The 116,883-nt window shown below is 36.0% G+C and overlaps 12 protein-coding genes and 3 pseudogenes across 17 annotated transcripts; 11 read left to right on the top strand and 4 right to left on the bottom strand.

The window, feature by feature from the left end:
• Window positions 1–585: 585 nt before the first annotated feature.
• On the bottom strand, window positions 586–4,513 carry HY2 (phytochromobilin:ferredoxin oxidoreductase, chloroplast / phytochromobilin synthase (HY2)). The gene is made up of 8 exons (XM_048116623.2): window positions 4,229–4,513; window positions 3,608–3,727; window positions 2,709–2,803; window positions 2,186–2,279; window positions 1,952–2,083; window positions 1,746–1,850; window positions 1,253–1,303; window positions 586–1,138 (listed from the first exon to the last, which is right to left on the bottom strand). Exons 1-8 carry the CDS (start codon window positions 4,466–4,468, stop codon window positions 953–955), a joined length of 1,023 nt encoding a protein of 340 aa, XP_047972580.2. The 5' UTR covers window positions 4,469–4,513; the 3' UTR covers window positions 586–952.
• Window positions 4,514–5,560: 1,047 nt separating this feature from the next.
• Window positions 5,561–19,908, top strand: CHR5 (chromatin remodeling 5). 3 transcript variants are annotated; one of them, XM_089067143.1, is made up of 30 exons: window positions 5,561–6,005; window positions 6,337–7,103; window positions 7,221–7,285; window positions 7,974–8,420; window positions 8,802–9,023; window positions 9,163–9,246; window positions 9,779–9,942; window positions 10,131–10,182; window positions 11,315–11,378; window positions 11,645–11,738; window positions 11,854–11,941; window positions 12,019–12,153; window positions 12,818–13,009; window positions 13,094–13,161; window positions 13,613–13,706; window positions 13,840–13,964; window positions 14,058–14,121; window positions 14,648–14,860; window positions 15,332–15,574; window positions 15,665–15,775; window positions 15,987–16,073; window positions 16,160–16,342; window positions 16,476–16,556; window positions 16,638–16,871; window positions 17,488–17,643; window positions 17,731–17,908; window positions 18,088–18,269; window positions 18,426–18,770; window positions 18,858–18,951; window positions 19,119–19,908. In XM_089067143.1, the coding sequence occupies exons 2-30, from the start codon at window positions 6,443–6,445 to the stop codon at window positions 19,445–19,447; spliced, it is 5,055 nt and encodes a 1,684-aa protein (XP_088923269.1). In that variant the 5' UTR covers window positions 5,561–6,005; window positions 6,337–6,442; the 3' UTR covers window positions 19,448–19,908. The 3 variants fall into 3 exon arrangements, with proteins under 3 accessions (XP_088923269.1, XP_047972579.2, XP_047972578.2); XM_048116622.2 differs by having other exon boundaries at window positions 7,218–7,285; window positions 8,805–9,023; XM_048116621.2 differs by having other exon boundaries at window positions 7,218–7,285.
• Window positions 19,909–20,707: 799 nt separating this feature from the next.
• LOC125215726 (serine--glyoxylate aminotransferase) lies at window positions 20,708–23,041 on the top strand. Its single transcript, XM_048117252.2, has 5 exons — window positions 20,708–20,865; window positions 21,208–21,426; window positions 21,637–22,288; window positions 22,462–22,672; window positions 22,747–23,041. The coding sequence occupies exons 2-5, from the start codon at window positions 21,222–21,224 to the stop codon at window positions 22,882–22,884; spliced, it is 1,206 nt and encodes a 401-aa protein (XP_047973209.1). The 5' UTR covers window positions 20,708–20,865; window positions 21,208–21,221; the 3' UTR covers window positions 22,885–23,041.
• A 350-nt stretch (window positions 23,042–23,391) lies between these two features.
• LOC125216912 (PH, RCC1 and FYVE domains-containing protein 1-like) lies at window positions 23,392–31,320 on the bottom strand. The gene is made up of 9 exons (XM_048118699.2): window positions 30,883–31,320; window positions 29,976–30,062; window positions 29,486–29,575; window positions 29,334–29,414; window positions 29,037–29,231; window positions 26,812–28,929; window positions 25,519–25,665; window positions 24,425–24,804; window positions 23,392–23,735 (listed from the first exon to the last, which is right to left on the bottom strand). The coding sequence occupies exons 1-9, from the start codon at window positions 30,922–30,924 to the stop codon at window positions 23,588–23,590; spliced, it is 3,288 nt and encodes a 1,095-aa protein (XP_047974656.2). The 5' UTR covers window positions 30,925–31,320; the 3' UTR covers window positions 23,392–23,587.
• Window positions 31,321–34,302: 2,982 nt separating this feature from the next.
• Window positions 34,303–39,450, top strand: LOC125214916 (uncharacterized). Its single transcript, XM_048116141.2, has 8 exons — window positions 34,303–34,575; window positions 35,891–35,998; window positions 36,106–36,756; window positions 36,990–37,066; window positions 37,662–38,102; window positions 38,217–38,291; window positions 38,385–38,479; window positions 39,199–39,450. Exons 1-8 carry the CDS (start codon window positions 34,482–34,484, stop codon window positions 39,269–39,271), a joined length of 1,614 nt encoding a protein of 537 aa, XP_047972098.2. The 5' UTR covers window positions 34,303–34,481; the 3' UTR covers window positions 39,272–39,450.
• Window positions 39,451–40,882: 1,432 nt separating this feature from the next.
• On the bottom strand, window positions 40,883–47,242 carry LOC125214957 (ubiquitin carboxyl-terminal hydrolase 24-like). 3 transcript variants are annotated; one of them, XM_048116211.2, is made up of 7 exons: window positions 47,007–47,242; window positions 45,376–45,960; window positions 45,099–45,286; window positions 44,076–44,335; window positions 43,341–43,489; window positions 42,700–42,873; window positions 40,883–41,422 (listed from the first exon to the last, which is right to left on the bottom strand). In XM_048116211.2, the coding sequence occupies exons 1-7, from the start codon at window positions 47,019–47,021 to the stop codon at window positions 41,234–41,236; spliced, it is 1,560 nt and encodes a 519-aa protein (XP_047972168.1). In that variant the 5' UTR covers window positions 47,022–47,242; the 3' UTR covers window positions 40,883–41,233. The 3 variants fall into 3 exon arrangements, with proteins under 3 accessions (XP_047972168.1, XP_047972169.1, XP_088923539.1); XM_048116212.2 differs by having other exon boundaries at window positions 43,341–43,486; window positions 47,007–47,240; XM_089067413.1 differs by lacking the exon at window positions 47,007–47,242 and adding an exon at window positions 46,791–46,951.
• A 2,052-nt stretch (window positions 47,243–49,294) lies between these two features.
• Window positions 49,295–50,347, top strand: LOC125211615 (fatty acid elongase 3-like). Its single transcript, XM_048111486.2, has one exon. It carries the CDS (start codon window positions 49,397–49,399, stop codon window positions 50,225–50,227), a length of 831 nt encoding a protein of 276 aa, XP_047967443.1. The 5' UTR covers window positions 49,295–49,396; the 3' UTR covers window positions 50,228–50,347.
• A 127-nt stretch (window positions 50,348–50,474) lies between these two features.
• Window positions 50,475–54,000, top strand: LOC125211548 (putative F-box protein At1g49610). The gene is made up of 4 exons (XM_089069063.1): window positions 50,475–50,832; window positions 51,715–51,789; window positions 52,088–53,051; window positions 53,264–54,000. The coding sequence occupies exons 3-4, from the start codon at window positions 52,116–52,118 to the stop codon at window positions 53,708–53,710; spliced, it is 1,383 nt and encodes a 460-aa protein (XP_088925189.1). The 5' UTR covers window positions 50,475–50,832; window positions 51,715–51,789; window positions 52,088–52,115; the 3' UTR covers window positions 53,711–54,000.
• Window positions 54,001–58,994: 4,994 nt separating this feature from the next.
• LOC125209122 (secreted RxLR effector protein 161-like) lies at window positions 58,995–59,678 on the bottom strand (annotated as a pseudogene).
• Window positions 59,679–68,259: 8,581 nt separating this feature from the next.
• On the top strand, window positions 68,260–69,966 carry LOC125209121 (putative F-box protein At1g49610). Its single transcript, XM_048108728.2, has 2 exons — window positions 68,260–69,195; window positions 69,436–69,966. The coding sequence occupies exons 1-2, from the start codon at window positions 68,260–68,262 to the stop codon at window positions 69,883–69,885; spliced, it is 1,386 nt and encodes a 461-aa protein (XP_047964685.1). The 3' UTR covers window positions 69,886–69,966.
• A 6,494-nt stretch (window positions 69,967–76,460) lies between these two features.
• On the top strand, window positions 76,461–77,027 carry LOC148930026 (F-box/FBD/LRR-repeat protein At1g13570-like). Its single transcript, XM_089069192.1, has one exon. It carries the CDS (start codon window positions 76,461–76,463, stop codon window positions 77,025–77,027), a length of 567 nt encoding a protein of 188 aa, XP_088925318.1.
• An 8,749-nt stretch (window positions 77,028–85,776) lies between these two features.
• Window positions 85,777–87,652, top strand: LOC148930025 (F-box protein At5g03100-like). The gene is made up of 2 exons (XM_089066880.1): window positions 85,777–86,676; window positions 87,017–87,652. Exons 1-2 carry the CDS (start codon window positions 85,777–85,779, stop codon window positions 87,464–87,466), a joined length of 1,350 nt encoding a protein of 449 aa, XP_088923006.1. The 3' UTR covers window positions 87,467–87,652.
• A 2,709-nt stretch (window positions 87,653–90,361) lies between these two features.
• LOC148930024 (putative F-box/FBD/LRR-repeat protein At1g78760) lies at window positions 90,362–93,335 on the top strand (annotated as a pseudogene).
• A 758-nt stretch (window positions 93,336–94,093) lies between these two features.
• Window positions 94,094–96,387, top strand: LOC125213025 (putative F-box/FBD/LRR-repeat protein At1g78760). Its single transcript, XM_048113369.2, has 3 exons — window positions 94,094–94,171; window positions 94,521–95,473; window positions 95,725–96,387. The coding sequence occupies exons 2-3, from the start codon at window positions 94,547–94,549 to the stop codon at window positions 96,199–96,201; spliced, it is 1,404 nt and encodes a 467-aa protein (XP_047969326.1). The 5' UTR covers window positions 94,094–94,171; window positions 94,521–94,546; the 3' UTR covers window positions 96,202–96,387.
• Window positions 96,388–101,254: 4,867 nt separating this feature from the next.
• Window positions 101,255–103,419, top strand: LOC125217052 (F-box/LRR-repeat protein 25-like; annotated as a pseudogene). The gene is made up of 3 exons (XR_016136263.1): window positions 101,255–101,324; window positions 101,674–102,631; window positions 102,948–103,419. The product of XR_016136263.1 is annotated as an F-box/LRR-repeat protein 25-like (transcript).
• Window positions 103,420–116,883: the final 13,464 nt, after the last annotated feature.

Raw genomic sequence — 116,883 nt, 5'->3', positions numbered from 1 at the left:
CCTATTCTCTCGCCGAAAACGCGCTGCCCGATTCCAATAGTTCGGCTAGCCGCTATTGAAGATGCTCTAATGTACTTGCTAATCTTATCCGGTGAATATCAATACAAGCTTACTGAGATATTACTATAAGAATAACTTTGCAAACTGAAATAATAAGTTAAAATTAATCATTTTTTATCCTCTAGAAATCATTTTAAAACTTTGAACTCTAAATTATTTTTTCACAAAATATATAAATTAATTTTATAATCCATTGAGTATTTTTAGGATATGTCATAACTACCTTAAATACGATTAACTATCATAACGTTTTCTAATTAAATTAATTAAACAAAATTCCACGTGGCAAGATTAAAATAATTATATCAACTAATTTAATAGATAGTCATTAATCTTAATTATAATGTACATCTTGCTTATCATTTGAATCAAATATCTAGACTATTTTACTTTTTCCAAATATAATCATATTGGTTGCACGACTATTTAATAGAAGGACTATAGGAGTACATTTTTAACTTTTATCAAATAAAATGACATAGGTTACACGTGCAAAGAACTCTCTTCTGCTAAGTCTTACAGAAAAGAGAGAAGTGAGAGCTTTTACATATCTTGCCATAAAATTCCAACATTATACACTTCATAATAAGAGACCAAGATTTCTCTTGCCCTATTGATATTACAAAAATGTGGCATGATCATCTCTATGAAGATATGTAAATGATTAGATTAAGTCATACACGAGCCGTGAACGCGTTTATGATACAGAAAAAAAACGTGGAAGACGAGGCTGATCTACACAAGTAGGAGAGGAGAAAACAAAGTGCAGCTCAGTTGGTAAGATGTCTTGAGGGTTCAAGTCACGACTCACCACGGAGGGGGAAATGGAGAACCATTATTGGTCCTCCTTTATGTACAAGGAAGCTAAAAGTAGTGTGATACGGAATGCTCACTAGCTTAAACCGTCACCAATGAACTCACCTCGTGTATCCCATGGTCGACTCTGGAATGATTTCCCGATCATACTGCGCTTCTGATTGACAGTCCCATCATCGCATTTGTACTCAGGGAAGTAATCAATGAATGTTCTGCTACCCAGTTCATCAACTCCAGAGAAGAGGAAACTCTTAATTATTTCCTATAGAAAAATCAAAGGGTGAACTAGACGGACAAATTTCATCTTGTGAAAAGATGAAGTGTTCTGAATTATCGATTTAATAGACATTTTGAAGCTTAATCACAAGATATTTACCTTTGCATGAGTCTCTCCAACTAATTTTCTCAGAACTTGATGGCCGGGATCCTGTATGTACGAGTTTTCAATTTTTCATCAGAAACTTTCAAAGTCGAAAAGGCTCGGCTTGCAGTGTTATGAGTTCTTCGACAAGACACAGCATTGATCTTAGAGGCTTAAACCCAATAAAGACGCCATATTCCCTATCACGCATACTAGAAATATTCAAGCTACATGTCATTTTCTGGTTATATCAACAAAGAGAACGCCTTGGATTTGGGTTTTTGGATTATTGATAAGAAATTCAAATCATTGCAAATAAGATCACTCTTCTTTACCAGGATTATCTTAACATGGATGACATGGAATTAATGTATACGAAACTTTAATGATACGTGATTTACTTTTTATCTATGAAGATGAATCTGCAAACTGGTCCATCACGATCACACACAGTTTTTCCGAGCCCAGATAATGTGGAAATAAAAGAACATAAAACAGCTTGACCTACCTTTTCAGCTCTCCAGGTGAGGTACTTGTGTTGTGCTTCGAGATTGACCATAATCCGAGAAGCATCAGTTTCCCCCGATGCCCGGTCCATCAGTTCAAGCCATGACTGCAGATAAAAGGTCGGAGGGCAACACAAATGCAGGTCTGAGGTTTTCTCGTTTACAGTCGTAAGAAAAGAAAAGAATTATTTGCATCTACGGAACCTACCTTGAGATAATCCACGAAAGCAGAATATAACAGATGATGCTTATGCTCGCTGGCAGGGAACTTGGTCCATATTACAATTGGCGAGAAGAATTTCATGGATTCAGCAGTAATCCTTCCTCCCCACGGTAATAGCTGCATGATATCCATGTCAAATCACCATTTACGTAGTTTTAGAAGATGGAAGGCACGTCTCGGGAGATACATTTTTGTGCTGAGTACTAAAACTCTGTTTACCTCTCCATACTTGAGGCCAAGAGGAATCAAGTGTGTATAATACTTTTTCTTGTAATCCTGTTGACTAATGACGTCGTGCAAGGGATTGAGGTCCCTGAAAATGTCACGAAATTATTGCTTAGTAACCAAAAGTTAAATGATCAAAACCAGAATGATGCTAGAAAATGAAATTAATACCTTTGACTCATTCTTCTAATAAAGGTTATGTAATGGTTTACTGAGCAGATTTCTAGTTAAGAACATAGATATTTCCTCGAGTTTTATTGACGATTCTTTTTTCTTATGCGGTATGTTTAAGTCAGTAGCAATTTTATCTTTCTACTACTAGTCCACAGTACAAGATTCAACAAATTTACATGATTTAGCTAATCGTAAGAAGGAGGAAGTGATGGAAAGAAAATCCATATATACTTTATGACTATACTGTTCAAATATATGAAGGTTATAAGTACCCATTTCATTTCACAACCCAAATAAAGGAAATGCAACTTTGTTCATTTAGAAGGGAAAGAAGGTGGCATACAATACAACAATGTTGATGGCTGAAGTTGTAAAGAAGTTGGCACAAAAGATCGGAAGATCAAATTCTGCTCTCGGAAAGATGGCAAAATCCAAAACCTGCATACAATGAATGTGAAGAGGAGTTAGTGCAACGGGAGCAAGAAAGTGTGCCCCCACTATGGATGCAAGATACTTAACAAAAATGATTCATCGGGTTTCCATCATTTTTAAACGTGAACTAACAAATCTTGTATTTTCAGCAAAATGTTGGTTTCAGTGACACAATGAGTAATTAGTAAAAAGTTAGATGTGTAAGATGCACAGAGATAATAGTAGAAATAGCGACAAAGTGAGGAACGAAGAAAAGCAATCTTAAACAGCTAGTATATAAGACCAGAAAAAAATAGACCAAAAAAATGACAAACAATTGATATGATTGAAGTGGAGTAGTTCGCTAAAACCTTGAAAGGGATGTACTGAGAGCTTTACGTTATATAGAAATTGAATCACATCAAATCAGTAGTAAGAAACACAATCGGAATCTAAATATGAAAACAGATATAGTGGAACACTTGAGAAATTAGAGAACAGATCCTATTTATTAGTTACGATACTCGTTGTTATCTGGAAACCAAGACTGTTTGCCTATGTTAACCACTCACAACTTCCTAGCAAAGAGCAAGAAAACTTAAACTGAAAGCTCATAACAAAAAATCACAATATTCTGGCGTAAATACAATGAAAACGAAAACATGACATAAATGTATAAATGAAATATCACAGCCCACATTCCAATAGGATTTCTGTGAGGCCGAGGAGGCAACTCGTTTTGCAAGCCATTGGATAAGTTTGTTGGTCGTGAATAGCCAAAAGCACCACATTCTTACACGAGAGACTTCATGTTTCAAGCATAATACTAACCTGCATTCCATCACTCCCTTCTATGGACAAACTTCGAAGTAGCCTAATCTTTGGTGATTCGAAAGACTGCACTTGGAGTTGTGTTCTCCCATCCATGGCAGACAAGCTACCAAATCTTTCCTGCAAAAGATTGATGCATGATACGAGTGCAACCACCGTACATGTGTGCTCTATGTAAAGTGCTCAAAACAATTTCACATGCTCAAATTTCCTACACACGTGCTTAATGAACTGATTAATTCTGAACTTGTTCGACCGTTATTCTTCAAACACTCAATCCTATATTTAGGGCGAGCACTACCGAACAAAAACAAAGATCTTCGCAACTATGTTTAGTAAGTCTACCATCACTCAAAGTAGACGTCTCCGAAAAGCAGCATCTTAGCCATTAGCAGTCCCCAAATTTTGATACATAACCTCCACAAAAATCACACACTCTAGCAAAACACACACATATAAATCCACCCAAATCCAAACCACACACACACTATGCTTGAATGTGGAGAGCAGAAGCTAAACACATACTTCAAACCAGCAAAAACAAATTAAAAATTCAATCTTTTTCATAAACCCCAAAAACCCAATAGAATCACAAGCACCACAATAAGTGGAAACAGTTACCTGCAATGCAGAGGGAGCTAGGTGGGTGTGTTTTCTGGTTTCTTCCAAAGCAAATTGCACAAATTTCTGGTAAGTGAGAGAAGTTGCTTCAGCCATTGCTGGCCTCATCCTAGCACTGACACTTAACCATTTTCTGCTGCCAAGATTCGTGGGAAATGAATTTGTAGGTTGAAATGAGGGATTATTGCTGACAGTTGAGATCATTCTGAATGAGGAAAGACTGTACGGGGTTGATACCATTTGATGAAGATGCAATGGAGTTTAACTTACTTGTTTGGGGAAGTAGAGATTGACTGTACGAATAGAATCTATCAAAAAGCGGAACTACGACTTGTCGGTTTTGGAGAAACGCATGCGACTTCAGTATAAAAGAACAAGCACTTTTGGTACTTGATTAGAATCTAACGAACTTCTCCTAATCCAAAATATTTGATTTTTGAGACAAGGCCCTTTTTATCAAATTTAAAAGCACAATAATGAAATTCGAAAATAGCATAATTTAAATTTCTAAAATTTTAGTATTAATGAAGATAAAATAAATTTCGACATTATCTTCAGGGATTGACCTTGAATTCTATAGTTGATGTAATTGTTTTGGTGTTGTATTTATATATTACAAAAATTTAACTATAATAATATAAATTCCAAATGTTTAAAGAGAAAAAAAAAATAAAACTGAGTTGTGATGTGGTTTTCCACCCCGCAATGCAGTTGTTGCCAAGGTCGGGCCACAAATGGCACTCAATCTCACACCTTTGCTAGGTACGTCTCTAGACTCTCTACCAATGCTACGAGACTGGAGCGCACAACCATTTTTCGCAGTCTAGTCCCATCTAGCATACACGTTGTTGGTGCTCTTGCAAATACAATTTGAAGTTTTGTTCTTATATAACAAATGATATGACCTGATCATTGGTACTAATGACTTGGTGAGGAGAATATATGCTAGAAGGTTCTTGAACATGGTTCTGATCGAATGGAGCGTGATCCAATCGATTCAACCAAACAACGTAATGAGTATAAGGGCTAGATCAAGTTGAAAGAAATTGACAGTATATAATACAACATAGCAAACGTTGCTACTAGACGTGATTCGATGTTCTAAAAGACAAACATTGAGATAAGGTCAGTTTTGAGACTTCTTTATCACATTAACGGAAAAAAATTGAAGACGGAGTATAAAGACTATAAAGTTTGGCCATGACTAAAAAATAATGGTTGCCCTAAATCAAGTAGTACCTCATCCTCCAATGATGGTACATCCATCTATAAAATACAATATCAAAAATTGGTTTTGTATATAAATAAGTTACGCTTAAGGAAAAAAATAACCTCTCACAAATCCAAATTTTCAGCCTCTTTCTCTCGTAAAACTCCCAAATACTCATACGCACATCCCTTCTCTCTATTTCTCTATTTCTTTTTCTTTTTTATTTTTCATTCCCCTCTCTGCATCATCGGACAATAACACTGGTACAATAAATCCAATCGAGGTTTCCGATTCGTCGAATTTGCTCTCCTTCAAACTCTCTTCACCCTGCGCGATAGTAAATTAGCGGTTTTTATCAACTCGACCGGGATTTTTCTGCACAAAAAGCCCCTGAAAACGGTGTCGTTTTTGAAATCTATATTTCCCGCCGCCGCCGGCTTGACTGAGGCAGCCGTAGCCGGTGAATCGGGGGTTTAGGCCTCCCACATCCACTGTATTTACGAAAATACCCTTGACCCGAATTTCTTGATTTTTTCCCCTCCGGCTTTGCTCTCTGTCTGCGCAAAGGTTTGTTTCCTGAAAAACAATCGGCTTCTGTAGCAACCAATTGTCCGATTATCGGTTTGATTAGGGTTTTCTTCAATGTGAATTTAGGGTTTTCTAGAAATATTACTGAATAAAAGGGGCGATTGTGGACTTCATCTAGTTTACTCGAGTACCCTGAGTGCTGAGTAACCGATCCATATGCTTTACACAAAAAAGTTGTTCACTTATTGAAACTAATTCAATGCTCATATACAATATAGGGAAACAATTTTCTGAATGTGAGAAGTGTTTATTATCAATTTGAGTTGGTCTAACTTCTTTCCTGATTAATTTACCTGTATGCTTGTGGCAGAGACTTTTGGAGGGAGCTGTGGTTGGAAATATTCATTGTTTTTTCGCCTGGTTGTTACTTTTTCTTATTTTGGACTCCATGATTACTTCAACGTGAAGAACATAACATGGCGTTTTCCAGAAATTCTTCAGATGAAGCAGTGGACCAGATTGCATTGAATGAGAGAAGTCATTTGCACCAGCTGGACATTGATAGCAGTAGGCTTAAGGACAATGCTATGACCAATAATGAAGAAATGACAGATCTTACACCTGATAAAAATGGGGGTGAAGATACTAGAAGTAATCTAAGGGTAGGACATGACCAGCCTCCTGCTAGGGGATCGGCTGTGGGGGGTAAGTGGGGTTCATCTTTTTGGAAGGACTACCCACCGGCGAGGACATCCCATGGGCCATCAGAGTCAGGGGAGGAGTCAAAGAGTGGGTCAGAGTATAAAGGCTCTGAAGTTGAGGAGGAGTCTGATGGATTAGAGGATAGAATGGAGTCAGAATATGATGACATTACACATAAAGATTTGACGGGGAAAGGGCATCAGACTGTTCCGGTTGATGAGATGTTGTCTGATGAGTACTATGAGCAAGATGGTGATGATCCACCAACCGAGGCTGTGAACCATTATAGGACAGCAAACCACTCACTTGGGTATAGTTCGAAGCCAACATCTCGGCCTGCTCCCAGCAATATTTCGAGGAAATTGAAGGGGTCGAAAGCCAACAAATACAGTGATGAAGATGCAGATTATGAAGAAGATGACGACGACGAAGATGGTGAATTTAATTTTATCATTTCAGTATTGTTCGACCAGCTCAAATTTGTCATGTTTCCTATACCTTTGTTCTGCAATCTCATCTTGTATAAATACTTCCTTTTTGTGGTTGTAGAAGACGACCCTGATGATGCTGACTTCAATCCTGATTATGGGGCAAGAAGCAGGGAGAATCAGATCAAGGTTTTTCTTTTATTTTCTTCCTTGCCTTTTTTCTAATAATCCACTGTAGCGTTCATTGCAAAATTTAGTGGCTTATTCAGATCGTCATCCGCATAAAAAATTGGATTGGTTTATGTGGATTGCAGTTACCAACGTCTAGGGTTTGATTCACTGGTGTCTTTCACTGTTGATTCCTAGAGCTGTGATTTATTTTCCTAATTTCTGCTTATTTGAATCTGACTGTATGCGGAGGCATTCAAATTATTGAACTTCTCTGAAAGGCCGAGTTTCAATGTGTTTATTCATGCACTAAGGAAGTTTGAAATTTTAGAGTGCACGTGTTAGCAGATTTAAGATATGACATCGTCATTGTGGAAAAGGTTGGTGTGTAATGAAAATTGTGGTTATTAAAACGTAGGGCACTGTTCATTGGTTGTTACTTTTTTTTTGTTTTCTAATGGAGATAATTTTGCAAAATGTCAGATAATTTTTTAATTTTTTTTGTGAAGTCATATCTTTAGTTGTTAAGAAGCACATTTATATGTAAAGATATTTGTGTAAGAAGATCGTCTGAATTTAGTAGTAATGTTTTATCCATTTTTTTGTTCTGTTTTGTTTTGATGTTCATCTTTTTAGAGTACAGTGGAAGTGGTATGGTTTTACAATATGCAGTGTGAACTCAGTGGATTAGCTTTTTGTCAATGTGCAGGATGAAGATGAAGGTTGGGATGCTGAAGAATCTGATGAGGATGATAATATTGATGATGAGGATGATTTGGATGTCTCGGATGAAGATGATCCATACTTTAAGAAAAGTAGGGCAAAACAACCAAGTAAAAGTGGTCGTAATTTGAAGTCTACCCGAGAATTTAAGTCAATTGCATCATCCACTCGGAGAAAGAAAGGTAGAGCTTCATTTGAGGATGATGACGAAGATTCTTCTGCTGATGACTCAGAAAATATCAGTGATGAAGATTTTAGAAGTTCAAGGAGAGGTGCACAAGCGCATAGAAAGAATGGTGGTCGATCTGTTGCTGTTAATGATTCTAGTAGGAGAAATGAACCGCGAACATCAGGTCGTTCAGTTCGTAAAATATCATATGTTGAGAGTGATGGAAGTGAAGATATTGATGACATAAAGAAAAAGAATCAAAAGGTCTGTTTGTTTCCTTGCATTATTATTTATGCTCTAGCATGTAGACGGGATTGCTGTATTCATCCATTCCCTGGCTTTCTCTTCTTTTTTTTTTGGTGGGTATGGCTTTTTATTCTTTATGTTTGATAAGCAGTTCATGGTTTAAACTTTCAGAAACTTTAATCATTGTCAACTACAGTAATTAAATATGCATATCATGCATTGTCTGTTATAGTCATATTATTAGTTCATTCTGATTTAGTCAGTGGGTGTTTGCAGTTCATTGATGCTTTCCTTTCAATGGCTTCATTGTCACTCTTTTCTTTCACATCTTATGGAAAGTCTTGCACTGTTTAGTTAAGCTTTTCTTGATCTTGAGTTGTTCGCTAATTTTTTTTCAAGAAGGAGGAAGAAGAAGATGCCGATGCGATTGAGAAGGTATTATGGCATCAACGAAGGGGCACAGCTGAAGAAGCACTGAGGAATAATAAATCAACAGACCCAGTTCTTTTGAGCTATTTGTTTGATTCTGAACTGGATTGGAATGATATGGAATTTCTGATAAAGTGGAAAGGCCAATCACATTTACATTGTCAATGGAAATCATTTTCTGAGTTGCAGAATGTAAGTTCTATGAACATCAATCAATTCCTAGTGTAGAAAATGGAGATGACTTTATGTGTCTTTGCTTACAGATTGATAAGGATAATCTGTATTATTCTACAATATTAGAAGGAAATTAATGTTTGCTGTGATTTTTCAGCTCAGTGGTTTTAAGAAGGTTTTGAATTATACCAAAAAAGTAATGGAAGATGTGAAGTACCGGAGGATGGTATCCCGGGAGGAGGTAATCTGAAGATTAATTTTGTGGAGAACTTTTTATTTCTTTGCTTAATTTTGATCTTTTCGATGATAAGCTGTTCACAATGCTTATCTCTTTGGCTGTATGTGGATCTGCATCTTGTAGTGGAGTAATAGAACTGTCTCCTGACTTTAGACTTGAATGTAGCTGGGCAGCCTTATGCTTAATCTGTTCTATAACTGTATACCATACTTATTTTTTTTTCATTATCACACAGTTGTCTTCCATGTGGGTAATAATATAGTTGTTTGTTCTTTATTGTCATTATAAAGCTATAAATATAGCTGGGAATTGTGGACTTTGTAGAGCTTAAGCTAATAGTAGTGCTGATAATTAACCCTTTTTTATCATCTATATGCAAGTGAGTTGAACTCAAAGATGGTTGTTGTGCCTATGGTGTCTGCTTTTCCTGCTCTCACCTCACTCCTCCCCCCATCTCTCTTTCTCGATTTTAATTGTTGAGGCCTCGATTGGATTATTTTATTCTCTCACTCTCACTTCGTCACATGTGTATTAGATTGAAGTAAATGATGTCAGCAAGGAGATGGACCTGGATATCATCAAACAAAACAGTCAGGTGGAGAGAGTAATAGCGGAGCGAGTTGTTAAAGATGGTTCAGGTGAAGTAGTTTCAGAATATTTGGTCAAGTGGCAGGGACTGTCTTATGCTGAAGCTACTTGGTAATGGGAATTGAATCTATTGCTTTACATATGTTTTTGTTGCTACTGTTTTGCTATTCGATGTGGTTAACCTGTCCAGATATTTGGCTTATTGTATTATTTCATGGTGCCTAATGTTGAATCGGAAGCGGAGCCCAATTTCATGTCATGGTTTCTTATTTTAAGGTCTATTTCTTGTTGTTTTGTAGGGAAAAGGACATAGATATTTCATTTGCTCAAGATGCTATCGATGAGTACAAGGTATCGGTTTTATGACTCGTGCTCTAGCCCAATGGATGCTTGATGATTTTCATGGCACTTACTCTGTTGTTTTTTCTTTGCATTCCCATATATCAACTAGTCTCTCAGTTGTTATTCACTTTTTCAGGAGACTTTATTTTATTTTGGAATGTTGACTTGTTAGAGTTACGTTCTTTTCTATGTATGTGGTATCAGGTCATGCGGACACTTCTTTGAACATGAGATGATAATATAACATAGTTACTGTAGCCTGTTCAGTTAATGAAGCATTAAGCAATATGACTAGAATACCATACTCACTGGCTTAGAAAAACGAATATCTTGCTTATGCTCTTTGTACTTTTATCGTCATTGTCAGCTTTTGCTCTTGCATAATAGACTGGAGGTTGGAAGTGTCAAAAAAAGAAAATGAAAGCAAGGAGCAAAAACCAGAAAAGTATATTAAATTACCATGGGAAAAACTTAAAAAATAAATAAAATGGAAGCGAGTAATATACTCAAATATGGGTCAAGTAAATTATTTGACCAGAACAATTATATAATTACTTTTATACACTCAATTACTCGACCAGAAAAGGACATGAGTTCCAATTCATGGTATGTATTATTGTTGGTTGTTTATCGAAGTATCCTTCTCTCACACTGTGCATCCTTTGCACATAATTTTTTCTGGTAATGAGTTCTTTACGCAATGGTGGATTTGTATTAAGTGATATGGATTGGCTACTTTTAGATGGTGGATTTAAGCTGGGCTTGATTTTTCCAGTTAAAAGAGTTTCCCAATAACAGGGAGTGTGAGAATGCTTGCGATTTGCGAAGCATTTACTTGATAAGGGATGATGATTCCCAGAACTTGATTTTTGGATGTATCGTGCTCTCTACTTGAGGGATGGGATGTTTCTTATAATATTGATTACAACCGGAATGTAGGAGTTAAGATGCTTATACTGATATGGGCAACTAAGGTGGTTAAGTGTTTTGTGTGCAGCATGAAATTCTTTCATTGCTCTCAAAGTTCGACCTAAAGTTTTCTTATTTCTTCCTTCACAAGTTTTACTTACTAATGTGATCATGATTTGTTTCTACCTGGCTTGGCCTATGTTTGTTGATTTTGACCGCTCTATGATTGTAGTCTCGAGAGGCTGCATCAATGGTTCAAGGGAAGACTGTTGATTTTCAGCGCAAGAAAATCAAAGGTCAGTAACTCATCATAGATGTCCTCAAGTATGTCTAAATATCTGCATTTGCGTAGTCCTTATACGTATTTATTATTTATGTCATTTAGTTATTAGATTCCTAGAACTTATATGCATTATATAAAAATCTTAGATTGAAATGGGGGCATAACTCCACTCCTTACTTTTTCTTTTCTTTACCTGGCTCTGTATGCCTTCTAATTACTCTTATAAGTTAAAATGAAGTTAAATATTAGTGCAATAAAAGACTGCTTTCACCCCCTCAGGAAGTCTCAGGAAGCTTGATGAGCAGCCTGAGTGGCTGAAAGGTGGCAAACTTCGAGACTATCAGCTTGAAGGCCTGAACTTTCTAGTGAACAGGTGCGGACGTGGTTCGAAGTGGAATGGATTTATTAAGAAATAATTACCTTCTTAAAACTTTAATCATTTGATTTCTGCGGAGAAGCCGTGCTGATCATACTCTTATGCAGCGCAGCTGGAGAAATGATACCAATGTAATTTTAGCAGATGAAATGGGTCTTGGTAAAACTGTTCAGTCAGTTTCGATGCTTGGTTTTCTGCAGGTAATTAATGTTGCCAGTCATCTCTGGAAGTTTGTTTTGATATCACTGGCACTTCTGATTCATAATCATTTCTGCAGAATTCGCAGCAAATTCAAGGACCATTTCTTGTAGTTGTTCCTCTATCTACCTTGTCTAATTGGGCAAAAGAGTTTAGAAAGTGGTTGCCTGAGATGAATGTTATTATATATGTTGGAACTCGTGCTAGCCGTGAGGTGGGTTAATATATTCTTTTCTTTCACATTTTGAACAATATCGGTAAGTAAAATGCTCATATATGAATAGGTCTTGGAGTTTCATGTTTTTGTATTAGGGTCTTGAAGTTGAACTTTGTATTATCTTGTAATTGATTCCTTGAACATTTATTTGGTTCAGTTATCTCCTTAAACTTTATAATTAGGTCCTATGGCAGGTAGCCATTTGAGATATTGTATGTAACATTACAAAAAGTTTTCAGTTGAATATTTGAAGACTCTAGTGCAACTAAATTCAAAGGTCAGGGCCAGTTGAACTAAATTAAGTTGAAGGAAGTCAAATTAGCCATTTATGTAGTAGTATTCTTTTTCAAATTAAGCATGTGTGCTATTATGTAAAAGTTCATTTCAAGGAACCATGACATTACCATATAGACAAAAAATTGCATATTGTTTGAAAGGATGTGATTATCCTCTGGTAGCCATTCACATCATTCAGATTTATCTCTATCTTTACTTCTTTAGTATGATGGGGGGCCTTGTTCTCAATAGTTAGTTGGATACTGCTATGAGTGTGAGTGTTAAAAAAAAATTCTAATTGGTTTCTTGCAAGAAGGTTTAATGAATCCCCGTCTTAGTATTGATTTGCTATTTATTCTTTAATAATGTTCTCCATTCAATGCAGGTTTGCCAGCAATATGAGTTTTACAATGACAAAAGAGCAGGCAGGAGTACTAATTTTGATACTCTTTTGACTACATACGAAGTATTATTGAAGGATAAAGCCGTTCTCTCAAAAATTAGGTGGAGCTACCTGATGGTTGATGAAGCACATAGGTTAAAAAACAGCGAGGCCTCTTTATATATGGCATTATCAGTATGTATTTTTTTCCAGTTAATTGTACTGCTGTGTTATACATTTAAGTTTATCGGATTCTAAGCAATTTCTATACATTCTCAGGAATTTAGCACAAAGAACAAGTTGCTAATTACCGGCACTCCCCTGCAAAACAGTGTTGAAGAGCTATGGTGATATATCATTTGCTTTCATTATTATTCTGCTAGATATCCTGATAAGAAATTGATTGTGTTATGATTTTCAAATGCTCATATATTTAATTGGATTTTAACATTCCAGTGGAGTTAATACTCCTTCCACCCCAGGAAAATGTTTTCTGATAGATCTATGAGAAATGATAGTTGCTTCTTAAGTATTAATATTATCTGTTAATCACTTAATTGATGAAACTGATGCTGCTGTACCACCTAGACATCTTTTGGTCGATCAACCTTTAATTCCTTTTATATTTCTTGCTTCTGATATATCTTCCTGACTCAAATTTTGTTTCATTGTTCTCCTAATGCAAAGTTCAAAATTTGGAAGTAGTTCTCAGTATGCTTGAGTCTTTATCTATTATTATGATTTTAGGGTGTGTAGATGCTGTTCAGTGTCTAAATTTATACAAATTGATTATTATAGGGCTTTGCTTCATTTTCTCGATCGTGATAAGTTTAGGAGCAAAGATGACTTTGTTCAAAAGTACAAGAATCTTAGTTCCTTCAATGAAACAGAGGTATCTCTTTGGTCTATTTTTTTCTTGATCAACACCACACATTATCTATCCTTTTTTCAGTATTGATTTTTGGTTTAAATACATTTTTTCATCCTCAAAGGCAGTGTTAAATAATCTTTATAATTTTCTGTAGCTTACGAATCTTCACATGGAATTGAGACCTCACATTCTCCGAAGAGTGATTAAAGATGTGGAGAAGTCTTTACCTCCCAAGATTGAACGCATCCTGAGGGTTGAGATGTCTCCACTTCAGAAACAGTGAGTTTTATTTTAACTGGGACATATTTGCTTGGTTGATCTTCAATAACAGTTCCTCTACTTTTAATTTTTATTTTCAAATGACTTTAATAGGTATTATAAGTGGATTTTGGAACGTAACTTCCAAGATTTGAATAAAGGAGTTCGGGGAAATCAGGTATATATCCGTTGTTTGTTCAAAAATTTGTAGGTTGGTTTTTTCAACTAGCATGTAAGCTCGCAGCTGATTTTGATGGAGCCATTTAGTCGTATGCTTGATTTTTATTCTGCTCTATTATTTTCATTTGGTGCTTCAAGTGCCACAATCTCCTTGCGTTATTCCCTTTGGATTTGTTTCCAGCAAGTAGATCGCATTAATGTATCTGTTGCTCATTGATTGAAGTATACACAAATAGATTGTTTCTCGGCTTGAATGTAGTTCGTTGCTAATCAGGATGAAGCCATTATGTTATTTACCTGCTCTGATTCTGTCAAATTTTCACTTGGTGCTTCAAGTACACATTCTGTTCTCTTTGTATTTGGCTATTTGCTGATTGCTATGTGGAGATGTACCACAAATTGAAGTGTACATACCAGAAAATAGATCTTGTTAATGTGGATATTGATTATTCTGGGAATGTTCTAATCTTGTAAAATACAAGTGAAAAGACTTCTCAATCTCATTTTCAAAAAAAATATTGCAGGTCTCACTTTTGAATATTGTGGTGGAGTTGAAGAAATGCTGTAACCACCCATTTTTGTTTGAGAGTGCTGACCATGGTTATGGCGGGGATACAAACTCCCTAGGTAGCACAAAACTCGAACGTGTTATTTTGAGTAGCGGAAAGCTGGTTATACTGGATAAACTGCTTAATAGATTGCATGAGACCAACCATCGTGTTCTTATATTTTCTCAGGTTTGTAACATTTTACTTTTCGTTGTAGTTGTTTTTGTTTCTGCGCTCTCCTGGTTTTTCTTGGTTATCTTTAGCAGGGGGGGAATAAAATTGCTTGGTAATGTTAGCTTATATGATGCCTTGCATGCACATTCGTTGAGATGTCCTTTTTGATATTTATCATAAACGTTGTAGATGTAAGAAGCCCTGGTGCTCAAGAAGTGATTTTGAAACACATGATAAAAAAAAGTTCTAGAAGTGAGTCGAGTGGCTCAGACTGAAAACTACACTGGTTCATTAAGTTTAAACTGTGTTGTATGCTTTTGCTATCTTGTATTCTTCTGCAGTGTAGAATAGTTTGGTTTCACAATTACCTGGTATCCGTGTCTATTATCTTCATGAACGTTTGACACTTCTGACTTCCTTCAAAGAGCTTGAATTCTTACTTAATTTTCAGCATATTGAATGAACCTCTCTTATATACGTCCACAGATGGTTAGGATGTTGGATATACTTGCCGAGTATCTTTCTCTCAAAGGGTTCCAATACCAAAGACTTGATGGCAGTACAAAGGCTGAGTTACGTCATCAGGCTATGGAACATTTTAATGCCCCGGGGAGCGAGGACTTCTGTTTTCTTCTTTCAACTCGTGCTGGTGGGTTGGGTATCAATCTTGCAACTGCAGACACGGTTATCATATTTGATTCCGACTGGAATCCGCAAAATGACTTACAGGTTCATTGAAGATGATTCATATGGAACACTTTATTACGATTCCTTAAAGTATATATTAACTTACCATGTTTATGGTCTTTTATGTGCAAGGCGATGAGCCGAGCTCATCGAATTGGGCAGCAAGAAGTAGTTAACATTTACCGGTTTGTTACTAGCAAGAGTGTAGAGGAAGATATATTGGAGCGTGCTAAAAAGAAAATGGTATGCTATAATGCCAGGACTTCAGTTATTTTATTAATGTTCATTCTTCAGGATTGCAGTTGCAATAGTAGTTGTTTGCATCTTTATACTTCAATACATAAATATGTATTTGTATCAAAATTATAATTTACATATATAGACCACCAATCTTCATCTGACACTGTTGGCTGGATCTTGTATGAGTTCTCACTAGTTGAAGTTAACCTTTTAGGTTCTGGACCATTTGGTTATTCAAAAACTGAATGCAGAGGGCAAACTGGAGAAAAAAGAAACGAAAAAAGGAACAACCTTTGATAAAGTAAGATTGCTGAAAACTAGTCTTAAGGGGTTGGAGATTATGCTATTCTTATCATGTATGTTTCCTTCATTCTTTTTGACATGCAGAATGAGCTTTCAGCAATTCTGAGGTTTGGGGCTGAAGAACTCTTTAAGGAAGAAAAGAATGATGAGGAAAGCAAGAAAAGGCTTCTTGGTATGGATATTGATGAGATTCTTGAAAGGGCAGAGAAGGTTGAAAACAAAGCAACCGAAGGAGAGGAAGGTCATGAACTGTTGAGTGCATTTAAGGTTAGCATACTCTAATTCTTATTACAGTAAGGTATACATTTTCTTCTATAGCTGTATTATCTTTTTTATGCTCGTGGTCTATTATTTGTAAATATTGCCTTCACGAGCTGAATTATTCTCTCATTTTTTGCAGGTTGCAAATTTCGGCAGTACTGAAGATGATGGAACTTTCTGGAGCCGGATGATAAAGCCAGAAGCTGTTGCACAAGCTGAAGTATGTATTTGACTCTAGATTGAAAGCAATCTTTTGAATGTCTGCTGTCTCTCAAGTTTATTTGGTGTCCTTTTCTCCCAGGATGCTTTAGCTCCTCGAGCAGCACGAAATATTAAAAGTTATGCAGAGGCTATACCATCTGAAAAGACTAATAAGCGGAAAAAGAAAGGAGTTGAAACTCAGGAAAGAATGTCAAAGAGACGAAGGGCAGATTCTGCTTACTCTCCTCCTGTACTTGAAGGTGCTACTGCACAAGTGAGAGGATGGTCATATGGAAATTTACCTAAAAGAGATGCAACTCGCTTTTTTCGCGCGGTAAACCTATTTTCGTTTTTATCTTCTTAATATGTCATTTTAGGATAAAGAGGCTAATGTGCTCACATGAGATGACTAATTAACTGTATTCTGTATCTCATACCTACGTCCTTGTCTCTTTATGTCCTACCAATCAATAGGCAATCATCAAAACTGGAGCTTTCTTATTATTTAGACATTAAAAAACTTAAATTCTTAGGCTAAAGAGATGTTTCAATGGAGGAATAAATTGAGAAAGTAAAAGATAGAAAAGGGAAAACAATAAGGAAAAGGAGGTGGTAAATAGCCAACCCCCCAAAAAGCTAGATTTTTTTCTCCCTTAAATATGTCTGTAAGGCTGAGATTTCAAATACTATAGTTGCTCATTTCCACATGGTTGAGTGCCCCGCGAATTTGTTCTAATTGATAGTGGCTTCAAGCTAAGGGAGTTTATAAAGGCCATTCTCTAGGATTTTATGCCAATTCTTATTTTCATCTTATGGCTTAATCGGGTGAGACATTAATATATTGATAGTGGTTTCCTTTCTGGAATCATCTAAAGCTTGTCAAGTGGTATTTTTTTCTTTTCTTTTCCTCATGATTTTATTGTTTACATCTGTAATGGGATCAAAATTAGGTCAAGAAGTTTGGAAATGATAGTCAGATAAGCTCGATAGCTGCAGAAGTTGGTGGAACGGTTGAAGCTGCTTCAACTGAAGCTCAAATTGAGCTATATGATGCTTTAATTGATGGTTGTAGAGAAGCAATTAAAGGAGAGATTATGGACCCCAAGGTTCGTTTGTTTGTTGTATATGTCATTGTCTGTATATAGTTTTGAACTCTGTTGGATTGCAACTAAATCTTATATTACTCCTTTTAGGGTCCACTCTTAGATTTCTTCGGTGTACCTGTGAAGGCTGATGAAATCTTAGAGCGCGTTGAAGAACTTCAGTCTCTCGCCAAGCGGATCAACCGGTATGAAGATCCTCTGTCGCAATTCAGAGCACTAGCATATCTCAAACCATCCACATGGTCCAAAGGTTGTGGCTGGAACCAGAGTAAGTATAATTGGTTTCGCTTTTATGTGAATCCATTATTCTCCTTTTTCAGATGAATTATCCTTTGCAAACTAATATTTGTGTTTCTTTATGGATGAGCACGTCATATTATCAGACAAATGTTACTTCACTTGTATGTTATGGTTGGTTACATAACTTACTCCCCTTGGTTCTATCAGAGGATGATGCAAGGCTGCTGCTTGGAGTTTACTATCATGGTTTTGGAAATTGGGAAAAGATAAGGTTGGATGCAAGCCTTGGTCTTACAAAAAAGATTGCTCCAGTGGAACTTCAGCATCATGAAACTTTCCTACCCCGAGCCCCACAACTGAAAGAGCGAGCTGCACAACTTTTAGAAATGGTAGGCTGAATGCATTCCTATAAACCAGAAAAGCTTGTGGTGCTCTTTTGATAAATTGAGATGTACTTTTCAGTTCAAGTTATCGTGGATTACGTTTTGCCTATTTTTAAATTGATTCTCTGCAAATCTGTCATCTAACTTCAATCAATGTGCCAGGAAGTCGCAGCTGTTGGTGGAAAGAACTCTAATGTGAAAGTTGGCCGTAAGAATGCAAAAAAGCAGAAAGACGCTCTTACTATATCAGGTGGAAAGGGAAGACAAGGGAAGCCTACTTCTCCTAGAGGGAATATTCAAATGAATAGAAGAAGAGCTCCCAAATCCCAGAAGATGGAGCCTTTAGTTAAAGAGGAAGGTGAAATGTCTGATAATGAGGAAGTTTATGAGCAGTTCAAGGAAGTAAAGTGGAGGGAGTGGTGTGAAGATGTCATGGTAGATGAGGAAAAGACTCTTAAACGTCTCCAAAAGCTGCAGTCTATTAGTGCAGATTTGCCTAAAGATAAGGTATATTTAAGTATCGGCAATCACTTCTCTGTTCCTTAGGTTGTGTTAACGGATTTTAAAATTGTGTTTAATTTGGTAAAATATCAGGTGCTTTCCAAAATTCGGAACTATTTGCAGCTTATCGGTAGGAGGGTTGACCAAATTGTTGCAGAGTATGAGCAGGAGTTGTATAGGCAAGAAAGTATGTGTTTTTGTCTATATGTTTGATCATATTTTCATGATATACCAGTGTTTGCTATAAAGGAGAAAAAAGTAGGCAAAAGAAAATTAATGGAGGGATGAACACTCACTTTTTATTATTGACCTTTTAGGCAAAATGGTTTATATTTATATTTTCCTTTTTTGCAGGAATGACCACTAGATTGTGGAATTATGTATCTACGTTTTCAAACTTGTCTGGTGAGAGACTTCAGCAAATTTATGCTAAACTTAAACAGGAGCAAGGTGTAGGACCGTCGGCTACTGGGCACAGGGATCTTGATGTGGAGAAATTCGAAGCTTGGAAACGAAAAAAAAGAGCTGAAGCCGATCCTTCTCATATTCAGCATCCATACCAAAGACCTCCTCCAAATAATGGGACCTGGTTACCCGATCCCAGCTCTTCTGGGATTCTAGGGCCGCCACCATCTGAGAGCGGCAGACAGTTACGTAATGGGAGGCCTTACCGGATGCAGTAATAAACACACGGTTTCTCAACTGATATAAAGTAGCTGCTCGACATTTTTTTTACCGTGGCCAAAGATCGCTGCTTGCTTTGAGATGACGAGTCGCCAATTTTGCCCTGTCCAATTCGGTGTTATTGTTGATCTGAAGCTGCCCAGAATACCAGACTGCATCTGCTGAAACAGATGATGAAGAAGAATCAGTATCAGCAGATGTTTGGGAGAGGCTGAGATGAAAGATGCATAAACTTGGGAAATCCTCTGAAAATACATTCTTTTTTGCTCTTGGTTTCTTTTATAAATTAATTTAGTTTCAATTTTCTTTAGGTATATAGAGGATAGTTGAAAGGATGCGCTTATATCCTTTATGATATCGACGCCGAAAGACAATTTTTTGTATGTATAATGGCTTTATAAAATGTAAATGACACAATTTTGCTGACGAGACTTAGAAAAGTTATAAATGCAATTGCCAATGCTCTTGTGTATTTTACTTGTAGTCATTCAGTGTGTTAAAAGTTGGTAAATTTCAGGTGATATCTCTTGTAGTTCATCAAATTCTAGTAGTAGTTGATTTGATATGTTTATGATGCTTTTTTTGGTGTATTTTACAAGGGATGAAGCCCTCTAATTTAGTTAATGTGCTCGATTTGTATTCCATAAGCAAAATTAAGTATCTTAAATGATAATTAATTGAGATTAATACTTGAATCTCAAAATTTGGACAATTGTAGCACATATACAGCACCTAATATAGTTGTAATGTTTGTAAATTTTAAATAAAAATGACCATGTGATCAAAGTCTGAGCTATAAGTTAAAAATAATCCTTTTATTTTAGGATCTATGAATAGTAGATTATGCACCTAAAGGAATACTTTGTATGTGCTAGATTACAAAAGGCCTGACTCAGAAAATTCTTGTTTGCATATAGATAGAGTGTTGAGATGAAGAGATATAAACAAAAGTCTTGAAAAGAAAAGGCAAAGATAAAACAAAATGCAGAAAACCATTAGTTGTGTGGCTTTGGTTTCCATAGAATAGGGTGTGGTTGAAAACACTTTATCACTTTATCCCTTGCCTTATTGTTTTCCACCTCAACTCCTTCTATGGCGTGTGTATTTCATGCATTTTCGATTTGAATTATTGACATTTGAATTATTAATATTGTTATTACACTTGTGGACCTCATACTTTTTGTTGAATCTATAGATTAAGCACACATAAAAAAAATGATATCTTCAAAATAGAAGAGCTCCTGAGATTGGTGTGTGTCTTATCTCCCATTGTGGGACCCACTAAATAGCCGTGATTGGTCTCCCGCCTCTTATAAAATTTTACACTAACTCTCTTCCCTTTTCATCCTTCATTTTGGGCTCTCTCTCTTTCTCTTCCTCTTCTTTCATTCTCTGCAGATTTCCCACTTCCACAGAGGTAAACTTGCAGCCTTTTCCTTTTATGTTTCACATGCATGCATGTAACTAGTGTTTATGTATGTTTTTCTCTGAATCCTTTTGCACGTTACAAAACGCTTAAGTCAAAAATACAACGAACAACAAAGTAGTAGATGTGTATATATAGTACTATTAGTAGTAGAAAATTGAGAAAAATATTAAAATTCAGAGTTTACGGGACATCAAAATTCATGATATTTCCGACAAAAACTCAGCATCGTCTTGTTTTATTTCTAGTACTATGGAGTATGGAGTAGTTTGATTATGCAATTCTTCAATATATTCATATCACATAAAGTGAACGGTTGATAATATCTGGTAGGGAGTGTGAAGAAGATGGATTATGTGAATGGACCCGGACGGAACCACCTGTTTGTTCCAGGGCCGGTTAATATCCCGGATCAGGTGATCCGGGCGATGAGCAGAAACAACGAGGACTACCGGTCTCCGGCCGTCCCAGCGCTCACCAAAACTTTGCTTGAGGATGTCAAGAAGATCTTCAAGACCACCTCTGGAACTCCTTTTCTCTTTCCCACTACAGGTTATATATACTTTACTTTTTTCATCATGTTTTCAATTTTTGATTGATCAGAAAAATTAGTCCCCTTTCATATTTTGATAAGTTTACATGTGTCTCATTCTCTACTATTTATATTTCAATCACTTTTTCCTTTCTATTATTACATTAAAACTCAGTGTTATCTGATACTAAGACTGCCTAGACTAATCCTCAATAGTACAAATGGAACAGGCACGGGCGCATGGGAGAGCGCGCTGACCAACACGCTCTCCCCGGGTGACCGGATCGTGTCGTTCCTGATCGGGCAGTTCAGCCTCCTGTGGATCGACCAGCAGCAGCGCCTCAACTTCAACGTGGACGTGGTGGAGAGCGAGTGGGGCCAGGGCGCCAACCTGGACGTCCTGGCCTCCAAGCTCGCGGACGACACGGCCCACACCATCAAGGCCATCTGCATCGTCCACAACGAGACCGCCACCGGCGTCACCAACAACCTCGCCACCGTGAGGAAAATCCTCGACCACTACCAGCACCCCGCCCTCCTCCTGGTGGACGGGGTGTCCTCCATCTGCGCCCTGGACTTCCGCATGGACGACTGGGGCGTAGATGTGGCGCTCACTGGGTCGCAGAAGGCGCTCTCGCTCCCAACAGGGATCGGGATCGTCTGCGCGAGCCCCAGGGCGATCGAGGCGTCGAAGAGTGCGAAATCGGTGAGAGTGTTCTTTGATTGGAAGGACTACTTGAAGTTCTACAAGTTGGGGACGTATTGGCCTTACACGCCTTCGATTCAGCTGCTCTATGGATTGAGGGCAGCTCTTGATCTCTTGTTTGAGGAAGGCCTTGACAATGTCATTATCCGGCACAACCGACTTGCCACCGCCACTAGGTGCGTCGTTTTAATTTATTCGTGCACGAAGGAAATATTTTTAAGGACAATAGTGTGTTATGATTATCTCATTTTACTAGTAGTTTCAAATATTGTGTGATACTCTGAAACATTTGGTCTCAGACATTAACGTATCGACTATTTTATATTGTTGGTGGTGATGATGTGGACAGGCTGGCGGTGGAGGCGTGGGGGCTGAAGAACTGCACGCAGAAGGAGGAGTGGCACAGCGACACGGTGACGGCGGTGGTGGTTCCAGCGTACATTGACAGCTCGGAGATCGTGCGGAGGGCGTGGAAGCGCTACAACTTGAGCTTGGGGTTGGGGCTCAACAAGGTGGCTGGCAAAGTTTTCAGAATAGGGCATCTTGGCAACCTTAATGAGGTATGTTTGAAGAATTTTTTTTTAGACCAAACAAACTCTAAATTGAGATTTGATTGATTTGTTGGTTGGTTCAGTTGCAATTGCTGGGGTGTCTTGGTGGGGTGGAGATGGTGCTCAAGGACGTTGGGTATCCGGTGAAGCTCGGAAGTGGTGTTGCCGCTGCAGCCGCGTACTTACAGAACACCACTCCTTTGATCCCTTCAAGGGTTTGATTTCACTTTTCTTATATGCTCTCATACTGTAAAAATTGAACCTTCATTTCCAACTATTGTGCCTTTGTATTTGGTGTTTAAGTGTACTTTAATGCAACTCTCTTCATCTTGATGCATTACTTACCTGCACAAAGAAAAATATAAAATGTTGTATGAACTTTATTTACCACCGTTATTTATGATTGTTATTTATGTGTATCACAAAAGCTACATCTGTCTCGAGTCTCGACAATACACCACAGTAATGTTCGGCTCGTTAGATAAGATGATAACGAGATAGAATTTGGGATAATCTAAAACGCATTATCGATGATTAAATTAGTCACCGGGGTAGAGATGAGATGGCTAATCATGAGATGTGCAATGTAATCTTGCATTATGAAGCCGGGCCAAGATATTTTGTCACAGACCGAACTTTTGAGAAAAATGTCAACCGAACAAGAGATACGGTCTTTAGTATAAAGTAAACATGGCAACCGAACGGCCCAAACATGTATTTCCTATGACTTAATCAAATATTTGTAATCCTACATAATAATGCATGTTAGACCATGACATAAATATTACAGTAAGTAGGTTATAATGTTAGTAGAGTATGAGTATGCAGATAAAGGAAATGTGAATTGTATCCAAATGCAAAAAGTGTGCACTATTTAGTGAGACAGGAGAGTATATCTTAGCAAGTAGGAGAAAAATAAAAGAATCATGTATATTGGATGTCATTGAGCTGAGTCCTGTTCCCTGCACCAGCACTTGATTTATCGAGAATTCGAAAGTTGTAACGCTCGTATACTCTTGCCTGATTTTCTGTCCACCATTGTGCTGCTTGCTTCTCAGTGAATCGCTTTCGGCTGCATTCAACCATATACAAGATATATTAAGTACTTTCTCAACCGGCAACATCAATGTTTTCCTTGCCAACTTAACTAATTGTGGCAAATGCGACTACATGAAATATTACCCCATTTTATTTTTGCACATGAACTGAATTTCCAGCATCCAAATACACGGTTGTCAATTTACAACGAAGTAATCTAAAGTGGTAAAGCTAAAGTGGCAAATTAATGCCAACATGACTCAGTTGAAGTGGTGTATTCAACAACTACATCACTTACTACATCGGCCATTCAAGTCATGTAGACATTTTATGTGTCCACCTCAAAATTCGCATATTTGGAGGCAAAACCTTTATTTCATGTGAAAAACAAATGTTGGTGAAAATCAGTGCGTTTATGTGCAATTACCCCAAACTAATGAAAAACTGTAATGAAACTTTATCAGGCACATTGTTTACAGAAGTAGTAACTCAAGCCGGAAATGAAGCTTCACATGTTAAAGATGATTTAGAAAATACATGCAGCCACCAGTATTATGTTACTCATTGGTCTTAACCCCTCAAAAAAGAACTCAGGTGTTACTGCAAAGCATGGCTTGAGTTTGGGAATACTCAGACAAGCATAACCATTTTGAAAACAGTAGTGCAAGTTATAAAATCCACAAAAAAAAGCTCGGTTAACCGCTAAAGCAACATGAACTATACCTGAAACGAACACGCCTCAGATCTTTTAGCCCGCCAGGTAGGGAGGTAAAAGTTATATAAACACCAGGCTCGTCTTGCTCAACCAACTCATTTTCATCATGAGAATCGCTTTCTTTTATTCTAATTCCAGTTCTCATGACTGCTTCAGTTTGACCTTGTTTGTCGTAATTGAAACTGTGATGGCTTGCTATGCTGGACCTGTTAGAAGGCAACAGATTACTTGATTCATATGGATGCACTTCCTGGCCATCTAATCGACCATTCAGCATATCAACAGTGACATTGGAAGCTTCATCTGTCGAGGGTATACCAAGAGGGGTAGGCGAACGCTGGACATTCCTTGCAGAACTAACAGGAAGCCTTTCAGCCATCTGCTTTAGCTAACATAAAATAATAAAAAATAAATAAATACTTGTAAAAAAAGCATCTGGCCATCCAAACTAGAACTTGAATATTGCATAATACGATTTAAATTGTAGCTTTAACCCCAAGAGTGGAGCATGGCATGACATCATGCATCCATACAATGATTTGATTAACTACACTAGTCTAAATTGACATGCAAAGTTTTGCAGGATGCACCAGTTAAATTCATTTCATCCTATAACAAGACATCAGAGTGCTAAGAAGAAACCAAACAAGAAATGATTTACATGGACAAATGGAGAGTTACGTTGGAAAGAGATGTCCTTTATTGGTGTAGCAAAAGTTGAGAGGAATTACAAATAGCAGTTATTAAACATTGACCAAGAGCTCCGTACCAATTACCTATAAATCAGTTTTACCAAAAACTCACATGTATAGATCTGGAAACTCAACACATCAGAAAACTCGTATGGTGATGAACAATGAAAGGTCACTATCTACTTGAGTTGCAAAGTTCTTTCTCTCTTCTAGCCATAGGGTTATTAATTTTATTCCAGAAATTAAATCTGCCCCTCAAAATGATAGATATTCATCTGAGGTGACATAGTGGCTATATGAACTATCTGACATTGTTTAGGATGCAAAGAATTATACCTGTTCCAGAAATTACATAGAAGCAAGCACACACAGGTTACCATTCATAAATTGGATTGTCAGAGATTCCTTACTTGTGCTGTAAGCGACCTAATCACTTCTTTTGCAGCTTTGCATTTAGCAGTCTCTTCCCCTGCAATTGCTATTGCATCCTTGAGCTGTTTAGTGGATGTTTCCAGCTTCACTTCCTGAAGTTGAGCCTTGCGGGTGAGATTTTCTACCTGTTGAAACACTCGTATGTTAATTGCAATGCAATCTCATAATCTCATGCTCATGAGATCATAAAATCATTTCCAGTTAAAAGTTAAAACTACATTAAATTGAAGAATTCAAACACTCTGAGCCTTAATGTGTACCAGATAAATCTATCAAGTCCTTTTACAGTTATAATAGTACACCACGAACTGCAGTGGCATATTTTCCCTCTAAATATGAAGAATAAAAGGCAGTAGAAAATCATAGAGATTGAGGGAAAATAAAAGGTAGGCATAAAAACCATTTTCTTGATAACTCCCCATAGGCTTTAAAAGGCTTTAAAAAATGAACAAAGAGACAACTCATTCTAGGAGATAATCGAATGAGGAACTATTAAAGAAATTACACCATGTCACCAGAAAAATAATGTCAATTTTCAGCTTGTAGTAAAGATGTTGATGATGTTATATTAGAAGCAATTGATGACTACTATCTGTTTTGTCTTCTCTGGTACAAGAAAATATGAAACTGCTAGCAATAACTCCAGCTAAAATCAGCCGAGGTGAATCTAATGCATAATACTAGTTCAGAGCAAACAGACAGAATAAAGCACTTTTCCTATGTAATTTTTTTATATTTTTAGAAATATCTCTAGCTATTAATTTGCTGTGGTGTTAACGTCAACATGTGTTAGGAGTAAAGGCTGTGGAAGGCTGGAAACTTAGTTGGAACGAACATGATGGTAAACAAAGCACAAGAACACAAATAAAGGATAAATATGGAAATAACAGAAAGATAAATCTCCTGCGCAGAGGCAGCCACACCTCCAAAAAGGGCTAGAACAATTAAGCTGAACAAAAAAAACTAATATATTTTTGGACAATTAAAAGGTAGGAAAAAATCCCTGTTTATAAGCCTCTACTGACATACTCCAACTTGAGTAAAACACCTAATTAACTAAAGACTCCTAAACCTACTCAAACTCGAAACGGGTGAACTGAACTTGAAGACTACTGACACATGACTTGTAAAAAACTAAGGAAAATTACAGAAAATCTGCAGGAAATACAGCAGGGACAATCCCTTTCAACATGAGATCAAAATGACTGGACAGTGCACCAAGAAAATTGTTCTATGAATTAATGTAAGATGAAATAGCTTAAATAAGGCACCTGGGCTTTCAAATTTATAATTTCCTCGCTAAGGCTACCATTTGTCAGTGTAGCATCGTTCAGAGCCACCTTAGGTGATGTAAGTCCTGCCAAAGTAGGAGTGGGTGTAGAAGCACGAGGGGGACTGCTCCTTCTTGATATTGGTGATGTTGCTCGAGAAACAATTCGCGATCCAGGAACTGAAGCTGAAGTTAATTTTTTTGAATATCCAGAGACTGGATCAAAAGAGTTAGTTGACCCCCATTGAGAACTTCTACTTGGGATTGGTGACACACGATTGCCATTGAAATCAAGTTTCTTATTCCTCTTTGTGGTGTGAATCTCCCCTTGTTTTGAGGATTCTATAGAAGAGAACCTAGCCAGAGGGGGGCGGGATCTTATATCCAACTTTTCATCTTTGACGACAGGATTATTTATCCCCTGATTCATACTTCTTCGTCTACTCACAGATGACTGAGATGGTGTGTCAACTTCAAAAGGCCTTTTCAATTTATTGAAGCAATTATCACAAACACGGTACGGTTTGTTTGGATTTGGTGCCATAGAAGCCCTTTGTGACTTCTTGCTGCTGCATGAATGGCAAAATACAAGTCCACAGTTATAACAATTGTGACGTTTTCTTTTGAAATTAAATGGTTGACGACAGCCAGAACACATGGAGTGTTCAGCCCCTGAAACTCCCTTATGGAGGCATATAGCTGCAGTAAAATTAGTACCACAAGCAATACTCTTCACATGCTTATCCTTTAAAGCTTCTACTAAAGTTGGAGAATTTCTGTCATCTGCATCTCCATGACCTAATCTACCATTCGCTCCGTTCCCCCAGGTATACACTTCATTTTTTGAAGTCAAAACAACCACATGGTAAGCACCACAAGCTATCTCGTCCGCAAAACTAGCAGCTAGTTTCCCTTCAACACGAGAAGGGAGCTTCCCAACAGCTTGCGGGTTCCCTAGTTGCCCATAAATTGGACTACCCATAGTATATACATGACCGGAGGTAGTAAGAGCTACCGTCATGCTGTGTCCACAGGTAACCTGGCAAAATATTGGCTCAGCAACAGCAGTGACACAGGTTGGGACAAGTTTTGACTCCTTGTCACCATGTCCAAGTCGACCTTTGTCGCCGTCCCCCCATGTAAGAAGTTTGCCTGAAGAACAATTACTGGAACTTGAGCTTCCATCCACAACATCAACAACTGCAGCAGTGTGCCAAACGCCGCATGCCACTCGCATGGTACGGAAACCCGTTAGTGATTCCACTTCTCTGGGCCTCGATATACTTTCCCTATCTCCATGACCAAGAACCCCGAATGTTCCATCACCAAAAGTGAACAACTGGCCAGCAGATGTTACGAGAGCAGTATGCCAAGGTCCACAAGAAATTGCAGATACATGAATCCCCTCCAGTGGCCCATTTACTATTTTTGGTATCCAATGACTCACTTCATTTCCATGCCCTAAAGCACCAAAATGGCCATCACCCCATGTGTACAAGTCCCCAGAAAGTGTGACTGCACAAGAATGATAATCACTACACGCAAGAAGCTCGATTTTAGTATTCATGAGGGTATTCATCAGCTTTGGATGCAGGACATCAGAATCTATACCATGACCAAGCCTGCCTCTCAATTCCTCACCCCAAGAGAAGATTTCTCCACGCTTGTTTACTAGAGAAGCATGTTGTGCACCGCAAGCTATGCTCTGCACATCTAATACAACAGCAGATTCCATTGCCTTGGGAAGCAATGAATCCATGTGTACACCAGAACTACTTCCAACTCTATGTGGTCCACCACCTATAATGCCATCACCTGTCCCCTCGCCCCAAATGAAAACATCTCCCAGAGCATCATTTTCATCATGACCAGAACCTTGACTTGATGAACTTACAGCACTGGAAAGGCTTACTCTGAAGGCATCCGCTCCCATACCTTTCATGAGACCATTCACACCATCTGAGTCACCAGAGGAAATCAAATGGGTAGAACCATTGGCAGACTCAAAAGGGAAGAAACTCTTTGGAGGCACAGCATATACAACATCTGAAAATGCCTTATCCACGTGAGTTTTTGGAGGACTATCATAAGGAGTATGGAGGTAAAGTTGGCTTCCATCCTGCATAGGTAAAAAATAACCTTTTTGAGAGAAAAAAATAACTTACAACTATTCCCAATCCGTACAACTAAAATTAGGACAGAAGCTCCATAAGCAAAGATACTAACCTTCTGCAAGCTATCACTGCCTCCAAATGGAGAATGTAGTGGAGAACTTCTTCTTGTATATATTCTAGGACTAGTAGCTCCAGAGGAAATACCATCACTCCTTGATTCGGTTCTCCATTTATGCTGATGATAGCGGGAAATCAATGCCTTAAGGCCACTAAACCACACTTCTGCTTCTTCCTTATCCTTGCAAATCTGTCCATCGCAAAGGATATAACATCAATGTGAAGAAGCTCAGAGTAGCAAGGGCCTAAATAATTTCTCTTGAGGAATTTGAACACTTCAAAAGGATCTCACCACATCAAGTGATCTGTCATTATATATCAAAGAAAAAGACTGATATTCCTTCTCAGGTCGTGGGTACCTTTGGAAAATTGGCTGCAGAAAAAACAAACAGAGTTACACGTATCAATTCACATGGATTACTTATTTCTGAGTAAGAAACTTACAGTCCTTTGACCAGAGATAATCCTGGATACATCACTAAGTTTAAGGTGTTTCTCTTCTTTGCCCGAGAACCATATCAGAACAGACTCATCCTGAAATCAAGTGCCTCCAATTAATAGATGATTTCAGGTGTTCACATGATTTCAAATGGGAGAATGAGAACCAATTACTCTGAAATCCACATAATTGCTTGATTTTATGATATAAATGCAATTATGCCATGCTTCATCAGTCACATGAATCGTAATAAACGTAGTAGAGACTTAATAAAATATCATAAGAGAATTCCATGACAAAACATTGTCGACATCTATCAGTTTTCTTGTTACAATTTTGGAGCAAAAAGACACCAACTCGTTAGCGGATTAGCGTATTAAATACGTTCAGACTCCATACTAGCTAGCAGTGACCTAGCACATAAAGTAGACCAATTATAAAGAAGATCCACACACAGAGGAAAAGAAAATTAATCTGGGGTTTACAAGGTCTTACATTTGCAAGGCGAAATGGACAAAACTTGGGTTTTCCTCTTCTTCCATACTTGAGTAACTGTGAGCCTTTCTTTAGAGCAGTAATTGCCTGTTGTGAAAGTCAATTGGAGCCTATATTATGACAGCCATAGAAGCAGTCTCTCCAGAAATATAAGTATAATACTATAATACATAAAAATATGAGAGTAAACATATTAAACATTTATTGCTAGACAATTGCATGAAAAGACATATCCACTGAAACAACTCCACTGCCCAAACCCCATATTATATCAAAAGGGACCACATTTACAATTTGAAAAGTCCGTGAACTAGACTTATATAAGAACATTTACGCTCTGCAGTAAATCATGACAGGCGAGAGCAAATCAAACAAATAGTTCAGTCATCTGAAACTCAAAAAGAATGCAAAACATAGTTAGTTCCATCCATCTGAAGCTATGAAGTGAGTGTCTTAGACTTTATGGGCATGACAGAAAGGTTGGCCCATAGTAATTGGTAAGGAATATAAATGTGCTCCAACAAAATCACATTCTCAGAGTGATATTAACTAGACCAAATTCACCAGTCAAAACATACTAACAAATCATGTGTTAATCCCTTACAAAGCAACTCCGACATCATTACTGGCCAACATGCATTTTGTGCATCGACCGAACCAGAAGACCTCTCTGAAGTGAACAATAAAATACCTAAGGTCACTATGTCCAATCTCAGAACTTCAAGTCAACATGAATTCACACACACATATAATGCTGAAGAAACACACACCTGCTCACATTGAAACGCAATACTAAAAAATAAACTCAAAACATACAAACACATTGAAACGTAATACTAAAGAAATAAACATAAACAGACAAATATACATATGAGACAAAGTGGCATATATATTTTATAAAACATACCTGCTCGATGTCTCTCTCCACGGGGCCACCCGCGCTGCTCATCCTAGCGCCGTTTCGCGGTGTCAAAAAAACGGATTCACTCCCGCATCTCCATAAAAGCCCTAAATCCTTTACCCATTTCACCACCCACACTTTACCCAATGGCCTCCAATCAACTGCGACGCATGCAGCAGTCGGAACAGCACGAGTTGCACGTAATGCAATTGCAGAGAGCCCCAAATCAGCAAGTGAAGTCAAAATTCTCAAAATGTGTGGAGACTTGAGCAATGGAGAGGAAATGCAGCACAAGGAGGAGCATCATCCAGCTGTCGGTTGACGAGTATTGCGACTTGGAGGTCGAGTTTTGAGGGAGAGTGGAAGAATCGAATCCAATGGATTTTTGATTTGATGATCAACAGTTCTCCGCAGCAGACGTTTATGGCAGAAGAGAGAGAGAGAGAGAGAGAGAGAGAGTGGACTTCTAATTAGCGTTACTTAAACACAACGTGTAATCATTCCAATGACTGAATTTTAAATTTTTAATTACTCCGTAATATAAGAAATACTACTACTTACTATATAAATTAAATTAAACCAATCTATATTGTGTGGCCTTAACATTGAACGACATTCATTCTATTTTAAAATGAGATTGTATTTTTTCTGTTACAAACTGACCGTTTTCTAATTAAAAACTTCAATCTTTGCGAAAAAATAGATTTACTATAATTTTACTCTTAAATCATGAATGGATGGGAATTATTGACATAAAGAGTTTGAATTTAAAATTTGGGAATTATTGACATAAAGCATGATTAATCAAAATCAATCTACATTAATTAAGGATATCTTTGTGGTTAAAGTGAAAAGTAGTCAACTTTCATTTTTATTTCCTAACTTTTCTCATATGGAGTACTACTTTTTTTTTTCTAATATATTACTCCACTTTATTAGTATTATTAAATGAATTCTCTCTGGTACTAACTTATTTTAAGCAAATTAATGATATTTTTGGAAAATTTTGAATCATACTTTATGTTGTAGATTATTATTATTTCAATTAATAATTCAGTTAAGTAAGTATTTGTTTGAATAAAAATGGAGTATAAATTACTTCGTATTTCATAACTATGAATCTCATCTCTCTAGTGCTATAACTATTACTATTACTATTATACTCGTCCTAGATGATTCGACTCAGTATTTCATTTCAGACCGTCCCACATAATTTGTCCCACTTCACTTTTATCATTTTTTATAGTGGATCTCATATTCCACTAACTCATTCATACTCACATTTTATTATAAAACTAATACTTTAAAAGTAGGACTCATATCCCATCAACTTTTTTAACTCACTTTTCATTAGATTTCTTAAAACCCGTGCCGGGTCAAAGTGTCTCAAATTATCTGGGACGGAGGGAGTAATTATTAGCAGGAGTACTATTGTATGCGTGTTCATGAACTACATTTAATTAATCAATTCAAATTTGAAATTCTAACACTTTATTTTGTCAATATAGAGCGTGAATACATTCATTCCGAAATTATTGTTGAATGATTATGATTACCATTAGTATTAATTATTCTGTCAGACAAACAGGTCTTGCATGATTAATTATTCTAAAACTGCTTGAGACCCCGAGACTGCTTTGTCGCTTATAATTAAAAAATACAAATACATCTTAAGTTGCAATTATCCTATATTTGAAACTATTGATTTTAAATTTATTCTAATCATACTAATTCAAATAACTGATCGATATAATAACCAAGTTATATAATCGACGTATTAATCAAAATAATGTTTTTTAACTGATCAAATAATTAATATTAATAAAATGTTATAATCAATAATAATATTCACGAAATATTTATGATTCCATTTATAATAATTATGTTAAGATAGTTTTACTAATTTATTGTTTAATGGAATAATAATAATAACAATAATAATAATAATAATAAAGATTACTATTATAAGTTTATAATTAAATTATTTATCACTATTACTCCATAATTGAATATAATCCATAAATTTAAATTACATAATAATAATAGTTATAAATAATATTTTATTATTCAGATTCATAATTTAAATAATTACACTATAATTATCTTAATACGATACTATTAATTAAAATAGCATAGCAATAATTATAACAATAATACATAACATATGTAATCAAATTATTCTAATTTTATTTATTATTATAATTAATTATGAATCATAATTTTAAAATTATCATTTTTTCTTAATTAATTTTATCTATACAGCAATAATAACAAAAATAATAAATATTGATTATTAATAGTATAATTGTATAAATTATTTCATATAATTTTAAATATCTAAACTTTCCTTATCTTATGTGCATTTTTTACTATTTTTTACAATATACATATCTCATATTCCACGAATGCATTTTACTTATATCTTATCATAGGATCTCTATTTTATTTTGAATCGGACGAACTAATAATGAACTGATGGAAAATATAAAAATTCTAAAACTGAAAAGTTTATGACCGAAAAATGATTAAGAATCATAGTACTATAAAGTTGTTATGTAATACTTGTTTTCATAATTATAAATTTTGTTCTTGTCTAATTAAAATCAAACAAATATCGAAATTTATATATCAATTAATGAGATGATTTTACGAACAGATCGTGACAAACAAATACTGTAATTAGCCCAAAATACTACTGCTACTGCTTTTATTAATTATAATCATCAGATAATATAATAAATGAAATAAATTACTTTAATGTATGGCGTAAGAAAATGACATTGTTCTTTATTATTAACCATCATAATCCTAATTTGGCGTGACGATATCTTCAATAAACCAACTTTATGATTTAAGTGATTATCTCTTACATCCTTTTCTTTTTTCAGAACTCATCCTTTTCTATTTCGGAATAAGTAGAATTTGGTGAATTGTTAGGATTTCGTGTGCGACATCACTAAGATGGGGAACTTTAATGCATAAAATTAGATATATTTAATTTGTTAACAAAATAAATTATATACACTGTTACTTCATCGTATCATTCGTATGTTCATATTTTTTGAACAATTTTCATACTTCTATGTGCAGAATACAAGGCTGGCTGAATTGAGGTGAAGGAGACTTCAATAATTGACCTCACTTTAATAAATAATCTATGAAACACAAACCCAAATTTGTGCAGAAAGAAAATCAAATTACTAACAATACTTGAAGATTTGCATTGTCACATTAATATTTATGAAGATTTTCTGGAATAAGCAGCAATATATGGGTGCAATTAAAAAGTTGAAAAGGCTATTTAGTTTTAATACAGTAAAAATGAAGTGAGGAAAGATATGGTTTTACCAGTTTATTGAGACCGATCAAAAATAATAATGAAGGATTGCAACAATTAATCCAAACAATTAAAAAAGCCCAGAAAATAAAAATTTGTTCATCTCCATCCATCTCTTTCTCATTCTCTTTCTCTCTCCACCACTTTTTTCTCTCTCTTTACGGATATACATGCCTTGACATCTCATGTAATCCGTCGAGATTCGCTTTCTTTCTCTGCCTGTAATTCCTTGAATTCTCCGCCAAGTTGTGTGGGGGATGGAAATTTGATGGTTCGACACAGAGAAAGGGGGGTGCCAAGTTTAAACCTAATTGGGAAGGGGAAATTGAGGAATAGTTGCGCGCCGGGAATCATGGGAGAAGGTATGGCTTGATTTTTTAGTTTAATTGACCTAGCAGATCGTGATTGACTACTCGTGCTGTTGTTGTAAAAATTGATTTAGTTGAATTCTGTTTTAGATTTTTGTTTCTGGAGTATGATTTCTGAGTTTTTGGTGTGCAATGTAGTTTGTAGCTGTGAGAGGCCGTGGAATTTGATGTTTTGGAATTTGGTTTGATTTTTGTTTTTCAGTTTTGATTATGCGTTCATGTTTGCCTATGTCTTTTAATGCTGCGTGGATGTTATTGTATTCAAGAGCTGTGTGAACTTTGCTATTCCATCATTGTATTGTTGCTTTTCCTGGTTGAAGCTGCTAATTGTTAAGGTGATTTACTTTCTGACTTCGGGTGTTTATTGGCTTGAGATTTGTCGATAAAAGATGAACTAAATACTTGGTGAATTTAAGCGGTATGATGGCGATGCATGGAAGTTATGTTAAAAAAGAAAGCATATTATGGACCCAGTGCAATGGATGCTTTTTATTGTCTATTGAGTATTCATAGATCTATGCCTTCTTCACAATGTGCTCCACTATCCAACTGGACAAGACAAAACTTGTAGTACTAATATTCGTGTTGGTTTGATATTAATAGCCTACCGCTCTGATACTCTGTATATCCCTTCACTAGCAATTTCCATATATGTTGTGCAACACAATTCTTCATATTGCCACTAAAATGTTATAGCTCAGCTTGTTAAGAGATATCATGAGCCTGAAGATAGAAGATACCAACATTTTAGGATTCATTCATCCACAGGCATTGAACTTTAAACATATAATAGAAAATCATTTTAGTTGGACGCAAAGCGGGTACAAATAATTGTCGTCATCCTATGGTTATTTAATCTTGACTCAAAATGTGTGGTTACTTTGTTGCTCCTTTGAGGCACATAAATGCTTTCTATCTATGTAAATATGATGTAAAAAGCTGAGATTAACGAAACATAATATTTTATAGATGGTGATAATGATTGTGCTTTCATGTATGTATAAGATCTATGCATATGTTGGTACTATGTTTTCCTTTGTGTGAATTATGAAATATCAAGCATGCATCTTCCGAGTTGAATTGACTGTGGATTAGATCCAAAAAAAAGCAAGCGATTGAAAATCTAAATATTCCCACAATTGATATTAAAATGAAGTGGCATAATTAACTCTTTTGTATCGATCTTTTTATCGTACATGCACCGTAGAAAGTTGTGAATGGATACAGGAGTTGAATGCATGTTTGCTGCTGATAATCCTTTAGTACTCAATTCTTAATATATTTGCTTTTGATTCTTAATGTTTTCCAGGATCATGTGAGATGCAGCATGAAGATGATAAATCTCTTTCAGAGAAGAACAAGAAAAGGATCGTGAAGACACAGGCTCAGGTTCAAGCATTAGAAAACTTTTACAATGGTAAGTTGGTTCTCTTAATACCTGATATATCCCGTCCTGCCGTTTATCTCTTAAGATTTCCTTTACATTATTGTTAGTTGAAGTGTTGTTTTGTTTTGTTTTACCAGAGCATAAATATCCTTCAGAGTCGATGAAAATACAACTTGCGGAGTCCATAGGTTTGACAGAGAAACAAGTTTCTGGATGGTTTTGCCATAGGAGGTTAAAGGATAAGAAATCAATCAATGGAGAAAACCATGCTACTTTAAAACAAGATCGGTCAAGCGGAGTTATTCAAGACCGTGGCAGCGGGCATAGGCAAGACTCATGTGGTAGCACAAAACAGGGGGATGGTAAGAATCTTGATACCAGGGAAGTAGAAAGTGGAAGATTGAATTCAAAAGAATTCTCTGCTGCAGACCTTACGTATGAGCACGAGAGTCACCATGCCGGAAACTACAATCGTACAAACGATGATTCTTCAGGAAGTAGTAGTTCATTGCGGAATGTCCCTCCTAATTACCAAAACGTGGATCCCTCTGATGCTGCTACTTCTAGGTACCTAATACCAAAATTTCCATCTGATATGAAGGGTGTAAAAACCAGGCCTGGCCCATCTGGTTACTTAAAAGTGAAGGGACGACTGGAGAATCCTGCAATAACTGCGGTCAAGAGGCAGCTGGGAAATAATTATCGAGAGGATGGTCCTCCTCTTGGTGTTGAATTTGATCCACTTCCTCCTGGTGCATTTGAATCCTCAATGCAGGAGCCGCTTGATGGTGAGTTAAAATAGTATTATTTTGTATTATCCATTTCAAAGTCTCTTGGTGCCATTTGTGAATTTCGTGACTCATGCTTATAATTTTTATAATTATGGCTTTCTAGCTTGAGCCCATATGTATATTTTCAAGTGTGTCTCTTTTTTTGAGATTTTTTTTAAAAAACTGAATTGCATTCGCACTCCAGAGATTCTCAGATTAAGTTGCTCATTTTACACTTTGCCTTCTATCAGGAAATTACCACACTGGAGAAGATGTCTGTGGCGTACCAGATCTCATGAATGTTGGCCAGAATTCCAAGTTTTGCAAGGTGAGATAGGTTTTTTATAATTAAATTTAGTTTTTCATCTCTTGCTCATGCCACATGAATATCACTCAAGGAATGTGTACTACAGCTTATTGGTCAAGTAATTGCACAATCTAGAAGGTTATACACGAGTCTCCACTAATTTTTTAAGAGCTCCGATTAATGCATTCCTTTTGCCACTGCTTGAAGCATGAAGGCAAAACAGGAGTATACCAGCATGTAATTGTGCATGCATGACCCACTAGTATTTTATGGATTTTTCAAAGAAGATATCGCTCGTCTCCATCTTAAATTTTATTTTTATAATTTACCCATTAAGTAGATCTGATGGTAAACCAGGTTGATTGAAACATCAGTTTTACTAAAAATGTTAGCTGTTACTCTTTCATTGTTTATCTCATTAACATTCACAGTAATCAGCTCTCTTCCTCTGTTTTCTGGCTAGGCAGAAAAGTCATATAACTGATTAATGGATTTCTATTTGCATAGAGCTCACACCAACATCATGTTTCCATTTCTATTTATTTATTACACTAACTTTTCAGTGGACAGTGCATCTGATATGATCTAGATTTTATTCTCATCAAAATCCATACAGGGATCTGACATTGATGGAATGAATGTCAAAACTAGGAGTGGCTCTGATATTCCGGAGAGCCACATTTACCAAAAATCCAGAATAAAGACATCTTTCTCCAACAGTGGTTCCTATTATCCGAGGAGTAACTCTTCAGTGGAATTTACAGAAGGAACCGTCGGAGATAGACCAGGCATTGGGAGTAGAGATGAGTATGGTTCGAGGCGAAGACCTGGTTTTGAAGTTACAACAATGGATATAGTTCCAAGATATCCAAATATGCAAGCTTTTGATGGCAAAGTGAGAGAGAAACGAGCAGAGTCTTGGTCTCAAAAATATAATCATGTGAGTGCAAGGGTTGCCTTTGGAGAAAATACTGAAAATGAGAATTCTGACTTGACTGCAAGAAGAAATGGTTACCACGACTCTGTTGACAAAGGGCTCCGCCGAGAAGTTATTAAGGTTTGTTTTTTCTCTTATAGTATTACTGTATAACTTTCTTTCTTCTTGCGAATTTAGTTTTTTCCAATCGTTCTCTGGTTCTGATATTTAGTGCATTCACGATGTTTCATGCAGGATGATAGAATATATGCCAAACGGAGGATGATGAATGAACATCAAATGATGGTCCCTATCAAGAATGATCTTATTGTAATTTACATGCCTGTATCTGTGCTAGTATGCATACAGTAAATAGGTGATAGTTATTGACGTACTTTTCTCTTTGTATATTCTTATTTGTAGGGTATAAAAAGATTAAGGGAAGAATTTCCACATCAACAACCCCCAAAAGCAATATTGATGGTGGATACAACACCGCAGAACTATCAAGTCATAAGGTTAGATTTGATCAATATATTAATTTTTTAGAGTTAATATTGGTGCTTTTGCTTGTTATATCTGGACATTTGGCATCAAAGATGCAAACCAACTTAAGTCAACCGTTCTTTGATCTACACTTAAAAATCCAAGCATCTAGTTAGTCACTTAATCCTATTATTTTAGCAACACTCACATATAATCTTGTCCAGCCTTGTTTTCTGGGATGTCACTGTTAACTTCCTAGGAAAGAGCCTTAATATACTGATTTATGTTCCAAAAAATACATCATGCACACACAAGTATTCTTATTTATTTTTTGAGTCTAATCAGCCAAATTAAGAATTCTCATTTGAACAAATGGACTAATAATGCCCGAATTTTGCAATATTTATATGGCCAATGCTACTGGTATTCAGAGACAATGTTATATACTTCCAAACTAAGTGTTGTCGCTTCTCAGATTATTCTCTTCACTTATACACCAATTATAATGACCAAATAAATTTCAAAATTTTTTAGGATGTGGTATTGCGAGCAGTTTCGAGGTTGTCATATTTGGACATTTCGTCTTTCTGTTTTCTGCTTTTGGGGGTGGGGGGGGGGGGGTGGGAGTTGTTAGCAACTTAGCATCCATTTGCTTGGCTTTTTCTTAACCGGAGTCTTGAATTCTCACTGCTGCTGCTATTTCATCTTCACTCTTTTTACCTAATGCTGCAACATATTTGTATCTTTTTAGGTCTGCAACAGAAATGCCATCAAGTTTTAGCGAAGACGACGAAAGTGGTGGAACCAGTTCTTCAGTGGATTGAAAAAGGCAAACTATGAATGCTTTTCGCTGCTCGCGGAGAGCTGGAGATATGTACAGTTAAAAATAATTTGATGGCATTGTAACATATTATGTAGCTCTTGAGTAGGAACCTTCATTATGTAGAGGATGATGATTTTATTTTATCATTGGCCCCAATGTGAATCAATTATTGCTCCTCAACTTTTACTTAGTATTTTTCCTGAATAAAATTAAAATATACTTCTTCCGTCCCAAAAAAATATGTACTTTGGGTTTGACATGGATTTTAATAATACTACAAAATTAGTAAAGTAAGAGAGAGGTAGAGAGGAAAAGTAAATAAAGTATTGTTAGGGCATCCACAATGGACGCCCTAAGCGATGCCCTAAGCGACGCCCTATGCACCGCCACGTTAGCATTTTATCCTCCTATTCCACTTGCAGTGGAGCGGACTATAGCCCGCCCTAAGCGACGCCCTAAACATTTTACTTCTATTTTGTATTTATATTTTTAGGTTTGCAAATGTAAATAAAAACAAACATATAAAAACAACAAAATTAAAAGGAAATACTAAATTTACTTAATTAAAAAAAAGTTACAAATTAAGAAAAAAAAAGCACTAAATACAAAAAAAGGAGGCTACTCTAGAGTAGTCCCAATTTGCGGCTGAGGCCATCGATCATCCGCTGAATGCCTTCGATTTGAGCCGGGTTGGTCGCCTGCATGAGGGCGATGTGCGCGTCCAACAACGTCATGTAGTCAGAGGAGGCCGCCAAATCCATGTAGGCATGGGCCGCAGTCGAAATCGCGGACGGCGTCGAACTCAGGGTCCATTTTGCTTGAATTGTAGAAAATGTAGTGTGAAGTGTGAATATGAGAGTGAAGTGTGAAAAATAAAGTGAAAATGAATATATAGGTTTTGAAAATTTAATAAAATTAAAAAATAAAACGGAAACGCGTCGCATCATCCGTTACCCATCGTCCGCATCGTCCACGGTGGCGGACGATGCGATGGACGATGGGTATCCTCCGCGCATCGTCCGCGGACGATGGGTAACCCATCGTCCGCGATGCTGCAGTGGCGGACAATGCGACGAACGACGTCCGTCACATCGTCCGCCCCATTGCGGATGCCCTTAGTGGAGAATGAGTTCCACCAAAAAAAAAATTCAAAATTAGAAAGTGTATATTCGTGTGGGACGGACTAAAAATGAAAAAAAATGCATATTCTTGTGAGATTGGGAGAGTATAAAGAAAAGTGGTTGAATTTGGGATGTGAATCTCATTTATACATTAGTTTTATAATAAAATGTGAGTGATATAAGTTAATAGAACGTGAGCCTATTTATTATTTATAATAAAAGTAAAATAGAACTCTAACTATGGGATGAACCAAAATAGCAAAAAAGATTTTTATTGTGAAACGGAGAGAGTATCATATTATATTCGGTTGCAACTTAGTATTACTTACTACACTTACTACAATCAATAGATTATAGAATACTCCACTTGATAATGTATAGTTTGAAATTTCAATTCATTCATCAAGATCTTCTCACCCAAAATGAGGGCATTGGCAGAAATATCTTCTCTCGAATATTACACATTAACTTAAAACTTATAAGCCAACTACTGTGAAAACTGAAAACCCTGCAATAACAACTGCATTTAATCGTACACATCTTTGAATCTGTTGCAAATAAGTAGGAAAATTAGCTAAAAAAATAGTGCAGTTGGATAGTTATCTTCTCAATAAGTAGTTTCCGTTCACCCCAATTTCAGCACAATCGACCCGGGCTTGCCTACTCACAATCAGCATAACCAAACTGCTGAAAGCTGGTTCGAGCCAAATCACATGCTTCTTAATTGTTGAAATAATGCCAGACTATTTTGTTCCTCCGTTCACTAGCTATTTTCATCAATATCTCCAGATTCTATACTCGCGCAACCTAATAGGGTACATGTACAATTGGATACATAGTAGCTACAATCGTTTGTAGAAGAGAACATACGCCTGGTCGTGCAGCACCTTGCTTTTAGGAATGGGTGTGACGGAGGCATCATCATAGCGCAGCCATGTACCATTGGGGTGAAGTGCGTCTGCAGTGTAGTGTCCCTTTGAAGGATCCCTTCCATGATGAGTGATCGTAGCTACCAGTTCATATCTTTTAGCCTACATTGACCAGTTTGGGGAAGATTTTCAATCAACAAATGTATATTAACATCATATACAATGCTCAATGCGACAAGTCATGAACAAGGTCTAATAGAGTTTCAGGAGCATCAAAGCAACAAAGGATCAATAGATCAGAGATGGTTAATGTAAATAAACACTCCTGCAGTATTAATTCAAAGGCTTTCACGACTTCTTCTACAGTGAAACATCCAGTCGCCTAGTAGAGGCTAGTACCAATATTGTATCTACTGACGAAAGAGACAAAGAAGAACTAACATTTTCACCGTACTTTTCACTTTGCAGTAACTGTCAAGTGTCATAGCAGAAGCTCGGACTGTTTTAAACACATTTTCAAAATAAATCATCCCATAGGAAAATGCACATTATTATCCTTCCTAAAAGACTTAATTGATGTTCCACAGTTGGAACTACGGATTGAGAAAGTTCATCAGGGCAACATTCACATGTCTTTCTTTGTGATTAGGCCCATCTGATTTTTTTTACTGAATCTCAACTCATCAGCAGTTCATGCTAACAGAAAAAATAAATGGTAGGTATTAGCAAATATGGAACCATACAAATATTCCTCCAAATTCATAGGCAGAAATTTTCGTAACTGGTTTAAAGCATAAACCATAATAACATGGGATTAAGTCAAAGTTGAAATTGAATCCATCTATGGAAGGAAGGGAAACAAATAATAGAAGGCTATGATAAGGTCAATCATACAATGCTAAAAAGTCTAACGGAGAATTGCCAAGTGTGTATATATATACAGGGATGAGATCAGTTAGAATAAACACAATCACAAACGCAAAAAATTTATGAATAGCCGATGAACAAATATATGTTACATTTATTTGTTCATGCATTCATGTGTTTGTAGTTTGAACATGTTTTCTCAATTCTCATGTAAAACCACACTCTCATTTGATCTTGTCTCTCTCTCTATATAGGGATGATAATGCTTTTTATGTATCACAATAATTCTTTCTTTCATGACATTTTTTGTTCATACCAAGATCAATGATCCATATTAGTTCCTAGTTCCTACCCTAGGAAAGGTTCTCATCATTCATTTAGTGAGTTGTCACAAAATGAAACATTATATAAAAAGCATTATCGCAAAATAAGCACTATCGTATATAAAGAAGCATGATTCCTAGATTACTAGAGAGGGAGAAAGTTTCTACATGATTCTACCCCTATACATTTGTGTATATATTGTATATTGTGAGTTGTGAGAAAATATCAAAAGGAGAGGCAAGCATCACCTCAGTTGAAGATGCAAGCAATTCATGGCCAACAAGCAGCTCCAAAGGAAAACGCACTGTTTTGTGCAATTTGGTGCTTCCTTGGCTTCCGTAGCTAAAGCGCATCAAATGTAATACCATAATTTCGGAAAGCTCCAAAATCTTAACTGATTTGCTGGCAGTAACCACCTCAGCCTGAATATCACAGTCAAAATGAGAGAACTTATAGTACAGCTGTTGCAGGTGTAATCTGCATGCAAGAAACTAATAATTGCAGGAACTTCTAATTGTACTTTCGGTCTGGCATTTGGATGCATATGTTTTTACAATCCTACCCAGCCTCTGAGACAGAGTCTAATTGGATACAATGATCTTAGTAGGAAATTTCATCATAAACATGATTTCTTAATCGAGAAATTGAATAAACTAATCCCGACACCACAGGAGATAGCAGAGAAGTTGCAACCTAGCCATTCATATTTTTAAACAACTTATTGCTAGATTTGAGGTTGTTCTACTGTGTGTGATAAAAAAAAGTTATGCAGAGGAAGTTTAAAGTGCCCAAGGATATGAGATAGAATGGAAAGAAGGGGAAAGAAAAAAGCAGGGATGCCCATATCAAACTATTTGAATGCCTATATTAATAATAACATAAGGTATACCTTTCCAGCTGCTGATATTGTATACCCCTCAACTGTTTCTGGTTCAGAAAACAGTTTAAGTGCATCATCTACTGTACAGATAGACTCGGGACAAATATTAAGGTGGAGCAGGATAAATGGCTGTATGGTAGCAGAGGCCTTGTTCCCTGCTAAATACAAGATACTCAATGAGATTATATACAAATGATAGCAGTCAGTATGAATGTAAACATGAGATGAGGTCAAGGTGGATGAAAGTCAAGTGTTTTATGTCGATGAGCACAGAAGAATCAATCTTTTTAATATTGTATTGCACATTTAAAATACAGTAAAAACTCTTTTAAAAATTAAAATGCATGCAGTACTTTCCCTTAATTGAACTTCTAGAAACAAAGCCCACTACATTTTGTCCTTTCAAGGGCATGGTTGTCATTTTGATGATTTCATCCACCACCAACTATGAAGCATGACTTCTGGAGGTTCAAACCGATTAAATATTTATCTTACCTGGCATGATGATTCTTATGGGTGTTACTGTTTCAAGAATTTGACCAGTCAAACAACATTTACTGTACAGCTGATTATCCAGCCTATTATTTGCTCAAAGTAGAAAGTACAGCTGATTAGTGATTACTAAAGTTCATGGAAAAGCACAGCTGAGAATGAAAACTAACTGGGAAGGATTAACGATGACATATGAAATATATATATATCCATGCAGATTCATTGAGTTGGGAACCCAAAAACTGGACCCACCTTCTGCCTTCACCACACTTTTTAATTGACCACCGAAAATGGAACTCAACTTTGAGGGTAGAAAACTCTGGGTTCTTGTTATTGTAGTTTTATTCCTTGAACCAACAGTCTCCCAGCTGTCATCCTCACTTTCATCATCAGTCGAAGAGACTAAAGATGCAGTTTTTCCATTTCCGTTTGGAACTTGCCCATCAAGTTTAAGCAATTCATCATGCATCTGATGCATGACAAAACTTAGGAATTCCTGCGCGTCTTCTTGTCTGAAAGTCAAGCAGAAACCAAAGATTATAAGAAAATCTTAATCATATCTCAGCGCAAGGTGGACTGACAAATGGATACATGCTAAAGTAAAAAATATGCTTGAGAAAACAGTTTATTCTTTTACCTACCAATGATATTTTAGGTAAGATATAATTCAATGCAGTATGCCAGTATATATACATAATACAAACATGGATGATCCAAATTTGTAGTTCAATAGAATTAGTATAATCTTAAAAAATTTAAATTCCAACTATAAGTTTTAGTGTCATCATAGATCATACCATTGGTCCTAACATCAATTTCCTAAGTAGAAAGCTGCAGATGGTACTATCACATGTGAATCTCAACTGGGTTACACTAATGATTAGCGTTTGATATTGATTGTGAGCATCTTTATCGGAAAAATAGTAAAATGGAAACTAGTTTCTCTACTTCACATGGACCCATGGTAATAATAAGTATGTGCTTGCACAAGCAAACATTTAGAGGCTCTGCCAACTACCATTGGAACAAATGTCTGCACCTAAAAATGTCAACAAAGTGGGACCCAGATGCTTCCTAAACGAGGGCACTTATAGTACTTTAGTTTATCCCCATGACAAACAGATCTACGATCCAATGCAGGGAAAGAGAAAACTTCCTTAAAAGCATCCCTAGTGCATCATAATAGATGTCAAATAATAACTGCAATATGAGAGACTACGAAAACATGGCAAACAGAGTAAGACGTAAAAGGATAAAGATGCACAATGCACAAACCTAGGCCTGCCAGATAAGTTATCAGGAATATCAGGAGTGAAACTCTTCAATATGGAGTCAAACATGATAGGCCGAAATGGTATTCCAGTTTGAAGAGCATTATTCTCAATCCTCTTTTCAACTGAGTCAGTGAGCATGTCGAAGTCAGAAATGAAATCAACAAATGCACGCAAGGTTGGATAACCAATCTACAATGTTCAGAAGAAATGGAACTCTTGTGAGCTGGATTACAAGACAAATTAGTTTAATATGCAATAAAAGCTGATTCAGCAGGTACCTCTGGTATATCACGATTTCTAAGCTCATGCAGCAGCTCCAGAAATGGAGTGCATGACAGTAGAGCCTGCAGAGTGGCATTGAGGAAGCAAAGGTTCCCCAAGTTGACTAAACCTCGAGGCAAAAAATTCTTACGAACAGGATTTGGCCAATTTGAAACCTTGTAGGTGCTCCATGTGGAGTTTACATGCTTTATGCCATTTCCAGAATCGTGTAAAACAGCATTTTCTGAGGAACCTCGTGATGCATGTCCATTGATACCAGACAGCTCTGTGGTTGCCTTTATAGAAAAATTGTGTGCACTATCAGAAACTACTGATGCATGCCCATACTCTTCCACCACAGCAGCTTCTGACACTGGAATACTTACACTGTCGCTACGCAACGTTTTTTTTGGTGCATTATCAGGTACTGAACAGGCAGGTCCATTAGATGATTGAAGCTCAGTCAATTTTGTACTGAAAATTCCCACGGATCTTAAAGTTTCCAAATCCAAAGAACCAAATATTATCTGTTTATCATTCTTTTGAGGCTGGCACTGCATGGATCTGATCTCATCTTCAGTAAATGATCCAAAAACCAACACCTGAAATACAAAAAATATATTATTTTATAACTCCTAAAGATAATCCATAAATGTATTAATAATATCCTCCATTGAAGTATTGAATAATGCTGCTTCTGAATTACAGGGAAGAACTTGAAAAGAGTTTGTTTTGAAACACATGGTAATCATATTTAAGCACCGGTTGTGTAAACTAGTGTGGTCACTAGCATGTAACAGCGTTTCTCGAACAACACAAAAAAAAAAAAAACAAGCTTCACATACGTTAATATCAAACACACTTAACAAAATCAGTAATCACTCAATAGCTAGTATACTATCCAAAAAAAGATGAAGCAAACACCTTCAGCATACATTGCAAAAAAGGCTTACCATTCATATGCTTAAAAAAAGTTTCATTTCTAATGCCTTAAGCTCTCTCTTTTAAAACCAATGCCAAAAGCAAATGGGTCATTGGTTCATTTGCAAAGTTCAAACTGGTTTACTATGTGATAATCTGTAGCCTATTACAATTGAAATAACCTTAATACCAATAATGAAAATGCAAAACCCATGCTTAAACTACATATGAAGAGGAAGCACAAGCTTCACCCAAATCCAATGGCTAAATCACAGATCTCGCAAGCATGAAATTTTGTTTCTTAAACTATCGGCCTATACACACTTTTCCACGTCTCAACTCAACCTACCAAACTCATCTTTGTTAAATAGAACAATCCAAATTTTCTCACTCATTCAAAAACTAAAGAGAATCAGCCGGCGGCGCAAAGCAACCAAACAAGAACATCAGACACGAAATCGATTTCAATAGCAATCATCAGATTCCGAGCATAAACAAATACGTTACTTACATTAACCTAAAAACAGTTTGCAATATTATAATTCTTCGAAGTATGCACATTCCAGCAAATGTTCGCGGTAAACGTAAAACCCTAGCTCACAGTGATTCCCGAGGCAGCTCAAAATCCCCAAAACAAGTTAATCACAGTGATTAAGAGTGTCAATCGACAGCACGATTTATTGTGATTTGTAGAAAAAATGAAAATCGTGATTGAAAAGTGAGGGACCTGATTATGAGTCATGTTGAGAAGGGGAGCATCGAGCACCTCATGGAAGAGACCGAGGGGCGGCGGATGAGAAAATGGCGTCTGCTCGAACCGATGTCGGAAGACAGAGAAGGCGAGCCCACAGCTTGAGACATTAAAATTTAAGAGAAGAGAACGCCGAGCGCAAAAAGCCCAGTCAGGAAAAAAGGTGAAGTGTGTGAGAGAGAAAATGGGTGAGTGGAATTTAAGAAAAAGGAAAAACAATTATTGCCTCGCCACCAATGCGTATTTTTTCTAATTTACAAATATTTATTTATAGATAAATGAATAGAAAAAATTCGATCTTTAATCGCTTTATTATTAGACAATTGTAATTTAGAATTTGTTATGCTATTTCTATTATGCGCAATTAGTAGTTGGATGCATAATATGATGTACCGTTTTATTTTTATTTTCTTGATTTTTTTTCTTTTTATCTTTTATTTTGCTGTTTACATAAAATTTTTATATTCAAAAGTTTTAATATGTTGAACAACTCATAGCTAAAAGTATTCTATATATAATGATGTGAATCCAGGAAGAGCCAAATCAATAGAAGAAACGAAAGTATCCAAGGAACCACATCTGAGTTGGGTCCCGTTTCATACATCAATATACTTATCACGATGGTGGCCAAATGCTCTTCTTAGACCACTATTGTCTTCGTCGTTAAAAGAGCTTCGCGTGAGTACCTACACGCCTCAATTGGTGCACGGATGAGGAAGTTATGGTCGTTTTATGAAAGCCGCACGGTCCAACAAGCAAAACGCCCGACTCCAGAGAGTATGCCCGGCTTGGGCGAGGACCCGGGCGTTTTGTGCGAGTTGCGTTTTTGAACGCTTTTTGTATATCTTTTTTAGCACTTTTATCCCCTTGTATAAATGCCCATATCTAGGGTTTTTGCCATTTAGACTTTTAACATTGTTGAAGAACAAAGACTCCATTTGTGAGCACTCATCTTCATTTTGAAGATTTATCAAAATTCTTTGTGGTTGCATTCCAATCTATTGCTGAACTTAGGTTGAATGTTAAGGTATACTTACTAATTTTTGTGTTGCTAATTGGTGGAGCTATTGAGTTTTTGTTTGTAAAAGTAGCCATTGAGTTTTTTTTCTTGAGCTTTAATCTAAATCATTACAATCATCTCCTTCTTCTTCCTTATCTTTTTCATTGTTATATTTCTTGTTTGGTTTATTGGATATCTTTGCAAGAACAAATCCGAGCAACATATGATTCTTGAATCCACAAGATTCATAATTCATATTATATAGATATGAATAATCTTAAGTTACTAATGTCTTGATGCAAATATTACAGTACTACTTTCGTTTCATTGTAATTACTAAATCCTAGGGCTGGCAATTTTTTACACGACACGATAACACGACACGAACCAGCACGAAATTAATGAGTTTGAGTCAGAGCTTATTGGGTTCGTGTCCTTATTAGGTCGACCCGTTAAGGACACGAAAATTTCGTGTTGTGTTCGTGTCGGGTTCGTGTTATCCGTTAACAATACGTGTTCATGTCGTGTTCGTGTCGGGTTCGTGTTATCCGTTAACAAATAATATTTTAATATTATTAATTCTTATTATTTTCATTAAATCATTTAAATATTTAATCAATTTCCAATACATGTTGTTATCGTGTCGTGTTGACCCGAAGTGGTTCGTGTCATTAATGGGTTCGTGTCGTGTTCGTGTTCATGTTTGGGGTTTTCTTAATGGGTCGTGTTCGTGTTTGATGTTATCGTGTTCGTGTTTGATGTTATCGTGTTCGTATCATTATCGTGTCGACACGATAACGACCCGACACGCACGATTTGCTACCCCTACTAAATCCCATTATAGATGTCTAAAGTCTAATAGTAATCCCACTAGAGTCATCTCATTATAATTGATTTTCTTTTATAGAAAAAAATAATATTTTTAATATTCCTAAATTATTTTCTATATTAAATTATTTATTGATTAGTCTACTTATTTTATTGTCACAAAAGTTTACACTATAATTTTGTCTCGTGAATTAAGTGAAGAAAGAGTAAAATAAAAATAATAATATTTCTATTTTAAAAAATAGAGTATCATTTAGAAGGAGACATTATGAAAAGGAAAAAGTGTGGGACGTAGGGAATACGTTACTCCTGTAGTCCAATAGTGAAACACTAGCAATTAAGCAGGCGAGCTTGAATTTGTGGGCTTCTAAGAATATGGACTCAATAATTAAACAATAAAAGCCCAATCATATGAACCCCAATAATAGAGAGTAGATTTATGAAATAAAAAAATGAAGAAAGACAATAATAGAGCATCATTTTGATAGGCCGACCACAAATAGCCTTCCTTACCCAATCCCCTCCAGAGCGGCGCGTGATGTCCACTCTGTACGCCACCGCCCACTACTGGCTGGTGGAGCACCCCAGCATCAGCCAATACGAATGGATCCCCAACCAATCCCCTGGCTCCACCCCTCTCTTCCTCTTCGCCACCGTGGCCACCTACCTCAGCCTCACCCTCCTCCTCTCCCTCCGCCCCCTCCCGTCCCCACCCCCCTTCCTCCGCCTCATCACCGCCTTCCACAGCCTCCTCCTCTGCCTCCTCTCCCTCCTCATGGCCGTCGCCTGCACCCTCTCCGCCCTCCACCAGTCCCCCACCCCGACCTGGCCCATCTGCTTCCCAGCCAACCACACCCCGCCGCGTGGCCCCACCTTCTTCTGGGCCCACGTCTTCTACCTCTCCAAAATCGCCGAGCTCCTCGACACGCTCCTCATCCTCCTCAGCGGCGCCCGCGGGAGGAGGCGCCTCACGCTCCTCCACGTGTACCACCACGCGGCCGTCGTGGCGGTGTGCCGCGCCTGGGTGTCGGAGCGCCAGTCGCTCTTCCCCGTCGCGCTCGTGACCAACGCGGCGGTGCACGTGCTCATGTACGCCTACTACCTGCTCTGCGCGATTGGGATAAGGCCGCGGTGGAAGCGCGTGGTCACCGACCTCCAGATCCTGCAGTTCGTCTTCAGCTTCGCGGTGTCGGGCTGGATGCTCCGGATCCACTTCGGGGGCGGGCCGGGTTGCGAGGGGATCCGGGTGTGGTGCGTTAATGCGGTGTTTAATGCGTCGCTATTGGCGTTGTTTGCGGACTTTCATGTCAACAATTATGCCAAGAGAAAGAGATTAGCTGAGGATGGGGATAATAAGAAGATATCGTGAATTTTTTTGTATTTTTATCCATTGAATTTTAGATTTCGATCGTGAGTTTCAAATGAATTTGATAAAAGCTTACTCCAATTTTAAGAAATGGATTAAGAATATTATCGTCTATTTAATTTATTACTTACTACTGGCTAACTTAAATTTAGTTTGGCTTTCGTTCATTTTAGGATTTGGATTTGAATTTGGGCTTCATTAAAATGAACTTTCAACTTAAGCAGAGGGGAGTCATTTAGAATTTACTACTAGTATAAATATTTTTAGGTGTTGTTTGGTAGTTATATCATATTTCGACTATAAATGATATATTCATTGATAGTTATTATAGTTTCAATTAGTTTATTTAAGTTGATTGGTGTTTGATAGCTAAAGATAATTGTGATTATTCTATTGACATGTTTGGTATACAACAAATTACTACTACAAATAAGGATTGAAGTTTGGATTGTCAAAATTATCCTCATCAATTTAACTTAATGACGAAACTATCCTCACGTTGCTCTAATTTTTCCCTACAAATCTAGCCGCCGCTCCCTCAGATTCTCTCCACGCAATTCTCGCTTCTACGCAGTTTCATTTTGTGCTTTCACATCACAAAGAATTTGGTGAGTTTTCTCATTTTCGTTTAAACAAGTAAGGTAACTTATTTTGTTTTTTCAACTTCCCCATTTATTGATCCCCTAAAATCCTAATCTGTTAAGATTTTATTGTTTGAGTTTTCGTTAGTTTTTTTTTCTAGTTTAAACGACACTGTGTAGGCTATTTATGTTAGTCCAACTAGCGAAACCAGACTCCAACCGAATTTGTTGGTTTATGTGTTGATTTCAATTTTTATCGATTAGTGGTAGGTTTGTAGCACTCCAAGTCGATGGTGAATAATCTCATTAACCACGTTAATCAAACCAGACTCCAATTGAATTTATTGGTTTATGTGTTAATTTCATTTTTATCAATTATTGGTAGGTTTGTAGCACTCCAAGTCGATAAGTCGATTGTGAATAATCTCGTTAATCACATTAATCAAATCTCTGACTTACTTTCAAATGATGATGTATTTTCGGAAAATCGTATCCCACCTAGGATGAAATACAAAACGTGATCAAAACACTTTGTTTTTAGTAGTATTAAAAAGTGAATGGACTATAATAATTGATTTTCTAACTTTTTTTTTTGAATTTCAAATTTTTGAAAAAAATATCATATCAAGTCTCTAACATTTCATAAATTACATTTCTGATCTTTTAATATGAGTGCAATGTGTAGTGCTAGTATGAGTTGAATATAATGTGTATAACAACTTGAGGAATATGTCTACTAATTTTTAAATATTTATAAATTAAATTGGGAGTTTGTAAAATTAATTTTAAATTATGGAGTAGCAATTTTGTAGTGATGTTGTTGGAATTAAATGCTTTATTTGCAAATTCAAGACCTCATTTTCCTAAATTTAATTATGAGTACCTTATTTATTTTTATTCCTTCAACAGAAATGTGCGTATAAATATTTTTTGATCCTGAACTGTAAAACTCTGCAGCAAAGCGAGAGAAGGAAGCTTTATGAGGTAAGCTCCGAGGATTTGATACTGTATCGTTTAGCTAAATTCTGAGTTGTGTATACTTAGGTAATTCTGTGATGAATTAACTTTTAGAAGGTTTGATTTTATTCAAGAATTTGACAGTACGTGGTATTGATTCTTTAGGTGAATTTTGAGTTTGATTATGTTTTGGAGGTTTTGATTTTGTCGATTGTGTATATATCGGTAAATTTGGAGCTTGATTATGTTTTGGTGGTTTTATGGCATCAAGATTTGATTGAATGTGTTATTGCTTCCTAGTAATTTGAACTTGATTAAACCTCAGGTGGTTTTGATATTTTGCCGATTAAGAGATGGAAAACCCAAAGAGATGTATTCACGAGGACCTGCTACGAGACTTACCCGATTGTTTATTGTTTGACATATTTTGGAGGTTGCCAATGACAGATGTGGTTAGGACTTCTGTTCTATCCAAACGCTGGAGGAATTTTTGGACCACTGCCCCCTTTCTTAACTTCGATAATCGTGCTATGTTGCTTGGTGATGGTAGTAAGCTTCAGAATTTTGTTAATCAGGCTTTGTCATGCTGGAATGGGGATAGGGTTTTGAAGTTCAGGTTTCATTCGTATCATGAGATTGCGAGTTCAATGTATAGCGATGTTGATTTGTGGGTGAATTTTGCACAGAGAAATGGAGTCGAAGAATTACATTTACATGTGTTGTGCATTACTAAAAGAGCTTGGCCTGGTTTTGATGGTAAGGAAGTTTACCGCGTGCCACCGTGCCTCTACTCTTACTCATCCCTAAAAGAGTTATCACTCCAATCTTGTAACTTGGAGATTAGTGGAAATGTGCAGTGGAATAAACTCGAGAGTTTGAAGATTAATGCTTACACGGCTGCTCCAGCTGTGATTAACCAAATATTGTCTGGTACTCCTCAGTTGAAAGTCTTTCACCTGACTTATGTTGACAAAGGTGGAATATTGAGTATCCAATCTAGTAGTTTGAAAGAGCTGTCTATTGACAAGTACATTTTGTGGCGCGACGATCTACTTGCGCTTTCGGATCTGAGAATCTGTACCCCGAATCTTGAAACATTAGAGATTAAAGGACTTCCATATAGGAAGTATTTTCTGACGGATGTCTCATCTTTGACACGTGCAGTTCTTGATTCGGTGCCCTTTGGTTTAGGCCATTTTTTGCAGATTTGGTTGTCACACGCATTGAGTCAAATTCTTCAAAGCATTCAACATGCGGAAAACATCGCGTTATCAGACTGTTGCACCGAGGTTTGGTTTCTTTGTGTTTCCTTTTATGACTTACATTTATTGTAGATGAATAAATTTGTATGTAGAAATCAGAACAATTATTTGATATAACAAATATCAAGAGCACACTTGTTGGCCAAGTTGGTTTTTGTTAGGGCTTCTTAATTTATGTTTGACCAAGTTGGTTTTGCTCTATCTTGTTTTGAATATAATCAAATGTATTGTTATATCAGGTGGTTGGAGCTTTGAAAATGAATTGTGTGCACTCAGCTTTTCTCAATGTCAAATCCCTAGAACTCAGATGTTGTTTTGATGACTACAAACAAGTAGTAGGTGTTCTAGCAATGTTCCCTCGGTTGGAGAAATTAATCATTAGAGACAAGAAAGAAGAAGGCCTCCAAGATGACACCGAGCCACTCAAGTTTGAGGCAAATATTCCCGAGTCCTTTCTTCTTCAGCTGAGGACGATTGAGGTTACTTGGTCTGAGCGCTACGACATATTCCCATTGATTGAGATTTTGTTAAAATACGCAAGCAAGCTAGAAAAGATTGTTTTCCAATTATATGAAATCAAGTCGCCTGCACCGTCAAATTCTCTGTCTTTGGTGTCACAGAAACTGAAGGGGATGCAGAGATCTTCGACTAACTGCACAATTAATATCACCCAGCTACGCATTTAATCATAGGAACGCCTCAGGTAACTAACTGATTGTCTTGTTTGGCAGGTAATTACCAGCTTTTGTCGTACATTTTCTTTCAAATATCAATGGCAACAGTATGTTTCTCTGGGGAGGGAAGTGCTAGGTTCCCTTTTCTTGCATTCGACTTGCTGTGCTGTGTCAATTATAGGTTCGTTTTGCAGTTGTATTTTGTTAGTACTATATGTTTATTCAGCACAGTAAAGCATTCGCACATTTTTGGAGTAACTGATGTTTTCATATGTAGAAGTTAGAACACTTCTTAACTTTAATGTGTGACATATGAAAACTAATGATTAGATTTAGATTGTCATTTATCAAGCTTGCTTTAATGTCTGATGCCAAACATCTCATGCTCAAAATTTAATTCTATCTTCAAATTGCATAGAAAATTGAAAATGCTACAGTTTATGTAATTATATTCTTTCAACGAGTTAATTGCACGGCCTGTTAACAAGTTCTTCTATCTTCAACACTTCTCCATCTCATCTTCTATTGCACAACCTACAGCAAATATTTCTGAAATATTTCTATCACTTGATCAATATTTCTTTAGATTTTATTCATGTAAATATTTCTTTAAAATATTAATATATTTATACGTAATTTTTTAGAATATTATCAAATATATTTCTTTGCCTATTTGGTGCCGAAATATTGAGTTGGTAGTGTAAGTTGCCTTTGAAAAAATTAGTAAAAAATTATGCGCCAAATGCCCAAATATGATAAAGAAAAGGATGATAAAATTTGTACCCCATTTGATTTTTTCACAAAGTGACAATTTGGGCCATATTTGACGTGTAGTTTCTGTTTCACAGGCCCTGCAACAAAATCACACTATAATACTGTAATTGAATTTGAATTTGAATTTGAATTTTATTATTCTCATTTATGATTCCAAATTTAAAAAGTAAAATACAAATAAACAAAAACATGAAAATCTACTAATATTAAGATTTAATTGTGATTCAAGAAAATGCAAATTAAAATAAAAGACGTTAAAAAATATTTGGAGCAAAGGCCGAGAAGAGTACGTTTTATATGAGCACAATGTATGTACTATGTGCATAGTATGCGCCACGTATAAGGCGTATAAGAATTGACGAAGATGTCTACTAAGTACTTAAATATTTTAAATATATATTAAAATTAATTCTAAATTAAAATAGTACTAGTATAATTTTGGTAATGTAGTTGAAATTAAAATTTAAGAAATCAATTTCATAATTTTAATTAATTTACTTCTATCTCATTCTTTAAAAATAGGATCCATTTTTATTTTGGTTTATCCTCTAATATTGAAAATTTTATACTCCAATCAATTTTCCTTTCTATCACTTTTATTTACTCCAACCAATTTTAGAACATTTTGTTTGTGGGAAATCAAAAAATTTCGTTTCCCAGGTGAAATTTGGGGAAATTGGGGATGGGGGTTATTTTTGTCATTTCCAAAATGCAATTAGGTCAAACTCATCTTCCACCTCTTCTATTTGGGCCATATTTGACATCAATTCTTGTAAATTAAACAATGGGGCCGAAAATTATATATGGGCCATATAATTTCAAAAATTATAGGACATATAATTCTGATTCAATTCTTCAGAGAATTAAATCTTTGAAATGTTAGAATTGAAATTAGGACAAAAATAAAAATAAAAATGAACATGCCCTAAGCTCAATAATTTAACATTTCCCTTGTGTTTTATTCTTATGAAATCGATTGGTTTATTTTATTTTTTATTTTTTAATCGATTGGTTTATATTCTCTCAATAGCGTTTCGTTAATATTACTACTATAAGATAATTAGTTTTATCCTTCTCTTGCAAATCTTTTAGGTAAACAAGATAATATTAAAACTAGTAGCAGCATATTACCTAGACTTTAATGTATATGTGTATGTGTGTATTCCATGAGTAATGGATGAGTTTATTAGATTTATTTCTTCATATGCAAATCAAATTAATGTTTTGTAAGTGTAACTGTTGTATTTGCCTATTGCTGAAAAGATTTCATAACGCGCTCTGGTAGTGCATTGCTTCCTCCGATGGCGTGCATTGTACTTTTAGTGACAAATCAACCCCAAGTAGCATATCTGATATTGTTCACAGCAATGCATAGGTGACATAGTTATCCTTTGGAGACCTTATTCACAGCAATGCATAGCTTACTAAATAAACCTGATTCGAAAAGGAAAAACTTTTTATTGTTTTACTTTGTTAAAAAAAATTTTATTTTATAATTTGCTTATTTAAGTAGGTTAATTGTCTTGATAGGTGCCTTGGTAGATAACATTGCTGAACCATCGACGAGCACAAGCACAAGCGCGAGCGGACGCGGATGCGGGCGATAAAAACAAGTTACATATTCACAAATACATGCATAGTACTATAACCATGGGCAAGTTATAGTAAGATTGTAACGCTAATGATACTTAATTGCATAAGTGAATTTTTTTTACACTAATTATAGGAATGAAGCCTAACATATTAACAATTCATTATCTTCTCCTTATCTTCTCCTTGTTGTAATATAGGATACTATATGTTGGATGAGTATTTTAGTTTGGAGGAAATATTTAAGATGACAATAGGTGAAATATATGGAAAATGATTTAGGAGAGGTAAAGTGGGGAAACTAAGAAACTCTCTATTCTTCAAACTTCTCAAGTTCTCAACTTCTATAAAATGTTACAACTCATCCCTATTTATAGGCACTCCTTAAATATTGTAGAATTCTCTACTTAATTCTTTATATTTTAAATAACTATATATTTTTAATAAAAAATCTAGATATTTTTAGATAATATCTATATTATAGAGAATTCCATCTTTAGTTAATTTCGCCAAAATATCTAGATATTTTCATCCCAAAGTCTAGATAATTCTACATAATATCTAATCTAGATATGGATATACTAATATGCTAACTAATTTTAAAGTGCTGATAAGGCTCGTTTCATGCATCGGTTTAGGGTTGAAATTCTGTGCATTTGGGGCGCTAATGTGCGTTTATGAGTTCAGGTGCGTAGTAAATCTGCCGGACCCAGGAGTTGCTGTTACCGGACCTGGCAGATGCAAAAGAGATGGAATTGAAGTAAAAATCAGACGTCGTCGTTCGAACCTGGGAGAATCAAAAGTTGATGACAGGAGCAGAATGGAGCGAGAGCAGATTATTTTAAAGAGTCTTACTCAAGGGCAAGAGCGTCAAATCACCAGAGGGATACCCTAGGGATCAGAGCCTCACATATATAAGGAGCTCAACCTTGAAGAACAAGACAAGCCGTGAACAGCCACTTCTACACTTTTCTACTAGCTCTAGCTTTCGTTCCATGCTTTAGTTCCACACTTCAAATTTCTCATTTCGTCTGCTGCGCACTTGGATATGAAAGATTCTGGCCACCGTGGTTCTCATCGTTATCATCGTTATTTTGCTGTGTAACACCGCCTTGTTAACTTATTTGCTTTCGTTTAGTACTTTGTGGTTTTTAAGTTTCGCGTCTTTAGCTTCTGACTTTGATCTACTGGATTCGGACCTATTTCCAGTTATTATGGAAGTTTATGTTTGCTTTTGGTTAGATATCTCTGAGTTTATGTTTATTTTTTGCTTTTAGCTTTCGTCTTGTTACTGTTGGATGTTTGAAGCTGAAATATGTTGGTTTGTTGATGGAGGTTGGGGATTCGCGTATGGAGATGTTTGGATTTTGTTGAATCGTGGTGTTTTTGAGTTGGAGTTTCGCGTATTTGGTGTTTGCTGTTTACGTTGTGCATGATCATGACTGTTTACTTTCTGTTTCTGCATCCTTTAGGTCCAGTAGTGTAGATCTGTTAGTTTAGGCTTTAATTTCTCGTTTTAAGTCTAGATCTGAAGCTTGCTCTGTTTACATGGTGTTTAATACTCTGTTTTATCTGCTATTCTCGTTTGATTCCCGAAGAAGATGAAGTTGTTGGTAGTTAGAACCAGATCTGCTTTATGTCAACACTTTTCAGCATGTACTTTGCTTTTTCTGCATGTCCCCTAGACCCTGTCAGTACGATTTGCTTCGTCTTTTTACTTTTCTGCATGCTTTTCCAGATCCTGGTAGTTGAAGGAAATTTGTCTTTACTTTTCGCTTTATGCTTGTCTGTCCAAATTAGGAAAGTCTGTCTAGTTAAGTTTACTCCAGTTGTCTTAGAACTTTAAAATATCCCAGTCATGTATGTTCCGTACGTTCCCAGTTCTTAGACCCAGTAGGTAGAGTTAAATTTTTCTCTCTCTTAGACCAAGTAGTTTTAAGTTCTCGACCCACAAAAATTGCGTGGCAGCAGCCAACCCCTTTTCCCAAAACATCCTCGAATGCAGTTTTGTAACACCTTCGTCCTCGTGGGATCGATCCTTTACTTCCCTGTGCTAAGTTGTAGTATAGTGGGTTGAGGTTTTTGAAGGAATAGAGTGCACCCAACGACCCATTTCTAATAGTTTCATGATCTTCTAGCCTCTGAAGTCTAGTCGAATCCTCTGAACCTGTTAGATCGAGTGACATATCACACCGCACGCACTGCACTCCTAGGACCTGTCAAGTGCTAACGTACATTCAATCACGTGCTGTCACGTGGCACGAAAAGTGCAATATTGTAAACACAAAAATGCAATATACACTTGTAGAAATGATAGATGAATTTTGGCAGATTGCATTTTAGTTATAGGCGTATTGCATTTTATTGTTGAGTTTTGTATTTTAGATATTGACTGTTTAATTTGCATTTTATATGTAGACGAATAGCATTATACATAGTTTATTTTGCATTGTAGACAATTTATGTTAAAATGCAAAAATTAACAATATAAAATGCAATTTATCTATAACTAAAGTGCAATCTGCGGAAATGCATGTACAACTTCACAAATGTGTATTGCATTTTTTATGTTTACAATATTGCATTTTTCGTACCACGTGGCAGCACGTGACTGGATGTACGTTAGCATTCTAATTAAGGATGCACCCCAGTGCTCCCCTATCTAGATATTCACAAAATCAAGTTTATATTTTAATATTCCAACACCCCCTCTTAAACTTGATTTGTCATTCCGAGCAGCGTCCTGATCTTGATAAAGTCTTCGTACTAGAGGGGCTTTATGAAAATATCGGCAACTTGATCTTGCGATTTCACATACTCGACTTGAATCTCCTGATTTGCAACGCATTCTCTGATGTAGTGGTAGCAGGTGTCGATGTGCTTGCTTCGGTTGTGGAACACTGGATTTTTTGATAGCGCAATCGCCGATTTGTTATCCACACAAATAGTTGTTGGCTCATTTTTGTGGCCACCCGAGCTCTGATAATAAACTTTTGAGCCAAACTGCATGACAAACACTGAAGGTGGCTGTCACATATTTGGCTTCACAGGTTGATAAAGTGACAATGGGTTGCTAGACATCCAAATGAAAGCATTGTCTTCTATGTAGAACACATATTCACTTGTACTATTACGGTCATCAGTGTTTCCAGCCCAATCACTATCGTTGTAGCCAACAAGCCTATAATTATTAGTAGTTGAATATAATAGGCCATAGTCGATCGTACCTTTGAGACATCGCGGTATTATCTTCGCTGCCTTGAAGTGGGTGATGGTTGGATTCTCCATGTAGCGACTTACGAGCCCTGTAGCGTAAAATATATCCGACCTTGTGCAAGTTAAGTATCATAAGTTTCCAACCAAGCTCTTGTATAGTGTTGGCTCCACCTTTTCATCTTTATCATTTTTAGACAGCTTGATCCCGCATTCCACCGATGTGTTGATTGGGTTGCAATCCTCCATTTTGAACTTCTTCAGGATCTCCTTTGCGTAGTTCTTGTGTGATGAAAACTCCATGTTTGAGTTGCTTTACTTCCACTCCGAGATAGTATGCTGATAGCCCGATGTCTACCATCTCGAATTCTTCAGTTATTGCCTTCTTGAATTCCTCGAACATGCTTGGGATTGTTTCCAATGAAAATGAGATCATCCACATACAAGCACACTATTAAGATATTACTTTTCACATAGAGCGCATGTTCATGTGGGCATTTGGTGAAACCATTATCTTCAAGATACTTGTCGATCTTGTTATTCCAAGCCCTTGGTGCTTGCTTTAGCCCACACAAGGCTTTCTTCAACTTCAAAACTTTATCTTCTTGGCCATTGATACGTTCGGATTTTTCACGATTTTAAGGCTATTATTTGGTCCGTTTTGAGTGTCAAAGTTGCATTACATGTCCATTATTCGCTTATGTTATTCATTTTGGTATTTTGACGTGTTTTGTGAGAAATATGCAAAATAAAGCAAAAAAAGGGCATAAAAAGGTGAATTTCCGGAAGCTGGAACTGAAGGGACGCCCAGCGGGCCGCTGCAACATGCAAAGCGGTCGCTGCAAAGACTCCACAGGGCTTTGACTCTCTCTAGCGGTCGCTAGACCCTTGCCAGCGACCGCTGGGAAAACGCGGCGCGCGACAGCTGTGTTCAAACTCAATTTTTCAGCGATCCCAAAGTCCAATCAGAGCGTTCTATACACCATTCTCTTCGTCTTGAAAAGATCTTCAAGTTGGTACCAAGATCACCTCAATCGGAGTTCTGTTGAGAGAGCTACCACCGTTCTACCAAAGTCACGCAAAGCTGTCAACTGCAGTTTAGGCGGAAATTTAAAGAAGGAAAGAAGATATTACCTTATGAAGCCAAATCTTTTCCTTCTTCTATGGGGCACGAAAATTCCATATTTCCTAATGCTTGGAGGAAACTTATTACTCCCTCCGTCCCGCCTAAGATGACACATTCCTTAGCCGGCACGAGATTTTAGGAGTTATTGGTTAAAGTGTTTAATTGGAGAGAGAAAAGGTGGGTGTAAGTATTAAAATAGAGAGGGAAAGAAAGATGAATATTTTAATAGGAGTGAGAAAAGGTTGTTGGGTGTATTAATTGGAGAGAGTAAGTTTCCAAAAAAGAAAATGTGTCATTGAAGCTCGGCTACTTTTGTTTAGACTGTGTGCACAGAAAGGAATAACAAGCTTCCTAGGTCCAGTGAATCCACTAGATCACAGGGTCTAGGAACTCACGGATCGTTGGAAGATCTCGGTCGTTGGACACACAGAATACCTCTTCAAAAACCCTCAACCACGTATACTAAAATTAGCACAGGGAAGTAGGGATCGATCCCACAGAGATGAATGCGCAATTAAACATGCTCAAGGATTCGGGACTATTTTTGGGTTGGCTGCTGCCACGCAATTTGGGTTGAGGAAATTAAACTAAACTTGGAGTTGAAATCTGCTACGCTAACAGCTAGATCTAGGCAGAACAGAAATCATGCATATAAACTGGAACAAGCGGAACAATCACTAGATCTAAAAAACTATTCTCTAATTACCTAGATCTGGGAAATAAACTGACGGTGGGGACCATTTGCTGAAACGGTAAGTACGGACAAAAAGCTGGAAAACAACTAACTAAAGTACTAACTAATAGCGACATCATCTTCTCCAACAATTTGCATAAAAATTTTCAGTAAAAACAGAGATAGGACGTAATAAAAAACGAAGCAGACTGAATTTAAAGCAATTAAACGAAGAACAATTAAAACTAACAGATCTGCGACTACTAGACGAAGTAAAATTAAAAGAGAGCAGAAAGTTCGAAATCCATGCACAACTTGATTCCCCTGTTCAGATCCAACTTCGGATGCTAAATCCACTCTGGATCCAAGCATCCGAAACAAACTCCATCCAAATTTATGTCCATGGCTACAGATTCGCTGATCAACCACCGATCAACAACAACAACACAGATCCACCACCTATCTCCCAGATCAAGCACAGAAACATCCAAAACAGAGAATAATATTCAACTGCCGAAATAAAACCTCAAACAAAAACTCAGAATCAACATAATCAACTCAAAATAAACACCATCATGACATAAACTAAATGCATAGATAATCGGTACTAGCAAACAACCAAATCGACTTCCAAACGTTGAAGTTCGACGGAATAAAAGTGCAGAAACTGAATGTAAACTGAATGTATCTTCGCCCTCCGTGAGGACGGTGTTACCGCTAACTCTCTCTGAAGATGAAACCCCTAGAAACCCTTAACTACCCCAGAATTCCCATTTTTCCCAAGTGTGTGTAAGTGTGTGAGCTGAGAGCAAAATCATGTCTATCTTGTGTGCTGCATGCTCCTTTATATATAGGCGTGGAAGTGGGTCCAGCGAGGTATGAATAGTCTTTGTTGCCCTCAGCTATTGACTCCCTTCGTCCAGCCATTTTTTTTCTCTTCAACTCTGCTCACTTTCCTTCGTTTTCCTTCGCTAGTCCATTGCCTCCAGGCTCCATCTCTTCCTGGATCTAGCGATTCCTTCACACACCTGGCTTAAAAACTGCGTTAGACCCAGTAAAATAAAGTGTTTTTCACCACATAACCGATGCATGAAATTAGCCTTATCAGTCATCTTAGTTGGGACAAACTAAAAAAGAAAACGTGTCATCTTAAGCGGGACGGAGGGAGTACCAAATTTAAATCCTTCTCAAGCCTATATATACCCCATAACCTCATTCATTCAATTCACCCTTCCATAGCCCCAAAAAGGGGAGCTTTCATAGCTCCTCCTTCCATTCTCCAACCCTAATTCATTCATCCATCACCATTATTGGAGATTGAAGCAAGGCAAGAGGAGCATGGAGACTTCAAGATTCATCCTTGGGTTTTGATTGTTTATTTCATGTCTCATACTTTAATTATTGTTTTAGTTCATCTGTCTATGGATTGCTAAACAATAGAATTTTGAGGTTTGATAGTATTTGACTTTTATGTTTAATGTTCAGAACTCGTTTCCACTTGATTTTTCTTGAACTTTTGTTCGACTAATTGGCTGTTCCCTTGATTATTGTCAATCTTTGATCGGTGATAGCTTTGCTTTGATTGGTTTATCTTATATGTTCATACAATATTTGTGACATGAGTATTGATGCATGATAGGGACAAATCGTGATAAAACTTGAGTCGGATGAACGTAGAACTAATTAGAATAACTAAAGAGTTAGTGAAATCATTATCCTCGAAATTCCTCTATTTGTCTGATTCTATCTTCTTTGCTTTTGTTGTTTTAGTTTGTTTATTTGTTTTATTTTAAACCCAAAACTCTTGTTTCTCTAGATAGTATTTGACGCTTAGTACATGATAGTCAGTTGCAATTATATTCTCCGTGTTCGATATCCCGGTACTGACCTTTAGTTATACTATTCCTACTCTGTATACTTGCAGATATTTAAGGAAGTTTTATTCTTAATTGGCTAGAATTTAATTCTCACTCATGTCTTCTATAAGATATGTCTAAAATAAAGTACATTATTTAAATCTTGGACAGACATGAAAAATTAAATTCAAATTAATTCCTTATTCAAGATTAGGAAGAGAGATAATTATATCATTTAATGAATTCCTATATATCTATCCTAATTAGGATATCTAGATATATAATATTTAAGAAACTATTTAATTATTCTCATCTATATCATTTGGGATTAAATATAATATATTTATTTCCCTAGATATAGAAAATAATCAAAATATTCCTAAAATCTAGGGAAATCTTCTCAAAATATTTTATTTCTATTAAATAATATTATTTTAATAATATCTATTAATTTTAGGAATTAAATAATCATTAAAATATTTCTTCATCGTTATCTCATCGTACGAGGTTTGCACGAACGATGAACAAAGAAAATTCCGGCGAGTTCGTCGCCGGAATCCGGCAAACCTGATCGGACACGCATCTCGGCCAGCAGCGTGCACGTTCGGCGTAGCTACTCTCGGCCATGCGTCGAATCATAGGGTTCGGCTTCTTGGCCAGAAATTCACGAGACGCCGGCGATTTCTCTAGGCCAGGAGACTCACGCCTAAGACGGAGCTCCTCTCGGCCAAAATCGCCTCCTCGTCACGTCCAGCCGCTCCGACGTTCGCTCCCACTGCATCAGCCATCGTCTCATGTCGACGTGCGGCGATCTCGGCCAGATTCTGGAGCAGCTCCGGGAACTTCTCAGCATGCCTCGCCGGTCCTCCGTTGATCTCGCACAGGTCGCCGGCTAGGGTTTGCGGTCTCGGCCGGCGGCGCATACGGGCCCACGCTCGTCTGTGCGTCACCCCGTCACCATCGACCCACGGCTCCCACTGCTTCGACCACCCTTTCTCCGATCATACGCAACGCGATCCGTCTCGGCGCAAGCGCGACAGATCATATGTCTCGCGTGATCGAAAAATTCAAGTTCTTTGATTCGATAGTTCTTGAGTTCATCATGCATATTTAACAACTAAATACAAGAACACTCTAGGAAATCAAATAACGCATGCATACATGAATTTCGCGAAGTTTAAATCCAAATAATTAGAGCCAAAAATTGGCTTTGATACCGATTGTAAGGGTTGGCAGCGGAAGCATGCAATAAATCAGAGACTAGATCTATTTAGCAGATTATTTAGGCAAATTCTATTCGCGCAATTTTCACGTGTATCATGCTCATAACTCAAATCAAATCATGCTTTTGATTAATTGAAACCTAAAACAGGCTTTTCTACAGAGAATAAGTTATACCTTCTTGATTCTCCAAAGAATGGCGGATGACTTGCTACTTCTCCACGTGCCGATCTTCAATACTCGACCACGGATCTTCTGACTGGTTCCCGAACCGTATTCCTATATCAATGTGGGCTGATCTCAACAGAAGCCTTAAGACTCGAATAAAGAAGACAGAAATTCTCACGGAGGAGAGCTAAAAAAATCGTCCAGGTCAAGATAAAGAGCTTGATTGTGTACAAAATAATGTGTGTCCGTCTCTCCTTTATTCTCCTATTTATTATAATTCATATTAGGCCAAGTTAGAGATCTATGGAAGGCTTTGGATATGGGCTCCCCAAATTAGCTTAGGACTAATTAAATTGAACCCACAATTTAATATAAGCTTATATTGGAATATTATTTGCAGCCACTACAGAAATAATATTGCACTCCCCATCCAAATTCGAAATTACAAGTAATCTGAGTTTCCATTTATAATTAAATGTTTATTTCCTGCACTTAAGATAGAAATGTCCATTAATTAATTATTGTTTGCTATGGACTTAATTAATTAACTTCTTATTAATTCCAAGAGTGGATTAAGCACGAAACTCTTATTTATTATTCATAGAGTAATCAAACTCCAACTAGCTAGGTTCCGAATAATAAAACCTTGTTTCACGCTCCTCTTGAGGAAATTATCAAACAAGACTCCCCTCGCGTGCGTTCCTATATAATAGCAATCCTAGCACCGCTAGATATTAATACTACCCAATATACCATGCTTATTGGGTTATGAAAAACCCGCACCATTTGATAAATCAAAGTAGTGCATAATCAATATCGTATGCTCAATGCTAACGTATGTAGATTAAGAAATACTTATTTATCAAGACCTCGTCTTTCAGTAGATGACATAAAGACACGTCTTGCTGTTGGATCCGTTCAGTGCTATACCACACCAATGTCATCTTATTTCATTAAGGCTTAGAAACAATCGGACTGACATTGCAACCTTTCTCGATAAGTAGTCAAAGCCTATCTAGGTTGTGAAATTCTTCTTTTTCTTTGTTTAGAACTGACCGTGTTACCTTACAGTGGACGACGCCCACAACCGGTCTACTAAAACAAAGACTTAGACTTTGTTAAGTTCTTATACATTTAAACATGTAATAAAACAACCATTAAATGTAAAACATAACAACATTATGACAAAAATAATCTGTTTTATTCCTTGAAAAATAAAATAAGAGTTATTACAATATCCAATCACTCGAAACGTGATTTCTAGTATACAAAACTCTAATAGTTCGAGAAAAGTTCATTATTCAAAACCCGACCAGTTTGGATTTGTTCAAAGAATAATAATAGGTAAACGTATATATATACATGTACATCTCGAAGTGGACAAACTCTTGAAAACAAGATAGTATTAATTAATTTAAAGTTCATAGCAAACTAAAAAAATAATAACTGGATATTGACAACTTAATCACGGAAAATATTATAAATCAAAATGGAACTCAATTACTTAGAATGTTTAGGAATGGACATAAGGTCATTATTATTTTCTATAGTGGTCCAAAATAATAATCCATCCGTCCCGTAAAAAAGGACACTCCATTCCATAAAAATATCCCATTTCATTTGTGGAAAGTTCTCCCGTTTCATTTATAAGTCTCACTATCCACTAACACTAACTATCATTCTCCTCATCTCTCTTATTTTATTAATCATGTATTAATTCATGTAGCGTCCCAAATATTCTACTTTTTTGGGACGGAGGGAGTATTTCATTTGTATATGTATATGAGTTAATTAATTTAATTAGTACATGTCGAATGGGTTAGCCCCAGTCCATACTTCCCTATATCCCTAACCTAGTCCATTAACATGATTCTATAAATAGAAGACAACACAATCAACATTATCATTATTCACACATGAAACTCTAGCCTCCACCATGAGGAGAGCTCTATGGCAATCATTTGTGGATGATTTCGAGATATTCTTCATATCACATTTTTAACGTATTCTATGTGAATTTAAGTGATATATTCATATATCTATGTCATAATCACCTAAATAGATAGGTAAAAATCCGTTTGTTTTTACACTCTTCAACATGTCCTAATTTTATATATTAGTTTTATAATAAAATATGAGTGGGATAAAGTTAGTTTAATGAGAGGTACATAAGCAAAAATAGAAAAAATAAATAAAAAGTTTATTGATGGATAAAAAAAATATCAAAATAAAAAGTTTATTGATGGATGGATAAAGTATTAGAATGATAAAAATTAAAGTATTGTGGCATATGTAAAATCTATCGTATTCATGGTGGGTGGAAATTTCTCTAACGTCCAATCGGTCAAATTTGAGGAAAATAAATCGGCTCCACAATTTTCTGCATGCCGTTTCTCAACCGATTGCCAAAAATTATGCATATATTTATAGAGTAATCCTTCCGTCCCAGATAATTTGGGACACTTTGATCCGGCACGGATTTTAAGAAATGTAATGAAAAGTGAGTTGAAAAAATTGGTGGGAGGTGGGTCCTACTTTTAAAGTATTAGTTTTATAATAAAATGTGAGTAGGAATGAGTTAGTGGAATATAGAGTCCACTACTAAAAATGGTAAAAGTGAAGTGAGACAAATTATATGGGACGACCCAAAATAGAATCCTGGGTCGAATTATCTGGGACGGAAGAAGTATTATATACTCTTATCTCTTTTATAAAAATGACATCTATATTTTCCTCTTGCGAATGAAAATAGTCTATTTTTATTTGAAAAAAAATTTCTTTTTTATAAGGTAGAACTTATTTTTCATAAACAATACACCAATCATTTATTATTCCCTTCATTCTTTATTAATAAATACTCCCTCCGTCCCATTAAAAATGCAACGTTTGTTTTTGCGCACTTGTTTTGAAAAAATTATAATAAATAACTAAAGTGGTGAAAAAATAAAGTAAGAGAGAGAACAATGTAGAGGAGAGTCCCCTTTATATTATTCTCATTTTTACTTTATTTTTTTTCCACTTTAACTATTTATTATTATTTTTTCAAAATATGTGTGAAAAAGCAAATGTTTCATTTCTAATGGGACAGAGGGAGTATTTTTTTGGCATGACGACTAAAAATTTTGTTTGAAGTGAATGGTGAATAAGAATTGTGTTTTAAGTGAATAATGAATAAAGTAAGATAAATAAAGTTAGAAAGGTGCAAGAGAATAAAAAAAAAGGAAAATATTATTTTATTAATTAAAAATAATTCAATTATCTTAAAAAAATTTTAAAAAGAGAAAATAACTCAATTTACATGAAATGAAACGAGATAAGTACTTATGTTTTAAAAAACTTTAGACAAATATAAAAATAAATTAATCGTCCACCATAACACACAAGTGAGAATCTAAAATATTGACAAAAGGTGAAATACGGACTAATATTTGTGGTGATCTTATTAAATTTTTTTCCGTCAATAGACATGTGTCTATAAATATTTTACACTGAACAATAACGCCTGCAGCAGAGCAAGAGAAGGAAGCTTTTTGAGGTAATCTACGAGGATTTGATATTGTATCGTTTAGGTAATTTCTGAGTTGATTATATGCCATTGCTTGGTGTGTGTTTAGGTACAGTTTGTGATGAATTAACTTTTAGAAGTTTTGATTTTTATTTTTTCAATTGCTAAATGATACTCGACAATTTGACAGTACGTGGTATTGATTCGAATACGTTTATGTGAATTTTGAGTTTAATTATGTTTTGTAGGTTTTGATTTTGTCGATTGTGAATGTGATAGCATGAGTTATTGATTTGAATATACATCGTAAATTTCGCGCGAGTTTGATTTGGTTTTGTGGTTTCATGGCATCGAGCTTTGATGGAATGTGTTATTGCTTCCAAGTAATTTCAGCTTGATTACACCTCAGGGTTTTGATATTTTGCTGATTATGAGATGGAAAGCTCAAAGAGATGTAATCATGGGGACCTTCTAAGAGAGTTGCCTGATGTGTTAATATTTGACATATTTTGGAGGTTGCCAATGACGGATGTGGTTAGGACATCTGTTCTATCGAAAGGCTGGAGGAACTTTTGGACCACTGCCCCCTTTCTCAATTTCGATAATCGTGCTATGTTGTTTGATGATAATAGTAAGCTTCAGAATTTTGTTAATCAAGCTTTGTCATGCTGGAATGGGAATAGGGTTTTGAAGTTCAGGTTTCATTCGCATAATGAGATTGCGAGTTCAATGTTTAGTGATGTTGATTGGTGGGTGAATTTTGCCCAGAGAAATGGAGTTAAAGAATTAGATTTACATGTGTTGTGCATTACTAAAAGAGCTTGGCCTGGTTTTGATGGTAAGGAAGTTTACCGCGTGCCACCGTGCCTCTACTCTTACTCATCCCTAAAAGAGTTATCACTCCAATCTTGTAACTTGGAGATTAATGGGAATGTGCAGTGGAATAAACTCGAGTGTTTGAAGATTAATGCTTTTAGGGCCGCTCCAGATGTGATTGGCCAAATATTGTCTAGTACTCCTCAGTTGAAAGTCTTTTACCTGACTTATGTTGACAAAGGTGGAATATTGAGTATCCAATCTAATAGTTTGAAAGAGCTGTCTATTGACAAGTACATTATGGGGCCGGATGATTTCTTTGTGCTTTCCGATCTGAGAATCTGTACCCCGAATCTTGAATCATTAGAGATTAAAGGACTTCCATATAAGAAGTATTTTCTGACGGATGTCTCATCTTTGACGCGTGCAGTTCTTGGTTCGGTGCCTTTTGGTTTAGGCCATTTTTTGCAGGTTTGGTTGTCAAAGGCATTGAGTCAAATTCTTCAAAGCATTCAACATGTGGAAAACGTCGCATTATCAGTCTGTTGCCCCAAGGTTTGGTTTCTTTGCATTTCCTTTTATGACTTACATTTATTGTAGATGAATAGTGATGTATAAATTTGTATGTAGAGATCAGAACAATTACATGATAGAGATTTTAACAAATATCAAGAGCACACTTGTTGGCCAACTTGTCTGGTGCCGGCAGTGTTTTTGTTAGGGCTTCTTTATATTTAACCAAGTTGGTTTTGCTCTATCTTATTTTGAATATAATCAAATGTATTGTTATATCAGGTGGTTGGAGGTTTGAAAATGAATTTTAGGCACTCAGCTTTTCCCAATGTCAAATCCCTAGAACTCAGATGTTGTTTGGATGACTGCAAACAAGCAGTAGGTGTTCTAGCGATGTTCCCTCAGTTGGAGACATTAGTCATTAGAGGCAAGAAAGAAGACGGCCTCCAAGATGACACCGAGCCACTCAAGTTTGAGGCAAATATTCCCGAGTCCTTTCTTCTTCGGTTGAGGACAATTGAGGTTACTTGGTCTGATCAGGGCTACGACATATTCCCATTGATTGAGATTCTGTTAAAATACGCAAGCAAGCTAGAAAAGATTGTTTTCCAATTATATACAATCAAGTCGCCTGCACCATCAAATTCTTTGTCTTTGGTGTCACAGAAACTGAAGGGGATGCAGAGATCTTCGACTAACTGCACAATTAATCTCACCCAGTTAAGCCTTTAGTCATAGGAACGCCTCAGGTCACTAACTGATTGTCTTGTTTTATGGGTAATTACTAGCTTTTGTCGTACATTTTCTTTCAAATATCACTGGCAAAATCATGCTTCTCCAGGGAGGGAAGCTAGTTTTCCTTTTCTTGCTTTCGACTTGCTGTGCTGTTCAACTAAAGTTTCATTTTGCGGATTGTATTTTTGTACCCTATGCTTATTCAGCGCAGTAAAGCATTCTCTCACATTTTTGGAGTAAACTGGTGTTGTTTTCATACGTAGTACACTTCTTAATTTCCTTCTGTGACAAATGAAAACTAATGATTAGACTTGGATTGTCATTTATCAAGTTTTAATGTTTGATGCCAAACATCTCATGATCAAAATTTTTGATAAAGTTCTATCTTCAAATTGCACAGATAATTGAAAATGCTAAAGAGTTTGCATGATTATATTCTTTCAACGAGTTAATTGCATGGCCTGTTAACTAGTTTTCAATCTTCAACACTTTCCATCTCAACTTCTATTATACAGCCTACGGCAAATATTTCTTAAATATTTCAATCACTGATCAATTTTTCTATAGATTTTATTCATCTAAGTATTTCTTAAAAAATATTAATTAATTTTATACGTAAATTTTTAGAATATCATCAAATCCCTTCAATATTTGATGCCGAATTATTGAGTTGGTATGCCAAATATTTATGTGTAAGTTGTCTTTGAAAAATAAAAAAATATGCGCAAAATGCAAATTAATCAATCACATTAATTAAAAAATATGAAAATCTACTAATATTAAGATTTAATTATACTATTCGAAAAAAATGCAAATTAAAATGAAAGACATTAAAAAAAATTGGGAGCGAAGGCCGAGAAGAACAGTACGTATTATCTGAGCGCAATGCAGTAAAGAATTGAACGAAGATGTCTACTAAATATAATTGAATTTTTAACTATATAGTTCAAATTGAATTAGGAGTTTGTGAAATTAAAATTAATTCTAAATTGGAATATATTTTTTGGTAATGTATTTGGAATTAAATTCAAGACTTCGATTTCATAATTTTAAATATTTTACTTCTATTTCTGTTCTTTAAAAACAAAATCTATTTTTATTTTGGTTCATCATCTACACTTAAAAATTTAATACTCCAATCAATTTTCCTTTGTATCACTTTTTTTTTACTTCAATCAATTTTAGAAAAAAGATTCCTCTCTAAATCTTTACTAATAATACTTCAATCATTTCTTTTTTCTTTTTTTTTTACTTACACTGTACCAAATGTGGATTGAAATTTTTGCCTTTTCAAACAATTCTATTTTTCAAAGATGAATTTAATATTTATTCTTCAATATTTTACGTTGAACCACAATAAGAACGTACAACGAAAAAGATTTTTGTGGGCTGCTGAAAGTGAGAAGGAAGCTTTCTGTGGAATCTTGGAGGATTTGATAGCGTATCGTTTAGGTAAATTCTGAGTTGATTATGTTTCAGTGGTTATGCATGTGACATTGCTTCGAGTGTGTTTAGGTAATTTTTTGTTCTGAATTGATATTAGAAGTTTTGATTTGTTCGATTGCTAAATGATATATTCGAGGATTTGACAGTATATGGTATTGATTCGAATAAGTTTAGGTAAATTATGAGTTTGATTATGTTTTGGAGGGTTTGATTTTGTCAATTGTGATAGCATGTGTTATTGATTTGAATGTATATCGGTAAATTTCGAGTTTAATTATGTTTTGGTGGTTTAATTAATGGCATGGAGATTTGATAGAATGTGTTATTGCTTCCTGTTGGAAAGAATCAATTAAAAGGAGAAGAAGATTGGTGGAGATCACGGATGATTGATTGAGATTACGAAATTAAGGGAATTGATATATTTTCCTTTTAGTATCTAGGGCAAATCTTGCCAAGTATATACTCCCTCCGTCCCAGAGTATTAGACTCACTTCTTTTGGGCACATGATTTAAGGAATTGATATTTAAATAGTTAAAGTGAAGAGAGTAAAGTATGAGAGAGAGAAAAAGTAGGAGAGAGAAGAGAGAAAAAAGTAGGTGGAGAATAAAATAAGATAGATGTTTTTTGCTAAAAAAGGAAATGAGTCTAATATGTTGGGACATTCCAAAAAGGAAAGTTGGTCTAATACCTTGGGACGGAGGGAGTACCATTTTTTAGCCTATAAAATGGCAGTGTATATTGTAATGAAAGACAGACAAGTTGAATGAACAAACGCAGATCTTTCAACATGGTACCAGAGCAAAGGCTCATAACAAAATCATCATAGCCCTTATACCTGTCCCAACCTTGAAGGCGGACCTTTCCCGATCTAGAAGGCGGCGAATTCCAACCTGCAAAAATGTCAGACGACGAGGAGAAACCAAACATGGAGGATGCACGATTAAAGATGAGGAGACCCGATACACCACAGCAACGCCAAAATCACCAGCCACCACCATCAAGAACCACCACACAACCGCCCAACCGCCGCGAATTCAAACTCGACAAATCAAAGATGTGGTGCTCACACTGCGGAAAGAACAAGCATACAAGAGAAACCTGCTTCCTTCTCATCGGATTTCCGGAGTGGTGGGACGGGAATCAAAAGGATAAAGCCCGACTTGCAATCGGAGTTGAGGACGGAGGTGGGCTGTTCCCGCAAGGAGCGGGCAACCGGGAGGTCTCCGTCGCCTATGGAAGAGTAGGGGAAGCCGGCCAGCAGCAAGGTGGAGGCGGCAGGACTGGCGAGACGGCCGGAATTGGAGAAACGGCATTTATAGAGAGAAAAGGGGGAGGCGCATCAAGTGGAGGTCTCGGATTGGGGTTGAAAAACCTTGATCCCCAATTTAAATTGCTCCCTAGTCCTTTTAAAATTAATGATGCTAGAAAAATACCCCACTGCATGAATAGTATTCAATTAGGTGCCCTAAATTCCAAGTGTGTGCAATTAGGTCCCCAGAACAAGAAAATTCCAAATAGGGTCCCTAAAATTGCTGAAAACTCTATTTTAAGTCCGAATCGTTTTGCACCTTTGGATAGTCTCCCAATTGCGTATGTCGCCCAAAGTAAGAGTGATTCTAAGGAGAAAGGGTGGATTTTTGATTGTGGGGCGACTGATACTATGTCTTATGATAAAAATGATTTTTCTGAATTTGATGAAGCTACAAAAAGCCACATACAAACCACGGATGGGGAATTGACTATTGTGAGTGGGAGTGGAACCATTGAGATTTCCCCAACCTTAAAGCTCAAAAATTGCCTCTATGTGCCTAAATTGTCCCATAAACTCATGTCTATTAGCCATGTGATGAAAGAATTGAACTGTACGTTACTGATGCATCCAAACTTCTGTAATGATATCAGGACGAGGAGGATAATTGGGCGTGGCACTGAGCGTCAAGGCCTCTATTACGTGGATGAGATTGCTCAACAAGGTGGCACCACGATGCTTGCTCACGGATCTGCCAATCGGGAAGCTTGGCTGTGGCACCGCAGACTGGGGCATCCATCCTCGGGTTATTTAAAATTGCTTTTTCCAAAATTTTCTCAGTTTAAAGATATTACTTGCGAATCTTGTGTTTTGGTAAAGAGCCACATACAATCGTATAGATCAAGTGATACTCGTGTTAAGACTCTTTTTTCTCTAGTGCATGCTGATGTTTGGGGTCCTGCTCCTATTATTGGTGATCATGGTTTTAAATATTTTCTTATCTTTGTAGATGATTGCACTAGATTGACTTGAGTATATTTTTTGAAAAATAAATCAGAGGTTTTTGAAAAATTTACTCATTTTTTTACAATGATTAAGACACAATTCCAAACCACTGTTAAAATCCTTAGATCTGATAATGGAAGGGAATTTGTGAATACAGAAATGACCCAGTTTTTTAAGAGGAAAGGGTTAGTCCATCAAACCACTTGTCCATACACTCCTGAACAAAATGGGGTAGCTGAGCCTAAGAATAGGATAATCCTAGAAGTCACAAGAGCCCTTTTCTTTGACTCCAATGTTCCTAGGTTTCTATGGCCCGAAGCTGTTGCTACTGCTGTTTACCTGATTAATCGACTGCCAACAAAAATATTGGGTATGAACACTCCTCTACAGAATTTTTCATCCTTAACTGATATTCCTACACCTCTCACTCTTCCGCTCAAAATTTTTGGTTGCTCAGTTTATGTACATGTGCCAAAACATGAAAGGGGAAAATTTTCTGCATGTGCATTAAAATGTGTGTTCTTGGGTTATGGGATAAATCAAAAAGGCTATCGATGCTATCATCCGGGGTCTAGGAAAATTATAACAACGATGAATTGTAATTTCCTTGAAAGTGAATTCTTTTACACCAAACCTCAGGGTCAGGGGGAGAGTACTGTTGTGAAATAATTCGACCCCTCAGTGTGTCTGTGCCATATCCAATGCCCTCGGTCGTGGAACTAACAGAGCAAGCTAGTGTCACCGCCGAGCCGGTCATGTCTGCTGTAGAGCCTCCTCAAACGCCTACGCCTGAATCTCCTCCTCCAGTGATATCCGAGGTAATTCCTGAAACTATCTCAGATAATACAGTTATTACCCCTGACGAGTCTGGTGTAGATAAGAATGAGAATGCAGCAATTGATGGGGATACTGGCCGTTATATACTCCCCTCAAGGATTACTCGTGGCATTCCGGCCAAAAGATATAGTCCTGAGAGGATTAGCAAAGCCAGATATTCTATGGCGAACCTAGCCAAGGCCAACTTAACGGAGATGGCTAGGGCATTTGAAGCAGCCCTGTATGAGGAGGAGGAAATTCCATACACAGCTGAGGAGGCTATGAAAATTCCAAAATGGAGGGAAGCAATGCTGGTAGAGATGCAGGCCCTAATGAAGAACAACACATGGGAAGTTTGTCTGAAACCTGATGGAGTTCGAACAGTGGGATGCAGGTGGGTTTTCACCATTAAACGAAGAGCAGATGGATCGATTGAAAGGTATAAAGCAAGACTAGTAGCCAAAGGTTACACACAGACCTATGGAGTTGACTATGCAGAGACCTTCTCACCTGTTGCCAAGATGAGTACTATTCGAGTGTTACTCTCGATAGCTGCGACCAGGGAGTGGCCGCTCCATCAGTTCGACGTGACTAATGCTTTCTTACATGGGGAACTTAAGAAACCAATCTATATGGAAGCACCTCCTGGATTTGCGGGGGAATTCAAAGGAGGGAAGATTTGCAAGCTGAAACGAACACTGTATGGGCTGAAACAGTCGCCTAGAGCTTGGTTTGGAAGGTTTACAGAGGTGATGAAGAAGTACGGGTACAAACAAAGCAATTCTGATCACACACTGTTTCTAAAGAAGAGGGAAGGAAAGATCACATGCCTAATCATTTATGTAGACGATATGATCCTCACTGGAGATGACGAAGAGGAGATGGATCAGCTGAAGAAGAATTTATTTACAGAATTTGAAATGAAGGACTTGGGATTGCTGAAGTATTTTTTGGGTATAGAAGTGTTGAGATCGAAAAAAGGGATCTTCATCAGTCAGAGGAAGTATGTTCTTGAATTACTTACAGAAACAGGACTATTGGACTGCAAGCCAGCCGACACTCCTATGGTTCAGAATCACGGTCTGCAAATAGTAGAAGGAGCTGAAGCTACCCACCGCACTCGATATCAATGTTTGGTTGGGAAATTGATATACCTATCCCACACAAGACCCGACATAGCTTATGCAGTTGGAGTAGTCAGTCAGTTCATGCATGCACCTCAAGTAGCTCATTGGGAAGCAGCACTGAGGATTGTTCGATATCTAAAGGGGACAGCAGGCCATGGAATTCTGTTTGAGAATCATGGACATTTGGAGATTCATGGGTTTACAGATGCTGATTGGGCGGGAAATCCAAATGATAGAAAATCGACTGCAGGATATTTCACCTTTGTAGGGGGAAATCTTGTCACATGGCGAAGCAAGAAGCAAAGGGTGGTAGCACTGTCGAGCGCTGAAGCAGAATTCCGAGGAATCAAGAGTGGATTGACAGAAATTCTATGGTTGAAGAAGTTGATGACTAAGCTGGAGTTGAACTCACAGAAATCATGTAGACTGTTCTGTGATAACAAGGCGGCGATCAGCATATCCGAGAATCCAGTCCAGCATGATCGTACTAAACACGTCGAGGTGGATCGGCATTTTATCAAGGACAACATAGAATCCAAGATAGTAGAACTTCCTTTTGTGAGATCTGAAGATCAGTTGGCAGATATTCTTACAAAGGCTGTTGATGCTAGAAGCATCCATAAGGCATTGGGCAAGTTAAGAATGGGTGATCCCATTACTTAACTTGAGGGGGAGTGTTGGAAAGAATCAATTAAAAGGAGAAGAAGATTGGTGGAGATCACGGATGATTGATTGATATTACAAAATTAAGGGAATTGATATATTTTCCTTTTAGTATCTAGGGCAAATCTTGCCAAGTATATACCATTTTCTAGCCTATAAAATGGCAGTGTATATTGTAATGAAAGACAGACAAGTTGAATGAACAAACACAGATCTTTCAACACTTCCAAGTCAATTTTTAGCTTGATTAAACCGATATTTGGCGATGGAAAACCTAAAGAGATGTCATCATGGGGAACTTCTAAGAGAGTTGCCCGATTTTTTAATATTTGACATATTTTGGCGGTTGTCAATGACGGATGTGGTTAGGACTTCTCTTCTATCCAAACGCTGGAGGGACTTTTGGACCACTTCCCCCTATCTTAATTTCGATAATGTTGCTATGTTGTTTGGTGATGATAGTAAGCTTCGGAATTTTGTTAATCGGGCTTTGTTATGCTGGAATGGGAATAAGGTTTTGAAATTCAGGTTTGATTCGTGTCATAAGCTTGCGAGTTCAATGTTTAGCAATGTTGATTTGTGGGTGAATTTTGCCCAGAGAAATGGAGTCGAAGAATTACATTTACATCTGCGGCGCAATTCTACAAAAGTCTTAGCTGGTTTTAATAGTAGCGAAGTTTACCGTGTCCGACCATGCCTCTACTCATGCTCATTCCTAAAAGTGTTAACACTCCAATCTTGTAACTTGGAGTTTTGTGGAAATGTGCAGTGGAATCAACTCAAGTGTTTAAAGATTACTAGTATTAACACCCGTGCTATGCACGGGTCATAAGATTTTCAAATAGTTAGAGCATCCGTAGCGGTGACGTCCGTCTGTCCGTCCGTCTGTGCCGCTGAGCACGAGCTCGTCCGTCCGCCGCTGCGAGCTGTCCGTCCATGCCAGCGGCACGGTGCTGCTCTTAGCTAAGAGCACGTCCGTGCCGCTGAGCAGCCCTACGTGACGTCTTCTTATTGGCCAACGGCAGAGCCGTTGGCAAATTCGAATTTTTTTTAAAAAAAAAAAAATCATAAATAATTCAAAATAATACTAAAAATTTTTTAAAAAAAATATTTTTGGATTCCCAAAAAATAGAGCCGTTTAGGGCGGTTTTTTTGGATTTTTGTGATTTTTTTTTAATCCCAAAATCATCTATAAATACACATTCATCATCCACTTTTCACATCAAATTATCTCTCATTCATATTTTTTCATATTAAATCATCTACATCTTCCTCCCTCACCCAATCTCTCTCTAAAAAAATTCAAAAATGGATTTCACCAATCTCATTGCGGAAGCGGAGCGCGAAGAACAAGAATATTATGAACAATATCGTGCCGCATATGAAGCCTATGTCGCTGTCAATACCCCTGCCCCTCCTCAACCAACTAGAGCAAAACGTCGCTACATCCCTTGTGATCGAGAGGGAGCCCATGAAAGGCTCGTTGCCGACTATTTTTCCGACCAGCCGCGGTATCCAGAAGATTACTTTTGGCGCCGTTTCTGCATGTCAAAACGGTTGTTTATGCGTATTGTCAACACATTGTCCACCCGCGTTGAATACTTTCAAGAAGGTGCAGACGCAACCGGTCAGCAAAGTCTCACGGCGTTGCAAAAGTGTACTTGTGCCATCTGACAACTTGCTACTGGGCAAACGGCTGACCTCTTCGACGAGTATTTGCATGTCAGTGAGTCAACTGGAATCCTATGCCTCAAGAATTTTTGCGACGGCGTTCGTTCTGCTTTTGGCGAGGAATTCCTTCGGGCACCCACCACCAACGATTGTCAACGATTGCTTCGTCTTCACGAAACAATCCACGGTTTTCCCAATATGCTAGGCAGCATTGACTGCATGCATTGGAAGTGGAAGAATTGTCCGACTGCTTGGAGGGGGCAACACTTAAGCGGCCACAAAGGTGGCGACCCAACGCTTATCCTTGAAACGATCGCCGACTACCGCCTATGGATTTGGCATGCACATTTCGGTGTTGCCGGATCCAACAACGACTTGAATGTGTTATATTCTTCACCACTATTCGATGATGTTTTGAATGGTGTAGCACCGGCAATCGACTTCACCGTCAACGGAAATGCATACCACATGGGTTACTATCTCGCCGATGGTATCTACCCAAGGTGGTCGACTTTCGTGAAGTCGTTCAGCAATCCACAAGAGCAAAGACGGATTCTTTTTGCGCAGCGTCAAGAGTCTGCTCGGAAAGACGTCGAAAGAGCTTTTGGTGTCCTTCAAGGCCGATTCAACATTGTGAAGTCCCCTTCTCGGCTTTGGTACGTTAAGAATATCACCGACATCATGTACACGTGTATTATCTTGCACAACATGATTATAGCTGACGAAGGACCGATGGCGGCTAACTTTTACGACGAGGATGAAGCCGGAAGCTCAACCGCGAGGTCTCCCCCACGCTGAGGTGTGCATACGACGGTGAATGGGAAGATCGAAAGAAGACACACAATGCGCGATACAAGAGCCCACACTGAGCTACAAAAAGATCTAATCAATCACATTTGGGCGAAATTCGGCAACGAGTAGTGCGTCTTTTTAATTTTATTGATTTTAATTGTGTAATTTTTAATTTTTAGGATTTTAATTGTGTAATTTTTAATTATTTTGTAATTTGTAATAGTATTTCGGGTATTTTTAATGCATTTTAATATTGTGGAAATGTTTTTATTTAAATTGAATAACAGAATGGTGGGACCCTTGAGCTTGTCCTTAGCTAAGAGCACGGATGTGGATGTTGTGCTCTTAGCAAAGGACAAGGAGTAAAAGTGGGTCCAGGCCCACTTCCGTGCTTTTAGCTAAGAGCACGGATGGGGATGCTCTTATAACAAATTGTAAATAATTGAAAAAAATAAATTAATATAATTATGTAGTACTACACATAAAAAAATAGAGTACTAATCAAAATCTAAGAAAAAGATTACCTATTCAACATACAATTTAATATATTTTTAATTTGTTAAATGAATGGAGAAAAATATATTTGTTATTTAGACTAATATATAGAAACAATATTTATTAATTAGATAAGATATAAAAAAAATGGGTAATACAGTGAGTTATGAGGGCAAAGTATATACTATCACAATAGTTAAAGGAAATGTACTCTAATGAATAAATATTTAAATCATAAATTTCGACTTTCATATAATACTATGAGGGCAAATCAACCTGTGTTAATGTTAAAATTCTTTGATGAACCAATTATCATTAACTTTTTCAACTTTAAAAATTAGAAATGTAGTACAATTATATGGTCGCTAAAAATAAAAAAAAATGTAATAGTAAATCTTATTAAACATCTAAAAATATAAAACTAAAGAAGTTGGAAATTAAAATAGAACAGACAAACGAATGTGTAAATTAACTACCCCAAAAAAATTATTATTAGAAGAATAAAAGTAAATTAACTATAATAAAATTGCTGAAAATTAGAGAGAAATTAACACATTTACAAAACAATTAGGTATAAAAGCACAAAAGTCCAATTTAGAGAAGCCCAATTTAGCGAAGCCCAATTTTCAAAAGCAGAAATTTTCAAATTTAAGACATAAATTGACAGATGGGCTGATTTTTTTATTAGATTTAACTCACATAAATTGAAGCAAATTCAGTCAAGGTAATTTACTAAGTATTAAATTAGTATATAAGTAGTACTATAATTTAACTCTGTGACATGCTTTGAGAAGGTATAGAATAGTTTGTCTGATATACCTGCATATGTGTTTCCAGAAACTTATAAAACATTAAAAACTACTTTAAAGCTATACCATATGAAGATTGATAACATATAACATAATGTAGGTTGATTATAAATGTCTACTTTACATCATTTAGGACTGCATATGATGTTTGCTATCCATGGTAGATAAATAACTTCAATGAGTTGTTTGCTTCTTAGTAATCAACAAAAAAGCTATTTTTTGTTTATAATTTAGAATATAAAAGATAATATGCATATTAAACTTCATTACGATTATTAAGACAGTAAAAAATATTACATTTCGCCAAATTAGCTACTCCAGGAACTGAACTGCATGAATCAGGATATAATAGGAATTCTAGCATCATAGATTAGCGCATATCAAGACAAAAGACAACATTCAAAGAAATTAAAAAACCCGAAAGTCAGAAGCCAAAACAACATCTAATCACCCCCGGTAAAGAAATAAGGACATGTCATTATTTTATGCAGGGACTCATCAACATGAAAGAAGATAACAATGGCAGCAAAGACAAAGCAAATTAATAACAAATACTCAATAAAATACTCAATAGGTAATTGACCAACTCATTAAACTGAATTATAAATTAATGTCTTCTGGTAATATAGTTGACCAAAAAGTAGGAAGATTGAAATTAGAAATAGACTCAAAACTAATGTAAAAAAGGGAAATACTAGTGGCAGTACATATTTCTGATGGTGAAATAAACATATAATTAGATAATATGTTCTCTTTGTGCAGTTTCCGATGTAAAAAAAAGATACTTTTGGAAGCAAAAGGAAGAAGAAGATACATATAACTCTAATGAGGTAAAAATTAATCTGATAGATAGATAGATACCAACCACCATACTGAACAATCATCCACAAATAAGGGCATAATATGATTATTTAGTGCATAAACTGATCTACTATTATGAGTGGCAGGAGATATTACTCAAAGTAAAATAAACATATTATGGGATAATATGTTGTTTTCGTGCAGGTACTGATGTACAAAAAAAAGATACTCATGGAAGCAATAGGAAGCATCTACATATAAATACTAATGAGGTGAGGAGTAACTCAGTAATTAAACTGAACTAAACATAGAGAAAATGACATGAGAGAAAGATGAGGAATGAAAAACTAAACATTCATCCACAAATGTTGTGCACAAATTTGAAAAGAAACTGAAATACCTAATTCGACTAACTGAAATCAGTTACTTGTTGATGAACTTATGGATTGATATTGCTGAGTGATTGTGAAAGAGATGGGAAAGAGTATTTATAGAGTAATAAATGGTGAGCATGCTACCTAAGAGCAACTCCAAGGGGAGAAGGTAAATGAAAAGGGTATATCATGTTTATACCTTCTCAAAAAGTGCAATATACCTTTTTAAAAATCAATCAACTCCAAGGATAAAAGGTATACAAAAAGGTATATCATTTAAAAAAATAAAATAATATACAAAAGCATTAAAAAAACATAAAGTGTAATACCTTCTCAAATACCTTTTTCCTAGGACACCCTTGGAGAATGATTTTTAATGAAAAGAAGGTAAATATGGTGGTTATATGATTTTACCTCTCCATCAATAGAGAGGTAAATATACCTCTTCAAAATGAGAAAATGTATAATGCCTTCTCAAATACCTCTCCCCTTGGAGAATGATTTTAATGAAGAAAAGGTAAATATGATAGTTATATTAGTTTACCTCTCCATTTACCTCTCCCTTTGGAGATGCTCTAATAAAAAAAAGAAACAGCAGAACCAAAAAGAACATAATAATGAAGGGACCTTCCAGCTTTCTATTAGAAATGTGCTTAAACAGAAGAAATGTGCTGGAAGAAAAGAAATGTTACCTACAAATCAGTAGTCTTACTTAACTTTAGTAACAAATTCAATAACTCTCCATAATAATCATTCTTTACTTAAATTATTACTATGTATTATGTTCAACTGAATTAATGGATTTATTATGTATTTACAATTTAATTTTCATTTTCAAGTATAAAAGTATTAATAAAAAGTTTAAATGCCAGCTTTGGAAACAAGGAAGATTCATTGGTTGCTGCTAGTGTTGTAACAGGTAATAATCCTATTTCCAAGCATAAATAGGGTATATAGAGTTCTGGATTTCAAAATTTCTTTTAAAATATAAATCGTTGCCTTATATAACAGATTTGAATATAAGTTTAAATGCCAGCATTGGAAACATGGAAGATTCTTTTTTCTGGCAGATTTTATGTCTATTTAAATTTTTCTTTGTTTGTGCAGTTTTATATGTCAATTTAAATATAAGTTGCGTGCAAATTCTGAATTTAACCATTGTGCAAATCAAATTCAATTTCAGGTTTTGGCTTTATTAAAGAGGCAAATAGCAGTGGAAAAAATTCAAGAATTTTTCTACTTCATGATTTATGATTTGTAATTTGTTGATTCTTGCAAATGTAGGTAAGTAGATATAATACGAATGTGATGTCTAATATGTAATAGATCAGATATTATGCTAAAACAGTCCTGCAACCCAAAAGTAGTCCTGCAACTCAAAAATGATTTTTTAAACCCCAAATGAAGTTAAAACAAACCTCACGCGCCCTATACATGTAAATCCAAAAATCTTCAAAAAGAGACATTGACCTAAGCTTCTAAAAAATTAAACATAAGATTCCACATTAAATGTTAATGTTTCCCGCCAAAATAGCTCAGAGTGGCATTTCTGTGAATATCATCACAACTGCCACTTTAAATATTGATAGATTACTATAGGGGCCACTGCAGATGTGATTAACCAAATATTGTCTGATACTCCTCAAGTGTTAATATTAACCAAATATTAACCAAATAAGAGTCTTAATTTTTTTTATGATACATATTTTAAGAAATGTTAAAAAAATAGATAGGAAAAAGTTAGTGGTATATAGGTCCCCACTTGTATATATTACCTCCGTACATAAAAAATAGAAAATTTGTAAATGACACGAGTTTTATGCGCAATTGGTAAAGTAATAGAAGAGAAAATGTGGGTAAAATAAGAATAGAGTAAATATTTACATTTATGAAATTGGAGAGTGATCAATTGCTAACTCATCATTTAATTGTTAACTACAACTAATTTAAGGACATAGGATTTTAGAAAACGTGTGGTCTACGATTTGCCACGTGTAATTTTCATTTTTATTAATTAAATCGAAAAAGATAAAAAAAAACTCCAAATTAGGGTTTTGGATGAAAATGTCAATATAGTGTTCCGAAAATATCAATACAATGCTTTGAGAATATCAACACAATGCTTTAAGAATGTTAACCCATTGCTTATATTGACATTCTACATGTATTATATTGACATATTTTATATACTATGTTGACATTTTTCAAATTTTGACGTCGGAACATATGCATGTATGATATCGTTGGAATCCTTATGAAATTATCTTTAATTTGATATATGTTATATGAATTTATAGTTCTGGGATTTCTTTTAAAAGTTAGTTATAACTAAACATGTAGTTAATTGACATTAATACCCCTATTGATATTTTTGGAATTAATTCTATGGCCTTATTGATGTTTTTCGTTGATCGTATTGGCATTTAGAGATTGATGATCTAAACCCTTAATTTGAATATTTAATGGTTATTATTTAGTTGTAGTTAACAATTAAGTTATGAGTTAGCAATATAACATTCCCCTATGAAATGAGACTATTTTTTATGAAAATCAGAAAATAGAAAATGAGACTATTTTTCATGAACGGAGAAAGTTAATGATAAATAGACCTTATATTGAATACTATTATACTCCCCCCCGTTTCCTAAAGATATGATTTATTATTTCAAATTTATAAAGTAAAAAGTAAATCAACCACTTTAGTTAAAATGAAAAATTATAAACATTAATATTGAAAGCCCTAGATATTTGTTTGGCCCGCACTATTACTATAGGAAATGGGGCAAAATGAAATCTCGATGATGAGGTGGTTTTTAGAATTGGGCGTGCTTGTCAAACTCAGAATTGGAGCAAGATTACTTTTTTGCCCCTTTCATTTTCATTTCACCTCTTTCTCACTCCTCCCTCCCTCATCCTCTCGCTCCGCACAAAGATTCATTCTGCCTCACTATTGTGGCTGGAGGACGTCGATGGCCTGGTAATAGTGGATATGGGAGCTGCCGGAGGAGGCGATGTGGAAGCGGAGAACCTCGAGGAGGCGGAGGGCGCCGGTGATGACGACGTCTGCGGTGTAGTTTGGATCCGAAGGAGACGGCGACGCGGGACTGGGCGGCGAGGTTGTAGACTTCTTGGGGAGGACGTTTTTGAGCCAGCGGCGGAGGGAGGAGGCATCGGTGAGGTCGCCACTCCACATTCTCCTGATTTTGATTCCGATTCAGATCTAACCACAGTGGGAGAGAGTAATGCAATTGAGTCGGGCCTAGTGATCTAGAATCCATTTACAGTCAAATTTGTTGAGAAATTAGCAATCTGGAGGTGAGAGGCTGGAAGCAATATGCTTGAGTGATGAATTCCCCACTGCACTCAACTCCACATAACTAAATTTGTGCTCAAAATGTCAAGTATCACGATTCTGTCCAATAACAGCGGCAGCGAAGAGAGAAAAGCAAAGGGCACAGGCACGGTGAAGGAGAGGCTCGCGTTGGGGGAGAGGGTTTCGAAGCAGAAACTGGGGGTTTCTTGAGGAGGTCGGCCATGAGGAGGAGGTGGCGGGGACGGCGTGGTAGTGGAGGAGGTGGCGCATGGTGGAGATCGGAGGGAGAGGGTTTTTTCAGTCCACACACATAAATTTGGAGAAATAAGTTGCAGAAGAAAATTTCAATTAAGGCATACTGAACAGATAAATCAAGAATTGATGGGCCCCACACACTCAATTAGCACCCAGTTTCAATTCTGCCCAAAGTAAAAATTGAAAAGTGAACAATATGAAATTGAGAGTCTATGAAATTAAAAATAATTTTAAATTTAAATGTTTATGTGGTAATGTAGTTGGAATTAAAGGCTTATTTATTTATTTTTAATCCAAGCCATCAATTAAATTATCTTACTTATTTCCCTTCAACAAAAATAAATATTTTATTATAAACCATGAGAACTATTCAAAAGAGGAGGTAATTAAAAAAATAAAAGTTATAATATGAAAGATTATTCTGTAACGGAAAAAGTATCTGAAAAGATATTATACCACCTTTTTTTTTATAAAAAAAAATAGAAAATACTTCTATGTCCTTATCTTTTCTCACTACAAGGTAAATCTGTAAATATGGTAAATAAAAATAATCATGAAATTTATTATTTTTAAAAAGGTAAATAAAAAAAATCTTCGAGTATTTGATAGTGTACGGCAATTTACCTTTTTCTTGAATACATGCTGTAGTGGTAGTGTGTGTATACATATATACGGTGCAGCAAAGCGAGGGAAGGAAGCTTTGTGAAATAATCCTCGATGATTTGATAGTGTAACTAAATTTTAAGTTGAACTTTTTATGTAGCATTGCTTAGTAATTTTTCTGCTGAATTAACTTTTAGAAGCTTTGATTTTTTCGATTGCTAAATGAAATATTCGAGGAGGATTTGACAGTATGTGGTATTGATTCGATTAAGTTTACGCATATTGTGAGCTTGATTATGAGTTTTGGAGGTTTTGATTTTTGTCGATTTTGGTAGCATGTGTTATTCATGATTTGAATGTATATCGGTAAATTTCGAGTTTAATTATGTTTTGGTGGTTTAATTAATGGCATCGAGATTTGATAGAATGTGTTATTGCTTCCAAATAATTTTCAGCTTGATTAAACCGATGGAAAAGCTAAAGAGATGTAATCATGGGGACCTTCTAAGAGATTTGCCCGATTGTTTAATATTTGACATATTTTGGAGGTTGCCAATGACAGATGTGGTTAGGACTTCTCTTCTATCCAAACGCTGGAGGAACTTTTGGACCACTTCCCCCTTTCTCAATTTCGATAATGTTGCTATGTTGTTTGGTGATGATAGTAAGCTTCAGAATTTTGTTAATCGGGCTTTGTCATGCTGGAATGGGAATAGGGTATTGAAGTTCAGGTTTCATTCGCGTCATAAGCTTGCGAGTTCAATGTTTAGCGATGTTGATTTGTGGGTGAATTTTGCCGTAAGAAATGGAGTGGAAGAATTACATTTACATGTGTTGCGCGGCAAGGAAGTTTACCGCGTGCCACCGTGTCTCTACTCATGCTCATCCCTAAAAGTGTTAACACTCCTATCCTGTAACTTGGAGTTTTGTGGAAATGTGCAGTGGAATCAACTCAAGTGTTTAAAGATTATTAATATAGGGGCCACTGCGGATGTGATTAACCAAGTATTGTCTGGTACTCCTCAGTTGAAAACCTTTCACTTGAGTTATGTTGACAAAGGTGGAAACTTGAGTATCCAATCTACTACTTTGAAAGAGCTGTATATTCAAAAGTACATTTTAGCCCGTGAAGATTTACTTGTGGTTTCCGAGCTGAGAATCTGTACCCCAAATCTTGAAACACTAGAAATTCAAGGATTTCCATATAAGAAGTATTCACTGGCGGATGTCTCATCTTTGAAACGTGCAGTTCTTGGTTTGCCAACTTTTTGCCATGTTATGCTGACCAGGTTTTCGAACCCATTGAGTCAAATTCTTCCAAGCATTCAACACGCGGAAAATGTCACGTTATCAGATTGTTGCACCAAGGTTAGTTTCTTTGCGTTTCCTTTTATGACTTAAACATTTATATTAGATGAGCAGTGAGGAATAATTTGTGTGTGGAGATCAGAACAATTGCATGATAGAGATTTTAATGAATATCAAGATCACACTTGCTGGCCAAGGCCAACTTGTCTGGTGCCGGCAGTGTTTTTGTTAGGGCTTCTTTATGTTTGACCATTTTGGTTTTGCTCTATATAAGTCATTAGCATATGAGTAACTAATTGCAGAATGCAGCTAGGTTTTGAGTGAATTCCCAAAGCATCCCTTTGAACTTTGAAGTGCCTCTATTTTGTTGTGAATATAATCAAATGTATTGTTATATCAGGTGGTTGATGCTATGAAAATGAAATGTACGCGCTCATCTTTTCGGAATGTCAAATCCCTAGAACTTAGATGTAGTTTGGATGACTACAAACAAGTAGTAGGGATTCTTGAGATCTTCCCTCAGTTGGAGAGATTAGTCATTCAAAAGATGAAAAAAGACACCCTCAAAGATGACACCGAGTCGCTCAAGTTTGCGGCAATTCTCCCTCATGATCAGTCCTTTCTTCTTCGGTTGAGGACAATTGAGGTTACTTGGTCTGAGGGCTACGGCATATTCCCACTGATTGAGATTCTGTTAAAATACGCAAGCAAGCTAGAAAAGTTTGTTTTCCAAATAAAAGAAATCAAGTTACCTGCGCCATCAGATTCTTTGTTATTGGTGTCACAGAAACTACTCAGGATGCGAAGATCTTCGTCTAACTGCACGGTTGATCTCACCATTCTGTCATGAGAACCAATTGGTGTCCCTTTCTTGTGTTTGGCTTGCTGTCATGTATCAACTTTGGTCTCATTTTGGGGATTGCATATGCTTTATTCAACCCAATAGAGCAATGTCTCACTTCAGGTGTAAGGTGTTCTTTTAATATGCTAACTTCCTTACATTATGAAATTAACTATTGATGACACCTAGAACGTTATTTTTATCTTCCTTTAATTCCCTATGTCAATTTTATCCCAAACTTACAATGAAATTAGTGATGTTTCTTACATGTATAAAATGCTCGAGCCAAAAACATTGCGAGCAATACACATTATGAAATTGTGTGTCAACTTTATTCTTTAGAAAGTTATCTTACATTAGCTCCAAGACAGAGAAGAAGTCGCAAGCAATAACAAAAAGCACATGATAAAACATCCTCTAGTTAAACGAACTAAAAAGAATAAAAAACCAAAAAATGCAAAGCACACAAAACTAAGTGAAATCAAATGTATGATAGTATTAGTCCCTCCATCTCGAATGAGTCTCATTTTCCTTTATGGTATGTTGAAAAAAGTGGATGAAAAAAAATTAGCAGTATATAGGTCCCACTTATATATACTACATACGTCTAAAAAATAGACAAATTTGTAAGTGATACGAGTTTTATGCGTAATTGGTAAAATAATAGAAGAGAAAATGTGGGTTAAATAAGATGAGAGTAAAAAAGTTCCATTTATGAAATGAGATATTTTTTTATAGATATTAGAAAATAGAAAATGAGACTATTTTTCATGAACGAGGAAGTAAATGATAAGTAGACCTTATATTGAATAATATTATGCTCCCTAGCTCGTTTTCCTAAAGATATGATTTATTGTTTCAAATTTAATAAGTAAAAAGTAAATCAACAACATTAGTTAAAATGAAAAATTATAAACATTACTAATATTTAATTGTGCCATTCAATAAAATGAAAAACGGAAAAGACGAAAACAAATAGTCCCAAGAAAAAGTCATTAACAATTTTTGGATCGCGGTTAATGTGTATACGATCTAAATGTAGATGACAGCTGAATACTACGTTTTATGGAGTATCAAATTTACATTGAGAGTCTATGAAATTAAAAATAATTTTAAATTTAAATGTTTATGTGGTAATGTAGTTGGAATTAAAGGCATTTTTATTTATTTTTAATTCAAGCCATCAAAATCATAATTTTAAATTATCTAACTTTTTTACCTTCAATAAAAATAAATATTTTATTATAAACCATGAGAGCTATTCAAGAGAGGAGGTAATTAAAAAAATAAAAAATATAATATGAAAGACTTGTTCTCATGTAATGGAAAGAGTATCTGAAAAGATATTATACTACTATTTTTTTTTAATTTTAGAAAATACTACTTCTATATCCTTATCTTTTCTCAATACAAGGTAAATCCGTAAATATGGTAAATAAAAAATAATCTTGAAATTTATAATTTTTAAAAAGGTAAATAAAAAATAATCTTCGAGTATTTGATTAGGGGTGGGAAAATATACCGACATACCGAAATACCGGACTTACCATACCGAAAAAATACCGAAAATACCGATTTTTCGGTATACCGCAGTTTTCGGTACGGGATGATACCGTATCGAAAGTTTTCGGTACGATAACGGTATCAAATGTCCCATACCGCGGTATACCGTGGTATACCGAATCTTCGGTATATACGTTATATGTATAAACTTAAAATATTTAATATACATAATCTAATTAAATACTATATAAAAAACCTCAAACATTACTTTTAGGGCTAATCCCTCCGCCCCCACATCTCACGCAGATTCATTTGGTACATTTTGCCATTATTTTACTTTAGTTTCATTTGGCACATATTTGAACAATAACCTAAAACGTGTCTCATTTTATATTTAATATTAATATCATTAGTTAGGTTATGGTGGTTTCATCAAGTTTAAGTTTAATTGTTATTTTAAATATTTTGGGTATATGTTTGGTTGTTTTGTTTTTGGATTTGAATTGTTGAAGTTTTATTGTTTTGGATTTTTTTCAAATAGTTGAACACTTGGAAATGTTATTTTAAATATTTTGGTTATAAAATTATAATTAGATTTTTTTATAGCATGTATAACGGTATTACAGTATACCGTAAAAGTATGGTATACCATAATACGGTACGGTATACCGCATTAATGGTATGATAATGGTATTGAATATTATCATACCGAATTTTCGGTATACCGAAGTCCGGTATACCGAATTTTCGGTAAGGTATCGGTATAGAATTTTGTCATACCGCTACTTTCGGTACGGTATGCGGTATGACAATCTTTGTATGGTATACCGTACCGATCCACCCCTATATTTGATAGTGTACGGCAATTTACCTTTTTCTTGAATATGCTGTAATAGCAGTGTATATATCTATATAGGTGCAGCAAAGCGAGGGAAGGAAGCTTTGTGAAATCATCTTCGAGAGTGGAATATTTATGTGACATTGCTTGGTAACTTTTCTGCTGAATTAACTTTTAAGAGCTTTGATTTTTTTCGATCGCTAAATGAAATATTCGAGGAGGATTTGACATTTTGTGGTATTGATTCGAATAAGTTTACGTATATTTTGAGTTTGGAGGTTTTGATTTTGTCGATTGTGATAGCATGTGACATTGCTTGGAGTGTGGCGAGTTAAATTTTGTGCTGAATTAACTTTTACAAGTGTTAATTTAATACTATTCGAGGATTTGACAGTATGTGTTACTATTAATTCGAATATGTTTACATAAATTTTGAGTTTGATTATGTTTTGATTTTATCGAACGTGTTATTGATTTGAATAGGATTTTTTCGAGTTTGATTATGTTTTTGGCATCGAGGATTTGATAGTATGTGTTATTGCCTCTTCAGCTTGATTAAACCAATGGAAAAGCTAAAGAGATGTAATCATGGGGACCATCTAAGAGATTTGCCCGATTGTTTAATATTTGACATATTTTGGAGGTTGCCAATGACAGATGTGGTTAGGACTTCTCTTCTATCCAAACGCTGGAGGAACTTTTGGACCACTTCCCCCTTTCTCAATTTTGATAATCGTGCTATGTTGTTTGGTGATAATAGTAAGCTTCAGAATTTTGTTAATCAGGCTTTGTCATGCTGGAATGGAGATAGGGTTCTGAAGTTCAGGTTTCATTCGCATCATGAGACTGCGAGTTCAATGTTTAGCGATGTTGATTTGTGGGTGAATTTTGCCCAGAGAAATGGAGTTGAAAACTTATATTTGCATGTGTTGCGGAATTCTACACCAGTTAGGCATGGTTTAGAAGGTAAGGAAGTTTACCGTGTGCTACAGTGCCTCTACTCATGCTCATCCCTAAAAGAGTTATCTCTCCATTGTTGTAACTTGGAGATTTATGGGAATGTGCAGTGGAATAAACTTGAGAGTTTGAAGATTAGTTGTATAAGGGCCACTGATTAACCAAATATTGTCTGGCACTCCTCAGTTGAAACTCTTTAACTTGATATATTATGACAGAGGTGGAAACTTGAGTATCCAATCTACTAGTTTGAAGGAGCTATCTATTTACAACCTTTTCTGGGTGTTGAATATTTGTGTGGACTATTTGTGTTTTGGACCTGTATATTAATTGTGTTGGGCTTGCTCATTTAATTAATATGTGGCCCAATGCTGATAATAAGTCCAGTCCGGTTTTGCAGGCCTGTTACTTATTTGATGGCACAGATGCATGCCACGAAGCAGCTTGTTAAATTCTCTCAATTCTGTCCCACATCGACTTGGTGATGATCCAATCTAATCTATATAAGTGTGGATAACCCTCCCCCTTATGAGACCTTTTAAGGGGTGGGTGGCCCATTTCTAATATGGTATCAGAGCGGGCCCAAGTCGATGATGGATTTCTCTTTATTTCTTATCTACCTCACGAGTGGAAGACCGATGTCCTTTCCGGCCCACATCGATGATGGTTCTCTCTTATCTCTTGCATTGCCTACCCACGCGATGGAAGACCGATGTCCTTTCCGGCCCACACGTGAGGGGGCGTGTTAAATTCTCTCAATTCTGTCCCACATCGACTTGGTGATGATCCAATCTAATCTATATAAGTGTGGATAACCCTCCCCCTTATGAGGCCTTTTAAGGGGTGAGTGGCCCATTTTTAATACAGCTCCACAAGGATCGTGCTTCTGAGCCGTTGGATTAATGTGTGTGTTTGTTATGAGTCTACTGACTCTTCGGTTACACCATAATTCGAAACCAGAACTCTCTCTCTCTCTCTTGCGCCTTTGCTTTGCCTTCTCTCTAACCACTCTCTAGATTCCGGCCTTGTTCGCTGGCTATCTTCTCCAGTCTTTTGTTCTCACCGTTGATACTTGGTTCTAAACTTGTTCATCGGTTCAGATCTTGAGTGAAGTGAGACTCAGTGTATTCCTTCTCAGATCTAGGGTTTGGTCCAACTTCTGTGTTGGATTTGGTGGTAACTGGAGGTTTCTTCGAGGTTCTTGTGTTGCTGAGTAGTGATCCAAGAGTTTGGTGTTGATCCTTGTGTGAGGAGGCTACGTTGGTCGTGTACTCAGTGAAACTGAGGTTTCTGGTCCCGAGTTCTTTCGATGGTTTCTCTCTTTGTGACTTGTGGTAGAAGTGAGTGGGGAGGTTCTTGGCCTAGTGAAGTCACCGTTGTGACCTGAGCCATATTCCTACTGTTTCTTTCTTAGTTGCTAAGTTTCGTTCTGAATATTAGATCCTACGGGATCATTCTTGTGTTACTAACGATTCTACTTAAGTGTGCAGGATAATTGAAGAAGATGAAGACTCAAGTTCTATGTGATATTTGAACTTAGTCTAGGGTTCTTCAATTGTATCTTCTTGTACTAGTGTAGAGTGTAATCTTAGTATCACACTTGTATTGGCTTGTATCTCTGAGATTAGCCATCTCGGACTCAATCAATAAAAGAGGTCCCGGTAATTAGTGAATTCCGAGTGGTCTGATCCCTACACTGGGATAGTGAAGATTTTTCTGTGGCTTCGGAGCTGAGAATTGTACCCCGAATCTTGAAACATTAAAAATTAATGGACTTCCATACAAGAAGTATTTGCTGACCGGTGTCTCATCATTGACACGTGCAGTTCTTGGTTCGAAGCATTTAGACCATATGTCGAAGGTCGGGTTGCCAAACGCATTGAGTCAAATTCTTCCAAGCATTCAACATGTGGAATACGTTGAGTTATCAAACTGTTGCATCAAGGTTTGGTTTCTTTGCGTTATCTTTCATTACTTTTACAATTATTGTAGATGAACAGTGAGGAACAATTACATGATAGAGATTTTAACAAATATCAAAAGCACACTTGTTTCCTCTATCTTGTTATGAATATAATAAAACTTATTTGTGGTCATATCAGGAGCTTGGAGCTTTGAAAATGAAATGTGGCAACTCAGCTTTTCACAATGTCAAATCCTTAGAACTTACATGTTGTTTGTATGAGTGCAAACAAGTAGTAGGTATTCTAGAGATGTTCCCTCAGTTGGAGAGATTGGCCATTGATGAGATTGATGAAGACTGCCGTGAAGATGACACTGAGTCACTCAAGTTTGAGGAAAATCTCCCACATGATCAGTCCTTTCTTCTTCGGTTGAGGACAATTGAGGTTACTTGGTCTGATCAGGGCTACGACATATATATTCCCATTGATTGAGATTCTGTTAAAATATGCAAGCAAGCTAGAAAAGTTTGTTTTCTGGTTAACTGAAACTGAGTCATCTGCAACACCAGATTCTTTGTTTTTGGTGAAACAGAAGCTGCTGGGGATGTGGAGATCTTCGACTAATTGCACATTTAATCTCGCCAAGTTATACTCAACGCCTCAGCCAACTAACTGATAGTCTTGTTCTACGTGTAATTACTAGCTTTTGTCGTACATTTTCTTTCAAATATCGAAGCTCGGTTTCCTTTTCTTGCGTTCGACTTGATGTGCTGTGTCAATTATAGTTTCATTTCGCGGATTGTATTTTTGTACTTACTATATGCTTATTCAGTACATTTTTGGAGTAAACTGGTGTTGTTTTCGTATGTAGAACACTTCTTAATTTCCTTGTGTGACAAATGAAAACTAATGATTAGAGTTAGATTGTCATTTATCAAGCTTTAACCAGGTTACCAAAGGTTTTATGTTCACAAATTGTATACCATATCCATACCGAACAGAAAATTGAAAGTGCTAAAGTTCATCACATTTATAATCTTTCAACAAAAAAAATGCATGAAATCAAGAGAAAAATATTTGATCATTTGATTAGCAGCTATTATCATTCCAATGTCTGATTTAGCAAAATAATATACACAATCTTGATTTTATTGTAATTTGGTGAATATTTTTAGGTAGAATATATTTCATAAAATGTGAAAATGTATAAAAATATTATATATGGTTTTAGGATAAATTAATCTTTTTTTTTATTAAAAAAATACAAAAAGTACATAAAAAATGTGAAAAATTGCAATATTAAAGAACTTCTCATAATAATTTTTAAAATTACAAATATGTAAAAATGAAAGTTTAAAGAAAGTCGACTCACAAATTAAATACGTGTACTGGAGCTAGTATAAGTCTAATTTGGGAAATGGGTAATTCATAATTTGGGAATCTAAACTTTGATATAAGTAGGGTTTATCGGTTTGCAGCTAAGCGAGAAAGGAAGCTTTTTGGCATGTCTAGGTAAATTTTGAGATGATTTGTTTCAGAGCTTATTTATTTGATACTATAACGCGCCATTGCTTGGAGTATATTTAGGAGAAAGTTTGAGCTGAATTAACTTTTAAGAGGTTTACTAAATGAAATATTCGAATATTTGACGGTAATATGTTTAGGTAAATTTTGAGTTTGATTTTATGGCTGGGAGGTTTTGATTTTGTCGATTGTGATATTATTTGTTGTTGCTTTGAATATATTTATGTAAACGTTGAGTTTGATTATGTTTTGGTGGTTTTATGGCATGAAATATTCTTGGATTTGTGATAGAATGTGTTATTGCTTCGAGCTGATTTTCAACTCGATTATGTCTCAGGGTTTTGATATTTTGAATATTAAGAGATGGAAAACCTAAAGCGTTTACATCGCGACATACTACGAGAGTTACCGGATATGTTAATATTCGACATATTTTGGAGGTTGCCAATGACAGATGTGGTTAGGACATCTCTTCTATCCAAAGGCTGGAGGAACTTTTGGACCACTTCCCCCTTTCTCAATTTCGATAATCGTGCTATGTTGTTTGGTGATGATAGTAAGCTTCAGAATTTTGTTAATCGGGCTTTGTCATGCTGGAATGGGAATAGGGTATTGAAGTTCAGGTTTCATTCGCGTCATAAGCTTGCAAGTTCAATGTTTAGCGATGTTGATTTGTGGGTGAATTTTGCCGTAAGAAATGGAGTGGAAGAATTTCATTTACATGTGTGGTGCAATTCTGTAACAGGTTGGCGTGGTTTTGACGGTAAGGAAGTTTACCGTGTGCCACTGTGCCTCTACTCATGCTCATCCCTAAAAGAGTTATCACTCCAATCTTGTAACTTAGAGATTGATGGGAATGTGCAGTGGAATAAACTTGAGAGTTTAACGATTAAGGCTTTTAGGGTCACTGCAAATCTGATTAACCAAATATTGTCTGCTACTCCTCATTTGAAAGTCTTTGACTTGACTTACGTTGACAAAGGTGGAAACTTGAGTATCCAATCTACTAGTTTGAAGGAGCTGTCTATTTTCAAGTACTTTTTGGCCGCGGCTGATTTATTTGTGGTTTCGGAGCTGAGAATCTGTACCCCGAATCTTGAAACATTAGAAATTAGTGGATTTCCATATAAGAAGTATTTGCTGATGGATGTCTCATCTTTGACACGTGCATTTCTTGATTCAGTGCCATCAGACCATTTTTTTCAGTTTGGGTTGTCTAATGCATTGAGTCAAATTCTTCCAAGCATTCAACATGTGGAATACGTTGCATTATCAGACTGTTGCACCAAGGTATGGTTTCTTTGTGTTAAGTTTAGGACTTACATTTATTGTAGATGAACGGTGAGGAATAATTTGTATGTAGTGATGAGACCAATTACATGATAGAGAAAATTTCACCAAAATTCTTGTGATTTGTAAGTTAGTATTGTAATATCCATAAATCATAAGGAATTAGCGACATTCTTTTATTCCTACAGCTTCGCTTTGTAGTGCCTCTATCTTGTTATGAATATGATCAAACTTATTTGTTGTTATATCAGGAGATTGGAGCTATGAAAACGAAATGTGCGCACTCAGCTTTTCTGAATGTCAAATCCTTGAAACTTAGATGTTGTTTATATGACTACAAACAAGTAATAGGTGCTCTAGAGATGTTCCCTCAGTTGAATAGATTAGTCATTGAAGACGAGAAAGGAAACAGCCACCAAGATGACACTGAGTCACTCAAGTTTGAGGCAAATCTCCCCGAGTCTTTTCTTCTTCGGTTAAGGACAGTTGAGGTTACTTGGTCTGAGGGTTACGGCGTATTTCCATTGATTGAGATTCTGTTAAAATATGCGAGCAAGCTAGAAAAGATTGTTTTCCAATTAAATGAAATCAAGTCTCCTGCAACATCAGATTCCTTGTTTTATGTGTCAGAGAAACTGCTCAGGATGCGAAGATCTTCTTCGTCTAACTGCAAGATTGTTCTCACCAAGTTACGCCCTTCAAGTCATTGGAACAACTCAGGTAACTAAATGATAGTCTTGTTTGACAGGTAATTACTAGCTATTGTCGTACATTTCTTTCAAATATCAATGGCTTGTCCCGGGAGGGAAGCTAGGTTTCCCTCTCTCGTGTTCGACTTGCTGTGCTGTGTCAACTATGGTTTCGTTTTTGGATTGTATATTTGCTTATTCAGTGCAGTACAGAGCAATTTTACATTTTTGGAGTAAGCTAATACTGTTTTCATATGAACTAGCACACTTGTTTACTTTCTTATGTGACAAATGAAAACCAATGATTAAACTTAGAATGTCATTTATGTAGCTTTGATGTCTGATGCCAAGGTAATGTTCATAGATTTTATTACCAAATCCATACGGAACAGATTGAAAAAGCTGAAGTTCATAATATTATAATCTTTCAACAAATTAGTTACAGCATGTTAACAAGTTTTGCTAACTTCAAGATTCTCCATCTCAATTTCTATTGCACTGTGTATAGCATACATAGGAATACTCTTTGATGAGTCCGGACGTAAATTTAATTTAAACTGAACAAAATTTTATATTATATTATCACCATTGTATTTTTGAAAATAATACTCACATCTTTCGACAATTAGAGCCCTATTTTACCATTTCGATCCATCTGTTACAGGTGTATCATTTCACTTGAATTATGAACGCTAAGTAGACTTCATATTCTATTAACTTATTTCAATAAAGACTCAAATTCCAATAATTTTTCTAATGACATTTCTTCAAATACATGTATAAAAAAGTGGACTCATATTTTATAGTGAAAAAAAGTACATAAAAAATGTGAAAAATTGCAACATTAAAGAACTTCTCATAATAATTTTTAAAATTAGAAATAAGTAAAAATGAAAGTTTAAAGAAAGTCGTCTCACAGATTAAAATACGTGTACTGGAGCTACGAAAGAAGAGAAATTTTATTATTAGGGGTTAATTACGCTGACCTTTCGAAATTAGGAGTTAATTTCGCTGACCTTTCAGAATATGAGGTCGAGGCGTGCGTATTTTTCGGAATAAGAGATTTTTGATTTTTTATCTTTTTTCTATTCTTTTTTTCCTATTATTTATTTTCCATCATTTATAAGTGGACTAAACTACCCTTTTCATATTTTTATTTAAATTCTAAATCAACAGAATCATCTTTCATATTTTTTCGTATATTCTAAAATATCAAACAGAATCATATTTCTGTTGAGAGACGCCAAACTCCCGTCTCTTTTACTCTAGAAAACCAGACGTGCCTCCACCTATTTCCTCTACCGTGCCTCCACTCTTCCCCCTTTGTTGCTTCTTTGCCTTACTCCAGACCCATCTCCACCCTCCTCGACGGGCGCCTCCGCCGTTTGCCGCCTCCGTCTCCACCCTTCTCTTCCCGCCGTCTCTTCAATCCAAAATAATTGTGATTCTGTAAGAAACCTATAAATTCATATATTCATATTTTCTGTATTCGATGCATATGAATATACGTATATGAATATTTATTGTGTTTGTCCACATATACAGTGTACATATATTTGTTTAATATTCCATATACACGTATAAACTGTTTCAAAAAGTGAAGAATGCATGCAATTGAAAAAATTTAACTTATTTGTGTTGTAGCTAATAAGTTTAAACTTATTTGTGTTTTACAATCACTTGCTTGTTTAGGCAATTGAAAAATGTAACATACATTTATTTGAGATTTTGTGCTAGAGCATAATACATGTATATATAAATACGTTTGTATGTGCAAGAGTAGAATACACACATATATACATTTGTTTGCACATATATATTTGTTTGGAATTTTGTATAATAAAAAGTTTTGATATATAATTCTTTTATTATTCGGTAGGATGGATCACATGGATGAAACTGATATTATTGATCGGGACAGTATAGAAATTACTCCACTTGAAGAATCACATATTAGTGCTCCTGAGAGCTTGATGGATGAAGAAATAATGTTTGCATTTGTTGGTCTAACCTTAGAGAAACCTAGTGATGCAGCAGTAGATGGAATGAATTGTGGTCCAATTGTTGATGAGGTAATGGACATACCAGTTGATGACCGTATTTTTAATGAAGAGAATATATTTTATGATATGGATGACCCTCCGATGGATGTTGGAACCATATACACAAATATGAATGATTTTAGGAAAGCAGTGAAGCAACATGCTATAAAGACTCAGTTTGAACTAGGAACAGAGAAATCCAACCCAAATTTGTTCAGGGGCTTCTGAAGCTGAGAGTTTCCCATGGTCAATTGTTGCTAGGTGGATGAAAAATGAAAAGCATGTCTAAGGTATAATATGCTGACTTGTTAATAATATGTACTATTGATGTAACTAATATATTTGTTCATTTTAAAATGTGTGCATTTTGTAAGTTGAACTAATATTTTTATGTCCCTGGGTCAGGTTTTTTTGAATAAAGGTGAGCATTTTTGTTCATCCACTGGTAGAGTAAGGACGAAGATGGCATCGTATCATTGGGTTGGAGAAAAGACAATTCCTTTTTTAAAGAAAGATCCAAACATGGGAACAATTAAGTTGCAAAAAACATGAGAAGTATGTCACCATAATTCATTATTCTACTATATATGCCGGTATGCAGATTGCACGTGAAAAATTGTATGGAACAAGAGAGGACAGTTTTGGGAATTTGTTTAACTTTAAGGCAATGGTTGAGCTTAAAATGCCAGGGAGTGTGGTTGAGATAAAGTTGAAAGATGCCGAAGACGGTGTGTACTTTCAAAGATTTTTTTGTTGCTTCATACCTAGTATCAATGGCTTCCTAAATGGGTGTAGGCCATATTTAAGTGTAGATGCAGCGGCTCTTAATGGTAGATGGAATGGACAGCTACTGCATTAGATGGGCACAACTGGATATTTCCACTTGCTTTTGGGTTGTTTGAAAGTGAGACCAATGAAGACTGGATTTGGTTTATGGAGCAGCTAAAGAGGGAAATTGGAAGTCCACCTCATTTAGCTATTTGCTCGGATGCATGCAAGGGGTTGGAGAATGCTGTTAAGGCGGTGTTTCCATGGGCAGAGCATAGAGAGTGTTTTATCCACTTGATGAAGAATTTTCTAAGAGGTTTCAAGGTCTAATTTTTGGACACATGTATCCTGCAGCTAGGACATTTTTTCCAATTTATCATGAAAAGCTAATGCACAAGATGTACGAAGCAAGTGATAAGGTGCAACCATTCTTAGAGACATATCACAACTTGCTTTGGATGAGGAGCAAATTTTCCGAAGACATCAAATGTGACTATATTACAAACAATATTGCAGAAGTACGGAACAACTTGGGTAAAGGACCTTAAGGACCTTCCAATTGCCGAGCTAATTGACAGTTTGAGATCAAAGTTCATGGAGCTCTATGCAAGGAGAAGAGATATAGGTGAAATATTGGAAGGCCACGCCATGCTTCCAATTGTTGTTCGCCATCTCAATGTTCTTAGTAGACAATTGGGCAACTTGGTTAAAGTAGGTGGTATGGGTGAGGCAGAGGTAACTGAGATCACAGATCGACACAAGGTAATTAGACATGTTGTGAATCTTGCACAACACATTTGCTCATGTAGAGAGTGGCAAGTCTCAGAGAAACCATGCCCACATGCATTAGCAGTGATAACTTCATATAGAAATCCTAAAATGGAAGATTACCTACATCCTTACTTTTCAGTGAGTCTATTTAGGCTAGCATATACAGGGTTAATTAGCCCATTTCCCAACAAGTCTCAGTGGCCTAGCATAGACCTTGGCTTCAAGGTGTTACCTACTTTGAAAAAAAGAGCTCCCGACAGACAAAGGAAACAGAGGATACCTGGATGCTTGGAAGGCAAAGGAAACAAATCTAGAACAAAAGGAATGTGGCAGGTCCGATGTAAGCAATGCAAAGAGTTTGGTCATAGGGAGTCATCAGCTAAATGTGTCTTTAATGGAACAAAAAAAAGGTAATTATTTGGATTGCATTTCCTCTTAATTTTATTATCTCAATCTTATTTTTGTTTTTGCTTCCTTGAGTTGCAGGAAGAGTCATGCAAAGGGACGACCGTTAGGTGGGATGCATGCCAGTACATGTCAAAGGCAAGGGGTAGTTGATGAACCAATGAGGTATCAAGAATTAAATATGTATAACTGTTACATTGAGCCAACCGTTTTTGTATAAATTGACATTAATATCAAATGTTTTTAGCCAAGTGAATTGTAGCATGGACGTGGAGGAAAGCCTAAACCTAGAAGACGTGCATATTTTTGTGGATGATAATTTATTTTGAGGAACTAAGCTTTTGAAGAACATGTTCATGGATGACTTATACTTTTGTGGAAGTATTTTGTGGATGATCTATGTTTTTGTGGAAGTATTTTGTGAAACTATGATTTTGTGAATCCATACTTTTGTGGAAGTATTTTGTGGATGATCTATGTTTTTGTGGAAGTATTTTGTCAAACTATGATTTTGTGAATCTATAATTTTGTGGAAGTAGTTGTGGAAGAGGAGTTTTGATGGTTGCTTTTTTATATAAACATGTTTTTTTTTAGATTTTTTGAAAAAATACTTATTTGCAAATAAATGATTCAGGATGGTATACGAATAAATATTGCCTACTTTTTCACATAGCTTGTTAGTTAATAGGAGTAGTGATGATAAATTGTCTATGTACACACACAAAGACAATACAGAAAAGAGAAGATATTCAAATTAATATTATTATATTATTGTATATGCAAAAGATTAAAAGAGAAGATATTCAGAAGATTGACAAATCTCGTAAATTATGCGGCTGCTTTATTAGAGTTTAGGTGAAAATATGAAGTAGTTTAGTCCACTTATAAATGATGGGAAATAAATAATAGGAAAAAAGAATAGAAAAAAGATAAAAAATCAAAAATCTCTTGTTCCGAAAAATACGCACGCCTCGATCCCATATTCTAAAAGGTCAGCAAAATTAACCCCTAATTTCGAAAGATCAGCGTAATTAACCCCTAATAATAAAATTTCTCGAGAAATAAAAGTCTAATTTGGGAAATGGGTAATTCATAATTTGGGAATCTAAACTTTGATATAAGTAGGGTTTATCGGTTTGCAGCAAAGCGAGAAAGGAAGCTTTTTGGCATGTTTAGGTAAATTTTGAGATGATTTGTTTCAAAGCTTATTTATTTGATACTATAACGCGCCATTGCTTGGAGTATATTTAGGAGAAAGTTTGAGCTGAATTAACTTTTAAGAGGTTTACTAAATGAAATATTCGAATATTTGACGGTAATATGTTTAGGTAAATTTTGAGTTTGATTTTATGGCTGGGAGGTTTTGATTTTGTCGATTGTGATATTATTTGTTGTTGCTTTGAATATATTTATGTAAACGTTGAGTTTGATTATGTTTTGGTGGTTTTATGGCATGAAATATTCTTGGATTTGTGATAGAATGTGTTATTGCTTCGAGCTGATTTTCAACTCGATTATGTCTCAGGGTTTTGATATTTTGAATATTAAGAGATGGAAAACCTAAAGCGTTTACATCGCGACATACTGCGAGAGTTACCGGATATGTTAATATTCGACATATTTTGGAGGTTGCCAATGACAGATGTGGTTAGGACATCTCTTCTATCCAAAGGCTGGAGGAACTTTTGGACCACTTCCCCCTTTCTCAATTTCGATAATCGTGCTATGTTGTTTGGTGATATTAAGCTTCGGAATTTTGTTAATCGGGCTCTATTATGCTGGAATGGGAATAGGATTTTGAAATTCAGGTTTCATACGCATAATCACTTTGCGAGTTCAATGTTTAATGATGTTGATTTGTGGGTGAGTTTTGCCCAAAGAAATGGAGTTGAAGAAATACATTTACATATGTCGTGTGATTCTACAATATCTAGGAGTAATTTAGATGGTAAGGAAGTTTACAGTGTGGCACCGTGCTTCTACTCATGCTCATCCCTAAAAGAGGTGTCACTCGAATCTTGTAACTTGGAGATTTATGGGAATGTGCAGTGGAATAATCTCAAGTGTTTGAAGCTGGATGGATTAAGTGCCAATGCGGATGTGATTTTCACCAAATATTGGGTGCTACTCCTCAGTTGGAAGTCTTTTGTTTGAAATATTTTCACAAAGGTGGAAATTTGAGTATCCAATCTACTAGTTTGAAAGAGCTGTCTATTTTCAAGTACCTTTATGACGACGAAGATTTAACCTTGGTTTCGGAGCTGAGAATCTGTACCCCGAATCTTGAAACATTAGAAATTCTAGGAATCCCATATAAGAAGTATTTGCTGACGGATGTGTCATCTTTGAAACGAGCAGTTCTTGGTTCGTTGCCTTTTGATTTAGGCCATTATTTGCAGGTTGGGTTGTCAAACGCATTGAGTCAAATTCTTCCAAGCATTCGACATGCTGACCACGTCGCATTATCAAACTCTTGCATCAAGGTCTGGTTTCTTTGCGTTTCCTTTTATTGTAGATGAATAGTGAGGTATAAATTTGAATGTAGAAATCAGATCAATTGACTAATATCAAGGGCACTCTTGTTTGTCTGGTGTCGGTAGTGTTTTTGTGCTATATTTGTCATGGCTTCGTTGTGTTTGATCAAGTAGGTTTTGCTCAATATGTTATTAGTTGCCATGCTTGTGATTCGTATGTTAGTATTGTAATTTCTAGGAACTAATGACATTCTTTTATTTGAGAGAATTGTGCATGCATCTTTCTTGTTATGAATATAATCAAACTTATTTGTGGTTATATCAGGTGCTTCGAGCTATGAAAATGAAATGTGCGCACTCAGCTTTTCCGAATGTGAAATCCTTGGAACTTAGGTGTTGTTTGCATTACTACAAACAAGTAGTAGGTGTTCTTGAGATGTTCTCTCAGTTGGAGATATTAGTTATGAAAAACAAGAAAGAAGACGGCCACCAAGATGACAACTGAGGTTACTATACTGTTTATTTCCATTGATCGAGAATAAGGTAAAATACGCAAGCAAGCTAGAAAAGATTGGTTTCCAATGAAATGAAATCAAGTCACCTGCACAATCAGATTCTTTGTTTTTGGTGTCGCAAAAACTGCTGGGGATGCAGAGATCTTCGTCTAAGTCTTACTCAGTTACGCCTTTAGTCATAGGAACGCCTCAGGCAACTAACTGATAGTCTTGTTTGACGGGTAATTACTAGCTTTTGTCGTACATTTCTTTCGAATATCAATAACAACAGTATGCTTATTAGGGGAGGAAAGCTAGGTTTCCCTTTCTTGCATTCGACTTGCTCAGCTGTGTCAACTATGGTTTCATATATAGCACACTTGTTAACTTCCTTACGTGACAAATGAAAACTAATGATCAAAATTAGAATGTCATTTATGTAGCTTTGATTTCTGATGTCAATGGTAATGTTCATAGATTTTATTACCAAATCCATACCGAACAGATTGAAAAAGCTAATGTTCGTAAAATTATATTCTTTCAACAAATTAGTTACAGCATGTTAACAAGTTCTTGCTCACTTCAACATTCTCCATCTCAGTTTCTATTGCACAGCCTACAGCAAATAGGAACACTCTTTGATGAGTACGGACAACATAAAAATGCATAATATTCATATCTCCTATTGCCTTCGTCCATGAAAATTCGTCCCGGTTTGACTGGGCACGAGTTTTAAGAAATGTAATGGAAAGTGAGTTGAAAAAGTTAGTGGATTGTGGGTCCTACTTTTATATATTAGTTTTATAATAAAATGTGAGTAGGAATGAGTTAGTGGAATATGGGTCTACTACCAAAAATGGTAAAAGTGAAATTGGACAAATTTTGGCGGACGGACGGAAATGAAAAGATGAGACAAATTTTCTTGGACGGATGTAGTACTTTTTAACACAATTTTCTAATCTTTGTGCCCAAAAGTTTTGACTCAACTTAGTTGGGATGAAGTGAATAATAAATTATGCATATATGATTTTTCTAGAATTTAAATTAAACTGAACAAAATGTTATATAAACGAGTTATATTATCACCATTATATTTTTGAAAGTAATACTCACATCTTTCGGTAATAAGAGTCTCATTTTGCCATTTCGATCTTTATATTACTCCCTCCGTCCCGCTTTAGGAGTCCCGGTTGAGATAAATTAATAAAAAGTGCCTACAAAGTGTTAAAAGTGGGTCCCAACATCCACTACAACTAATAAAAAAGTGTTAAAAGTGGGTCTCAACATCCACTATAACACTTATTTATTAGACAATCAATTAAAAGTGGGTCCCAACATCCACTACAATATTTATTTATTACACACTCAAACACCTTTTTCTTAAAACATGTGTCCGACTCAACCGGGACTTCCAAAGCAGGACGGAGGAAGTAATAAATGTCTCATTTCACTTGTATTAGAGCATCTCCAAAGTGAGAGGTAAATGGATAGGTAAACTAATATAACTACCATATTTACCTTTTTTCCATGAAAAATAATTTTCCAAAGGGAGAAGTATATGAGAAGGTATTATGCATTTTCCCATTTTGAAAAGGTATCTTTACCTCTCCATCAATGGAGAGGTAAAATCTTATAACTACCATATTTGCCTTCTTTTCATGAAAAAACCTTCTCCAAGGGGAAAGATATTTGAGAAGGTATTACACTTTATATTTTTCAAAGCATTTTGTACTATTATTTTATTTTTAAAAGATAATTTATCTTTCTATATACCTTTTCCCTTTGGAGTGTGTTACTTTTTAGAAGAGTATATTTCACTTTTTAAGAATGTAAATACATAATATACTTTTTCTATATACCTTCTTCCTTTGAAGATGCTCTTATAAATGATAAACAGACTTTCATATTCTATTTACTTATTTCAAGAAAGACTCAAATTCCAATAATGTTTAACCTCACATTTTTCATTGTTGGAACTTGGAATGTAAGTGGAATAAACTCGAGAGTTTAACGATTAAGGCTTTTAGGGTCACTACAAATGTGATTAACCAATTATTGTCTGGCACTCCTCAATTGAAAGTCTTTAACTTGAAATATTATGACAGAGGTGGAAACTTGAGTATCCAATCCACTACTTTGAAGGAGCTATCTATTCACAACCTTTTCTTGGATAGTGAAGATTTATCTGTGGCTTCAGAGCTTAGAATCTGTACCCCAAATCTTGAGACATTAAAAATTAATGGACTTCCATACAAGAAGTATTTGCTGATCGATGTCTCATCATTGACACGTGCAGTTCTTGGTTCGAAGCATTTAGACCATATGTCGAAGGTCGGGTTGCCAAACGCATTGAGTCAAATTCTTCCAAGCATTCAACATGTGGAATACGTTGAGTTATCAAACTGTTGCATCAAGGTTTGGTTTCTTTGCGTTATCTTTATTACTTGTACAATTAATGTGGATGAACTAATTTGTATGTAGAGATCGGGGTAATTACATATTTTATACAAAATGTTTTGTCTTTGTTTCAATTTAGTACAAAATGTATTAAGTTTACATATTTTATACAAAAAGTTACATTAGTGTTTTAAGTTAATACATTCCGTCAAGTCCCTACTAACACCGTTACTTCCAATTACATTATACATACAAAAAGTTTCACCAATGTTTCAAATGTGTACAAAAAATTTTAAATTAAAACTTTCTATTAATTATTTCAAACACAATTATTTTTATTACTCACAAAAATGAAAAACACATACAAAAAATTACCACTCTTCACTATCAAATTATCGAATTGCATTTTATTGTCAAAGCTTTCTAAGTAACAATGGAGAATACAACTAAAAAGATACTATTGAATCTTTTTTGTAAAAATTAAATATTGACTTATTGACTTGGAAGCTCAATATTAACCATTTTGTAAAGATGAAATATGAACTTATTTTATATTGTGTTCTATAAAGAATGCAATAAAAAAATAGTTTATTGAGAGACTTAATTTTTTTAAGCTACGATTAATTGCTGGAAGAATTAATATTGACGGTTATTTTTTTATAGAGTGATTAATTGTAATAAATCTCTAATTATTCTTTTATTATGATGATAAGTTGGATAAATTATAAACTAATTAATGGTGTTTAAAATATTTAACGGAATGTGTTAACTTAAAACACTAATGTAACTTTTTTTATGAAATGTGTAAACTTAACACCTTTTGTATTATATTGAAACAAAGGCAAAACATTTTGTATGTAATTAGCTCGTAGAGATCATAACAATTGCATAATAGAGATTTTAACAAAAATCAAAAGCACAAGTATTTTTGTCATTGCTTCTTTATGTTTGGCCAAGTAGGTTATGCTCTATAAGTCATTAGCTTATAACCAAGGTAAAATGCTAGTATTGAAATATCCACAAATGATAAGGAATTAGTGACATTCGCCATTATCTTGTTATGAATATAATCAAACTTATTTGTGGTTATATTAGGAGCTTTGAGCTTTGAAAATGAAATGTGCCAACTCAGCTTTTCAGAATGTCAAATCCTTAGAACTTTCATGTTGTTTGTGTGAGTGCAAACAAGTAGTAGGTATTCTAGAGATGTTCCCTCAGTTGGAGAGATTGGTCATTGATGAGATTTGATGAAGCATGCCGCCTAGATGACATTGAGTCACTCAAGTTTGAGGAAAATCTCCCCGAGTCCTTTCTTCTTCGGTTGAAGACAATTGAGGTTTCTTGTTGGTCTGAGAGCTATGGCATATTTCCATTGATTGAGATGATGTTAAAATACGCAAGCTTAGGAGTGGGTCGATACGATATATCGTATCGAAAACGTTGTATCGTGTATCGTATCGAAAATATCGATATGAAAGAATTTCATATCGTTATCGTATCGAAAGTTTCGATACATCGAATTTCGATATATCGAACTTTCGATATAAAAAAATTTCATACCGTTATCGTATCAATATTTCGATATATCGTACTGAAATTCGATATATCGTTAAATATCGATATATATCGAAAATTTTGATATATATCGAAATAAAATATCGATATATCTCGAAAATATCCATATATCGAATTTTTTTGATATATATCGTATTTTTGACATAAAACGATATATCGCGATATAAGGAAATTCATATCGTTATCGTATCGAAAACTTACGATACGATATCGTATCGTATCGAAAATTACGATATATCGAAAATTCGATAATTTTTCGATATTTTTCAATACGATACGAGCGATATATCATTTTTTTCGATATTTTTCCCCAGCCCTACGCAAGCTGTTGGAACATTTTAATATGGTCCAACATAATAGTCTAAAAATTGTATAATATTTATGGCTATTTATTGATTGACCCGATTACGTGATCTACTAAGGTTATATAACTTATAGGGTCAAACGATTATCTATAAAAGTATGAGGTCTAATGTGCAGATACTACTTTGGATAACTTTAATTTTGTTATAGGTGAAATTATAGTTATAATAAAGTTATGGACTTATTCCTAAATACATGGTTGTGGTCCCAAGTGCAACCTATAAATAGGTCAATAGATTCTCATTCCTATTGATCAGACTTATCAAGACTCTACAAATTACATAGAATCTGTGAGAGAGCGTTGTCACATGGAAGACTAATTTCCATACTTTAGAATCTTCAACAACATCACGAATCTGAATCCATGTACGCTTCTGCTTTATGTTTACCAACCGTATTCGACATGTGTGATTTATGCGAATCATTGATTTGATTCCAACAATTGGTATCAGAGCCAATACATGTTGGAACGAATTGATAATTCATTGATTTATAATTCTGTGTTAGATTCTGTTTAAGAAATTATGCGTTCAAATTGTTGAAGAATTTTCGAACGAAAATTTTGAAGTTTTCTTTTGCAAGTCATTCACAAGTTTTTCAACTAAATAGTTGATTGTTTATGTGCACATCGATTAATGTGATTGGTTTATGGATTTAGAATTCATATTTCATTGCTATGTGTTCGGTTAATCAATTTCTTTATTGTTTTTTTCTGTAATGAGATTGATAATCTTTGGAATGATTTGCATGAAATTTGTTATGATTTGATTCTTGAATATCTGGTCTCCAACTACATTCCAGTTCCTTTTAGGGATTTTCAAATCAAAATTTTCAAGAATTTTATCGTTCTGAATTCAAATTTTTTGATAAAATTCTGTCTTCAAAATTCATTCATAACTTTTCCAAATTCAATTCTTGAATTAATTCTGACCGCCATTCTTTTATTCCGACGAACGGAGAGTCGGCAAGTTCCAGCGGTGTCAGAGCGGTTGACGGCGGTTGAAGCAGTGAATCGTTGGCCTTGTTTCGTGAAACGACGCGTCTGTTTAATTTCAATTCAATTTTCTTGGGGCAAAATAGTTGTGATGTTTCGCATCAAAAGTGATTTAGTCGTTTTCTAAAATTAAATTGGCCAACAAAAGTTCATTTATTTTTTAAATTCATTTCAAAAGCCGACAGATGCTATTTAGTTTTATACTCAATTATTTAATAATTGACTTATATTGTTGGTTTCTTTTCAATTGAGAACAGCAACTTATGTTTTCCTTTTGGGCTTATTTATTTACATTTTACAAAATAGCCCAAAATTTTAAGTGTAAAACAATTAAAGTAATTAATTGTTTTGATCATTAAGTAATTAATTGAATATTGACTTAAAGTTTATGTGGCCTATTATTTTAATTAAATTAATTAAAACATTATCTTGCCAAAGTGAGCTCTAATGTGTAGATTAATTTATTTAGAATATATAGGATATTTGTATACTTGAAATACATGCGAATAGTTAAACGGTCCAAAGGAAGTTTGCTATTTGGCCATGTTTCTTGTGTACTTTGTGATAATAATATGAGATTATCCTTTAGTCATTGTGGACATTAAGTCGGTCCAAAGGAAGACTTGTTTTTTGACAGGAAATAATTATCTATTTGATTACTACGTAACCCCTTATGAATTATGGACGGGTAATAAGCCCAGCTTAGGTCATTTACATGTTTGGGGTTGTCCAGCAGAAGCTCGGCCTTATAGGCCACACGAGCATAAATTGGACTCTAAAACGGTAAGTTGTTACTTTGTAGGTTATCCTAAGCGGTCTAGGGGTTTCAAGTTCTATGATCCCACAACTAGATCATTTTTCGAGATGAATAATGCAAGGTTCTTTGAGGAAGTTGAGTTTGGGGGGAAGATGGTATAAAGAATGTTGCCTTTGAAGAGGAAGCGATTTTACTTCCTTTCATTCCAGAACAAGACGATACTCTTGTAATTCCAGTTCCACCTCCCGAACAACATGAAGAACAACCACAACCTCCTCAAGAACATGATGAAGTAGTGCCACTAAGGAGATCCACTAGAATGAGGAGACCTACAATATCTACAGATGAATATATTGTATATCTCAAAGCGCATGAGGTAGATATTAGAGTGATGGAAGATGACCCAGTCACCTTCCGTCAAGCCATTGAAAGCCCAAATGCTTTTTTTTTTTAAAAATCAATTTCTATATGAAGGAGGATATTATATATAAACTCCTAAGGAGGAAATTACAACTGAGGTTAAGAGGGCTCGAACTCGGCACCTCATACATTGATGTCTAAACTCCTTGCCGCTAGGACAAAGGCTCTAGACATTGAAAGCCCTAATGCTCAAAAGTGGATTGATGTTATGATTGAAGAGATTAAGTCTATGCAAAGCAATGACGTTTGAGATCTTGTCACATTGCCTGAAGGTGCGAAACCCATTGGTTGCAAGTGGATTTTTAAGACCAAACGGGATTCGCAAGGCAATGTGGAGAGATATAAGGCTCGTCTTGTTGCAAAAGGTTTTACTCAAAAGGAAGGCATCGATTTTACCGAGACTTTCTCTCTAGTTTCGACGAAAGACTCATTTAGAATAATCATGGCACTAGTAGCTCATTTTAATCTGGAGCTACATCAGATGGATGTAAAGACAGCGTTTCTCAATGGCGACATTACAGAAATCGGGTGCAACCTGAAAACTTTGTGTCCGGCGATCCAAAGAAGATGGTATGCAAACATAAGAAATTCATCTATGGTCTTAAACAAGGGTCTCGTCAATGGTATGTTAAATTTCATCAAGTTTTCGTCTCATTTGGTTTTGAGACGAATCATGTTGATGAATGCATATACTATAAGTTCAGTGGGAGCAAATTCATTTTCCTGGTTCTATATGTCGACGGCATTCTACTTGCTTGCAACGATATAGATTTACTACGTGACACCAAGAAATTTCTCTCAAGGAAATTCGAGATGAAAGATCTTGGTAATGCTTCTTTTGTATTAGGAATCCAAATACATCGGGATCGTTCCCTAGGTGTACTTGGATTATCACAAAAGAGCTACATCGATAAAGTGTTGGCAAGATTCGGCATGAAAGATTGTAGACCAAGAGATACCTCTGTAGCTAAAGGTGATAAATTTAGTTTGAATCAATGTCCCGAAAATGAGCTTGCGAGAAAGGAAATGGAATCACTTCCCTATGCATCAGTTGTAGGAAGTCTTATGTATGCACAAGTATGCACGCGTCCGGATATTGCGTTCATAGTGGACATGCTAGGCAGATACTTGAGTAATCCCGGTATGGATCATTGGAAAGCAGTCAAACGTGTTTTGCGGTATCTGCAAAGAACAAAGGATTATATGCTCACCTATAGAAAATCGGATCAGCTTGAGATCATTGGGTATTCTGATTCGGATTTCGTGGGATGCCAAGGCAGTCGTAGATCCACGTCAGGTTATGTCTTTATGCTCGCCGGAGGGGCTATATCTTGGAAAAGTGTTAAACAAACATTGATAGTCACCTCTACAATGGAAGCATAATTCATAGCTTGTTTTGAGGCATCACAACATGGAGTATGACTGCGAAACTTTATTCAAGGACTGCAAATTGTGGATAGTATTGAAAGACCACTCAAGTTATATTGTGACAATAAGTCCACAGTCATGTACTCCAACAACAACAGGAGCTCGTCGAAGTCTAAACACATTGACATCAAGTTCCTTGCTGTTAAGGATAGAATTCAGAGTAGACAATAGCAAATTGAACACTTAGGTTCAACTTCCATGCTTGCGGATCATTTTACTAAAGGTTTACCGCCTTCGGTCTTTCATGAACATGTATTTCACATGGGTATTTGACCTTGTGATACTTTGGTTTAGTGAGAGTTTATATTCATCTATGTAATAACATTGAATTTCAGTTATATTAAGTGCGCTTTAGTTACTTTGGTTTTAGTTACTTTGAATTATGCTTTGGTATTTTCTGATCTCACTATAGTTTCAGAGGACAAGTTGAAAATAGACATGCAAAAGATCACATAGCATGTAATTTTCATGCTGCACACTCATATTTTGATTTGTGTTGCTAGATGTGTTGATATTTGTGATCACTAATGAGTTTAGTCATGTATACATGTTATGACTTAAACTTCTTTGGTTCTATATTAACATGTTTAGTAGACCGGATCGGTAAAGATGATTAATATAAATAGTAAGGGCGCAACTTTAGTGATGTACAATCATTTGGTGACTTTTATGTTGACCAAGTGGGAGATTGTTGGAACATTTTAATATGGTCCAACATAATAGTCTAAAGATTGTATAATATTTATGGCTATTTATTGATTGACCTGTTTACATGATCTACTAAGGTTATATAACTTATAGGGTCAAACGATTATCTATAAAAGTACGAGGACTATTGTGCAGATACTACTTTGGATAACTTTAATTTTGTTATGGGTGAAATTATAGTGATAATAAAGTTATGGACTTATTCCTAAATACATGGTTATGGTCCCCAAGTGCAACCTATAAATAGGTCAATAGATTCTCATTCCTATTGATTAGACGTATCAAAACTCTACAAATTACAGAGAATCTGTGAGAGAGCGTTGTCACTTGGAAGACTAATTTCCATACTTCAGAATCATCAATAACATCATGAATCCGAATCCATGTACGCTTCCACTTTATGTTTATCATCGTATTCGACACGTGTGATTTATATGAATCATTGATTTGATTCCAACACAAGCAAACTAGAAAAGTTTGTTTTCTATTTAAATGAAATCTGGTCGCCAAACACATCAGATTCTTTGTTTTTGGTGTCACAGAAGCTGCTGGGGATGTGGAGATCTTCGACTAATTGCACATTTAATCTCACCAAGTTATACTGAACGCCCAACTAACTGATAGTCTTGTTCGATGCGTAATTACTAGCTTTTGTCGTACATTTTCTTTCAAATATCATTGGCAACAGCATGCTTCTCCGGGGAGGGAAGCTAGTTTTCCTTTTCTTGCGTTCGACTTGCTGTGCTGTTTCAATTATGGTTTCATTTAGCAGATTGTATTTTTGTACTATATGCTTATTCATTGCAGCAAAGCATTCTCACATTTTTGGAATAAATTGGTGTTGTTTTCATATGTAGAACACTTATTAACTTCAAATTATTGATTAGACTTAGATTGTCATTTATCAAGCTTTGATGCCAAACGTCTCATGTTCAAAATTTTGATAAGTTCTTTTATCTTCAAACTGCACAGAAAATTGAAAATGCGAAATATTCTTTCAACGTGTTAATTGCACGGCCTGTTTATTCTTTCAATCTTCAACACTTTCCCTCTCAACTTTTATTGCACAGCCTACCGCAAATAATTCTTTCACAAAGATCCATACTTCTATAGATTTTATTCATCTAAATATTTCTTTAAAATATTAAATAATTTTATACGTAATATTTTTAGAATATAAATTATATAATCAAATCTATAACTTTGGTCAAAATTTGATGCCCAAATTATTGAGTTGGTATGCCAAATATTAATGTGTAAATTGTCTTTGAAAAAATTAAAAATCATGCGCCAAATGCCTAAATATGATGAAGAAAAAGAAGATAAAATTTTAGAAAGCGGCAAACTGGACCATATTGACGTGTAGTTTCTGTTTCACAAAATGAATTCCATATTGCCCTGCTACAAAATCACATTAAAATATACTACTTGAATTTGAATTTTTATTATTCTAATTCAGTTTTACTGTATTATTTATTTGATAATATAAACTACTAAATTTATGATTCCAAATTAAAAAAGTAAAATGCAAATCAATCCCATTAGTTAAAAAAATATGAAAAGCTACTAATATTAAGAATTTAATTACAATTCAAAAAAATGCAAATTTAAATGAAAGACATTACAAAAATTGGGAGCAAAGCCGAGAAGAGTACGTTTTATGTGAGGGCTATGCGGTGTACTATGCGTCATGTTCAACTATATATAATTCGAAATTAAATTAGTTTCATAACTTTAATTATTTTATTTCTATCTCTGTTCTTCAAAAATAAAATCTATTTTTATTAATTTTATATACTCCAATCAATTTCCTTTCTGCGCACTTTTTTTTTTTACTTCAATCAATTTTAGAAAAACGGTTTCTCTGTCTAATACTTCACCCAATTATGTGATTAAAATTTTTGCCTTTTCAAATATTTCTTTAATACTTTTCCTTGAATATTTTACCGTGAACCAATATAATTATATAGAGGTGTCAAGTGGGCCCGGCCCGGCCCCGGCCCGGTGAGGCCCGATGACATTCAGGCCCAGCCTGGACCAAGCCCAGATTTGAAACGGGCTGGGCCAGGCCTGGGTTTTGGTATAAATAAATGGGCCAGCCCAGGCCAGACACAGTTATCAAACGGGCCAGCTGACCGGACCAGAAACATGAATGTATTATTTATTGCAAAACTATACTCAAAATATATATATGCATAAATATAGTCCCACAAAAATAATCAAATTAATGCACTCTTATATATTTCTATATATACACGCCTAAATCATATTATAGTTTTATATAATCCACAAATTTAGGAATCAAGAACCTAAACACGGTTTATTATATGCTTATTCCTATAACATATACTTACAACGGTACAAACTCATAAAAAAGCTTATATATATACATAAATGCAAATGTAATATCATACAATTTTATATAATCCCACAAATTTAGGAATCATGATCAACTAAAATACACGTAATATTACTATAGCATATATATACATGCATAAAAAACTTAACATATATTGATATATATAAATGCAAAAATGTAATACCAATATACCATGTAGTTTGATATAATCCCACAAATTTAGGAATCATGATCAACTAAAATACACTATATACGTATATAACATATACATACACGTAAATAACTTAACTAATTCATCGTAGTTATGGAATAATTAATCTCTATAATTATGCAAATAGGTTTTAGTTAGTCCACTATTTTGTAAAGAATAAATTTGTTAAAAATGAATCTTCTATAATTATGAAAATTACTAAAATCACGATTAATTGACTAGGATCCACTATTTGCATAGAGAAAAATTAGTCAACAACTAATCACTATAATTATGGAAATTACTAATGCTTGCAATTTCAAAATGTTATATTTAAATCACCATATAATGGTAATAATGCGTGCAGCATCATATTCAAATACCTAGAAAGTGAATACAAATTACTTAGACATCAGCATTCTTATTATTATTATGGTAGGGTTTGGGTTCTGGTTTTGAGAGTTTTGGTTCTGAGGATGCTGGTTTCTTCCTACCCAGTTAGACTGGTGGTCAGGGTTTGTTGGGCCAGGGTTAGGATATTGGTTCGGTTGGGGGTTGGGTTGATTTGGAGCCTGATTTTGGTTCTGATTCTGATTTCCATCTCCCCATCGGAAATTTTGGTGGTCCCTCCACGATGCTTCTCTTTGCTTCCCCGGAATCCAATTGCCGTTGGAATTGTAGTATCCTGCGGCATTTGCTTGCTCCACATCCAGCGAGTTGTCCGGCTGATCATATGGTAGTGCTGGGGCTTCTTGGCCTCCAGTTGGAGAAGGTGGTGGAGTGTTCTGCTTGATTGCAGTCAGCAATTCCTTCTTTAATTCCTCCATCTTCAAGTCCATCCGTTCCTCCTGGTCAGTAGCCGAAGCACTCGCTACCCTTTCTCTGCTGTACCCATCTCTCGCGTTGTCGTACGTCTTCTTCGCATTCAACAGCTTGCGTAACACCTTCTTGGCTTCACTTACTCTCAACTGGGTGAAATCGCCTCCAGATGATGAATTCGCCAGATCCTTGGTTTCCTTGTTCATCCCTTCATAGAAGGTGTGGTGCACCTCTATCTCCTTCATGCGATGGTTGGGGCATGACTCCAGAAGGCTCATGTACTTCTCCCAATACTCGCTCAGGGTTTCATCATATTCTTGCCTTATGCACGATATTTTCCTCTTCAATGCACTTGTCTTCGAAGACGGGAAAAACTCGGCTAGGAAAACTGACTTGAAATCAGCCCATGTATTGATAGAGTCGGCTGGCAGGCGCATGAACCAAGTGTTGGCTTCTCCCTTCAGGACAAAAGGTAGGGCCTTTAGTCTGTAATCGTCCTCACTCGCTCCTGCTGGCCGCCGCTGTGCCTTACAGATTTTGCAGAACTCATTTAAGAATTCGTATGGTCCCTCGTAGCTCTTCCCACAGTACGTTGGTAAGATTGCGATAACGTGGGGTTTCACATCACAGGCGGTCTGGCCTGGGGTAACCACTATGGCTTGTGGGGGATCTCCATCGGCGTGCGCGGTAAGTGTTGCGAGCTCAGGATCGTCCTCACCTTGGTCAGCCATTCTCACTAGTGCTCTTACTGGTTGGGGTGGAAGCTCCGGGAGTTGGTACTCTAGCTCCTCTTTTTCTTCGTCGCTACTCGTGCCTAGGTCGGACAGTGCTGTCGACAGGCCAGAACGAGTGGTAACGAGTATTGTTCCTCGGGGAAGTATCCTTGGTCTCCACTGGCCAGGAGCCGAGCCACTTCTCATAAACTGAAAACAAAAAGAAAAGAAAAATTATAAACAGTATGTACACCAAAAAGATCACACACAATAATAGGTATGAACGCCATCCGTCCCCGGCAACGGCGCCATTTTGACGGTCCAGGTTTTTCCCTTCCCCTTTGTGGGTTTTGCGGTTTATCGTATGTGAATTGGAGTGTATTCAACTGATCAGGAAGAGATTCCCGACCCAGCTGAGTCGTTGGTACGATAACCGGGACCTGGCTTCAAACAAATTTCCTCAACCCATTTCTACTGATTAGTATAATGGAGGTAAGGGTCGAATCCCACGAGGATGGACACGTTTTGATAACTGCGGTGACTTTCCTGGGTGTTTTGGTTAGCTACCACGCTTGGGTTGAGATTTTACCTAGATAGGAAATAAATGTGGTACTCTACTGACTAGTAGGCATGAAAATAACAGACATGTGGGAGTGTTTGTGAAAATAGGGGACAAGGTGTTTCAGAGACATGAAAAGTAGACAGTTACTAAAAGAGGAAAATTAGACAACAAGGTATATCTGATGGCTGGGGGCTCTCTGACAGGTCTGGATAGTACATCTGAAAAGTAGAGAACAAAAGCAAAAGTAACTTAAAAGTAAAAGTGGTCCAATAAAGTTGATTTTGACGTTTTCTTCTTCACCAAGTATTAACAGAATTCAGATAAACACAAATACCATGACTGAACTTCAGATTCACAAATTCGAACTCAAGATCCATCGATTTAAATGCTCAAACTTAAATTAAACAGTGAAACTGCAACTTTACTTCTACTGACTGACATGCAAGGTGGTAATCACGGCGCAAAAAAGAAACTCATGCACG

Source organism: Salvia hispanica, chromosome 3, assembly GCF_029641045.1.
Source record: "Salvia hispanica isolate PSC_SH4W2 chromosome 3, Shi_PSC_v1, whole genome shotgun sequence".
Classification (NCBI taxonomy): domain Eukaryota; kingdom Viridiplantae; phylum Streptophyta; class Magnoliopsida; order Lamiales; family Lamiaceae; genus Salvia; species Salvia hispanica.
Note: the sequence above shows the minus strand (reverse complement) of the source record. Positions and strands in the feature narration are given on the sequence as shown.

Bases quoted from the DNA above. Each gene is read 5' to 3' on its own strand.
- HY2 (XM_048116623.2), bottom strand. From the start codon at position 4,468: ATGGTATCAACCCCGTACAGTCTTTCCTCATTCAGAATGATCTCAACT. The intron at 2,804-3,607 runs GTTAGTATTATG...CATTGTATGCAG, and splicing joins AAGGGAGTGATGGAATGCAG to GTTTTGGATTTTGCCATCTT. The intron at 1,851-1,951 runs GTAGGTTCCGTA...TTTTATCTGCAG, and splicing joins CTTTCGTGGATTATCTCAAG to TCATGGCTTGAACTGATGGA.
- CHR5 (XM_048116621.2), top strand. From the start codon at position 6,443: ATGGCGTTTTCCAGAAATTCTTCAGATGAAGCAGTGGACCAGATTGCA. The intron at 11,942-12,018 runs GTAATTAATGTT...TCATTTCTGCAG, and splicing joins CGATGCTTGGTTTTCTGCAG to AATTCGCAGCAAATTCAAGG. The intron at 18,771-18,857 runs GTATATTTAAGT...GTAAAATATCAG, and splicing joins CAGATTTGCCTAAAGATAAG to GTGCTTTCCAAAATTCGGAA.
- LOC125215726 (XM_048117252.2), top strand. From the start codon at position 21,222: ATGGATTATGTGAATGGACCCGGACGGAACCACCTGTTTGTTCCAGGG. The intron at 21,427-21,636 runs GTTATATATACT...CAAATGGAACAG, and splicing joins TTTTCTCTTTCCCACTACAG to GCACGGGCGCATGGGAGAGC. The intron at 22,289-22,461 runs GTGCGTCGTTTT...TGATGTGGACAG, and splicing joins CGACTTGCCACCGCCACTAG to GCTGGCGGTGGAGGCGTGGG.
- LOC125216912 (XM_048118699.2), bottom strand. From the start codon at position 30,924: ATGAGCAGCGCGGGTGGCCCCGTGGAGAGAGACATCGAGCAG. The intron at 29,576-29,975 runs GTAAGACCTTGT...ACTTGATTTCAG, and splicing joins GTCCATTTCGCCTTGCAAAT to GATGAGTCTGTTCTGATATG. The intron at 29,415-29,485 runs GTAAGTTTCTTA...TTTTTTCTGCAG, and splicing joins TTATCTCTGGTCAAAGGACT to CCAATTTTCCAAAGGTACCC.
- LOC125214916 (XM_048116141.2), top strand. From the start codon at position 34,482: ATGGTTCGACACAGAGAAAGGGGGGTGCCAAGTTTAAACCTAATTGGG. The intron at 34,576-35,890 runs GTATGGCTTGAT...AATGTTTTCCAG, and splicing joins GCCGGGAATCATGGGAGAAG to GATCATGTGAGATGCAGCAT. The intron at 38,480-39,198 runs GTTAGATTTGAT...GTATCTTTTTAG, and splicing joins CAGAACTATCAAGTCATAAG to GTCTGCAACAGAAATGCCAT.
- LOC125214957 (XM_048116211.2), bottom strand. The intron at 45,287-45,375 runs GTACCTGCTGAA...TGAACATTGTAG, and splicing joins GAAATCGTGATATACCAGAG to ATTGGTTATCCAACCTTGCG. The intron at 44,336-45,098 runs GTTTGTGCATTG...CTTGACTTTCAG, and splicing joins AACTTATCTGGCAGGCCTAG to ACAAGAAGACGCGCAGGAAT.
- LOC125211615 (XM_048111486.2), top strand. From the start codon at position 49,397: ATGTCCACTCTGTACGCCACCGCCCACTACTGGCTGGTGGAGCACCCC.
- LOC125211548 (XM_089069063.1), top strand. From the start codon at position 52,116: ATGGAAAACCCAAAGAGATGTATTCACGAGGACCTGCTACGAGACTTA. The intron at 53,052-53,263 runs GTTTGGTTTCTT...TTGTTATATCAG, and splicing joins TATCAGACTGTTGCACCGAG to GTGGTTGGAGCTTTGAAAAT.
- LOC125209121 (XM_048108728.2), top strand. From the start codon at position 68,260: ATGGAAAGCTCAAAGAGATGTAATCATGGGGACCTTCTAAGAGAGTTG. The intron at 69,196-69,435 runs GTTTGGTTTCTT...TTGTTATATCAG, and splicing joins TATCAGTCTGTTGCCCCAAG to GTGGTTGGAGGTTTGAAAAT.
- LOC148930026 (XM_089069192.1), top strand. From the start codon at position 76,461: ATGGAAAACCTAAAGAGATGTCATCATGGGGAACTTCTAAGAGAGTTG.
- LOC148930025 (XM_089066880.1), top strand. From the start codon at position 85,777: ATGGAAAAGCTAAAGAGATGTAATCATGGGGACCTTCTAAGAGATTTG. The intron at 86,677-87,016 runs GTTAGTTTCTTT...TTGTTATATCAG, and splicing joins TATCAGATTGTTGCACCAAG to GTGGTTGATGCTATGAAAAT.
- LOC125213025 (XM_048113369.2), top strand. From the start codon at position 94,547: ATGGAAAACCTAAAGCGTTTACATCGCGACATACTACGAGAGTTACCG. The intron at 95,474-95,724 runs GTATGGTTTCTT...TTGTTATATCAG, and splicing joins TATCAGACTGTTGCACCAAG to GAGATTGGAGCTATGAAAAC.